Source organism: Pectinophora gossypiella, chromosome 5 (assembly GCF_024362695.1).
Source record: "Pectinophora gossypiella chromosome 5, ilPecGoss1.1, whole genome shotgun sequence".
Lineage (NCBI taxonomy): Eukaryota > Metazoa > Arthropoda > Insecta > Lepidoptera > Gelechiidae > Pectinophora > Pectinophora gossypiella.
The window spans coordinates 8,663,277-8,774,739 of record NC_065408.1 but is presented as its reverse complement, the minus strand read 5'-3'; the positions used below and the strand labels follow the sequence as shown (position 1 = coordinate 8,774,739).

The following is a 111,463-nucleotide window of genomic DNA, read 5'->3' as shown; positions in this document are numbered from 1 at the left end:
TGTAGAGGTGCACTAAGAAAGGAATTCCCGGAAATCCCACGGGAACGGGAATTAGCGGGAAAATCCTTTTGTATGAAAAATCTAAACCACTCAAGTTAGACGTTTGAAATTTGGCATGCAGGTACCTTAGGTACCGAAGAGGTGCACTAAGAAAGGAATTTTCGAAATTCCCACGGGAACGGGAATTAGCGGGAAAATCCTTTTGTATGAAAAATCTAAAACACTCAAATTAGACGTTTGAAATTTGGCATGCAGGTACCTTAGGTATCGTAGAGGTGCACTAAGAAAGGAATTTTCGAAATTCCCACGGGAACGGGAATTAGCGGGAAAATTCTTTTGTATGGAAAATCTAAACCACTCAAGTTAGACGTTTGAAATTTGGCACGCAGGTACCTTAGGTACCGTAAAGGTGCACTAAGAAAGGAATTCCCGAAATTAACACGGGAACGGGAATTAGCGGGAAAATCCTTTTGTATGAAAAATCTAAACCACTCAAGTTAGACGTTTGAAATTTGACATGCAGGTACCTTAGTAAACTTAAAGCTTAGTTGCAACAAGATATTGCAAAATTCCTACGGGAACGGGTGTTAGCGGGAAAAAACATTTGTATAAAAAAATCTAATCTAATCTAATCTTCTAAATATATAAAAGGAGAAACTGACTGACTGTTGATATGTCAGTCAGTCAGATTAGATTAGATTTTTTTATACAAATGTTTTTTCCCGCTAACACCCGCACAGCCTAAACGGCTAAACGTAGGCACTTGAAATTTGGAAGAGACGTAGCTTAGGTACCGTAAAGGTGCACTAAGAAAGGAATTCCCGGAAATCCCACGAGAACGGGAATTAGCGGGGAAATCCTTTTGTATGAAAAATCTACACCACTCAAGTTAGACGTTTGAAATTTGGCATGCAGGTACCTTAGTAAACTTAAAGCTTAGTTGCAACAAGGTATTGCAAAATTCCCACGGGAACGGGAGTTAGCGGGAAAAAACATTTGTATGAAAAAATCTAAACCGCGTAAGATACGAGTAGATGTTTTTAATCTAGCATGCATGCATACCTAAGTTTAGTTATGGCTGTATTTTGAAAAATGGGAGTTAGCGGGGAAAAAATGTCGTATGAAAAAATCTAAACTGCATAAGTTAGATGCTTGAAATTTGACATACACTCCCACACACACAAAGATCTCTCTTTTATAACACGCTACGCGGACGAAGTCGCGGGCAAAAGCTAGTTCTTCAATATATTTAATTATAAGAAGTGTTTATTAATTAGTCATTGGCTTTGAAAGTTTGAATGTCAGCATATTGCTTAACATCGCGTCAATATGCCTATCAAATTAATATAAATCCATATTGATGCTTTTCCGAATAGGGTAGTGTCCATCTAGTCAAATCAGGTACTTTTTACTAAAAGTCAAAACAAGAAATTGGCATGGAATTTGTATGAAAACGCAACCTGTGACGTCATAGAAAAACGTGACCAAATGTATCACTTATTATTACGTGTTTCTTTATTAAAATTCATAAATAAGATAAAAAGACAACAAAAAAAAACTTTTTGTCACCTTTAGGTCTGTCTTTATTTAGCAATCAGAATTTCATAATTTATCTTTGACCTAGGAAACTACCCAATTATAAATTCACATTTATAGGTATTAATATTAACTTCGCCTTTTAACCAACGTCCTCGGCAGACCGGTTAGTTAGTTATAAAACCATTGTAAACATTTACAGAAACAATTTATTGGATATTTGCATAAATTAATTTAGAATAATAATTATGCAAATACGTTTCGAGCTACAATGACACCCTTGAGTAAGGAAGTAAATAACAGCTGATAAAATATTTTTGGATAATCATCATCATCAATTTAAGAGCCACGCTCTTGTCGGTGTAGCATTTTCCATTCCAGTCTATCAAAGGCCAATTCCTTGACTTCCCTATAAGACACGACGTTAACCTATATATGTGTGTATGTATGTATGTATGTGTGTATATGTGTGTATTTTTGGATAATGATGAGGAAAAATGTTGAACCTGACCGTCGGAATAGGCTAGTTTCCAACTAGTCAAATTAATTATACTTTTGTACTAAATGTCCAAACACGAAATTACTATGATTGTGAAAAAGCACACTGAGACAACGTGTCATAGAACAACGTGATAAAATGTCGGACTTATTATTACGTAATACGTTTTTTTTATATTAAAATTCATAAATAAGTTAAATAGAAAATAAAATATTTTTCGACAGTTAAAGACCTGTCTTTTGTTTTTTAATTATAATTTCATAATTTGTATTTGACCTAGGTAATCCAAATAAAATATTCTGTGTGATCTCGGTTAGCCAGAGAATTATCCCACAGGGAATTTTAACCAGGCCAGAACAAGGGACAAACTAGTCTTTAGAGATTAGCTTCATCGAATTAATTTGTAGAGATTTTGGTTAGGTTGTTATTATTTATTACAATTCATTAAAATTTTAGTCTATCATACGAAGAAACAGTGTTACAGGAAGATGGCGTACTGTTGCGGGTTCAGTCAACTTGTTTTAAGTCATTATCTATTCTGAATATCAACCACTGCGTTAATTAAGAAACGTGGTCTTCGAAGATTGCGCTAAAAAGGCTAAACATGATAATTTTGTATTGATCAAACGATCAAACAATTATTTTAATATTAATAAGGAATGTTGCAAAAACCTTATTGGTATATAATTAAGGTGGTTTGATGTCGTAACGAGACCTAGGACTTGACGGTAATTGGTGTTCGGCTGTTAATGTTTTTACAATGAGTAAGAAATTGCGCGTAGGCACCCGCCTTGACTTTTACGATAACCTTCACATGATGATAGTTATGACGCAACTTTCTAATTTTTATTTAGGTAAACACTAATTGGTTCAATGTTCTATTAATCGTCTTTTTTCGAGTTTTCGTAGATATAGATCGGATATGTGTAACTGATACAATTGCAGGTAAGTAGTGGAAGCACGCCACGGCAAAACATTACAGACTACAGTCCCAATTGGGGTAGTCATCCATCGCAAAATGAACTGAGTACCCATGCTTTATAAAGCTTTCTGTTAGACTAACGCGATATGAGCCGCATCTCCGTCTATAACAGTCGAACCAACTATATTAGGGAAAATTGTACTGAAGGTAAATTAATAAATTATGGCTGCAAGTCCGGCACTGGAGATTGAACCAACAGCGCTAGCAGTTTCAGAACATACACTCCTGACACATGATACCTACCTGGGAAAATAATATAATTGATGTTTATTAAAGTAACGAGAAAACTTGTAAAAAATACAAATCGACGCAGTAGCTCTCCAATATACTATCAGCTGTTTATCAATGGAAATTACACAGCAGATTTACAGTAAGTATACTTCCATCCAAGTAAATACATTACAAACTATTGCATTGCAACAAGGTGGTCCTACTAACTGTCTATAGACTTAGCTAACCTGTCGAAAGTATAAATATTAAATAAATTAGCAAGGAAAGACACAGGGCAACACATCTTCCGTAACTTCAATAAACTTCAGCATTCCTTTCACCGAAATTTGTTTTCGGAAAAGACGTCCTCTGAAGAACATAAAAAAAGAAAAACATGTTATTGAATAAATTGGGATTCGTGCGCTAGAGACAATTTAGGGTTCTTATTAAAAATCCTGATCATAAAGTGTCTATATGAATACTGTGTCGCAATGCCTACCTAAAGCATTTTGATCGTGCATTAGATAAAATAGCCACTTAATACTGTGTATATGTAGGACTTCAGTAAAGTCAAAGTATGCCAATGTCGTTGCGGTTAATTGTTATATTGAACGGATGAAGATGTTCTTGTGAGAACAATCATCGGTAAACTTAACACGAAGCGATTAAAATGTTATGTATGTTGTCGATAGTACGCAAACGCATCATGGTTAGAGTAGGCTCGCTCATATTTTGTTGGATTTATTCAGACTTGGTGGTGCAATACCATTTAGTGGTGGTAGGCGCAGTGACCCACTCGTATATATACCGATATACCACTGTTAGATCAACATTGTCTAGTGCCTCACCGACATTCCAATACAAACATGAAGATCATTGTAAGTGCATGTGATTGTGTTTTGAAAAAAAGTTCGATATTGGAGAAAAGTGTGCTCATAGGAAAGTTGTACAGCAGTGGTGAATTGTTTAAAGCGGATCGTTTGTCAAATCAATTGACAATATATAATCACTCAAACCTTTAAAGTACTTTAAGGGTCATCATCGGCTTTGTTAAATGTAGTGGTACACTTGAGCAACATGTCGATTGCGGTATTTGAGTAGCGGCTCTTGTCTTGCGAGCTTCTAATTGACCTAATCGAATGAGCAAATATTGAGTCAATAATTTGCGGAGTTGCCTCAAAATTTAGTGCACTTATAAAGAAATGACCTAGACTGTAAAAGTTTATGATTCTAATGAAAAAACTATATTTCAGATCTTGTTCGCTCTGGTCGCGGCGGCGTTCGCTGCTCCTCAAAGCGCCAGTGAGCCCATTCCGATCCTGAAGCAGGAGAGCGAGATCAACCCGGATGGTTCGTACCAGTGGTCGTACGAGACTGGGAACGGTATCGCGGCTGAGGAGAAGGGAGCGTTGAAGAACGCTGGCGGCGAGGAGCCTTCGCTGGAGGTTCAGGGTCAGTTCCAGTACCCGAGCGAGGAGGGTGGCAACATCCAACTGACGTACATTGCCAACGAGAACGGATTCCAGCCTCAAGGAGCCCACCTCCCCACTCCTCCCCCCATCCCCGCTGCCATCCAGCGTGCGCTCGACTTCCTCGCTACCGCGCCTCCCCAGCCTGAAAACAGACGGCGCTAATTTCACTTTTATTTAAGACATAGGACATACTGTCTTCAATAGTACTCACGCTATAGTTTTCACTATGTGAAAGAGGCCAATTTAGGATAACATTACCTGTAAGAAGTAGAGCTAATCTCATCTGAAGTTAAAATGTGTGTTAATTTCAATAGATTTTCTTTTTTTCTCCGGTATTAGAAATAAGGAAAAGTATTTGTTAACATTTATTTTAAAATTAGAAGAGATTTGCACTCTGAGGCAATAATTACACCACTGTATGCTCTAGATTGACCAAACCATTATTTGTGATATTAGGACGCTGTTGAAGAAGGAAACATTTTTTTTATGTTTTGTAATGAATTTTGTACATAAAATAATTAAAATATTGTAAATAATTTAACTACATGGTTTTTCTTACCGTCTACTTTCCCTATTAAATATTCTACAAATCTATGTATCTACATGTCAAAGAAAAATTTGCTTTTTACCCATACCTACTGAGAACAGTTGTCACGTTGTCATAGAAAGTTAATTTAACTTTTAGAGGTAATGCTATATTTTATGCCATAATTGAATTGGAGCTTTGGATAGCTCTGGCTACTATTTATTTATGTAGGCGCGTCTTAGTATCCCTGACATCGGAACTGGGCTCACGACTATATCCCAATTGGGATAGTCAGAGGTACAATCATCACAAGATGAACTAAGTACCGACGCCGAACTGAAAGATTATGTCAACGGGTTTAATCACCCAATAGAAGAAAGTGATTAGAAGGGCCCAGTGAGCGCGAAACACGCGCCATACAAATATGAGCATATAAAGATATATAGTTAGTTACATTATTATATAGTTCATACTTCCACATTGAACTTCACTCGTCTGCAAACTACATTAGCTTCGCGATAGTAGATAGGGCAAAAAAATGCTATCGTTGAAGGATATCCCTTATCACAGCAACGTTAAAAGTCTTAGTATGATCAACTATTTATCGAAAAAATACTTCTGTATGCAGTATCTTATGAAAAGTAATGATAAAATTGCAGTGTGTCACATAAAATATGATATTGTCGGTAAAGTGGCTATGGAATTTGAGAAGCTGTATACCTATCGTAGTTATCTGTGCTGGAGTAGTAGTAAAAGAGAGTAGGGTTGAACTGGCGACAGTGGTTCTTATATAAAGTGTGCGTTACGGGCTTTCCATCCTCTTTCTTCTATTAATTTTAATCTACCTATGCCAAGAATGTTATAAATTAAGATTTTATGCTTATACCTAATACCTACTAAAATGGTACTTGCTTTGATAAAAGATAAAAACACACACGCTTAACGGAGCTTTACACCTGTATCTTCGAAGGTAAGTTTAAGTCCCACGTGATACGGGAGGAGACTTATTGAAAGAAAGAAACATTTATTACTTCCGGACACCACAGACACAGACAGACAGGTACATTACATTCAACACAGGACAGAAACCACACGGAAATCAATACACAGAAAAAAAAAGGAAAAAGAAAAACAAAATATCCCCATATCATATCCCCATTTAAACGCGGTAAGAACCCGTTATTATGTGTTTTAATTATGATAATAACCGCGTAAACTTAAAACAATGTATAAAAAAAAAAGAAAACCAAGATCAAAAAAAGATCAAGATCTTATTGCCATTAACCGGACACAAATCCTGAAAATCACGTATCAATTACCTAAATAAGAAATCAAACTCGCAAAGTCCAATTCAGTGGTTTAGAGCTTGAGCCGGGATTACAACCCGTGACATTAAGTCACCCGTTCTCCGAATACGGATTTTACTCATTTTTATTTCAGCTATATGACTTGTAATTATGATTCATTTAAGTCACTTTCTTGATACAAATTTTATTTAATTTACATAGGCAAGAAAAAAAACCACATAATATCGGTATATTCATCAGTTTAAAAATAAAAATATTTTCTTTATAATAGGGGGTTCCCCAGATCTAAAATAAGGTATTTTATTTTTTAAGAATGATCTGCCTATTGTGGGATATACAAATAAAACGGGATATTTTAAATATCTTTACTCCTTATACTTTAATTAGTTTTAACAAAAAAAAAATAAACTTCTTCTTCCCTTATCCTCTAACCCGACCGACATCGCCCCATAGACCCGCCTTTCTTACTTTTTTGTTAAGGCACCATCAGTCTCAGAAATGAAATTAATTTTGATATTGCCATCTAGCGCATTGTCTGTGAATCATTTACATCGTAGGTGTGTTGATCGATTTTGGTCTTTTAAACTCGACATCGAACTGTAATAAATTCGATGAAGTATTATGAGATGGCGCTCTTCTCTTACATGGAGTACGCATACAACGGCTTTCCCATCTGCCAAAATGTTTGCACATTTATGCAGCCCAAAACTAGTTTGTAGAATAGAGCTTATTTTGTAAATATTTTTAACGACAACAATGTCAAAGAAAAAGGGTCTACATGTAGTTATGGCCCTTTTGCATATACCTGCATAAACCTTTTGCTATCTCTTAATAATATTAATATGATATATTTTTGATATTTTTAGTAACAGCCACTTAACTTCTCTAAACGGCTTTTGGAATTTAGATAGAGAAGATAGATAGATAAAATCTTTATTTAGGTTTAAGACGTTACATTAACTTCTTAATATTAAAATTTGAACATATATGAAATGTAAGACTTAAAACTAAAAAGGGTTCTAGCTCGGCTAATGTCGTATGGACCCAATTTGTAGATAAATCCCGCAAAACCTGGCAGAAACAAATGAATCGAGAAATAAGACTGTTTCTACACAGTTGTTCTATGACTGCTATACCTATACCTATAATAACGATTGCAAGTTATCGCAAAATTTCACAGATATTCAAAATATTCTCTGTTTTCAGCACACGTGTTTCATTCAAAGGTTTTTTCTTTACTGTTAACGAAAATGTGTTATATCAATTACAATTTTATTTATACACTGGAATTGTGATGTTTAAAACGTCAAGCGTGCTTCTAACACAAAGATGACGATTGATTTCATTATTATTTTTTAAATTTCATAGATTAGTAACTATTTTAAATCGTATCTATTTTATAACTGATTATCCCAATCGCCCATTCAAATCACCAATAATGGAGTCGATCCAATCATCATAAAGGACATTCATAATTCTGCAGCTCTGATGTTACTCGAGCGGCGAGGTGGCATCTAGCAACGCATCCTAAGTGGCGACTATCTGTATCCACATCACTCATTGATTGCGTGATTTGTGAGTGCAGATGATGCCGTCTGACCCTGGTGACCTGTTGTGGAGGTGGTAATAATAGTCGTTGACATTTACACGAAGGAACTAGTTTTAGAGGCCTGCGGTCGCCTCTCCAATATTTACGATGTAGACATTTAATAGCTTGTTTTCCAGATTCGTGCCCGGTAGGTGCGCCGAAGGTCAACTAGGATGCTCCTAATTTAGAGATGTTACACACGAGTGAAAAACAAAGGTCTCTCTTACGTAGATAAAATTATATATAATTAATTTGTTATGAATTACTTTATGTTGCTACTGATAATTTATGGTTCTGCCATCTCGACGAGAAATGCTGACGTGGGTCTATGTATAATAATAAATATATGATAAATGAACGTAAAGAAAAATCATTTCCATCTGAGCGAGAGATTCCAATAGTTGACTGATATCACTGTGAATTTATAACATAAATAAATGGCTTCCGGTGATGGTAAAAATATTTAAACAAGATTTTAAATATAAAATCCTATATCCTGACAATTATGTCTCTGATGTAGATTATCTTTATGTAAGTAAGTATTATTAATGAGTTCAATAGATACTTTGTTATATTAAAATGTGTTCTTAATTATCTATAAAAACATGTTTAGACAATCTAGGTGTAATTTTAGAGCGCAATAAACACTAAGCGATCTTTTTTTATTGACGCGCTCTGTTACTTCATTGAGAGAAAATTATGGAAATTGATACTATACTAATTCATATTCTTAATTATTTATTTATAATCTTATTCGCGTGTTTTACATAATCAGCGTGTTTAGGAATGATTTCAGAAGAGGTCGTTGACACAAGGAGTAAATGTATCTAGTACAAAAGAAGCACGTGTATATTTTTCTACTTATATCTTCAGCAAAATTACAGGTTCCCTTAATTAACAACATCCTGTAACCGAAGTTGTTTTTTTATTATATATTAAAAATTAATATTATTATGTATGTAATATATTATATTTATGTAGTAATATTATATTTATATATAACTTTTTAATAACTTTTTAGGTTTTCGGAACTCACGCGAAGCCAAGATGAAGAGTTCTGAGAGCTGGTAGTCTAAAAAGGCCACATTTGACATTTGCTAAGTGCGCAATGTCAACAATTGTGAAATAGTAATATTGCTTTTAGATAAATTGCTTCCATGTGGTTGTTTTACAGTACCAGCTCTCAGAGCTCTTCAACTTGGTCTGACTACAAGCCAAGATATATTCATCGACCCATTCATAAAACCGAAATGCATGTTCTGTACTCCTTCGGGTTGATGAAGGCAGGCCTTTCCTCCCGAGATGGGAACGGTAGGTATGGTTTGTTGGAATTATCATATTGTATTGTAAATTATGCTAATGCCTATACGGGATATACCTATAGTAATAAATGACTAGCACTTTAGAGCCAACTCTCTTTGTCTTTTTAAATTCTTAAATCTGAGATCACACTATTAGCACACTATTTTTATTTATTAAGATCATTGTTAATGGCATCTGTCATCCGTGTATCATTTTATTTATCTTAGCTGTTCGATTGAAATAATTCCTTTGCATAAATAGAACATACGAAACTAAATGGACAAACTAATATATTTATTTATACGTATTCGTATTGAAACAGGTAGTAAAATAACTTGTAATCACCACTTGTAACACGTAGTGCTGTCTTTTAATGCGATAGGTAAATAGGTAAATAAAATAAAAAACTCAGAACTTAGAGCAGTTAAACTAAAATAAAAACAATTTTATATCTCACAAAGAGAAAATTAAAACGAAAAAATCTGTTTTGGACGGGACTTAAACCGGCAGCTCTTGAGCTCGCAGTCTTGTCTGAGACAGATGTTATTAAATGTAATTTTCTCTTTGTGAGTTTACCCAAGCACGGGTGAGTGCAATAAAAACAAAAAAATATATCTGCCACAATCGGCACCACTGACTTTTTACCAACCTATCCTTGTCAGCCCTTCATCTATATTTGGGTACTGTAGCGCAACTACTGTGCCAGGAATCTTAGTATGTAATAACTTTCCAGGTAATTGGAGTTGTAATCTTTAATCTTCACTTTCTTGTTGAACATGTAAGCAGTATTACAGTACCATATGCGGGGACTTAAAAAAAGTTTATATTTTTTCTATTGCTTCCCCTCAGAGGGGTATAAAAAGACCACATTTAAGCAATTCATCTAAGAAAGCAATATTGGTATTTGACATCTGTTAACATTGCACACTTACCTCAAAAATGAATAGCAATAGCAATATTGCTTTTTAGCTTTTTTAGCCCCTCCGAAGGCCTACAAAGAACACATCATCACAACTAATTAATAAGTAGGTATTAATAGTAAGTGATATTTCAATATAAGTAGATAATGTTAATGTTGCTTCAATTCGCGTTACGAGTTAGATCTGTCAAAGTACAGAAGCGATGTTGTGACGTTCTTTAGCATAGTGATATACCTATCAGTCGAGATTAGGCTTTTCGATCCTGTTTTATTTAACAACACCTACATAAAAAAAAAACTTACGTGCTTTCTAATTATAACTTCTCTACAAAATCTATCCACTTAATATTTACCTACTTAGTGAGATTTTTGTCTGCTTAATATCCAATAAAAAAGTTTTCTTTATTTAATAACGGCCTTGACAACGGCCAAGTTGCGATAAAAGTACATTATAAAATTAAATGTCACTTTTACAACCGTAAACGGCTAAACGCAGATCATTAGAATAAAATATGACCTCAGGGGTTACCTACAGACCCACCCAACGAGCTAGTGATTACGTATACTTCTGAAATAAGAATCTACAGATTAATAAGACAACCAGGCTACAAGGTCGCTGTCAAAAAGTCAACACCCTGATAATTGGAAGTGATATTTTTTCTAACTTCTATTTTAATATATAAGCTGAACTTTCCTAGTGTGGTTACTTGTTGTTTCTGACAGTCGAACAGACCAGACCTCAATATGAAATTCCTGGTGAGTTAATGATATTTTAGGTATCGCAACGGTTTCATAATTAAGTTTCTATAACTAGGACTCTTAAGGAGCCCTAAATTAGTTTTAACTTTATGTAAACTCATAATAATATGTACCTATTAGAAGAAAAAAAAAATAAAAAAAAATAAGAAGGGTTTTTTAAATTATGAGGAATTTACATAAATTTTTTAGAAGCATTTTTATTAATTTATAATTAAACTGACTGGTTTCAGTACAGAGTAGAAATATTTTTTAATACTGAATTTAAAATATACTCTCTATGATAAATACTCAATGTGGGATTTTCCAGGCTACGTTCCCCAGGAAATATATAGATAGCGTTGTACAGATTTAACGTAGCTTGAGTCTGAGAAGCTGAGTTTCACATTTTAACGAGACAAACATTTCCTTACCATAAACTTTCCACCCACTAGATCCTTGCTGCTTGCGTGTGCGTCGCCATGGCTGGCCCAGCCCAGCGCGCTTACCAGCCGTTCCAGGCTGCGGCCCAAGTGACTGCTAACGCCGCCGTCGCCGCCGCCCAGGTGGTGAGCGCCCCCGCCCGCGCCGCCGCTGGAGTTGTCGCCAAGGCCTACTCTGGCAACGAACAGGAAGCCCAAATTGTCCGCTCCTCCTCTGACGTCAACCCTCAAGGCTTCCAATACGAGTAAGTAATTGAAAACGCCTGATAATTGTATAATGAGAACACAAAATATTCCGTGGATAATTGACGGTTCTGTTCCGTTTAACTTTAAATATTGATTCTGTTTCTAAGTACAGAAACGATTCTTTAAAGTTGAATGAATTAACGAGCAGTGAATATACAAAATTACTGTATAAAACTTTGGTATTATCCAGTTGCAATTTTATAATAAAGTGGTTTACTTTCAGGGTTGAGACTGGCAATGGTATCGTGGCTCAAGCTAGCGGCGTCCTGAAGAAGGTCGGAGACGCTGAAGCTGTCGTAAGTATCTCATACTGTTTTGATCACAATAGGTAAACTATAAAAGTGATAGGTACTTAGGTTCAATACCTGTCGTTTAAAATAATACTAAACTTGCATTCAATCCGTAGAATAAAGACACTAATTTAGTTTCAATATCATCGGAATAACATGATTAAATTAAATAAAGAACTAAAGAAAGATAATTTGAATCTGAATGCCAAAATGCGTTTTCTCAGGTCCGGTCCCTATTAAGGAAGATTATTGGCCCCGTAATGAGTGTTATGTGTAGTCTAAATAAAACAATAATAATTAGAAGTTTATTTCCAAGAAAGTATTGATAAGTATATGTTTAAACCTAGAGTACAAGTTGACTTGGTACTATTAGATTTGATTTCCTAGCTTGCTTAGATTGAACGTTACCCGATACTTACGTTTTCTGACATTTACGGTAGTTTATCAATTAGCGTTTAATTATTTATTATTACTTTGTAAATTTGGCCGTAAGCTCCCCTAATAAAATTAAGTTAAATATTATAGAAGAGAAGTGTATAGCGAGATTGTTATCGACAGGTTGTACAAGGCGCGTACAAGTACACCGCCCCCGACGGCACCCCCGTGCAGTTCACCTACGTCGCCGACGAGAATGGATACCAGCCCCAGGTGAGATACATTTATTTAAATAAAATATAATGTACTATATAATTACCCGAATGTCTCGGTGACTTACTAAACCATCGTGACAAGACGTGCACGTTTAATTTCTGTAATGTAGTCGGTAATTAAGAAATAAATAGATCCACTACTAACCGAGTTTTCTCCGTAACGCACAGAAGAATTGTTGAATTGAAACATTTGAGGATCCTATTTAAGTATTCAAGCGTAGTCATATAAAAAATCTAATTATTTCAGATAAAAAACAAATCAATTATTCTTTAGCACTCAAACAAAGCATGCAAACATTTTTAAAACAGCAACAGATTCCCTAATTTTGTAGTGTGAAAAGTAGCTCAGCTGACTCTACGAATTCCTAGAGAAATCGTTAGCTTCAACTATTGATATTACTCTTACCATTTTTTTGTACTTATAGGAAATAATGATTTTAAAAACTGAATCTATAAACGTTAGCATTTTTCAACTGGCAAGTGATGGGTAGACGAATTGTAAAAATGAATACAGAATTATTTATTTAATTTGCCTGATGTATTTTTTTTTAATTTCAGAGCGACCTCATTCCCGTGGGTCCCCCCGTACCTGAGGCGATCGCCCGTTCCATCGAGTACCTCCGCACCCACGCTCCCAAGGACTCTACCGTCTACTAAATCCGACCCTGGCTTTACCCACCGCTGAACTTACCAGAAATATAATTACCAATAAGTTGTTGTTGTTTTTGTTTTACAACAATGTAGTGTAAATAAAATACAGAAGTTGTGCCATAATATCGTTTTTAATTGATTAGCTTCCTTTCGCTTATTATTATCGTTCTGCGTGTAACCTGATCCTGTACAGGTCAATAGAATCTATCTTTGGACAATAATGTAATAAAGTTATCTACTGGTGACTAGTGACTCAACGTAAGTTTATTAATCACTAATCTACTAGGATTAGGATTATATTGATGATGACGAAGATCATTTCCCTAGTATTTTACCTAATCTGAAGATTTGACAGGTCCGGTTTTTTACAGTAGCGACTCTCTGACCTTTCAACTCGCGAAGGGAAAACCAGTCCAATACAGGCTAAGTCACATACCACCGAAACTGCATTTCTCTGTAATGTGGGTTTCCTCACGATGTTTTCCTTCACCGTTGAGCACGTGATAATCATTTAAAATCCAAACATGAATTTGAAAACAAATTCGACAATCATCTGTTTAGGCCTGTGCTGGATGCAAACCTGCGGCCTCAAAGTGAGAGGCAAGCGTTCTACCAACTGAGCTGCCACGGCTCCGCGGTGATGATGGCGAAGATAAACAAGGAAAATTCTTATCTGATCTGGCCTACATGATTTCACTGCTGGGCCTTGGCCTTCCCCTCCTCTTTCCATTAAAGTGGGATTGGGTGGACATGCCACGGATTGTCACGCATTGAGTACCTCATGACGGTCACAGGCGTCGTCGTAGATCTCTAAAGGCATGGCGTGACGATTTGGGCTCTTGTCGGAGGGACTGGCCGGAGGACGCACAAGTCCGCGAAAAATAGAAAGAAGGGAATTAACAATGTAAAAATAGTCGAGATCCTCAGCTGAGAAGACGTTATGTGTCAGCTGTACCTACGCAGTAACCATGCGTAGACTTGCAGACTAATTTTGGTATGTACATATTAGGAGAAATCTAGGGGGAGGGGGCTTCAGCAATTATAACGTTATTGTAAAATACCAACAAAAAATCAATATTTTGCACTGCATTTTTTACAAATTGTGAAGAAATATAAACAAGTATGTTACCCAATTTGTTTCGGAAAATAATTCTCAGCCCTCAAAATCAAATCAAATTAAATCAAATATACTTTATTGCACAAAACTAAAATTTCAACAATCAGACAAAACACATGTATACAGTACAATTTGGGCGGCCTTATTGCTCTAGAGAAATTTCTCCCAATTTATCCGATCAAATCATGATCAAATACTTACTAATGTTTGCTATCCATATATATGCCAATCCAAAGTACACTAGAAATTAGAATAAATAAATATAAGATAAGCCTTTAAGCTGTTGGTCCCGGCTATTCGCCGTAAAAACACCTCCACCAAACCGCAGTGCAGCAGCTTGGTGGAGTATGCTCCATACCCCCTCTGGTTGATTGAGGGGAGGCCTGTGCCCAGCAGTGGGACGTACATAAGCTGTTTATATTTATGTTATGTAAATATAAGATATGAAAGAGGATTTTGCCCAGCAGTGGGTTAAAATTTACTAGCAATAATAATATCCATACCTTCCAAAGTTTCGAGCCTTTATAGTCCCGCGAAATGTTTCCGAAAACAAATAAAAAACCTACAATCAGCTAAAGTATTGGGTGTGATGACCACTAATAATCTGAAAGCAGGCAACTCACTGGACGAGTTTACAGTGTGTGAGTTACCACCTAAGCCGAAATGAAACATTGCAGTATACGATTAAAGATCTGTACTTACTTAATTTATTATTAGTCTTATTTAATTACCACAGACTAATTACTTAGCTGATTGTGCGATAGAAATGCTGAGGATTTTATACAGAATCTTTAATAGATCTGAATGAAATAAAAAATCCTTACTTTTCTTTACGGGGTGTCTTCACTTAGGTAAGTATGTTACAGTTTAAAACACACTTACGAGTGTATTGGTAAGCTCCTAATGAATCAATAATGTTTAAATGAATTTCTCATTATATTTTTAAATAAATTGGAAGCTTTTAAAGAATTTTTGTTGGGTGGTATGTATCAACTATTCTTCTATGACCTAAAATACACCATCATGTCCCTAGCGTTATCCTGTTTCTCACGAAACTGCCTGTTTGTTGGTTTCACAATGTTTTCTTTCACTGCTGAGCACGTGATAATCTTTATGATCCAAGAATGAATGTCGGGATTCGAACTTGCGACGTCACAGTGAGAGTCAAGCATTCTTCCAACTAGGCTATCATGTCTCTCTCGCTACTACTTAATTTTTCAACCATTCTATTTTTATGGGAATTTTCTATTATACTTATATGGTAATGTAATTGGCCTTTGATAGACTGGAATGGAAAATGCTACACCGACAAGAGCGTGGCTCTTAAATTGATGATGATGAGGGTAACATAAAATCACGATCCCAACTGGGGTAGTCAGAAGTATCTACATCAATCGCAAGATGATCTAAGCATACATACCTCACCGAGTTTTCTGTTAGACCAACGTGATATCGCCGTCTATAATGGTAATGTAGGTAGTGACTTGTTTCTTTAACGATTTTTAAGTAACGCCTGCAGAAATAATATGAGTTGACACACACGGGTGATATTTAGTTCATTATTAATTACTAGGCGTTCTCAAGGTGAAAATACTTTGCTACTTATATTTTTACCACATAAAAATAGTAATAATTTTTAAATATTATTTATGTTTTAGACTTCTAAACGAAGACGAAGAATACTTATACTTCGTGTGTTCATCAGATATTTTCCATAAAGTGATGGAGAAACCTATATGACTTACTTACTTGTTATTATCTATTAAAATGCCAATGGTGGCCTTTATAATAGTGGATCTCTCTATTACGTGCCACCTACGCGAATTATATACTTAATATTAAACTACAGATAGCAAATTCCAAATACTCAGGTTTAAATTAGTTTATTGGCACATTATGCGATCTAGACTAGACCATATCGAATAATCAAAAAGAATAAAAATGCGGGGTTATTCAGACAAGAGCACAATACCAAATGCTAATGAGATACTTTCCAGGTTACGTTCCCCAAAAACAATACAGATGGCGTTGTACAGTTTTAACATGTAAACTACCTATTTTCTCATTACTCGGGTTCATAATTATTCCAAAATACAATCTAAATAGCTGAAGCATATATAAAAGTGATTGTTGCTTGACATTTGGATCAGATTATGTATAGAATTATGATGTAATTGTTCCTGGATGTAATAAAAAGGGTCATCATTGAAACCCAAAAACAAAGATCATCATCACCAGCCCATTAACGTCCCCACTGCAGGGGCACGAGCCTTCCCTATGGATGGATAGGGAGATCGGGCCTTAAACCACCACGCGGGCCCAGTGCGGATTGGTGGTTAATAACGACTGCTAATGCAACCACGACCAACGGCTTAACATGCCTTCCGAAGCACGGAGGAGCTCGAGATGAAAACTTTTTTTTTGTGGTCACCCATCCTATGACCGGCCTAAAAACAAAGATGAAAGTTGCATATGTCTGTTATTCATAAAATTAGAAGATTAAACGAAGGAAAAACTGTACAGCGCCATCTATATTGTTTTTAAGGAACGTAGCCTGGTAAGTCCCTCAATGACTTTTGATGACGGGTGGCTCTGTCCACCCTAATGGCAAGAGGACAACATAGCCAAATAAGATACTTTTTACGTAACTTCAAAACGATACATTTCTCTATGGAATTTGTACAGAAACACATGTACGACAACAAATAAACGTAGTCAAAATTAAATGTCGTGTCGTGTTATATAATTTAATTAAAATTCCTAAATTAGTCAAAAATAACCTAACATAAGCTCACGACCATACCTACCCCAATGGGGTAATCAGAGGTATATCCATTGTAAAGTAGTAAATATCCACCAAGCTTTCTGTCGGTTTAGGTTGATTTTAATGGTCTTAGATTGGCTTGGTAACTTGGAATTGTATATAAATAAGATTTTTTTGTTGCTTTATTATTACTATTATAAATTTTATATAATTTACCTTAGACCCTGTCATTTAGCCCATTACGGCCAAGAGCTATAACTATTGCATTTCTTTCCAACTCGCAAATTCCGAATGACTGTAGCTATAACCGTAACTACCAATTTAATTAGATATGTCTAACGAACTATTGTTTGTTCGTTTTTGCGTGTCGTATTTATTATCTATTAAATTATTTCCTGTCTATTGAGTCAGGATCGAAGCAGATGGAATTCAATAGTCTCTGCTTACCCCGGTGGAAAGTATGCGTGAGTTTTGTTTGAGTTATGTATATATGTGTTATTGAGTGGACTACTTGGCTCTGCTCCCTCTCCTCAACACTTTACTCCGATGAATGAACACAATTTTTAATTGTATTGCTGACTATATCAACATCAGCAATTGAAATTACCAACATTCCTCGAGATGTCATCACGAGCAACATAAAACTGACGAGTTCATTTGTTTTGCACGTGTGAATTAGCATCATACAAATTAAACACATACAAATCATCATACAAACAACAGGTCAGCCATCGCGCCGATTAAACCGGTGGATTACATCTAATTCGTATGATAACTGCTGGGCAAGGTTGTCCATCATACGAATATGGCTCATAATGAGGCATACACCGATGCCAATTAGGCTTCGCTTCTATATATAGTGAGAAGACGCGATGAGGTAAGAAAAGTACCTACTTATGAGGCAATGTTATTAAAAAATTAACGTTGCGTAATTATTTATTTGGAAAAAAAGTGTGAGCTTTGGGGATAGGTAAACAGCGCGACCGATGTATTCTCTGTGATGTACAGGGACTACTAGGAGTAAACATAGTAGGTTTTATCGTTCAAGGCAACCAGGAACCGTAATAACTAGACTCATCTAGCGATTTCTTTAGCTAGAATTTATTAAGTCTATGATATTTTAAAGTTACAAAAGTGTTACGCTTATGGTACCTATCTGTAGGGACCGGTTAAAGCCAAAAATTCCATCTGTCTGTTTTACATACTCTTGCATTCTTTAAAAACAAGATTCACGAGATTCTCAAGTTGAACGAGCACAGATAAAATAAGTCAAATCAATTCAGTTAATATGATATTTTTTTTTAAATAAAAAGCTCTACCAAATCAACGAATGAAGTGAAAATTATAAAAAGTAAGTAATCTGTTGGCACATTTCGAATTCTAGTGATCCACCAATTATTACGTGTGAAATATCTTTTAGTGTTCCGAACTCTTTCTATCTCTCGAAAGAATTACTTATTGCTTTTACGACGAGTGCTCTTTTAAAGGCTCGACCAATATTTTACCTTGAGTATGTGTTACCTTGAGATTTTTAAAGATAATAATAAGATCTTAATGTTATTCTGACCCAATTAGTTATCACGGAAACAAAATAATACACTAACGCCTTCTAAACTTTAAACCCGCTTGATGACACGTCTGAGAACATTCGCCCAAAAAAGCCTTTAATTTTATATTTCTGTGGTAGTACATTATTATTTTTGACATTTTTAACCTATTTGGTCGGACCAATGCGGAGTGCTGTGGGTGTCATTGGGATTGGGATATTAGAAAATGTTTTTTATTATTATTATTTGTACACAAAAAAATATGCGGCTTTGCAGATGTGTGGAACACGAAGCCTTAACCATTAGGTTAAGCTTAACCATATTATATATTAATATGTAGTTTTATTTTACACATTTGAATTTACCGACAACTATCAGTAGGGACTCTCAAGGCATATCGTCATCTTCTAGATTCAGAGTAGTGAATCAGAAAGGATCACTCACAATTGTACTACTGTAATATAATATTTAGTGAGTGTGTATACTACTATATTTTAAGTGATCCTTTTTGATTCATTAAAAGCTCTGGGCACGTAAAACTACAGTACTTCAATAGTGAAGCTGCTTTACGAGAACGACTATCTGAAGCGACTGTACTCACTTAATTTTATAATATTTGTATGTATATAATTCAATTTGTGACATAATTCTATGCAAATTAATTAGATAATACCAGGGTTCACGTATAATGCCAAGTTAAAATATATATTAGCTGTAGTTTAGTACACCTGATTTCGTAAATGATTCATAAGACAATGGAAAAATAAAATATTTTTTATTAGTAAATTATTTTATCGTAGGTTTCTTTTTTATATAAACTTTCATTACTGGTTTAAAGTAAATGGATGTCTTCAAATATCGATATAATTTATTTTTTTATTCTTCTTCTTCTATCGTGTGGGTTGTGAGGTGAATTACCATCCCCATCAGCCCTCATTCTCCATTTATTTATTTAAAATCCAAATCCGAACTCTGAAACCCTTAAAATGTTTAAAGTGTGTCAAGTGTCTGGCAGTAAAGGTCCTAAATAACAACAATTGGCTACAAAAAAACTGATAGTGGGTAATCTAGCGCAGTTCTAATAACAATTCAACATTTAAACAAGAGAGGGTAGTAATTAATAATTGTTAAGCGGTGCGGATGCGGGCGCGGGTGTCGGTGCGGTGCGGGTGTGTTAGAAATGGAATATAAATGTCAATCGAAAGTATTTTATGAAAGTTTTGTATTGAGTAAATCCTTGAACTTAAAAAAAAACTTTATTATTCCCCATCGGTCATGACGTGAAAATAGAAATCAAAATTTTTCAAACAGATATGCTAATGGCCCGATTATTTTCATATCTATTGTGGTCCTAAAATTCAAATGCGGATATAACAACATGGGGATTTATTTTGATTCCATAAATCACGACACGATGATTCAATTTTTGTAGTTATTTTATTGTATTAGCATAAAAAGTAACAAATTGACATTTGTGGAAAACGTATCCTTGACGACATAATGTAAGCATACTGTGTTGTACCGGTCCGTCGGTTCTAAAGATGCGGTAAACTTGATAATTAATTAGTAGACTAGAACTGCTTCTCAAACTTTATGGACAGAAAACAATAACTGAGTAAACGCTTTTGTGGCGGGACCTAAATTTTAAACCTGGTGTTTATTATCTTTAGTTTTCGTTTTGTAATCACTTTGGGGACGCCTGTGCCTAGCAATATGACGAATATAGGCTTATGATTTTTTTTATAAGGCGGTAAAATACTCAAGTGCTGTTTTACTGAATTAAAACAATTTATTATATCTATACTTTTATTTTACTAAATTTATTTTACTAAATTAAAACAATTTATTATACCCCCTCCGGTTGATTGAGGGGAGGCCTGTGCCCAGCAGTGGGACGTATATAGGCAGTTTATGTTTTATGTTATTATATCTATAATATACATAAAATTAATGTCGCTCTATGCCTCCATGCAGAGCCATCATGTTCTACTGCTCAAAATCTGGTGGCAGACGTCCATGGGGATGGGGATATTGTCGAAATCACTTTGTAAGGCTGTCCTTTGTTTGGATAAAACATTGCAGGCTGATTACCTAATTGTCCGAAAAAGTACAATACAGTAAGACAACTTAAGTCCCTACAGTTTGCTTTGCTTTACGAGTCAGTCGATTACATAAGTTCACTAAATCTTTTAAGGGGCAATGTTTTTACAATAAGATTCCCATTGACATTCAGAATTTGCCTTTCAACTGATTTAACATACATACATAAACTCACGCCTATTTCCCACCGGGGTAAGCAGAGACTATAGAATTCCATTTGCTTCGATCCTGACACACTTCTCTTGCTTCCTCCGCATTCATCAATCGCTTCATACACGTACGCCGGTTCAGAGTAGATCGTATTGAACCTTTTCTAAGGACATCTCCAATTTGGTCATCGTAAGTCCTTCTCGGTCTTCCTCTGCCAGCCCTACCATCAACTGTTTCAAGACAGTAGTTAAACATGAACTTTGCAAAAAAGGTTATTATAAGGTTAGTGATTATTTAAAAGATATGAATGCATGGGATTAACTGTCTGACAACTGATATTAGGCAGCTAAATTAATCAATTGTATAACAATAATGTTGTTTTTTTTTAAAAAGAACGTCTAGGGCCCTGTGCCGAGGTTTTTCTTGCAGCTTCTTTTCCCCGGCTATACAGGTCGTGAGAAGCTGTAGTAGTTTTAGGCGGATGAGATGTTCGTAATGTAAAAATTCAAAGTGTAACTATGTTACCTATTGAATAAAGATATTTTTGAATTTGAATTTGAGTTGGCTGAGGGGAGGCCTGTGTCCTGCAGTCGTATAAAATATGCTATGTTATTTTAAAACTAGGTACATCTATAGTGCATACTAATGAAATATGTTATTTCGTGTACTTAATAAAAAAAAACGAAGGTCATTGTCTTTGACTAATAATTGAAATTATATATTAATCTTGATAGCTTATTTTTTATGATTAAGCAGTCTCGTACGGGTCACGGCGTGAGTAATGACCTATCAAGCTAAGCTGTACTTCTAATACTGCTCATGACATTTTTTCTCAAAGTAAGTATTGAGGAAATTAATCACTGAGGTCGATGCCGCGAAGATTGAGAAACGGCGTATCAATGAATATACGTCTGGTGAGATATTGTAAATGAGACGAACTGGACATGAAAATTAACTATATAAAACTATAAAAAAGGTATAAATAGGCACAGTGTTGTGAATTAGCACATTCAAGTAGGCTATCGCGGGTTGAAATGAGGGGTTTCGTGGTAAGTTAGGTGAAATAAAAATAAATAAAAGTGCTTATTAAGTTTATGGTTCAATTAGCATGTGTTTAAATAAAATTAAGTGATGATGTTTACTTTATGATTATAATAACCGATTATCATATTTATGAATAGATTACATATAGTATAATAAAGGTGTTACGTTGAACTAATAGTGCTTATGATTTGTTTTAGATCCTTTGTCTGTGCGTGTCCGCCAGTCTGGCGCAGGTTGGAAGGTAATTTTTTTCAGTTATAGAATTATGTTTTATCTCATCTAAAGAAATACTTTTATTTCGAATAAACTATAGAGGTAGTGTATATACCTAAGAAAAAAAACACGTCTATCCCTAATGTTTATCGAAGGTCAAAAAATATAATTAATGTTTTTTGGCCATTGACAGTGTATTTTGAAAGCTGGTCAACATTTATTAGGTAATCATTCATTTAATAACAACGTTCTTAAATTATTTTCAGGTACCAGCCCTTCCAATTTAGCGCCCCCAAGCGTGTGGTAGCCACCGCTTCGGCGGCTTCGTACGACCCGAGCCGGTACAACCCTGGCAGATATGACAACGCGGGTCGCTACGACCCTAGCCGCGACAACTCTGGCAGATACGTTCCCGACAACTCTGGAGCTTACAAGTAAGTTATTTAAGATGTTATAGCCCCACCCTTTATCACCTTACCCTAGCAGTTATGACAACGCGGACCGTCACAACCCTAACCGCTAGGACTGTGGCCGATACGTTCCTAACAACTCTATAGTCTACAAGGATCTAGTATCTAAGTTATTTTAAGATGTTACTAATAAAAAAGTGTTCTTATAAGGGTTCCATTTTTCCTTTTGAGGTTTGGAACCCTAAAAATAATAAGATATTTCGCAACCTGGTATCTAGTAACTATCTAGGCATAGACCTAAATAATCCCATTTTCTTAACAAAATTATGCGTGGTGATGTTATCCAAGCACTTAAATACAAATAGCTACAAGAATCCTATGGTCCTTTTTTTAACGAAAACCTATACAGGGTGTTAGTGACATCGTAACGAAAACTTTGAGGGGTGGTTCAGGCCATGATTCTGAGTTGATATCAAGTAGAAATTTCCGTCGCAAAAGTATGGATTGGAAAATAATTAAAAAGAAAAGAAAAATTTTCATGAATTTTTTGACACGAAATTCCACTCGATATCAACTCAGAATCATGGTCTGAACCATCCCCCTCAGTATTCGTTACGGTGTCACTAACACCCATACCTACTTATATGGCTACCGTATGTACTTGTACGGGGTGAAAGTGTCATCGTAACGAATACTGAGAGGGATGATTCATCTGATTATTCTGAGTTAATATCAAGTGGAATTTTCCATCGCAAAAGTATAGAATTGAAAATAATTTAAAAAAACTAAAAAAAACGGACGGAAAATTCCACTTGATTTTAACTCAGAATCATGGTCTGAATGAACCCCCTCGGTATTCGTTACGATGTCACTAACACCCAGTATATATCCTAACTTGCATATGGCTTTCGGCCAGCTTTGGTTCCGGCGAAGTAGTTAATGCCATCTGCGGCAAATCTACAATAAGTCAAGTCAAAAAAGGCCAGCTTTGGCTATTTTACTTCAACGTAATCCGCTAAGACAACGCCCAAAGACTATTGCCGTGTTATCCAAACTTACAAGTCTACACGTTCACAAGCTACAAGTTACTCACAAGTACATGTAAATTACGTTTATCAAAAGAAGTAGACTGTAAAATATACTTGTAAAATTAATATTGACACTTGCAACATGTAATTTACATGTGCAGTTTTGATAAACATATTCTTGTAATATTGAAAAAAATATGTAAGTATTGATAAACAGGGCATTGATTGCCACCCACCTGGGCACCCACAGACGTGCCGTACTTTTAACACCTGGGGCGTAGGTGGACACTTAATGCTCCCTGTTGACATAAAATCTGTTACTGATGAATACATTAACTTACGCTTTTTATGTCTACTTGTGCTCTTTAGCAATAAATAATCAAGTAACTTACATACTTAAGTGTAAGTTTATCCATCCTGGTAAGTACGACGCTGACGGAATAATAAGCATTACAGATCTGTGTTTACATTTTGTCAATATCTTTTCTGTTATTTTCAAACAATATCTTAAATTCCAAACGATTTAAATAACTACTAAAGTTTTAAAATATACCGAGAAACAGTCTCTCATTAGTTGGTATTTCCGATTTTACACCGATTAGAATTTATTTACATTTCAGCTACCTGCAGACCTACGCAAAGTTTAAAAAAAACAAAACGATTTATTAATGTTTATTTTATGAGGTCAAGATGTATCGAAATATTTATTTTTCATTCGTTACATTCCAGCTTGTTTGCTTTGTGATCTGGAAACTCCGGACACAATACGTTTTAGTCTAAATCCGGTATGACGAAATATCTCAAAATATTTTTAAACGCTTTTTACAATTTATCATTTATCTAAGGGCTGTAATATTGGAAAAATTATACTTAATTCTATATTTTAAATAGTCCTTTATATTACTCATAGTAATTCCTAGTTACTAGTACTATCTATTTTGAAACAAGGATATTTTTATTTTGTCTACATAGGCATTATACGGTATAGTTTACATTACTTACATGAAAGAATTTGGTCAGCCATAATTTTATGGTAATAGAGGTATAATACTTCTGCGATGGTTAATGTGCGACAACCACCATACTGTATCACAGAATATAGTATTAGGCGGGAAATGATTTCCTTCCTGGCCTTCTATGTTTTTGGGGCGAATCTACAATAAGTCATGTCTACATTTTTGTTTGCTCCCAGACCGGCATAGAAGCTATGTATGTGTGTAATTAAAATATGTATAATACGTATTCAATAAGTATTGTTTTATTACAGTGGTGACCGTGGAGACCGCGGCTCCGGTGGCGGCTACTACACCGGATCCAGTGACCGCGGCGGCCCTGGAGGTCAATACTCTGGCTCCAGTGATGCTGGCAAATACACCCCTGATAATGGACCTGGCGCAGGGTGAGTCAAACAACTGCTTTCCTTGTGTTCGAAGAGGATTGAGTATAGGAGGGAAAGGATATGACAGTGCAATTAGAGAGGACGATCAAGTGATAACTCACGATACAAAACATCTGCAAAATCTAGGGTTAATCTTAAAAACAAGCGAATATAATTGCCTTGTAAAATAAATATATCAAATGTGCTATTTTGTTTCTGCTTGTGATTTCAGTGGTGCTGGTGGCGCCGGTGGTGCTGGCGGCAGCGGCTTCGGAGGTGCGGGTGGCAGATTCGGCGGAGCCAGCAGCGGCGCGTTCGCAAGCGGGCTTGGAGCTGGCAGCAAGGCTTCCGCCGCTAGCGGCGTCGGTAGCGGGCTAGGCAGTGCCGTCGGCGCTGGCGCCGGCAGAGGCAGTGCTTTCGGTAGCGGCGCGTCAGCCTCCGCTTCCGTCGGTGGCAGCAAATACAGCGGCTCCGCCAACTCTGGCAACTACGACTACCTGCATGGCATCATCCGCCAGGAGACCGACGTCCAGCCCGACGGATATCACTACCTCTACGAAACTGAGAACAAGATTCTCGCTGAAGAAGCCGGCAAGATCGAAAAGATTGACAACGAAAACGAGGGTATGAAGGTCAAAGGATTCTTTGAATACGTTGGCCCTGATGGTGTCACCTACAGGGTAGACTACACTGCTGATGAAAACGGCTTCGTTCCCTCCGGCGCTCACATTCCCAAGTAAATCTAGTCCCGTCGTACCTATTTATACCTCTAGATGTTAGTTCATTATGTTTAATAATGTAAGAGATGCTGTTCGTGTTGAATCAACTTTATTAAAATAAAAATAAATAGATATTTTGAATCTCCACATCACTCTGTTTTCATCACCTGTCACTTCCTGCAATATATTTTTTGAAATAAAATATAATTAACAAGTAGCTATCATTCAACAAGTGTCAGCTAACAACAAGTTATGAACTTATTAAAGACAAGTGAATTAAAGAGCAAAAATTCCTAAAACTCATAATAATATTATGTCTTTTGGGGAAGATATATAATAATATATGATTAAGAAAACGAAGACCAACCAACCACAATCAAAGGCGGTGAAGTATGTTCCCATTCAGGGACCAAGTTAGAATTTTCTGTTGCTGAGTGTGTCCCGTTTTAGTAAAAGTTCTCTAACGATTGCAAATCCAGCCACTAGTTTGTAAAGTTATAATCTGTGTAAAGCGGTTGCTCAATCGTAACTGATAGACGATCATTATTTCATAATTCAATGAATGTTTGCAAGAACTTTATATGCTGATGACTTTTTAGGGACTACATATATGAACTAGAAACTCAACAGTTTTTATAACCTAGAAATTACTATCTTCTAAAAACCTTTATTATTGCGAGTTTTGATTATAGACCTCGCAAAGTGCTGTTTAATACTATTTTCATGGCAGGTTTGTAGTCTTTATTTTACCCGGAATAAAAATAATTGAATAAATCGTTTTTTTTGAAGAAGAAAAACATATGAATATAATTTTTCAAAAAGAGGCTTTAGTGGTTTGTTCTATAAGTGTGAGTACGTAATATGGATTCGGGACGAATGCATATTTGTCTAATGCGTAGTATTGTTTGACGATGATAAGAACAAAAAAGCTTTTGTCCTTCTATCCCCTCCACTACGTATATCATGGACTATTGACCTGTCCTGTCCATAACAACTTTGTTTTTACAAACAATTCTATACTTTAATGCAATTTACGATCACATTTGTAGAATTATCGATTTTTGTATCATTTTAAATAGGTCGATTGTCATAGAATAGGTGTGAAGTAGAAGGATAAATTATATTTATTGTGCTCTATACTACATTATGGGTTTTGCTTTTACACACGTACACACACATACAGTTTTAAAAGTGCAAAAGGCATTATTGTTGTGTCAGACTTTCTTATTCATCTGAATTTTATTCGTTTTTAGCTAACATACTTTTGTAAGGTGCTGTAAAATATTAACGACATCCCAGCTACCTATTTATTACTGTTATTAAAACATTCGGAATATAACATATTAATTAAGCATTATTTTCTGTTTTGAAAATCAGGTAAGATGGTAAATGGTATCCACTCAATAATTTATGGACTATCATCTACTTTAGTGAAACATGCCACTGAATTTTTGACCTATACTCATTATCTACAGAAGGCGTACAAATCACGTAGCTAGTATAGCTACCTAAATATAAGTGTCATACAATTGATTCCGCTGACTCTGTTAATCTGTTAGCATCTACTTCAAAGAAGTTTATTGTTAAACGCTACAATGTTAAACGTTGTAAATGTGTTCATAGAAAATATTATTTTGTTTGTCATGAAATAATATTTATAGCTAATTATTATTGATGTAGGCACATAATGAGCTAGAGTTGTAAAGATTTTTCTTTGCAACAACAACGATGGCGCCACCGATTTAGATGTAAATAAAATTAGGTTCCAAGAATGCGGAGTGTGATATGATGCGGTTTGTGTCACTGCATTTTTATTTTATGCAAATCGATGTGTGGAGGTCCGCGTGCACTCCATGTTATGAGAATTACGACTTTTCTGAAGTCGGTCGTGCCTTGCGCCGCGCTCCCGACTTTAAAAAATCCTCGACGTATCCAAACAGTGCAAAAGTGTTTGATAAATATCAAATTACAAAGTCAAAAAGGAACTATTTTAATACGATAAGCTATGCTAATGCATCTGCCTGACCTCGTCACACCTTGATTTAAGGATTCTGTTCCACTTTACGGTACGTCTTAAATAAAATTTATTGTAGATTTAAATGTTAATAGTGTGGCAATGGAAAAGACGTTTTTTGATAGATTTTTGTTTTGTATAATGTTCCTTTTGACCTATGCACCGTATCCGGTCTAGTTTCAGATCTGAGTATAACCTCAGCGGTCGCCGCATCCTACATCCGAGTTGAGCCACATCGAGCAACACGAGCATACGTACCACTCACCTGAGAACAATGTTGACATTCATGAAGCTTGTGAGTATGTTTCGTATAACTTACCTGTCACGTTTTACTCAATTCTAATAGATCATTATAATTGGACACGTTCTTATGAGTTTTTGTTGGTTTTAAAATTACGGATGACATTTAAGCTAAGACATTTACTGACTCGCCTTATGTAGCAGCCTCCGTGGTCTAGTGCTTAAACAATTGGGCTCACGTTGTGGAGGTTAGGGTTATAAATCACTTTTTGAGACTGTTTTTGTGTGGGTAGGACATTGCAGATTGAATAACCTGATTGTCCGAAAAAGTAAGATGAGTCCATGCTTCGGAAGACACGTTAAGTTGTTGGTCTGGACCTATTAGCAGCGTGGTGGAGTATGCTCTGTACCAGCTCCGGTTGATTGAGGGGACGTATATATACGTAGGCATTTTTTATTGTGTAAATCTAAATAAAATTAGAATTATTTATTTCAGATTGTGCTGTTAATCGGCACCCTCGTAGAATGCTCGCCTTTTGATGATGGGAAGTACAATCCAACCAAATATAATTATAACGATGATGGTAGATACTACAGACCCTTAAACGAAGGCAAATATATTCCCGGAGATGAAGGAAAATATACTTACGTTTACAGGCAAGGCCTTTATCCTACTGACGATGGAGACTATCGGTATATCCACCAAGTAGGGCCTGATGGTGGCTTTGGAGGAAATGGTGGGTTTGGAGGGAACGGAGGTTTCGGTGGAAATGGAGGACAAGGTGGATTTGGACCAGGTGGTCCAAAGGGTCCAGGTGGTCCTGGAGGTCCGGGGGGTAAAGGGCCGAATGCGATCGAATACATAGGCCGCAAGAGTTACGCTAACAGATATCCCTATATACACAAAGTGATCAAATCATTGGTGAATGAGTTCACATCGTCTGACTACCTGACCTCTGAGGGCAGCTCGAACCACTACAGCAAGGTGTACTCCGACAAGGAGGTGGCTCTCAAGTGCCGGTATTTATCACCGTCGCAAAACCAAACTGAATTTGTTACGCAGTGAGTATAATTTAATTTGAACGAACGAATTTCACGATCGGATTCCTACTGCACTAATCTTTTGGTATTAGATAAATATGAATATCTCTTTCTTTAATTAGAGTTAACGGCCTCCATGGTCCAGTGGTTGAGCGTTGGGCTCACCATCCGGGGGTCTCGGGTTCGATTCCCGGTGGGGACATATCACAAACAAATTACTTACTCTACTGGCTGATCACCAGATTGTCCGAAAGTAAGATGATCCGTGCTTGGGAAGGCATGTTAAGCCGTTGGTCCCGGTTATTACTTACTGAAGTAAATAAGTAGTCGTTACATGAGCCATGTCAGGGCCTTTGGCGGCTCAATAGTAACCCTGACACCAGAGTTTATGAGGTTGGTACTCCGCCTCACAACCTACACGATAGAAGAAGAAGAAGAAGATTAGAGCTTTTGATACTTAGTTAAAAGATAGGTGTTTAGTATTTAGGCCAGGTTGTTATGTTATGACACATTCGGTACTGGTTAGATTAATTTAATTCAATTCTTTAATTTAATCTAATAAAATCCAAACCAATAAAATTATATTGGATTGTCAACTTTAACTAAAAAGTAACATCAAGGATGTTACAAAAACCTAAAATGTAAATCAGGTCTTCCAATCTAAGCTCACATTCAAAATTAAAGTATGCCAAAAATGGCATTATTGAAGTCGTATACAGGCGGGATATGCAAAATATGCATATAGTGCGATTTAGGATTAACTTTTTAAAATAAAAATTATACTAGGTAGGTAGTAGATTATCGTGATTATGAGTTACTCAAAGAATATTGCGTTTGTGGCACAATGTAAAACTACGGCAAAGATGTGCATGGGTAGACATCATTTCTTTCGTCAAAGATCATGATGGTTTAGTGAACTGGGGGGTTAAAAAGGCCACATCGAGGCAATTCATCTAAAAAAAAGAAATATTGCAATTTGACATTTGCGCATGTAATAGTAAGTGCGCAATGCAAACAAATGTCAGATAGTGATATTGCTTTTTAGATGAATTGATTTGATGTGGCTTTTTTAACCCCCTGTTATGGCTTCCGAATACATCCTAAATACTTAGGGAAATCGTCGTCTCCCCAGCATAATCCCGATTTTCACAAGGTCCGCCTACCTAACCTGAAGATTTGACAGGTGCAGTTTTTTGTATAGAAGTCGCTTGTTTGACCTTTCCACCTGTGAAGGAAAACCGAGCTCACCAGTACTCTAAGAATTCAAACAATTCATTTTCTCGATATCGACTCTCCGGGTGTCGACAATTTTGACCGTTCAGCTTTAGCGAATATCACTATCTAGTTCGCACCACTTCTTTCAGACAATGCTCAGAGCAACTCAGATGTGTGTGGGCCTTTAGCCTTCAGCGCTCCATTTCTGTCCATATTGAGTAGCAAATGCCACCCGAGAAAAATTTACATAAAGTTCAGCAAAAACACCACTGATTATTTTTTATTAAACAGTAATTTCAATTTTCCAGGTACCCCCCGAGCTTGAAGGTGAAAGACGGAGAAAAGCAAGGATCGTACTATAGCTTCAAAGGCACGAGGGAGCTGAATACTGTCGCCAATGCTTTGACAAGCAAGTTGAAGTTGGAATATGAAGTATTTGTGAAGGTTGTTGAGGTGGTGTCCTAATATAATGAATATAAATATTAAGTTACACAAAAGTTTTATGAGTTACATAACAAGATTGCATTTCTAAAACTGTAATACTTATAAAATCCTGAAATGAGTACATTTTAATAATTTATAGAATTCTTGTTTCATTATTTAAGTAATTGATCCTTACTCTTCATTCAATGGCGGATGAGAATTATCTAATATAAGCTAAGAATTATTTTGGCTGAATTTTGGACACGTTAAATAAAATCTTATATATAACTTACATAAACATGAAAGCCTTAAAACACGATAGATAGATCAGATATTTTATCAAAAAATAGTGATTGAAAACTTAAACAAATAAGATAGTTGTGTATCTATGATTTTCCGATGTGCGGCGACTGTAACCTGGTGGAGTCCGAAGGGAAAGGATTAGGCAAACATATCGCGATCAAATCCAGGATGTTTTAAAGAAAAGCCAGATCAAGGAAGAGGTAGGTAATCTAAATCGGCGAGAATGCATTTTTTATGCATAAAAGATAAGAAAAGAAAGATTTAAAGGAAAATGTATGCATGAAAGATATGATTTTTAGAAGTTATTGATGAAAGTGGATGAAGCAAAAGTAGTCAGTTGAATTCCGTGGTCTCTGCTTATCATTCATCATCACTAATTTAAGAGCCACGCTCTTGTCGGTGTAGCATTCTCCATGCTACTTTTTAGGGACAAACAAGGCAGTGGTTTAGTGGGCTTCTTATAATTTACCCTAGCGTTATCCTGTTTTACACGGGGTCCGCTTACATAACCTGAAGATTTGACAGGTCTGGCTTTTTTACAGAAGCGACTGCCTATCTGACCTTCCAACTTGCGAAGAAACAACCAGCCCAATATACGTTAGGGTTTAGGTTTCCTCACGATGTTTTCTTTCACTGCTGAGCACGTAATAATCATAATAATATTATTATCGTCGTGATCTCTGCTTATCCCAGAGGAAAATAGAAGTCATTTAGAAAAGAAAAGGCTTTGTAAATAGATCATGTAAAATAGATAAAAATAAAATAAATACATTATATAGGTGTTTATTTAATTACTTTATCAGAAATAAGATAATTAAAACATTGTTAAGTACCTTATTAATAATTCAACAGTCAAGATTCTATCGATCGAAGTAGGTAAGTAACGCTTACAATTACACTAAAGCATTTTTTATTAACCAATAAAATGGTATTCTGATAGCTAACGACACCGGCTCTAATCTGTCGCCTGTACGAAGTGGATGATTATATTTTTGGCTTTTTGAATGTATAGTCATAAGAAATATAATGTACCCACTTTAGGACTCTGACGCACTAACATATTTGACATTTAGTGAGACTTACAGTTCAATTTGTCAAAAAAGTTAATGTGACATGGTACCAAAGTGTATACATATTAATGCTCGTGACTGTATAATGGATCAGGGACGAACCGCGCTAATGATGTTTTATTGATACTGCTCCATTTACATAAAATCATTATCGAGAGGCTTATAATGTTGACGGAAGGACAATGGGCTATTTAGTCAAATGATCCAATTTGAAACATGGGCGTATCAAGATTTCGAGTATATATCACCGATCGACCCAAATAAGTCTCCTTGAATGCCATCTTAACATATAAAATTTACATTTTCTGCAAGTTAGTTCACAGTATTCATGCAATAAATACTCTATATCCAAATTGGTCACTGTATAAAAAGAAACGATAGGCGTCCGAGTCTATCATTCGAATTTTTTTAGAGCTTTGGAAACAATGAAGTCGCTTTTGGTGAGTTAAAAAGTTGAATCAAAACAATTGACACGTTCTGGAGTGCAGTGATAATGAGTAAAGTGGGTGGTAATATTAAATGTTGTGATTTATTTTGTGCAGTTTGTTTGTCTGGCGTTTGCTGTTGTCAACTTCGGCAGTGCTGAAGATGACGGTCAGTATCGTCCAGGGAAGTACGGCGGTGACGACGGGAAGTACCGTCATACGAACGACGGGCGCTACTTCGGAAGGAATGGCAAATATGATTCTATCTACTCTGCCTACCAGCCACTCTTCAGCGCTTACACTCCTTACCAGCAGTTGATAGCCCCTGTGGTCACGTACGACAGGTAAAATAAACATCAGCACTTTCCTGGCGTTGTCCTGTTTTTACCGAATATTTATAGAAGCCACTGCCTGACTTTACAAACTGATGTAAAAACCAGCTCAATTACAGGTGAGGTCACATATGTGGGTTTCCTCGCGATGTATTTCTTCACCGTGTACACAGGCACACGATAATAATTTTAGATCGAAATCATGAATTCGACAACAAATTCGAAAATTATTGATTTATAATGTGAAGTGTTCCTACAGGTAAAATAATGTAGGTATTTTCTCACGTATTTTTTTTTTCGGAGGGCGTATAAGAATACAATGACTCATTAATAACTTATAGCCTCCGTTTTAAACCTTAACCGAATATGAGGAAAAAAATCTAAATTTATTTAGGGATCGCATCTAATCTCACATGTATTTCACAGTATCGAGCTTGCACCGTTGGCGTCTTCCTTGTCTGCGGTCAAATACCAACCGATAACTCCTAAACCTTTGCCGAGACCAGTTCAGCCATACAGACTGCCAGTGTACTCTAGGACTCAGTATACCACTGACCGGTATGCGGCTATTGTGAGGCAAGACCAAGATTTGGATCTCAACGGTTACCACTATGCGTATCAAACGCAGAATGGTATAGCTGCTGAGGAGAATGGCTCAGTGGCTGCTCCTGGCACCAGTGGAGGTACCCGAGCGAGCGGCTTCTACGAGTACGTCGGAGATGACGGTGTCAAGTACAGAGTCGACTACATTGCCGACGAGAACGGTTTCCAACCCAGAGGCGCGCACTTACCCCAATCTCAATAACTAACTACGATTGATTAACATTTTTCGAAGATGCTTTTAAATAATATAGTTAAACATATAAACTATTTATGACTGTCGTTTTATTCCTTAATTATTTGATAGATACTTGAAATACTTTGCATCTGATGTATTTAGACGGATGCGCTTATATTGAGTTTTTTTTCTTCTATTGTGTAGGTTGTGGAGTGGATTACCTTAACCTAAGCAACCCTGGTGTCAGATTTATTGTTGAGCTGCCAAAGGCCAACTACTTACTTGCCAGGTACAGACTACTTACTTACAGTAGTAAGTAGTAACCGGCACCAACGGCTTAACGTGATTTCCGAAGCACGGATCATCTTACTTCCGGACAATCGGGTGATCAGCCTACAATGTTCTAACTATACTAGGGATCACAAAGTGATTTTTGTGATATATCCCCACCGGGATTCGAACCCGGGACCCCAACGCTCAATTACTGGATGACGGACGCCGTTAGTATGGGGTGAATATCCCTCAGATGACCTTACTGGAGTTCAGCGGAATCGAGGCACTAAAAGTAAAAAGGTTTTTATTCGCCAGAACCCCACACGTTGTCTACCTGCAATAAAAGCTCGAACGGTATGCGCCATAAACATAAACTTATGAGAATTCACAAGTGTTGAAAATGCTTGTTTGAATTATAATACCGCTGAGTAAGTAACACGATTATCACCACAGAAAATAAACGCATGTTATTTATTTAGGAATTACTTTCCGTATATTTTAGTTGGGTGTGTTAGGGGCGTTGGGTTTGTAATCTCTCTCAAACATCAGCATTACGATGAATATCATAAGATACATTATACCAAAAACAGCTATAAATTAATGTTTTTTTTGTATTTGATAATGAGAAGCCTGTTTAAGAGAATAACATACCGTTCAAGTTGCATCATAAATCATTCGCTAGGAATCCTATAGTTCACTGACATTATGACTACTTATTCACTACAAATATAATTAACATTGATATTTTTTTTTTGTAATAGAATATTAAAATATAGCTATCAAATTGATTGATTTATTGTTCCTCTGCCGAAGGATTTAATACCTGATGAAAAATAAAAACCCATTTAATGTGAGTATACGAGTGCAGTAAATAGCACGGTGTCATGTAAAATTGTGCAAATTGTTTATGAGTATATTGTATTGTTCATTTTGTTTATTACTAATTATATACATAATCAATTGATAAATAAAAATTGTCAATAGTAATAATTTATTGTTGTTCTATGCAGAACTCATCATCTCAGGCCTTTACATCTTTATCAGATGATTCAAACAGCGTTTCTGTGGCAGCTTTTAAAATGGCTGTAAAGTCACATACATGGTGTGTGTATGCAGAACTAGAGACAAGAATATAACATAACCTAGCATCACGCCTGCATCCCCGAAGCGGTAGGCAGAGGTGTACAGCAACACCCACTCCTCGCCAGCTATGTTTAAGTTCCATGTAATATTTGCCCTATAGCCAATAACCGGACACTAATTCTGGAAACCACGAGATATCAATTTGGCGCTCAACTGGGCACCTGCAGTTCTTTTAAATTCTGCATCGGAGAGCCTGCAGCGCACCCCATTAGTCAGGCCAAGAAGCTAATGTTATCTCAGGTAAACCTACAATAAGTCAATAAGGCTTACTTATTGTAAAAGTCTACTAAAATAATACGTCCTAATTGGATGGACTTGTTATTTGGGGGAAGTCTGGAGGTATTGAGTTGGCAGCCCGTCACTTAAAAATCAATCGTATTTTTTTGTTCTGTGTGTTCATTTTTGGACTTCATAGCACTGAACACTCAACCCCTTGTCCCTCCCCCCACTTATTGTCTCCTAATAATCTGTGTGTCTACCTACTCCGATAAGGTTTATATTACTTCGTGCTCGGTCCCGATAGAAATCTTTCTATAAATGGACACGTGACGCTTCGTCTAAAAATGTGTTTCTGCAAACATATTGTTATTTATTAGCATCCTAGTTTGAGATTCTGTCATCTGAACTGTGACCTTTTTTCTGCACTTATAATGAATGAGCAAGAAACTTGAAGTAGGTGGGTAGTCTATAAATTAAAAAGAAGAATATGTCTTTAAGTGACGTGTTCTTTTGATTAAAATAGAGGTTCGTCATCCAGTAAGAATTCATATAAGTAGTGAAGATAAAAACTGCCTATTTCTCCCATACCTATTTGATTCGCTCGGGTTATTCATTCATACACTGATTCGCATTAAAATGAACAGCCGTCAATAATGCGACCCTTTCTTTTTCAGCGGATAAGAAAACAAAATTAGATGGTGTTTACAGGAATTAGATGTGTTATGTCTGATTATTGAAATTTAGTTCTGTGCAATAAAGTATATTTGGTTTGAATTAGCACCATTACTTAGTTTTATAGATAGAGGTAAGATCAGACCATGGTTTGTTTGTTGTCATTGCGCACTTGGTTTCATATGTGGAAATGTTAAATTGCAATGTTGCTTTTCAAATGAATTGCTTTAATATAACATAAGCTTGATAATATTTATTTTTACACTAGGGTTGCCACCATAAGTAGCAATCCAGTTTAACCCAGTTTAGTGCTTTATATCATTTATTACCTATATAATATATCTTTAACATGTATTTTTTGTGGCCAATAAAATGTTATGACGATCAACGTTATTTTTATGATAATTGAGTTGTACCCTATATGGAACTTTTATGTTATTTCCAACTATGTTACCCATTGTATATACAACTCGCCCTTTATAATATAACAACCATAAAGTTTATTTATGAATTTGACGAATAAATTAGGTTAATGAGGAAATAGACCGAATTAGTTTAGTTTTAATATGTTGTCGATGTTCCCACGAGCACGCATTGCTTTCGATCGACGGATCTAAATGTCGCATCAACATTAATTGATAAATTATATGCAAATATATGACAATATCAATGTCGGGTTGCGTAAATAGTTTGGAATATTAGTATAAGAGTTAATATCCATCATTGACCTACATCAGATACAGATCGGAACTACTATTGACAAAATGAAGTGCTTGGTGAGTGTAACTATTATTCTAAAGTGATATAAAAAGCCTATACTCAGCAGTGGGTGGATACTGGCTGAGTAGATAGATAGATATAAAAATGGGCTTTTAAATAAAGTTCAGTAAACAAAAACATTGCAAAACGTAAGACCTTGTATTCCAGTTGAAGCTGAAATCCAATGAATACTCTTCTTAAAAAACTTCCTACAAACTATACATTTTGACAGCGTGCACGATGCGGAAGAATATTAGCCTCCTTTCAGCTTTAAATAGAACATTATTTTAGTAAAAAAATATATTCAAATTGAATTTTAAAAATATCTTTATTCAGTAGGCAACATAGTTACACTTTGAATCGTCATTTTTTACATAACGAACGTCTCATCCGCCTAAAACTACTGCAGTTTCTTACAACAACCTGTTTGTTTAGCCATGGAAAAGAAGCTGCAAGAAAAACCTCATATACATTTCATCATTCCATTGTAGGTTCCTAATACCTTCACATTTTGACAATGTAAATTACATAGATAATGTGGCAATATTATTTTAGTAAAAATCGATAAGTAACCATGGGATAGAAACAATATAATATATTGGACTTAAACTGTGATAAGACCGCCATTTGCTATGTACTTAGTTAAGAGTCTTTTGTTAATATTTCCTTATTTGTTGCAATAAAGTACATTTGTATTGTATTGTATAGGCGTGTAACCTTAACCTCCTTAACCTCATAACGCCGAGATTTTCATACAATAGTTAATCGAGGTTTTAAAAGGACACTAGGTCTTTCGACTTTAAAGCACACTAATCTTGCAATTTACTTTTTATGCTTATTAAAATGTATTCCATAGATATTAGTACTAGAACAATCGACAAAGTCAACAAGGGGCTACATTGTGTTCTAATATTCTTATACCATAACACATTCTTCAATTTTCTTTCATTGTGAGTAGTCGTTACATGACTCATGTCAGGGGTTGATGAGATTGGTCATCCACCTCACAAGCCACACGAGAGGACAAGAAATTTCTTCTTAACATTTTCGATTTCTCCCCAGATTGTCTTAGTCGCCGCTCTGGCTGTCACGTTTGCGCAGTTCGGCGCACCAAGACGGCAGGTGCTGCGGCCGCTGCCGCCGCTACGCGCCGCGACCGTCGCACGCGCCGCTCCCCCCCGCGCCTCCTCCGCCGACGCCAATGCCAACATCGTCCGCTACGACAGCGATATCAGCCCTGATGGCGCTTACAGCTGGGCGTAAGGACTACTTTTTGTTAAAATTGGATTCACGAAGAGAAAATTAAGTTGAAATAATCTGACTGGGACCGGACTTGAATCCGCAGCTGTTTTCTCATCAAGTCCCGTTCGAATCAAGTTATTTTGCGGTTTAATTTTCACTTTGTGAGTTTTCGTAATCGTAACCACGGGTTAGTAGTATTTAAAAATCAAAAATCCTTTAAATTGGATTCGTTTTCATATCATCAGTAGAACGCGGACTGTATATCAATCAGGCGCAACGTGATAAAGTGAGCCAACTCTATTGGTTTCTCTAAGGTACTAACATAAGTTAAGTGAATTGTACTAACAAATAAATGGATCTGTGTTGTCTTTAATAAATTAGATTTGGAATTATTATCATTTATTACTAAAATTTTAATAAAAAAATTAAACATAACCGTTAGAAAGAGAGCATCATATCAATGTTGTTTCACTCACATTATACTTGCATCAAACACTTACGTAATATAAATTACTTTATCTTTTACCAGTTTTGAGACTGACAACGGCATCGCTGCGCAAGAGCAAGGCACGCCCCGCAACTTTGGCGGCAACCCCCCCGTGGTCCCTGTTGTAGCGCAAGGCTCCTTCGCGTACACATCGCCTGAGGGACAACCCATCTCCGTCTCTTATGTTGCTGATGAGAACGGATTCCAGCCCCAGGTAATGCCAAATCAGGTTTATAACGGAGTTATCGTCAGTTTTATTAGAACCGAGTGAAAGCCCGCAGTGGGTCAAACTCCTCAGGGACGGGTGAGAGCCCTCAGGGCCCCATCAGAGCCCCAAGCGCTCTAAATTGGGCCGGTCAAGTAGTGATGCCATATGCGGTAAATCTAACAATAAGTCACGTCAAATTAATTAAAAATATTTTACCATTATTGTAGGCATGGTATCAGAAAACCAGGTATGTGACAGCTCAAATTTCAAGATTAGCTTTTTTTTTTTTTTGACGTGACTTATTGTAGTTTTGCCGCAGATGGCATTAACTACTTGGCCGGACAAATGGGGAGCGCTGAAGGCTCTCACCCGGTACAACGTTTAAGACAACAGGCCTGAGGGTGCCCAGTTGGGCGCGAACCTCGGCTCAGGGCGTCGTCTGAGAGGAAAAATATTTGAAAGAATTAATCGACCCTAGTGGGTCGATAGCGATAAGCGCTGAATGAGGGAAATCGTCGACCACGCCGGCGGGGTCGGTATCGGGGACCTGAAGTGTTTGGTGTCGCGAGCTGATTGGCTGCCTCTAGGGCTAGAGTGATCGGGTCGTCGGGAACAAGATTAGCCCAGCTGACGTCATTCCACACTGCGTTGCCATTTCGTAAAAAAATAAATTATCCACGACCAATGTTTTTATATATGTGACAAGTAAAAGTAAGTACTTAATTAAATACATTAGTCTGTAATTCGTTTATTTTCAATAATAAAATTTACGTCTTTGGTATGTTGGAGATACCAATGTAATGGTAACACAGTGGTAACACTTACGTCATCAAAGGGCTAGCCATGGCGGCTTGACGTAGGATTGAGCATACCTGGTTTTTTATACCATGATTGTAGAATTAAACATCTGCTAAAAAGAGTTGTAATTATTGGTGTTCATTCTGGCGGACAGAAAAAAAATATAGCATCGACATGGCTCAAGAGCGCCATCCTTCAACGAACGCCAGTTTCAGAAAACGTATACTTATATCTAATATTTAATTATGAAACATTTCCCCTTTCTTTTTTATATTAAGTGCGTTATGATTTTAGCAGTTATTCTAATATCAGTAGCGTAGACAATTACTAGACATTTGTTTATTAATAAATTTGCACAAATTAAACTGTTTTTAAAACAATATACAAATAGATTGTCCCAGCCATTTAATATAAGACATTTTTTTGAGACTGTGGACTTAAAACGACATTTTATGGACAATTATTCTGCCAAATTTCATTGCAATTGCATTAGTGGCGTGGCTACAAAGTATGACACCCTAAAAGTATAATTTTACTTATAATTTCAAGTTTATACCGATACACATAAGTACTGGTAATTTTGCGTATTTGTATACCCAAAATGTAATGCACGAAATATACTAATACATACATACATACATAAACTCACGCCCATAATCCCAAATGGGGTGGGCAGAGCTACAAGTAATCAAAGACAACTTGCAGCCACTGTTGATACGTAGTCCTAAGATGGATATGATGAACCTTACGGTGATAAGGGATCAGCCTATCGCAAATAACATTAGTCCATCATGTTAGAGGACGCAATCCCTCTGTCGGTTTTTACGACATACCCGGGAAGACAAGCAGCTGAACGTGTTCTATGTTTTTTATTTGCTCCCAGAACAGCATAGAAGCAAAATATAAAATATACTAATAATATATGCATTTGTCCACAGGGTGACTCTCTCCCCACCCCTCCTCCGGTGCCTGCTCAGATCGCCCGCGCGCTTGAATGGCTCGCCAGAAACGCCCCTCCCCAGAGAAAGAAGTGAAAACCTTCAACATAACACAACTACCCACCTTAGTACCTTACAAAACATGTTTTAGTACAAATGTAATATAATATATTGTAATTGTTGTAAAATACCTTCAATTAAAGAACCTAATATAAAGAGATCGACACGGTATCCGTGAATAAATATCATTTAAATATTTTTTGTGTATTTTTATTATCTTCCCGGGCTGCTTGTCTTTCCGGGCATGTCGTAAAAACCGACAGAGGGGCTGTGTCCTATAACATGATGGACTAATGTTATGGGCGATAGGCTGATCCCTTATCACCATAAGGTTCATCATATCCAGCTTACGACATCGTATCAACAGTGGCTGCAAGTTGTCTTTGATTACTTGTGGCTCTGCCCACCCCATTAGGGATTACGGGCGTGAGTTTATGTATGTATGTATGTATGTATTTTTATTATATCTGCTAATTGCAACGTCCCCAAGGGCTACAGGCTAAGCTACCATACCGCAGCCATCATAAATCTATTGGAAATAAAGTATTTTTCTTCTTCTTATCTTGTGGGTTATGAGGTGAAAAACCAGCTTCATCAACGCTGGTGTCAGGGTTATGATTGAGCCGCCAAAGGCCCCTAACATGGCTCATGTAACGATAAACTATAAAATAATAAAGTATTAATTTGAGACTAATTAAAACGTAGATATTGGGAAATAGTGTATAAAAGACAACATTAAATAAACAAAGAAATTATTTAGTGATCTTACAAGAAATATTTACCTCATCATATTTAAAATAAATAAAAAAACTAGGTACCCACTATTGGCTTCGTCAAAAATGTAATTTTTAACAAAAAGTACATTATTTTAGTTATTAAAAGAAGATACTAGAACACTTGTCTCCGGTCATTGACATGCCATGAACAGCTATTTACGTATTGAATAAATGCATTATAATGAAAAGAAACTAAATAAACATACACAATTAGATAGCATTCATTAAGCACATTCAGAATCGGTCACTGACCATCTAGAAAAAAGCTCGACTCAGATTGACTTTGTAAAAAACTACTAATAGAAATATAGAAAATAATAATCAAGCTAATACACGTGTTGTGAAAAATATCTTGTGTTTTTTGATTACTATTGGCGTGTATATACGATGGTAATATGAATTACTTAATTATAAAATCAGACAAAAGTAACATTGGTACAAAAACGTGTCTCTGTTTCTCTGAGAATTGCTTAGCAGCTTTTTATTTACAGTCACATTCTGTCAAACACTAACTGAAGCTCATCCAAAACTTTCCTTCGGCAGTTTTCATAATTGTGGAGAGTTCAGTGTTTTAGAAAGAGAGAAAGTAAGACAGAGTCCTTTAGCTGTTTACACCTTAAGTACGTCAGCTTATCGCACAAGTACAAAGCGTAGCCGTGGATGTGGAACAGAGGGAGATCGCTGCCCTCCCAAATTAAATACAAAGCGAAGATCCATAGTTCACTCGCTTTGCGTTGCGTTGTAATACACTGCAATCTCCAATCTCTGGGGCTTCAGGTCAATAGTAACCCTAACCAGGGTTACTGACGTCCGTCATTGATCTTACACCTAACATGATCGAAGGTATAGAGTCCAATCTCCAATATCAAGTGTAGTAATAGTAACTATGTCGTCAAGGTTGTTAGATCAATAAACGACCTAATCAACCACAGAGCACACAAGGGATGAATGAAGAGCAGGTTGTCTGTTCTCCTGAATAGGGGTGATTAATATTCGTGATTGATATTTTTCTGTCTGTTTGTGTCGGTTTTATAGTAGAGCCAATGACATTACTTATACCTATAACGGCTTCCGTGGTCCAGTGGTTGAGCGTTGGGCTCACGATCCGGAGGTCCAGGGTTCGAATCCCGGTGGGGACCAATCACAAAAATCACTTTGTGATCCCTAGTTTAGTTATGACATTACAGGCTGATCACCTGATTGTCCGAAAGTAAGACGATCCGTGATTCGGAAGGCACGTTAAGCCGTTGGTCCCGGTTACTATTTACTGATGTAAGTAAGTAGTCGTCACATGAGCCATGTCAGGGGCCTTTGGCGGCTCAATAGTAAACCTGACACCAGGGTTGATGAGGTTGGTAATCCACCTCACAACCCACATGATAGAAGAAGAAGACTTATACCTATAATGGTAAACACAACGATTTCTTGGTTGCTATAAGTATGAGGAAATTTTAAAATACAGATATAATATGTCTGCATTACAGTATACATATAAAAAAGTGATAATTTCTATTTGATAACATTTAACAAATGTCAGTGCCAATCAATGGTATATTTGGTGTCAATCAGTATTAATGTGCCTGTATTGTACTCGTCGGATTTCTGTTCATATCTCAATTACTCAGTGCATATTTTTTTGCCGTTTTAATATATTTTACGATTAAGTATATTTATTGTTTTATTGGCAAGCAGATAGGTATTCCAGTGGTGGTGGCGGATTGAATCCCATTAACAAGGTTAAGTTTCTCAAATCAAAAATCAAATCTAATAATAATATTTCAACGAACAGCCCAGAATACGAGTATATTAAATTCACTCTTAATGCTACTCAGGTGCGGTCAGAAATTAGATGGAAGGCCGTCAAATTTTTTTCGTTTCCGGTTCTCCCGTGCTTGAAGAGTATTGAACACCTACTAACATTAACACTAACCCTATACTAACACTAACCTAACCTAACCCAACAGTTTTCGCTACGTTAAGTCAAGCTGCTGGTCTTCTGGTGCGGCATGAAATCTTGATAAACTGTCAACTAGTTCGACACCTCTGCCAACCCGCAGTGGTGCCGCATGGCGGAGAATGCTGCCAGTCTATATGACGAACCGATATTTAGGTATCACAATATATTTGTGTCTACATTACACTATACATATGTATAAAAAGTGATAATTTCGATTTGATAACATTTAACAAATGTAAAATTTGGTGTCAATTAGTATTAATGTATATTGTTTTTTTTCACCGGCGATAGAATTTGACTAAAACTTAAATAGGTCTCGTGAAATCAATAAAGTTCTAGGTGCTATAGTTTTGCCAGGCCGTGGGGTGTCTCCCTGATGCTGACCACTATCCTCGACCCAAGAGAGAGAGAGAGAGAGTATTAATGTACTTTGAATTCTTGATAAATTGTCAACTCGTTCGACACCTCTGCCAACCCGCAGTAACATAACATCACACTTGTATCGCAGTCAGCAGCCGCCGCAGCACGGCGCGGTACGCAGAGGATTATTTTTACGCAACATGACATACAAAATTAGATTACATAATTATTAATTTTAAATGAACAAAAGAAACTACTCAATTCGGTCCCTATAATAGTTATGGAAAAGAGATGAGTATGAACGGGTGATCTGTAATAATTGTAATTCATTTGGATCATATTTCAATTACTATCACTATCAGCGTTATCATGTCTGTGAGGGACATATGGCACATATTGCACGACGCGAAGAGAATGGAATAATACATATAAGTAAATCATTAGAAATTGAGCGTTATTTTTGTACTGTACACAAAGTAATATTGTATTCTAATAATTCATAATAAAAAAAATAGTGACACGATAATTTACGTCGGAACTCGCAAGACTTTTCAGCTTTTATAAAATCTTCTTTAAAAAATGATAGCAAGTCTCTTTTCAGTACAATGGGTAAGTGATTGTTGTGTGAAAATATTACAATAAGGTCATAGGTGTGTGTGTGTACATAGTGTGGTAAAATAATTTCACTTGTAGGATTATTAGATAGTACAAATAATAATAGTACAAGGTATATTAACCTAACCTCCCTTTAAGCTTCAAGATTTTTGCATTAGAAAGACTTAAATCCAGTATTAACCTTTTCAAGACCTAATAGATTTATTGATAATAAATATTAATATGAACTTGCAATATTCAAATCAAAGGAGTAATTATAAAGTTTAATACATTCTTTCTCTGAAGCTTCGACTTACAAGGCTTTGTTTGCAACACACTATATTTGACAAGGATGAATAGCCTACACGGCCAAGTTATTAAAATATAGACATCAATTAAAACTTAAAAGAAACACCAGAAACCAGGCAGGTAGAATTATAGGTATTGGCCAAGTCGTCTGTTTCGACTTAGTCAGTTTTCATATTCCGCTGACAAAATTGTTCAGGTTTGATTTTATTACTATAGTAACATTATTATACATCAATGGGTTTCATGCTACTGATGGTTTTAATCTCTTAAGTCTCCGTGGTCTAGTGGGTAGAGTGTCGGGCTCATGGTATGGAGGTTAGGGTTCGATTCCGAAATTGTAGAAATCACTTTGTACGACTGTTCTTTGTTTGGCTAGGACATTGCAGACTTGAATCACCTGATTGACCAGAAAAGTAAGATGTTTCTGTGCTTCGGATAGAACGTTAAGCCGTTGGTCGCAGGTAATTAGTCCAAACATCTCCACCAACACGCAGTGGAGCAGCGTGGTGGAGTGTGAGATTATGGAACACAACTCTTTCGGTAGATTGAGGGGAGGCCTGTGCCCAGCAGTGAGACGTATAAAGGCTATTTGTGTAATTAAGTTTATGAATTTACATCAGAAAGTTAACCCATCCAAAAAAAAAAGCTGGTTCAAAGCATGAAATACTTACTCACAAAAATATCAATTTTGCACATCGTCAATATAATCATCGGCATTATTAGTCCACTACTGAACATAGGAATTGTAAAATTACAATATTAATAAGTATCCTGCTGATTTCAGATTGATTTAAATACGATATTAATGCATTCGCGAGCTTCCTCACGGCGCTATGAAATTCGCACGAAATTGAAACAAGTGACGAGTTGAGTATAGTCTATGAAATTTAGGGCGTTGTCAAAAATGGTCAAACGTCGAACTTTTTGTCCCATCTGGTCTAATACTGGCAACCTCACCTTGAACCTTAAAACCGCACATCGATGATCCTAATAATATTATTTTATTTTTATTTATTTATCCAATCGTGCTGTGAAGAAGGTCCCTAAGATTACATTTTATAGAAGCCAGTTCAAACTTTTAAAGACATAATTGGTAATTTATTTTGATGGCAATATAATTATACAAGTTTATTTTTCTGGATATAACCAGATTGTCGAATAAAAAATATACGGGTTCATTGCTATTTGGATTATAAATTCTATCTACTTATAGACAAAATTAAGTTTAAATTATTATACGATGATACTTACTTTATATAAAGGGCCTGTAGGTATTGCCTCTTTAAAGTCCATTTTTGTTTTAGATTCTAAATTTTTCTAATCGATAAAAATATATTAATTTAAAAAGTTGGGCGTATATATAAACTTGTTAAATTGACATTATTAAATCACTTAATAAGCGCTAAAATAATAATAAAAAGTACAAATTCTTAGTGAGTTTTCACTCAGAAATATAATATTTATATATCTATTACTAATTATATTCATTAATGCATCTGCTTTAGATATGTGATATTGTTAATATCATCCATACTTATTATGACTAATAGGTATCGGATGGCTCTAGTGTTATTTGAAGAATAATTTCTTGGCCAGTGCCAAATTATTTAAATGTTATTGCAGTTCGCGGCAAAGTGGGTGGAACCAGTGATTTGTATAAATAAGCTTGCGCGGACTTTTTATCCGCATTCTAACTAGATCATCCAAGCTAGCCTAGTCTTAACCATGAAATTCGCCGTAAGTAAAATTGTTAGCGGATATTAACACTGATAAAACAAAATACAGCAAGAACAAAATTTTCAAAAATATAAAATGTATTCAAAATCTTTTTAAATATATTCTGGCGTTTACCTAGCTTAAAATTATGAACTAAACTGTTGATAATCAAAGTCATAAATCATCTCACGATAAGTGTAAATACTTACATTTTACTCTTCCGTGTTCAGGTTGTAGTCTTAGCTTGCGTTGTGGCTGCGGCCAGCGCCCAATTCAACCGCGCCAGCGCCTTCTCTAGCTTCGGCAGCTTCCCCAAACCGCAGCAGCCGTTCAGATCGCAGCCGGTCAGGCCTGCCGTGTACAAGCCCGCCCCGGCCGTGGTCGTGAGCCAGCCCGCCCCAGTACCCGTCACCAGGTACAACGGTGATGCCCGCTCCACCAACATCGTCAAGTACGGAAACGAAGTCAACCCTGATGGCAGCTACTCCTACTTGTAAGTTCATAATTTTACTTGATATTTCTGTCTGCTGTAGAAATGCAATATAAACTAAAAATTTCTTCATCGATTTTTCAAGACGTTATTAACATCTTTTTTACCCAAATAATGACGCTGGAGTTCGTTGGAAAGCACCTCTTTCATAGTGTGACCAAAACTATTACTAAGATGTCTTATGAACAAAACAAGTAACATCAGATCGAACGCACGAAGTTACAAATATTTACGATGTTAAGTAATGTAATTACATTTTATTAAACAGCTACGAGACTGACAACGGTATCGCTGCGCAAGAGCAAGGCACACCCCGCAACTTCGGCGGCAACCCCCCCGTGATCCCTGATGTAGCGCAGGGCTCCTTCTCCTGGACCTCGCCCGAGGGTGTCCCCGTCGCCATCACCTACGTCGCTGACGAGAACGGTTACCAACCCCAGGTATGGAAAAAAAATCTTTATATCTTTCGCATATATAATGGACCCGGCTTGACAACAATGACGGGTTCCATTTCCAAATTAAGTATCGTTTGCAATTTTCCTGTAAACTTGTTTGTGGTCAGTTAGATACGTTATTTCTAGGCTTACGGCAGAATTCCTTAGAACTTAGTATTAAAATAATTTACTTTAAAAACTTGACCCCTAAGCTATGCGGTAAGATCTAAACAACATACCTATGACGGGTAAACTAAATCTTCCTTGCTCTATAAAAAGTTGACCTCGAGAATGGAAATAAATCTTGCTTGCTACATAGCAATAGAATAGTTTTTGATTCAAACGTCTATTGGCCATTCCCGGAAATGTCTTCGATGCATACATTTGTCCCCAAGTTCAAAGGTTTACAATCTCACTCACATATTTTAGCAATGAAAAGCGATAATTATGTTAATTTCCTGTCAGAAAAGCGTAAAGATCACCATAAAAAGCGAATCTGATTTGGGATAATGTATTTAACGAATGATGTCACGTAACGGAATCAGAACTGTATACATATAATTTTATTATATATTATGTAAAAGCTATAAATTTGCAACTTGAAACGCGAAACCAAAATGTCATCACACTGTGCTATTATTAGTAATTGCCAAACAGTGTATTATTACAATGATTGCTCGCATTTTGATATAAATTTCAATAAAATGTAGCAACTTTTGGCTGAAATATGTCATTCATGTAAAATAATGTGTAAAACGCGGTAGGTAACTCTTGTCATAGGTGATTCATGGAAAATCAGTACATTCAAGGAATTAAAATAAAAGTAAAACAGGCGTGTAGATTTTGTTATTATCTTTTTGTCTTTGTCGACTTAAATCTTAAAATCTAGCTGCTCAAAATGCTACAGAAATAAGAATAAGTGCCCAAAAGATATTTAAAATTAGAATACCGACGTGTATGACATAATGTATTAACATAATGTGCTTTTGTTTCAGGGCGCCGCCATCCCCACCCCTCCCCCCGTGCCCGCACAGATCGCCCGCGCACTCGATTACATCGCTCGCAACGCCCCCAGACAATAAACTAAGAAACTCCCTTACAAAAAATCTCACTTAGTATTATATAAGTACTTCAAATTCCATGAAAATACCGAACGAAAATACTCCAAAATTGTGATCTTTTAGGACTACGTAAATATGTGAAAATATGTAAATAAAGCTGAATTTTGAAATATATTTTTTTCTATTCTTTCCTTCGTTGGCTGATCGATAAGACATTCATTCTAAATTTAAATTTATCTCTTAGAGTCAGAACATTGACCCATGACATAAAATTATATGGTAGTAGACCTTTACCCGACCAAGCCGCTCCATTGTAGGTTGTGAAGAATTATTTGACAACACTAAAAATATGCTGAGTGTATGTATGAATAGTGGAAATCTATGTATATACTTACATAAAAATTAGACCAACGATTTAATTAATTGAAAGCATTCGAAAACCACGTAATAAATTCAAATATGTAAATTATTTGTAATAGATCTGACAAAATGTGATATGTTTAGATGAGCAAAAAATATGTAAAATATTATTATATTTATATTCACACAATCGTTTGACATGTATGGAAATCTCCAACTCGAAAAAGTTTTTCGGTATTCAAGGTAATCAAGGCCTTTAAATAATTCAAAGAAACATAAACGCGTTTCTTCCCGGCCATGACATTAAACCTGAGAGAGATTGAGTCATTTCTAAGATGATCCATCATTACAGGTGATCTGCCCAAGCCCCTATGGTTGGCCACTACTATCAGGTACATCGTATGACATTATGCGCTTCATATGTATTCATTAGGGAACAGAGGCAGTATTTGAGTTTGCGTGCTCCATTTTAAACCACATCGCTGCTTAAGACCAGGCTGGATCGAGGTCAAACGCACTTTAATAAAAGAAAGATTGTCTCCTGACAATGTATAACTATGTCTATCCCATTAGGTTAAAGTATGCGTGTAGAAAAAGTTATATATACATGTAGAGAAAGAAGACACGCCTAATATGAGCCTGTTCTTCCTAGATTTCCCTAGCCTAGTGCCAGAGTTCCTATTATAGTTATACCATACTAATTATTGTTTAAAGATCTTCCGTCAGAAGGAAATGTATAGAACTTCATGTATGTTTTCTTTTTCACCAAACGCCTGTAAATTTACTCTGAGAATCAATTCACACAATCCCAACTCTTGCTTTGCGATAAACAAACTACAGGCAACGCGTAGTGGAAAACACTCATGGAAAATGTATATAATTAAAAACGTAATAGTAGCACAGATTCAATAAAACATTAATTACCTCGATGAAGATTGGATGAAGGATTAACAACTCTATTTATTGAAAGTCGTTTGAATTGCATTCAATTTCAAACTCATTCGCATGCCCCGGAACAATATGTCGACTAATCAATGGCATTACTTATATAAGTAAAATAGAACAAAATTTAAGGTGATGAGCTGATTCACACCAAGTATATTATTAGAAAAATGAAATAAAAACGTCATTACAAAACGTCGGGCAAGTGCAAATCCGACTAGCGCCGACTAACCGAGGGTTCCGAAACTTTAACTTTGCCGTTGTGAAACTACTGTCTCCATACATCGACATTGGTCGCGAGTAGTTTATCAACTGGAAATTAGTTTTGTAATCGTAAAAACGTATATTTTTTGTGATAGAACAAAAAAATTACGATTTTTGGATTTTTTCTTTACCTGTCCTGTAAGACCTTTTTTCTTGCCATTTTTTTATGATTCTTGGTGTATCTTCTCCACAGGCTTTGATTGCAATTTGAAATATATGAAACATGTACTCAATTATTATGAAAAAAGGTTAAAAATGCTAAACCCTATAAAAAGCAAAAAATAACCTGTCCCACATATGCTTGCAAGCAAACTGAGCGTGTAACATTCCTATCACACTTAACAAACGACCTGATGACCTTGAAGACCTGAACCGATTTCCACCAAACATAGCTAAGGACACTCTCGACTGATATACCTTTCAAACAAAAAAAACCGCACTAAAATCAGATCATCTCTTTCGGAGCTACGATGCCACAGACACATTTACACAGACACGTCACACTTATAACACGTCGTTTTTGCGTCGGGGGTTAAAAATCTTGAAGCATATTTTTTTACGTCATTGATATTATTTAGATTCAGATTTTAATTCGTTAAGTTATTTACTAACTATGGATGTAAAAAAAACGAATTAAAAGTTTTTTTTAATTTAATTTTAACTTGATATCTCCATGTATTCACGAGAAAAAGACGGAAAACAAAGTGATTCTGTCAGGTTTCGGTTTTACCATTTGAAGTTTGGAACCCTAAAAACAAGAATGTTGACAGGAATTTGTGAAATTATAATTTTGAGCATAATTATAATTATTGTTATTACGATTGCAAAATTTAAATTCGTTTCCATCAAATGCCACTTTAAGTAACAATTAAATTTTATAACGTCATAAATTCATAATTTGATAAATGTTATCTTGAGATTCTAGTTATATAATTTATGGCGCTATAAATTAAATACAAAGCATTCTTTTTTAATATAATATATACCTACATGATATTCAAAATTGCTATTAGTTAGCTTCATTTTATGCAAACGTAATTATAATATTTTCGCAATAAAGTCTAGTTATAAGAGCGTTTAGTAAGAAAATTATTAAATGTCAAAAAATATTTATATTGGTTATTTATGTTTCGTTCTGTCAGACAGGCAGTCGTTTCTGTAAAAAACTGGGCCTGTCAAATCTTCAGGCTGGTTAAGAGAACCCTGTGAAAAACGGGATAATGCTAGGGGATGATGATTTATATTCCGTTCGAATAATGGAATCTGTACACAATTTATTAGTTTTTGGAAATATAACGAGGCTACGAGTTCTATAAGGACAATGACCCTGCTTAAGTAAGTAACGTAAGTGCGATTAAATGAAACGATTGTTTTTGAAGCGTACTTACATTCTACCTACGATCATGATTGGAAATACCCGTAAAAGGTTTATAAAATTTAAATTTCATTTGAACGATCATTTGGGTGCTAATGGAACAATAAATCGATGAGAGACGGATCGTGTGTTGTGTCCTTGGATTTTATAGGTGTCGCTTGGGTTCACGGAGCTGTACCCACGCGTGGTCCATCTGATTACGCAACCTTATAGTAATTTGAAGACTGGTTTGGGAAGATTGATATCCACAACGACCTTTTCTATCCTCAGCTAAAACTATTTTGGTGTTCATGCTATTTGTTATCTAATGCCTACTTGATTGTCTTTTGATTGTGGAGATAGTTGATTGTTTTGATTACTATTATATCTTTTAGTTTAGTATTTTTAGTGTGATAACCCCTTACTATGCAAGTCATCAAATCCATTTAAGGATGAAAAACAGAAGTGATTGAGCTCTGCTTTCTCGTTAGGGTTGCTTGTGCATTTTGTTATTTTAGCGAAAGTGTAACACAGGCCGTTTCATTACAAAACAAAGACAATACCTAATTTTAATATATAAGTTAGTGGTGCTCATTCCTGTAAACACCATCTAATTTTATTTTAAGTTACTTATATCTGTTATTTTCTTATCCGCCGAAAAGGAATGGGACTGGTAATCGACAAGCATAAAATTTATGGAACACACGTCAATTTTAAGCACAAATCTAAAACAACCGTTTACATTAGCCAATAACCCGTCAGTATTATGTTGACAGCACACTTCAAGCGGTTTACAGTCCAGCGAGATACCTTTTTGGTTCCCGGGCGAACCTTTTCATTCATTTATTTACTCATTCTTCCTAAAATTAAGAGCTGTCAATCATCCGTCCCTTTTCTTTTCGGCGGATAAGAAAATGACAGGTATAACTTAAAGCAAAATTAGGAGGTGTCTGCAGGAATCGGGGCCAATATGAGTTTAGAATACGTGTCAATTTTTAATAACGTACATATAACAGTAACAGTAAAGCTATTACTCGTAGATTAGTACCTCAGGCGATTATGTTACTACAGTTTTTCAGGACTGATTATTTCATAAATGATTAGAGAAACTGAACTGAACCGGTCTGAAACTCCGGATCGGCGTCCGCGCCGCACCTATAGCACCCCACTTAGATCACACCTTCATAACATAATAATACGAGGAGTGTCGGGAAGTGTGGAAAATACCATGTTCATTGGCGGAAAATTAACCTTTATTTGTTATAAATGAACATCTTTTTTGACATTTGATAGTATTTAAAACAATTATTAGACATATTTGATCACGTAGAGTTCTTTTTCGCATAAAACATGCTATACAAATTAAATTATTATATTTATTATGTTTTATTGAAAAAACATAAAAATGGAAAATACAAAGAAAAATAAAAAAAAAAACAAAAAAAAAACCAGAAAATACCTTAACTAAACATTGTAGCAGGGATTCCTGCTTTGTAGCAGTTAAGTAATTATTTAAATATAAAAATAATTGAGTAAAGTTTAATATAAGTTTAGAGCAGGTTTACTTTTTGTCTTCAAAATCTTCAAGATTAGAAGAGAGACCGATATATAAAGTACGCTTATTCTTTTTTCACACACGTGACATTGGAACATTTCCGCAAAGATACTTAAGTAGTTTGTGAGATAAAAAATAAAATAAATAAACTTCTTTATATTTTAAACTAAAACGCGTTTCATTTCCGTTAAAATTAACTAAAATTAAATGCGTTAAGCTACCTACATCTACGGTCCCTGATATAAAACTTTTTTGCAAAAGACATCTAAATAATTTATAGGACCGGTAGATGTTATCCTTATTCAAGATTCTAAGCTCCTTTGTGCTCAACTTATATGGGCATTATTTTCATGGTGGCACAAGACAAGAGACGAATTCGAAATCATTTATATCATTCCTAGATATTTGAGTAATGATTCGGCCTTTCATTTATATGTACTTATAATTGTTTTCTCTCTGGGTTCGGTCCTTCATATCTGAGGATTGTTGGCAACCTCAGGGTTGCATCTGGAGTGGATGATTTACCTTCTACGGTTCCTGTCTATCTGTGCGTCTCTTACGACTGGTAGAATTTAATTGGATGATATAATTGAACATTAATGTAAAATTTCTTCGCGTTGCCGTGAGATTTATGAAGCAATAAGTCAAATAATAAATGAAGATGTGAAATTCCAAATATTGTTCCATTATTAGGGTGGTATTAATAAACGAATCTCAGCTGAGACTGCCCTCAAGATCATGCTCAAGCCTCTGTTTTTATATGAGAACTGTCACATTGACATGATCTTGAGGACAGTATCGAAGCTGAAATTAGTTTATTATTACCACCCTTAGACTTTCATGAATAATAAAACTATATAAGTAATTGTCTCGAAGACGTATAATATGTCCAATAATAAATAACGGAGTGATGTGACAGAGCTGCTCTTCACCTCTTGTCGTGAAGTTATGCGGTCCTGCGGGGCGTGACCTTAGCATTTGCGACGAACCACAACGATCCAAGCTCATACTTTACTAGTGCAGTTACTGTTGCCCCACCATGATGACTGCTCAGAGGTCAAACGGGACCTTACGGCTGACGCTTGACATTTATACCTTAATTCGATGACACAGGATTTGGCCTAAGTATTTGGCACAGATCAACATTGTTACTCTGTTTCATATCACAACACTCTTCAAGTTCGACAGGCTATAATTATAAATAAAGTGCCAATTAATTGATATTCATGACTTTAAATGCACAATCATTCATTTAATTCCACAAGAAGATGTATTATGTAAAGTTTATGTTGACTTTTATTATATTAATATGTAGGTATGCTATGTGACCCGAGGTTAAAATTACTTTTCTAACTTCAATTAGCATAAACATCAAAACCGGATATGAATCCAGTGATCTTTAGATTTTGCAAGAGCCTAACCCGTGGCTTTTGGCACGTGTCAATGTTTAGGTACTTTACAGCTTTCGGTTGGATGGATTTTTAAGTAGTTTGTGTCCAGTTAATACCTACAATAAGAATCTCCTGAGGCCGGACCTTGGCCATCGATAGTTACATTTGTATTCAATTTAATCTGCCGACGGCGACGGGATGCCGCTCAGATGCATCGAGACGACGCCACCGACTAACATTAAGCAAGTAGATACGTGTCAAAGGTCGAAAAGCATTTTGCCTATTAAATTACATGTTACAAATATATCATTTATTTCACGAACTCTTCATCTTGGGAGTGCTAGCGATATTATTGCGAGGATTGTGCCTCTGTCCTCTGTTCGAATGTAGGTAATGTTAATGTTAATGCCACACGATCACATAGCTGTGAGTAATCCCCCGATAGCAGTCACACCAAAATGTCAGGCTTCAGCTAAATATCATGCGTGGAGTGGTTCTAACAAACGGGCAACACATGGAGAGCATTATAATCATTACAACTAGGGAAGATTTTGAGGAGCAAAGATTATATTTGATTGAAAAAATGAGTTCTTCATGTAAAGATGGATTTATCGAGGTTAATAAGCAAGTTATGCGCGAAGGATTTGTTTTGTCTTTTATTACTTAATCAAAATTATGCACACCTAATGAGTAACGTCATATTGTTTTATATTTATCGCTAGATGCAGAATGACGAGTATAGAAGTGTATAAACTCACAGTACCCAGCGTGAACAGATCTCAATATTGACTTAATGTAAACCTTAATTTGTATCTTTGAACAAAAAAGGCTAATGGTACAATGAATCGTATTAATTGAAGATCTTCTTGTGCTTAATGATGAATTTATGGTACGAACTTGCGATCTGGTAGGTAGGTTGTAACTTTATATGGCTTTGTTTGTCTCTCGGTCGCGTCGGATTATGTTACATGGCCGTTTTGTGCTTATAAATTCGTTATGTTGGAAATTTATTACAAACGAGTAAATTATAATGGCATTAATACAGATAAAACCCAAATTATATAAAGATAGATTTTCAAAATTAAATATTTCTCAAAATTCTGTATAATTATTATTTAATTTACAACACGTGCCAAAAATCTAATAACAAGGACAGTCCTTGTTACAGAAACACCAGCACCTTATTATGTAGAACAATGTGATGTCTATGTTCAACAGTAGCTATGAGGCTGTATTAAAACTATTTACAATCGCCTTAGGAAATTAAAATGACTAAGAAATTAAACCATATACCTAGACGATAAGGCGTGCGAAAGTAGTGGCCTACGCCATAGAAGTGCAGACTTGATGAATGAGTCTGAGCCATCATAAGAGCGCTCGCACACTTTACAGCTGAGATTATTTCAGTTACAAAACTGTTTCTTTACAAACAGTGAGATGGTAACATTGTGGCGAGTTGGTGAGCTACAAGCTTCGCGCATGCGACTCGCGTCACGACACTGTGTGAAACCGCATACAAAGGTCCTTCTCTTCTAATCACCCATCTACTAATGAGATTAACCTCCTGCCTGGAATTCACATAGACGCCTAAAATAATTGCCTTTTGTGCACGAAACAATACCGCAATAGTTTTATTGTTTAAAATATGGACTAACCATTAACGTTAAACGAGGGTTTTAAGTTTAGTTGCATTTAATTTTATGATCAGGTGTTAAAATGATATGAGAACAATAAGCAATATTTTTAGTACATATAAGGACTGTGCTGTTGGCCTGTGCCTAATGATGGGCATAATACCGTTGTTATTATGGTCAAATGAAAAGGTATAGAACTACGTTCTACTTGGTAAATAGAGCGGACTGTAATTGAACACCGGGTCAGTAGAGCACCTTGAAATGAATGTCCAGCAGTAGACTTATGTTTGCCGATGATAACGATTAACATCATCATCATCATTATCATCCTGCTTATTACAGTTTAATTGATCTGATAAATTAATATTTTCCACGTACCATTATTCTTTGCCAACAAATTCGAACGACCTTTGTGGTCCAGTAGTTGAGCGTTGAACTCACAATCTGGAGGTCCTGGGTTCGATTCCCGGTGGGGGCATATCACAAAAATTACTTTGTGTTCCCTAGTTTGGTTAGGAAATTACAGGTTGATCATCTGATTCCGATGATGATGGTCCGAAAGTAAGATGATCCGTGTTTCGGAAGGCACGTTAAGCCGTGGGTCCCGGTTACTACTTACTGATGTAAGTAAGTAGTCGTTACATGAGCCATGTCAGGGACCTTTGGCGGCTCAATTGTAACCCTGATATGAAGGTTGATGAGGTTGGTACTCCACCTCACATCCCACACGATAGAAGAGAAGAATAAATTCGAACATAAGAATCTCCTATCGCAAATACCTATACTAAAATATTTATTGAAACATGTAGATAAACATGAATGTTATTAGCTTAGCTTGAGCAATTGGAATAAACGGTATGAATTCATTATAAAAGGCTTGATATAAAACCTTTACAAATTCTGACTCTAGATGTATAGTTTGAACTTTGGTGGGTGTTAAATTAAATTGTGTAGCGTATCGTCTTCGAAGTGTAATTTGCAATGCATTTGACATAAAGCGTACGTACCATTTAAGTGTTGGGTAGGTTTAGCGTTTTACGAGACGTTAGATGGTTATTCTATTGTACCTGAACAAGATAATGTTGCAAGCCAGGGCTGGACTCCGCTTGTGACTAAGTAAAGAGCACTGAAGTTATCCGTACAGGCGCTATAATGCTTGAGATATGCGATGTGGCCGCAATACAGCTGGGCGGGTCATGTTCGTCGGATGGCTCATCCACGCAGTGGCTTAGTGTTGTTACCCACCGGGTAGATATATCTCATCATCATCATCAATTTAAGAGCCACGCTCTTGTCGGTGCAGCATATTCCATGCTACTTTTTAAGGGAAAAATAGGGCACTGGTTTCCCTCTTGCTTGCCTTCCGCCCCGCAGTACTCTGTCTGACGCAAGTGGGATGACGCCCAGAGTAGTAGATATATGGATATAGATATATTTTTTTTTATATTTTTATTATTACAGATGGTTTTATCAGGGAATGATAATGCCACCCCCGATGAAAGACTCATACAAATAAGTGTGTGTACTTATACAAATCCTGAAGTTAAGCTATAGTATTTTTCTTAAAGCACTGTTAACTATTTTATACAAAGCTTTTGCTTTTTCAGAAGTAGGATAAGCCAAAACGCTGTTAGCTTATCCAACCTCCTTAATTACTATACAAAATTTGCTTATATAATTGTATGTCTCGGACTCGTTCCGCACACATTCCTACATCACATGCTCAACATCTTCTATGACGCCACACTCTGAGCACAGTGGTGAAGCCACTTTACCCATTAAATGTCCAAACTTATTCAAAGGAATGTGTCCCGAGCGAAGCCTGTGAGATGTTACAATGTCTCTCCTACACATATTGGTCCCCCCAAACCACGGATATTGATATCGAAAACGAGATACTTAGTAGTTCCCGGAAAAGGGGGCGTGACCATCTCAATACCACAAAGACTGGTGAGGTGACAGTTTGCTAAAAACTACGACAAATGGGGACACCTTTGCCCAGCATAGGGACAATGTGTAAGCTTCAATGGAAATAGAGCCCTCTTTACACGTCTAAACCTAGTTATTTTAGCATTGGAACTTATTAAGATTTGAATTTGAAATACTTTATAACGTGACTTGGACGGCGATTGCTACTTGTCAAGGTGGCACTAAATGTTCGTTAGGCCTGAAAATTAACCAGTGCCTGCAGCCGCCCCTGTGCTATGCACTCGTTGCAGGCTCCCCCTGCATGCAACACTAGACAAACCCGCGTCTCTATAAAAGGGACAGGTGATTAGCCGAGCAAGTAGACACCGGCGCACACGCCGCCGCAGCCACCACATGGGATATCACCACTCTTGCGCATCCTGAACTACTGCACTCCAACCTACGCTATGACGATGGTAAGTTTAATACAGTTCGTTAATTCCAGTATTGTTAGGAATAAAATAGAGGAAAAATAGACAACATTTTTATTTTTTTAGCAATTACGGTTCATCGAAATCAAAAGTGTTTGCTAAACAACATCATAATTTTCAATTTAAAATAAGTTAAATACTACTTCCTTACTTATATTTTTTATGCTAATCTAATTCATTGAGTTGACATCTATATTACTACTCTGATGCATCTCGCTGCCTCAAAGTTCACCAGTTTAACATTTTAATTTCAACTGATATCGAACTGATAAAGCTACAAGTTAGCATAAGTCTAATTCACAATATTTTGTTATATTTTTTTTATTATTTTATTATTTGGAACAAAACAAATAGTTAATAATGTCTATCTTATCATCAGTGTTAGAGTAATATACAACCACCTTTTTGCTCACAGGTTAAAACTATATACATATATTAATAATAGAAAAGAATTTTTATGATACTACATTATTATGGTACATGAAGAAAGACCTACTTTTAAAATATTTCGCTAATTGTGATACATTGATGACTTCAACGATTAGTTTCATAATGACCGAGGGGTACTTAGCAAAATTGGCAGGTTATCAAACGAGTGGGATCAATATCGAGGCAACCTTTAGCTCGTTTCGAGGATGTGCCCATAGTTGGCGCATAGGGCGGCCGGGCCGTCGCAGCCTTATGCAATCCTCTTGCATTTATTGCCTCCACAATGCCTAACCTTTGCGAACACCGTGCCGTTTACCCCAATGACAAGTGTTCCATCGTTTCACGTTTGATTTATGGGCTTCGTTATTGTTAACAACGGTGTTGTTTCTCTGGCGGGAGAAACTATGAAATTTACGAATGGCCGCATGTGTAAAATAAAACTTTGTTTCGCTTAAACTACTTATACGAGTAACTTTTAGAAATATTCAAAAGGTTATTTATCAAAACTCACTATTTATTTTTAAGTACGCGGCTTAACTACATATTTTTTTGCAAAAGAACGAAGCAAAAAGCTAGCCAAAAGATATTCTTATCAACTCAGTGATTCGCTATGATACCTTCAAAAAACGAAGTATGCAGATGTGGGTAATTTGGCAAACAATTCGAAATGTTACGCAAGAATATAGTTGTGAGAACGGGCGGAGAATTTGCGGGTCTCGAGAAGACAATGTCTGCTATGAAGACAAAAGGTGACACCTTATTAAACTCGCACGCCTGCTCAGACTCCAGGCGCGGATTCCGTGACAATTGCTACTTGGTATTTGCCTGACAGAACAGATAAGCCACATGTAGGTTCCCAGAGGTTCTGAGAATTCCAGTAAATAGATCAGAAATGGTGACCATTGATGTCTTTACAAAGTTTGGTATTCGGTTCAGCGTTCTAGTATCAATGTCTTAACATTATCAATGTTGCATTTACATTATTAATATCTCAACTCCCTGTGATAAAACGTAGAACCATCACGACCTTTATACCAGAATTTATCTTTGATCAGTTTTAAGACTGTAATTAAACAGAAACTTTGTAAAAAAGGTTACCATAAGGTTAGTGATTATTTCGAAGACATGAATTCATAGGATTAACTGTCTGGGAAGAAATATTAGCCAGCCAAAATTGTATAATTCTTTTTTTAAACAACGTCAACGCCATGTGCTGAGGTTTTTTTGCAGCTTCTTTTCCCCGGCTGTATAGGTTGTGAGAAGGTGCAGTAGTTTTAGGAGGATGAGACGTCCGTTATGTAAAAAAATGACGATTCAAAGTGCTATGTGGCAGCATAAAGATATTTTTGAATTTGAATTTGAATGTAGGGTCCATTTTATCGTCAAAAATTTTAAGTATGGTGCTTATGACATTTAAGTCGTTTTATGCTAATTTGAATTGCTGTGTGTTTAAACTAACTTAATGTAAAACCCGTCTGAAATTATAAAACGTTATTGAATGTTATCTATTAAGCAATAAGTTGGAAAATTATACATGATTACAGTTCTAAGTACAGGTTTGTAGTTGACATTTCCAAGTGCCCAGTTACGTTCTTACAGGCAATATGTAAACAGATATAGATGTAGAGGTTAACCTTGTTAACCTATAACCTAACTTCAGTATTCTAGAAATTAGATCAACTAGATCATAATATTTGCTTACTATAAGGTTGTAGGATGGAGCAGCACGCTCTAGCCTAGAGGTGGCCAATCATCTCGCGGCAATAAACACTTCAAAACCCCTGAAACCACTGATACCGTCACTGACCCCGCTAACGTGGCCCCGTTTTCCCTTTTTCAGTTGTCGCTATCTTGATTTAACCCTCTCAGACGATGCCCTGAGCCGAGGTTCGCACTCAACAGGGCACCATCAGGCCTGTTGCCTTAAATTTTGTACCGGGTGAGGTTTGCGCCTTCAGTGCCCCTCAGTTGCCCGGCCAAGTAGTTAATTTCATCATGTCAAGAGAAAAAGAGACAACAGGGTTGGTCTGTATATAATATTACAAATCAGGTGTTAACCAGCTCGCTCAAGCACATCAGCCTTCATAATGTTATAACGTGTATTAATGATACGAGTACGTGTGCGTTACGTCGCAATCGGTGCCGGGCGTCAGTTTTTCATTCGTAATGATTCAATTTTACAGGAAAAAATCTCACTTTTTGTTCAGCCCCTAATAGACATTGTGTAAGCTACAATACTCATGTGGTAGTCTATTCGACTTACTATTCGTAATATGAACCATTTTTAAATAATCTAATAATGTTAGGTATAAACGACAATACAATACAATACAATACAATACAAAAACTCTTTATTGCACTTGAATCACATTAAAAATACATTAGTATTATAATTAAATTGGCAGTACAACAGGCGGCCTTATTGCTAAGGTAGCAATCTCTTCCAGGCAACCTTTAGGTATAGGATATTATGAATTTAATGAAAAATGTAGCGGGATAGACAGTGCAAAAAAATAAAATAAAATAATAATAAAAAATGTTGAAAAATATAAGTACTTATAACTAGATAAACTATAATATATTAAAAACAATACATAGAAGACAATAAATAATGATTATAATAATATATAAATACGTAAATATATACATACATTACTATGGAAGAAAGGAAACCATGACAGTACTACAATACCTAGTTTATAAAGAAGAAGATGTAAGAAGAATGGAATAGAAAAGAAAAACGTTATAAAGAAGAGGAGAGAGAGATGAGAAAGTGCTGCTTGACTTGCCCTTTGAAAGCATCCAACGACGGTGCCCTTCGAATGGATTCAGGCAAAGAATTCCATAACCGAACAGCTTGCACCGTAAACGACTTTGCATAGAAATTAGTGGAATGGGAGGGAATATTAAGGGAGAGGTTGAAAGAGGAACGAAGGTTACGGTTGAGGGTACAGGAGTGAAAGACAAATCGGTCTTTGAGGTAGGGGGGAGTATTGGGATTAAATAGGATTGAGTAAAGGAGGGACAGGATATGACAGTCCCTACGACGGTGAATAGGTAGCCATTTGAGCTGGGAGCGATAAACAGAAACATGGTCAAATTTACGCAGACCATAAATAAACCGTATGCAAAGATTCTGCAGACGATCGAGCTTGTTTAGAAGTTCGACCGACAAGTCAGGATACGAAACGTCTGCATAATCTAGGATAGGCAGTATCAACGACTGTGCCAGAGTAATTTTGGTTTTGGTCGGCAAAAGATTTTTTAGGCGCTTGAGATATCCATACGCGGCAAACACCCTCCTGCTGACCTCAGTTATGTGCGGCCTCCAGGAAAAGCACTTATCAAAAGTTATGCCCAGGTTCCTAACCGTATCGCGGTATGGAACATGAACACCATCAAAAACAATAGGAGGAATAGAACCGAAGTCGATCCTGGAGATATACCACGAGCTACCGATGATAATAGCTTGCGTCTTAGTGGGATTAATTTTTAAGCCGTAGTTATGACTCCATTCTGATATGCATTTTAAGTCCTCATTCGTTCTGTCAATTGCATCCGGAAGACTGTTCAGAGGTGCTTGTGTAAAGATTTGGAGATCGTCTGCATACAAATGATAGGAAGAAGACAGTGGAAGAGTAATTGAGTTAATGAAGATAGCAAACAGGAGGGGAGACAACACGCCACCCTGCGGTACACCAGCAGATGTGTCGCACCACGTAGAGAAGTTATCTTCAATACGTATGCGCTGCCGGCGCCCATACAGGTAACTACGAAACCAGTCAACCACTATTGGAGATATGTTAAGGGAACACAACATCGCTAGCAGGATATCGTAATCCACCGTATTAAAGGCGTTGCTGAAGTCCAACAGCGTCAACACAGTCAGTTCTTGCTTTTCCATGCCCAACCGAATGTCGTCGGATATATGGACCAAAGCAGTAGCCGTACTATGACCGGTGCGGAAGCCGGATTGGAAAGGATTTAAAAGGTTGTTCACGGAAAGGAAACGAGTGAGTTGTTGGTGAACAAGCCTTTCAAGGACTTTGGAGAGGAAAGGTAAAATAGAAATAGGACGGTAATCAGAGTAGGAATTGGAATTGGTTTTCTTCGGGAGAGGTATGACTTGTGCTTCTTTCCAAGCAGTAGGAAACACACCCGAGGAGATGGATTTGTTGAGGATTTTTGTGATGACAGGAGAGAGGATGTCAATGAGAGGAATGATCATACTACGGCTAATGCAGTCACTTCCAGTAGCATTTGAGGTGATAGCGAGTATGTTCTTCTTAACATCACAAGTAGAAAATTGACTAATGATAAAAGGTGGGTAATTTGGAGTTGGCAGCGAGGAGAGATTATGGAGAGTACTAAGTTTTGTGCCACTGTCAATAGTGGCAGAAGATGAGAAATGTATGTTAAGAGAATTTATATCAATATTGTTAGGAGTGTGGTTATTACGCGGCTTGCCAACTCCGAGCTTATTAAGAAATGACCAAACTTTAGTTGGATCTCCATTCTCAACTGATTTGTGAATATGGCGTCGTTGTAAATCCCGTATCTTTGTATTGCAGCGATTCCTAACCTCCCTGTATGATTCGCGATTTTTATCAGATGGGTCACGCTTATACTTGGACTTAGCGTGAGTCTTTTTTTTCATGTAACGGCGCATGTCATCATTAAGCCAAGGCGCAGGCAGATGCTTGACGCGAACAGGTCGAAGTGGTGCATGTAGGTCGTATAGTTCAGTGAGCAGTTTACCAAACAACGCAACCTGATCGTCGACGGAGTCAAGGTCATCAATTGCCGACCAATCCCTACCACCGGCGTCCTCACATAGCTGTTCAGAATTTATCCCTGAAAAATTTCGCAGCAAAAGAGTTTTTGTGTTATGTTTCGGGGGACGAATTCTGTAGGATAAGTAGATTAAGTCGTGATACGAAAATGCGTCAGCGGCTAGTTGACCATGTTTGACGACGTGATTAAGGGAGGAGACCATTATGAGATCTAAAAGAGATGGGGCGCAATTGGGGAAGTGATGAGTCGCTGCAAGTGGGAGAATATGCATGTCACAGGAGTTAACCACAGACAAGAGGTTATCCGACCGAGACTTGGACAGCGCATCAGATTTCATAAGACAAGTGTTAAAGTCACCTAAAATTATAGAATGACTGTAACAAGGGGTTAAATCTTCAAGAAGTCCCTCGAAAGACTGAAAGTAATCAGTTCTAAGAGAGGGGCTATAATAGACACCTAAAAGTATTTTACAGTGTGAGAGAGAGATTTCCAGCAAAAGATGTTCAGCGGTATTGGGGGGAGGTGGTTGTGGTGATTTGCTAAGGATCGTGAAAGAGATGTATGAACGGAGATAAATGGCTACTCCACCATGCGAGGAACTGACACGGTCATTGCGTACTAATTGGAAACCAGGAAGTGAGTAGGATGTTGATGGGAGTGTAGGATTAAACCATGTCTCGGAGACTAAGATGGCATGTATATTTCTATTGTCGAACGATGCAAGCATATCCGGGTAGTGTGCCGGAATGCTCTGAGCATTAATATGCACAACATTGAAATTTTTGGACACGTCATCAAAAGCAGTTCGCAAGCAGTCACTTAGAGAGGAGGAGCTATGAAAGCTACTTTCATTTGTGGAAGAAGAGCAGGATAGGAAAAGTTCTGATTGATCGCAGAGTGAAATATCCATAATAATAGTATATAAATACTACAATAATATACAAAATATAACACTAGATAAATAAAAACGTATATAAAATATAAACAAATAAATATTATTCTACCAAATACCTGCTGGCAGCCTGGTAGCCAAAAGAATAAAAATAAATTTAAAACAAAATACAAATAACAGCGTAAAAAGGAACGTACGCACAACAAACAGAGACACACGAGGCACATTAAAAATAACAATAAAGAAAGAGATAAAAAATACTAAGAAGTCTTGTACGCCAAGTACTTATTTGCGTAAAGGCACTGTAGAATAAACGCAGTCCTGCAGTTTGACAACCTAATAATAAAAAAATAAAAAAAGAGTACCTAATCACTAATCACTACAAATCAATCAACTACAAATACATACAATCACTTCTATAATACAAGCATTCATTACAAAAGCTAAGATGGAAAAACAAAACAGAAACCGACACTTCGTAGGATGAATAGTGCCCTGCACAAGACTTCAATCAGGTAATAAACAAGATTTAACGTGACAAAAACATGCAAACTACACTTCTCATCAAAAAAATCGAAACACTTCCGTTTTCATTGTTTCTGTCCGAATTTAACACAAAAAAGAATTCATACGATGAAAAAAAATACATAAATGTATAGCTGGCAGTTTGGCCATTACAGTAATAAGCGAAAATTCTAAATTCAAAATTAGAATTTCATTTGTTTATCTTATAAACGAAATGAATCACTGTTTTGAGACAAATGTGTGTTTAGGGTTGGAGTACATTTAGCGTTTAAAAACTAAAAATTGGCGCCTATCCTTAAACTTTTTGTTTTTTATTTCAATACTGTGACTTTGGGACGTCTGAAAAAAGGTTTTTTTTCTAAAACGTATGGATACTTCGCCCACAGAAGCCGCCCAAGTTGTGGCATTGCTGGATTCTGGCCTTAGTCAGCGTGTTGTGGCTGCAAGACTGCATCTAAGCCTGTCATCTGTTCATAGAGTCTATAAACGTTATCGGGAGACTGGTTTGTTCACGCGCCGTTCAGGATCTGGCAGGAATCGGGTCACTTCTGAGCGAGATGATCGATTTATTGTAACAACTTCTTTAAGAAATCGACGCCTTAACGCTTTTCAACTGCAGCAGCGGCTTCGTGTTGTACGAAGGGTGGCTGTAAGTGACTCTACAATTAGAAGAAGGTTGAAGGATCGTGGACTGGTACCGCATAAGCCAGCAAATGGGCCGAAATTAACTGCAGACCATCGAAGAGCGCGCCTTAACTTTGCACGTGAGCACCTAAATTGGTCATACCTACAGTGGAGCAAAGTTCTCTTTTCTGATGAGTGTAAAATTATGCTGTATGGTAACGACGGAAGGAACAAGGTCTACAGAAGAGACGGAGAACGCTATGCACAATGCTGCATTGAAGAAAAGGTCAGCTATGGTGGCGGTTCGTGGACGGTTTGGGGAGGAATCAGCGCCGACGGTAAGACAGAGCTTGCTTTCGTGTCTGGGCCACGTCTGCCTGCACTAAACTGTCATCGGTACGTCGAAGAGTGTCTCGAGCCTCATGTGATGCCCTATGCACATTTTATTGGCAACGGCTTCATATTCATGCACGACAATGCTAGGGCTCACACCGCGGGCGTCGTACGAGATTATCTTAACGAAGTCGATATCTCTATTATGGAATGGCCAGCAAGAAGCCCGGACATGAATCCCATTGAACATCTGTGGGATGAATTAAAGAGACGAATTCGAGCAAGAGATCCTGCCCCAGAAACACTTAGCCAGCTGCAAGATGCAATCCAAGAGGAATGGGACAATATACCACAGCATGTGATCGTGACTCTCATCCGATCGATGAAGAACCGTATGGAAGCAGTAATTAGAGCTCGGGGAGGGAATACAAGTTATTAAATAAACGTTTTTTAGCTTTTTTTTTCATTTACGTGTGTTGTTTTATCCATTTCCTTTATACTCCATACGGAATAAAAATGACTCATTTAACAAAATACGAAACCTATGAAAAATTCATTTAAATTTAGAACATTAACATTAAGATTTGATAAGCTCATATTACTCACTATTAAACGACATTTAACATTTATTCCTAAATGTACACATTTTTCTGATAATCCTGACAAAACGTAAACTTGCAAGGTGTTTCGATTTTTTTGATGAGAAGTGTATAATATTCACATAAACACTATGTTAGACAAGTCACTTTTTTGCAGAAGCAGCGACGACAGTCCTCGTTCGCCTGGTGCCTGGTCCCTTAGTGCCACTTGATGGCTTATTGGTCGCGCCCTGAGGCTCCACAGCATCAGATTGGGCAATGGCAGACCTCGAACTAGCCAGTGCAGCGCCGCCGGAGACATCACGGGTCGATACATCCGGGGCCTTATTGACAGATTGCGCACCCACTAACCTGTCGAGGTCCGCGAAGGACGATATACCCCGCCGTTTGCCATCACATCCGAGAGCGACGATGCGGCCTTCCCGGGTCCAGCACTTTCTCACGCCGAGCTTCTCTCGAGCTGCTTTAAAAAGCTTATGACGCTTCTTGGTGAGGAACTCTGAAAGGGTTACACCTGTACCCTTGAGGCCAACCTTACCCATCCACACCTCATCACGCACGCTGCCCCTGACAAACTTAACGAGGATTGGTCGTGGCTTGTCACTACCACGAGACCCCATTCGATGTGCCCTGTCGATGTCTTCAACTTTCAGTTGCTCGAGAGAGAGGTGACGATGAGCGAGCTCCATCACCACAGGGATGACATCTCCTTCCTCCTGCCTCTCAGGAACACCGTGGAACAGCAGCATGTTGCGTCTACTCCGCATCTCCAGCTCATCACACTCAGCCCCTAGCAGCTCCAGCTGTCTCTGTAGAGCAGCAAGCGCAGCTATAACCGATGACTGGAACTGGCGAAAGTCAGCAGAAATACTTTCAGTGGACAGGATTCCTGAAGGTGGAGTTTTCTTGAGCTGCTCCTCGAATGCAGTCATCCTCGCTTGGAACGAACATGTCAGTGCCTCCACAGTCTCTTTTATGTGCTCCATGGTGAAGATAGTTTTGTTTAGGTATAGTTCAAATAAGATGTGAAGTGATGAAAGTGTTGTTCTAATGAGATTTTTAAAGAGATAACAGCTGCCGCAGGTACTTATACTCTAATTTGTCATTGGAGGCGCACGTTACCTTAGAATTTTTGAATTTTTAGGTCGCTGGTTGTTTCTCCTTGGTAACTTGTCCAACAAGAGCGAATTGTTACATTTGCACTGCACTCACTTTACACAGCACTTTTTCAGTTTATATTTGCGTTTGCGTTATGTATTTTTATAGTTTAATGAGTTTATATTTGAGAAGTCAAAACAAATGCGCGCGCGTTGACCCTCTTGTACACAGATGACGACACACACTGATTTGACAGGTGACAGTTCGTATATTCTTTTTTTTTTTTTTTTAAACGTGCGCCGGAAAAGGAAGGGTTTGTGAGTGATTGAGTTGTGTGTTCGAATACATATATAAATAATAGTTTAAAAACTAAATATAAACATCGGCGCAGCCAACTTCGGGGGGCCTAGAGGTTTCCTCTACATTGCAAGAAAGAGTTGAATATTTAATGAATTTAAGTTAAGAATTTAATGAACTAATTTTAAGAGTAAGAGCGTTTGAGAATATTTATTGTAAATAATTATTGCAACGGTAGTGGACAAAGTCGAGTTACAGGCCGTACATAACTACTAGTAGCAGTTTTAACTTTAACTGCGCGAATGATTTTGTCTTTTCCGGGATAAGTCTCTGAGACAATAGCCAAAGGCCAATACATTGGATGTGAATTGTCACTTTTGACAACAACAACTGTCCCTTCAGTAACAGGCTTTGATGGTTTATTCCATTTATGTCGCTGTTGAAGAGACGTAAGATACTCCATGCTCCAACGATTCCAATAACTTTGGACTATTCTATTTAACAGCTGATAGCGAGTCAGTCTGTTTTCGGGGATATTTGAGTCAATACTTTCTGCGGGTAAGAATTTTAAAGGCGTTATATTTAAGAAATGATTAGGCGTTAATGCGGATAGATCCGAAGGATCGCTAGAAAGTACGCAAATTGGGCGACTGTTAAGCAAATGCTCAATTTGAATTAAAATTGTATTAAATTCCTCATAAGTAAGGACTTGCTTGCCGATAGCTTTGTAGAGATGTGTTTTAACACTTTTGACATTTGTCTCACTTAGGCCATTAAAATGAGGTCCATAAGGAGGGCTATGTTTAAACTGAATCTTATGTTGAGACAGAGCTTGACACAAATCATTGTGTAAATTAGTGGACTGTATAAGTGAATAAATTTCGTCTAACTTACGTTTGGCACCCATGAAATTAGTACCACCATCACTGTAAATAATGGAGACTGGGCCTCTGCGTGAGATAAAGCGTTTAAAAGCGGCGAGAAATAAATCGGAACTTAGGTCTGTGACCAATTCTAAATGTAGAGCTTTTGTGGTTAGACACACGAATAAACACACATAGGCCTTATGGCTTTTTATTCCGCGGCGTCTAATATGCGTTATGAAAAAAGGTCCAGCGTAATCTACAGCTGTGTGAACAAATGATTTAACTTCAGATACTCTAATAGCGGGGAGATCACCCATTTGGGGATTAGTTATGCGGGGTTTGAGTTTAAAACAAAAGTTACAATTATGTACTGTTTGTCTAACTAGATTTCTAGCAGCAAGTATCCAATATTTTTGTCTCAGGAGAGCCAATAATAATGCGGGTCCAGTATGCAAGTTAACTTTATGATAATGTTCAACCAGTAAAGAAACAATGCGGTCTTTAGCCGGTAGTAATATAGGGTGCTTCTGGTCAAATTCCAGTTGAGAATGAAAAAGTCTACCACCGACTCTAAGTATATTTTTATCGTCAATAAACGGGTTGAGTTTTACAATGGCTTTATTAGAGCAAATTTTATTATTTTTAAGCGAATGAATTTCTTGAGAAAAATATTTATTTTGAATATAGCGTACAATGTATAGTTCAGATTGTTCTAAGTCATTAACTGTGATAGATCCTTTTGATTTTAATATTTTTGTAAAGCGTAATATATAAACTAATGAATTTAATAACTTTGACCAAGAGGAGACGTGTCGAGAGAGTTCTAGAATAGGATCAGAGTTTTCTAAGTCATTTGTGGTGTAAATAGGTGCGGCGATAGTTTTAGATTCCTGTTCATCGTTGTGATTTATTTTAAATTCTTTTACAGGCCAATTAGAGATAGGACCGGATAACCACTGCGGGCCGTGAAACCAGAGAGAATTATCTAGTAATCCTAAAGGCGTTACAGGTCGCGAAATTATGTCGGCGGGATTTTCTACACCACGAACATGAAACCAATGCGGAGCGGGTAAGTATTCATTAATTTGAGAGATTCTGTTTGCTACGAACGTGTGATATTTATAAGCGGGAGAGTGAATCCAGGTAAGCGTTACTGTAGAGTCAGAGAAAGCGTATATATTATTTATTTTGCAACGTTTGCTTAATACGTCACAAACAGCGGCGAGTAACTTTGCGAGTAATAGAGCTGCGCAGAGCTCTAGGCGCGCGAGTGTCTTATTTGGGGAAGATACCTTGGATTTAGAGGTAAGTAATTTAACAGAGTTAGCGTGCGAGTCATCACCAGTATCAATGCGTACGTAAATGACAGCACCATAACACTTTTCGCTAGCATCAGCGAAACCGATAAGTGTGACTCTCATAGAGGAAGTTATACCTACATGGCGTGGTATTTTCAATTTATGTAAGTGAGACAGTTCTTTATGAAATTGTTTCCACTTTGTGAAAATGAAATCAGGGACTTCATCATCCCAATCGAGTTGCAGCTTCCAACATTCCTGTACTAAAAGCTTCATAAAAGCGACAACTGGGCTGATGAGACCTAGCGGGTCGAATAAGCGAGCGGTTATTGAGAGAATTGAGCGTTTCGTACACTTTTCTTGTGATTCAATATGCGTTGAGAAATGAAAATGATCGTCAGTAGGTTGCCACTGCATACCTACGACTTTTGTAGCTGCGTTAGGATCAGAATCTAAATTTATTGTTTGCGGACTTTTGTGAGAAGAAGAAATGCGTTGCATGAGAGCGTGGTTGTTTGAGATCCATTTAACTAAATTGAAACCACCAGATTTGAACATATCTACCATTTGTTTATATGTTTTTTCAGCGTTATCTATACCATCAATGGAACAGATGTAGTCGTCCATATACATGTGGTTTTCAGCTTCATAGGCTGCGAGAGGGTGAGTATCGCGGCTGTCTGCGGCGAGTTGGCGAACTACACGCATAGCGAGATAAGGTGAGCTTGATACACCGAAACAAACTCGATTGAACTGATATACATCAATAGGAGAATCAGAATCGAATCTGAAAAGAATGCGTTGATAAGGTTGATGTTTGAGTGCAAGATGAACTTGGAAATACATCTTTTCGATGTCAGCTATTAGTGCAATAGAAAACATGCGTAAGTTTAAAAGAAGGTCATAAAGATTACTTTGTAAATTGGGACCTATGTAGAGTAAATCGTTAAGTGACTTGCCTGAAGTAGTTTTACATCCTGCATTCAATACAATGCGTGTTTTTGAAGTTTCTTTTTCTGGGCGATAGACAGCTCTATGCGGAATGTAATAAGAGTGCGAATCTTGCGTTAAGTGGTCAACTTTAGTTAAATAGCCTTGGTCAATGTAAGTTTGAATTGTAGCGTTATAATCTTTGCGTAAATTAGAAGAGTCGAGTTTCTTTTCTAAAGAAAATAGTTGGCGTTTAGCGATTCCATAAGAGTTCCCTAATTGAAATGGATTCTCTTTGAATGGAAGTTCTACGGTATATCTACCAGTATCGTCGCGTGTATACGTTGACTGGAAGATATTTTCACAAGTCTCATCATCTGGACTTAAATGTTTCCTAATTGGGACATTCTCTATTTCCCAAAAGCGTTGCGTTAAGCGTTCGAGTGAAAGAGATTCTGTATTACAGAAGAAAGTTTTGTCTGAGTTGTGCATGTTTAGAATGTGAGACGAGTGTGGAGTGTTGTGACTGCCATTCGAGTTTGTGGGAGATGCGTCTAAAGATTCGTTTTGAGTGAGAGTACAAGATGAACGTGGCGCGAGCGGTGCGTTGTGCGCGAGCGGTGCGTTGTGCGTGAGCGGTGCGTTGTGCGTGAGCGGTGCGTTGTGCGTGAGCGGTGCGTTGTGCGTGAGCGGTGCGTTGTGCGTGAGCGGTGCGTTATGCGTGAGTGGTGCGTTATGCGTGAGCGGTGCGTTGTGCGTGAGCGGTGCGTTATGCGTGAGGGGTGCGTTATGAGTGAGCGGTGCGTTGTGCGTCAGCGGTGCGTTATGAGTGAGCGGTGCGTTGTGCGTCAGCGGTGCGTTATGAGTGAGCGGTGCGTTGTGCGTGAGCGGTGCGTTATGAGTGAGGGGTGCGTTGTGCGTGAGCGGTGCGTTATGCGTGAGAGGTGCGTTATGCGTGAGCGGTGCGTTGTGCGTGAGCGGTGCGTTGTGCGTGAGCGGTGCGTTGTGCGTGAGCGGTGCGTTGTGCGTGAGCGGTGCGTTATGCGTGAGTGGTGCGTTATGCGTGAGCGGTGCGTTGTGCGTGAGTGGTGCGTTATGAGTGAGCGGTGCGTTGTGCGTCAGCGGTGCGTTATGAGTGAGCGGTGCGTTGTGCGTCAGCGGTGCGTTATGAGTGAGCGGTGCGTTGTGCGTGAGCGGTGCGTTATGCGTGAGAGGTGCGTTATGCGTGAGCGGTGCGTTGTGCGTGAGCGGTGCGTTATGCGTGAGTGGTGCGTTATGCGTGAGCGGTGCGTTGTGCGTGAGCGGTGCGTTATGAGTGAGCGGTGCGTTGTGCGTCAGCGGTGCGTTATGAGTGAGCTTTGCGTTGTGAGTCAACGGTGCGTTGTGAGTCAGCGGTGCGTTGTGCGTGAGCGGTGCGTTATGAGTGAGCGGTGCGTTATGCGTAGTAGAAGCGTGAGTGCGTGAATTTTGAGTGTGCGATGCATGTGAAGTACATTGGGCTTTACCCATAGCGACATATCCGAGAGTAGTTTGTATACCTACTACCGATGAGTTGGGAGCGGTTACTTTTCCAGAACCAAGTAAAAGCGGGAACAATTCGTTGCCTATCAGGCAATCGATTGCAGCGGGCGCGTAGAACTGCTCATCTGCCATGGGCAGATCACATAAGTGAGACAATTCCGTAACATCAATTTGAGTGTTAGGTAAGTAGTCGGTTATGGTGTCAATTACACGTGCATTTACCGTGTAAAAGCAGCGAGAATCAAAGCGCGAATACATTTTAAATTGCGTTAATCCGAGAGACTTGCTTTCGGTTTGACCGATACCTTTGACGGTCGAAGAAGCGGGTGTAATTTTTAAATTTAAGCGATCACAACAGTCTTTCGTAATAAAATTACTCATAGAACCTGTGTCGAGAAATAAGCGGATATTATTTGGTTTATTATCTTTATAAACATGAACAGATGCGGTAGGTAACAAAACTGTTGTATTTGAATTGCGTGCGGAAGCAGCGTGAAGAGAGCAATCGTTGTCATCAACGCAAGTCATAGCGTTCGGCGGCGCTAGCGACGTACACGGCAAGGCGTGCGAGGGGCTTGCGTAGGGAGCGAGCGGCGGCTGAACCGGCGCGGGGTGCGGCTGCGGCGCGTGCGCGGGAGGGGGAACGCGGTAGCTAGCGGTTGCGGCGTCGGAATAGCGCGGGAATGCGTTATTGACAACGTTGTTATGCGATGGGGCTGTTTTGTTATTAAAGTTTATATGCAGTAATGAGTGATGTTTGCGGTTGCAAGTTAGGCATCTGTTTTGTGACTTACATATATTTATATTGTGAAAACCAAGACAGTTTTGGCAGAAAGCATTTTGACGAACAATATTATTGCGTGTTTGCGGGTCTGCGTTTAAGAAAGATTCACACTTGAATAGGGGATGAGAGTAGGTAGACTTGCATACCTTGCATGAATTTAATTGTTGAAAATTATTATGAGTTTGAGGTTGAGTGACAGTGTATGTACACTCGGGTGTTGCAACAAAAGCATGAGAAGATTTATTTTTGGGTGTGAATTTATTATTATTATTATTTTGTTTGTTGGAGTTTTGAGGCTGAGAGTGAGCGGATGAGCGAAGCGCTAGAATTTTACTTTGTTCATTTAAGAACTTTTTTAATTCTATAAAGGTAGGAATTTCTGACTGTTTGTGAGTTTGTTCAAACAAGGTGAGAGTGTCTTTATTAAGTTTATTTAATGCAATATGAGTTATCATGAAATCTGACAAGTCATCAATGCTTAAAAGACGGAGAGCGGCTTCAGCGGAGCAAAAGTTATTTAGAAAATTATCAATTGACTGATTGGGTTTATGCTGCAGCATTTGTTCTAAATAGAGAGAGGCTTGTACCCTGGTATCCTGGTATTTATCTATGAGAGCTTGCCATATTATATCATAATTTTCAGAGGTAGCGGAGATGCCTGCACATACATTAAGAGCTTTGCCTGAGAGACAACCAATTAAGTATTGTATTTTTTCAGCATTTGATAGCCTGCGATTGGAATGTATGAGACTGCGGAAATTTTCATAAAACACTGGCCAACTACTGGGAGTACCATCAAAACTTGCTAACTGAAGCGGGGGCAACTTTGGGTTGAGGCGATCAAAATCTTTATTTTTAGCGTTTAACTTTTCTCTCAGAGTGTTCTCTGTCTGTTTTATAAAACAGTATAATTCGTCAAATGAGTTTAAGACATTGTAATTCGGCTTTGTCTCCGGAGATGCGCGCATGTATTCAATTACAAGGTTATCTATTGTTTCAATAAAATCGGAGCGAATTTTATCAATAGAAAGCGTTCTAGCAAGAAATTGCGTTTGAATAGTGGGATCGGAAACCTTTAGGCTCAGATTATACAAATTTTGCATTATAGAAAACAAACTTTGTTTTTTCTCTTCAAGTATTTTTATTTTAAAATTATCTTGAATATCGTCAATATCCATTTTTTCTTTGGATTTTGCCATGATAGAAACCGTTGAGTAAAACTATTATTATTAGAAAACGCGGGTTGAATATCGAGAAACGAGTTAATATTATAAGCGAATTTAGTGCGTAATACAATAGCGTTAAGGTTGAGAATAGCGTGAGCGTAAACAAATTAATGGCGTAGAAATGGCGGTAGATACCTACCGATTGAGCGAGAATCGAAAGTATTTATTATTGAAATACAATAATAATTACGTAAATATTGCGTTACATGTATAATGTTATGTAAATAAATGCGATATAACAATGTTTTAATGCGTGATGTGCGGAAATAAATAAGATTCAAACAGGTTTATACCGGCACGCGGCGTCTATCAGAAAATTGTTATTTACGAGTTTTTAAAGAAAATATGATAAATAGATATAGTAATCGTGTAAATTGTAAGGAAATAGGATCCGGCTCGAAGGACCAGACACTTGGAGGCGCACGTTACCTTAGAATTTTTGAATTTTTAGGTCGCTGGTTGTTTCTCCTTGGTAACTTGTCCAACAAGAGCGAATTGTTACATTTGCACTGCACTCACTTTACACAGCACTTTTTCAGTTTATATTTGCGTTTGCGTTATGTATTTTTATAGTTTAATGAGTTTATATTTGAGAAGTCAAAACAAATGCGCGCGCGTTGACCCTCTTGTACACAGATGACGACACACACTGATTTGACAGGTGACAGTTCGTATATTCTTTTTTTTTTTTTTTTAAACGTGCGCCGGAAAAGGAAGGGTTTGTGAGTGATTGAGTTGTGTGTTCGAATACATATATAAATAATAGTTTAAAAACTAAATATAAACATCGGCGCAGCCAGTCATAATATATAAAAATATTGAATAAATTATTTGTTTATTTATTTTTGTCAATTAAACAAAAAAACCGTTATAAAAAACACGTCAATAATTTCGGACGCCTACCCACCAAAAAAAAAAAAAAGACTTTTCAATAAATCTGAATTAAATAGTCTTTTTGACCTTTTAGATCGGAATAATAATTTACGCCTACAAAGAATTTACATTTTCGTCAAAAACAACAAATTATAAAAATATTTTAAGTAAGCTTTATCATTATTACTTCCTAAATTGGGTTTATAAAATCAGTAAGTAGGTAAATCCCAAGAAGTGATGTGAGAATATAATTGTGTAAAATTAAATTGTATCGCATATAATATAAGCACAATAATTAAAGTAGGTACGTACGTACGGAATTTATGCTCGTGATATTTATTGTGTCCATCACTTGATATTGATTACTTAAGACGGACACAATATCTCTACCAAATAATGCGACTTTAGTCGTTTCGGACCGCAAGCGGTTCGAGATGCGGTGCGAATCGAGCTATTTTTTAATGGGTCGTTTCGCATCGCGACGTGAATCGCCATAAAGCTTTTTTTTGTATAACCTAAATACACCGTGACGATAGTATTTATTCAAATTTATTTTATCCTGTGGTCCGAATCGACCCACTCCAACCACAGCGCAGCGTTGCGAAGCGTCCCCGCGGTCCGAACCGCTTGTGGTCCGAATCGACTAAATAATTAAAATAATCTCGTAGTCAGCTTTTACAACATGTTCGGGATTGCCAACGTGACATGCGATGAATCTGCAAAAATGAGGGGATCGCAATGTAATTTAGTATTGACAAAAACATAACTAATACTTAATGTACTTACCTAGTATTTCATGGATTGCCTGCAAGATTATTTAACTGGTACACAATAGGAACGATTATAGATGTATAATCACATAGTATTGGATCATTCTAGTCGATTAAGTCGTCAAGTTATACAATATTCACTTATGCGGGTTTTTGTTCTCTTTATTTTGCGTAACAGTTATCATCCTCTATATGTTTTTACTCGAAGAAAATGAAAACCTTTAAACACTTAGCTACTCGATAGAGAGTGGAAATGTTATGTATATAATATTTGATGTTCCCGTCTCTATCACTATGCGAAAGGTAAAATATAAAGCAAAAATAATATTTTATTTCTTCGAGGTCAACCATATTTCGTGCTGTGTTCTAAGTATAAGTACTAGTAAAGTAACTATTACCTAATCTGTGCTAATACTTTTACTAATAATCTTACCAGAAATTCGACCCATGAGTTTTTTCAACCCAATTGGTAATCAATAAGTAATCATTACCAAAATTACGCATAGTTTAAAATGCAACAGTGCATGAAACCCTGTAACCGCCACACCCAGAGAAACAGCCGTAGTATGGAAGGTAGGATGCGACAATTATCTCTGGATTCGATCAATAGATGCACATATGTCTACGTATTTATGAAACGTAGGTAAATGATAGAGTCGTTAGATACCAAGTGTAATTACAGATGTTTGAAAGAAGTTCTTACTCTTATTCGTCAGTAAGCAAATTTTATTAAAGATATTTATGAGAGAGAATGGTGCAAAAGTGGTGGTGTCATATTCGTAGTAAAACGGATTCCGTTGTTTTTGCCTGCTCCTATATGTGTGAATAGGCGCGACCTTATGTATGTATGTATATATATACAATATAAATGTCTATTGGTCAATTATGCATTATTTGTGGCGTCGCGCGTGCCTTACTACTGCAGGAATTATGTCTCCAAGAAGATGCGCGCGCGCAAGCTCGCGTGATCGTACGAAGGCCGTGTGCTAGTAACCGCTCCGCCGCTGCGACTTTGTCTCGTGGACACAATTAGCAAGTGGACATTAGGTGTTTGTTTATATGCAGCCTGACCCCAAAACAAACATCTTGTTTTAAGTACTTACTTAAATAATTTCCCGTCGTGTTGCAAGAAGGTGTGTTCGATTACTTTGTAGTGGAATTTTGAAAAGATGTTCTTTAAGTTTCGTTTAAATTTTTTAATACGTTATAATATGTAAATAACGAAAATTTCTAGATTATTTAGAATACCTACATCTCTCCACTTTGGTAGAATCTTGATCTAATCGTAATAATACATATTTGTTTAATAAAATAACCACGGTTACCTTTAACGTTATACGTTATACAGTGCTAGGTTTCTAGCTAAGTACATATAATATTTAAACGCTATTAAGCTTTATATTTCAACATTTGCGTAGTTTGCATTAAACATCAGATTAGTGCCTGCGTTTTGTTTACGGTTGAAGCAATACCTTCAACAGATTTGCATATTTGCTTTACAAATACAACAGGCGTTATTTTAACATTCCGCATAGCTAAGAAAAGTATACGTAACACAATCGTACGCAAATATTGCTATTATTGGTGATTGTCCAACCAAATCGATAATGTCAACTGTAATTTTAATTTATTCATACTTGGAGGCGTGACGAAACACTTCTTTCAGCAAGTGTCATCTTTAAGGTTATTTCATAGTAGTAAATAAATGGCAAATTATTTTGATAGGTAAGTAGTAGTCTAGTCTAGCCTAGAAGATCCCACTGCTGGGCAAAGGCCTCCCCTTCCTTTTTCCATTTTTGATAGGTACTACTTATATATGTGGGATATAGAAATAACACGGGATATACAGGGTGTTAGTGACATCGTAACGAAAACTTTGAGGGATGATTGAGACCATGATTCTGAGATGATATCAAGTGGAATTCTCCGTCGCAAAAGTATGGAACTGAAAATAATTTAAATAAACTCTAAAATTTTCACGACTTCTCCGGCAGGAAATTCCACTTGATATCGACTCAGAATCATTGTCTGAATCATCCCCTTCAGTATTCGTTACAGAGTCACTAACACCCATACCTACTTGTATGGCTACTGTATGTACTTGTATGGGGTGTAAGTGACATCGTAACGAATACTGAGAGGGATGATTCAGCTGATTATTCTGAGTTAATATCAAGTGGAATTTTCCATCGCAAAAGTATAGAATTGAAAATAATAAAAAAAAAACTAAAAAAAATAACATGAATTTTGCGACGGAAAATTCCACTTGATATTAACTCAGAATCTTGGTCTGAGTCATCCCTCTGAGTATTCGTTACGATGTCACTAACACCCTGTATTTTAAATGTTTTTACTCCTTTTATTTTACACACTCCTTATATTTTACCCCAAATCATTGCACCATCGACTCGCCTCTCTTCGTTTTTAAAAAAACTGCCTTACGTGCCATTCATTAACCATCCTCCTTTCATACCATAAACAATCAAAGTCCCATTCATTATCCTTCCATAGTATTCTCACTTTCCTACATCATCACATCATCACCAGCCCATTAACGTCCCCACTGCTGGGGCACGGGCCTTCCCTATGGATGGATAGGGAGATCGGGCCTTAAACCATCACGCGGGTCCAGTGCGGATTGATGGTTATTAACGACTACTAATGCAGCCGGGACCAACGGCCCATATATATATTAAAATTAGGCTTTGTAAATTGGTGAAGGGACGGCGATAGGGTGGGATCAGATGGTGGATGGACATCTGTCACCAAATCACCATAGTAACGTCCATATCTATATTACAATGGTACCTGTCAGGTGTTATAGTTTATAATAATGTCTTACGATATACCTAATTTTATACATACATACATTAAGATCACGCCTATTTCCCGTTGGAGTAGGTTACCATGCAATTCCACTTAGGTACGACAAACCTGGCACACCACCTTCGCTTCCTCAAAATTTTATGCATGCTTGCCGGTTTAGAGTATCTTGACCTGGACCTGTCTTTAAAATATCCTGGCTCTGATCTCGGTACGCCCAGGCCTTCCTCTTCCAACTCTACCATTACCTATTCTTTTAATAATGTGAAATGTTTTAATTTTCAGAGGGCGTTGTTTTTCTTCGGGGTGGTGGCGCTGGCTGCGTCCGCGCCACAGAAGCCCGCGGATCAGGTGATTGCGATCCTCAAACAAGACTTCGATCAACAGGTCGACGGCTCTTACAGATACAGGTGACAAATTTTAATAAAGATTAAACATTTCCCACATCAGGGGGGGTTTAAAAAAGCCAAATTCAAGCAACTCATTCAAAAGCTATATTGCTATTAGACTTTTGTGCATATAAAAATAATTGTGCAATGTCAACAAACGTTAAATCGCTCGCTTATCGCTTTAAGCGATAACTCCGCCATTTGCCATTTACTTAGTTAAGAGTCTTTTTGTAATTATTTCTTTTTATTTTGATGCAATAAAGTGTATTTGTATTGTATTGTATTCAAATTCAAATAACGATTGTTTTTTTAGAGGAATTGCTCCAATGTGGCTTTTTAGCTCCCCTGTTCTTTTATTAATTTCATCTTTTATTGCTTTATAAACGGGTGGACTGTTTACTATAAGTATATTTGTTTACGATTTTCACTTCTACATTCAAAGAAGATTAAATCTATCAAAATATGGGAAAAAGAATAATATTTTGAAACAGGGTTTTTATTTTTTGATCTAAATAGGTATCGTCACTTCATTTATAACTTTTCAATAATTTTATGAATGAAACTAACAAGTGTTACAATAATTATTGTCATATTAAGATTACTAATTGATTGTAAAACTAAAGAATTATTGTATTTTAGATAAAAACATATCTGCTGTACAATTGTAGTAAGTAGATAAATAAACTATATCATATTTACTTTCTTCCTTTATGCGAGGAAAATCTACATTTAGAAATACTATGTGAGTATGTGAAGGATTTTACACACAAAACCCGAGGTCGACTTCCTACATAGCTTTCTATGTTATATAACATCTGAGGAATTGTATCAGAATTAGCAACTCTTTTGTCATATTACATAGTTACATGACATTGTATGAAACAAACAATTGAAACAATTGTTCCTGGTAAATGAATAGGAACGCGAAGGGACACGGACGTCTGAAGAAACGAATTTAAGTATTAGTTGTATTCTTATGGTACTTAATAGTAACTTTGTTTTATACTTTATTTAAAATCATCCTTTTAGATAATTCAGAATCTCTTCATATTGTAGCCCATGCTATCAGACAAAAATAATTTGAATGATTAATAAATAATTCTTTACGAATAAATATAATTAGAATGTAAAGTTATTCCAAAAAAAAATATTATCCTAATAATAAGATTATTTTATAAATATAAACATATTATACATGCGTACATATACTCACGCCCGTAATCCCTAATGGGGAGGGTAGAAACACAAGAAATCAAAGACAACTTGCAGCCACTATTGGATACGAGTTGATCTCACTTTATGGTTACAAAAGATCAGCCTATCGCATATCACGTTAGAAAAAACAAAATCTGTACGTTGCATTTTGGTAGTAGGCTCTATTTTCCGCATTTAGACACGTGAATGGCCATGCACGTACTGCTGCTTTTCGGAGGTATGTGACCTAACCTGTATTGGGCTGGTTTTCCCTTCGCGGTCTGGAAGGTCAGACAGGCAGAAAAAACCTGACCTGTTAAATCTTCAGGTTAATTAAGCGGACCCTGTGAAAAACGGGATAATGCTAGGGAGATGATGACGTCCTACTGATCATGACACCAAATGTCTAACCACTAGACACATAATGTGTGTATGTCGCATTTTACGACATACCCTATTGTTGAAATAATGTTCTATGTTTTTTATTCGCTTGCAGTGGACTGCATAGAAACTGGACTGGGATATAGGTATATATACTTAGTACTCTATATACTTGCTAATATGCTACTGCGCGTATTTAAACCGATCTCTATTTAAGAACGCTCACGCAGTTTACGCGTCAATGATAATTGGGCCCTAATAGTGACACAATGTCACAGTATGTCTTTTCAATGTTAAACAGCGCATGTCCAATATTAACTAAACTTTATTGCTGTTCCACAGTCAAATAGCTGTTATGTTGAGGTAAACGACCTCGACACTCATTTGTTTTAACAGTTTGGTTTTAAATTGTTTGCGAAAAATTATAAAAAGAACACAAAGTAAACGATTCAAGATTCTAACAGCCTATCGGAAATGCGTTTTGGTTTCTTTAGCTATTGTATAAAATGAAAATGTATGCGATTGCCATGACAAGCAAATCACGTGACCGTTCGTTAGCTTATGGTATTCCCATTTTGGCTAGGTTCTCTAGTCTGTTGAAGCTGATAATATAACATGACAACATGGCATAATCTCACAATTATATTCAGAGGTACACCCAATGCAAGATGAACTGATTAACCACGTTTCTCCTGATACATAACGTAACATAACACATATAACATAAGACACACATAACAATTGAGGTAATCAGAGTTATAACCATCGCAAGATGAACTAAGTACCCACATCCCATCTAGCTTTCTGTTACACCAAAATGATAGGTGGTGAGCCATAACATACATACATAGCTTATATACGACCTATTGCTGATCATGATACCAAATCTCTAACCCCTAGACTAGGCTATTAAAAATATACCTCCTTTTTTCACGACTAAACATCAATTGTTATATAATAGCGAGCGAAGTATATTATTCACTGTTATTGGCTATAACCAAACTCAGTATCTATTGTCTGACTGTCAGCGGCTTTTGTAAGTGAAGAACAACAGAATTATTGCGCGGCTTTCGTGGTTATGCTGTAAGGAATGTAATATGTAAGCTCATGGGCTTTAGTTATCTTTTCTTCTATAACACATTCCGAAACTCCTTAACAAAGAGCATTGTAGAACAGAACTAAAGAAAAATAAACTTCAATTAATAAAACTTTTAGCAATTCATCTCAAAAAATAATATTGCATTTCGACATTTGCGCATATTTACGTATATATAAAAATAAGTGCGGAATGCACACAAATGTCAAATAGCAATATTCCTTTTTTAACCCCCCTGTTATTATTAATTATATTTTATTAATTTATATGATTTGTGGTACAATTTCCAGCTATGAGACGGAGAACGGCATTAAGGCAGAAGAGACTGGGACCCTTAAGAAGACGAGCGGTCCGGACGCCTCCGACGTCATCGTGGCGCAAGGAGGCTTCAGCTACACCGCACCCGACGGCACGCAGATCAACCTTAACTATATCGCTGACGACGAAAATGGCTTCAAACCTGAGGTAAGCATGACGATGTACGAACATCGTCAACCATTCTACAGGCCACAACACTCACCAACATAATCTTTCAACGCCATGAACCAAGTCTCGCGCAACTGTGCCCGCCTGGACTCCATCAGACATCTTATTATAACCTCTTGCGGATAGATTCCTAGGTACAATAGTTAAACAACGGGATTTGGACTTTAAGGGGGCATTCGGTCTTACGACTTTAAATATTTTACTAGATTAGAGCCTACTGCACTCCCCATTCGCTTGGCTGAGTAGGTAGTGAATTTCATAGCAAGGCAATAAGTTACATTAAAAAAGTTATGATTATATCCTTTAAAATGCACCTTCATTAACCTCTTAACGCCGAGATTTCCAGACAAAATAGTTAAACAATGGGTTTTGGATTTTAAAAGAACATTCGGTCTTACGACTTTGAAGTAATTCAAAAGAAAATTTCGGTCGCGGAACATATACCTAGCTAACAGTCTGTGGCATTAGGGTAAATAAACACTGTCTGTATACAATCCAAGTTTTATTTTTTTTATTTCTCTTACTGGTTTCTCCTATTCTCAATGTCTATGGCTAAAATACTTAGCATTAAAACGCCACAGACTTCAGCTAGATATGTCCCTGTTTCCAGGATTTTAATTAGGACTTCTCGAAATAGCATAGTCTGCTATAGGTATGACTCTCCTCCATCAATATAAGGGGGTTACAGAGATAACTGTGTTACGATATTCCCCTGCAGGTTGATGACAAAAAAACTATCTTTGAATCTGCTCTGGCAAACAGGTTTCCTCACTTGTTTTCTCAGATATCATTAGATCAAATTTAATCATTTATAAGAAAATTTATAAAGTATGTAAGTTATCTACACCTGAGTATTTTTTCTATTCAAGATGACTTTTGAACTTGGGTGTATTTTATAGATATTACTGGCAAATGTTTGAAGCGTCATGGTCAAACCAACGGATACGTTTATCACGAACTAGACTTGTAGGGTGGGATTGGAATAACGAGTCGCAAGGACGTATATTTTTTGCAGCATGTTACCTCAAAATACCCAGACGTTAACACGTTATGTAAGATGTTTTATCATCGGTGATTCATTGGCCGCTTATTTCCAGAATATCTTGTGACATTCGTGGCTTTGTAATTATACACCATCAAGGTTGGGGCTTGTCCTATGCAGATACTCATATACCTAGCAGGATGTAATATATATCTACGAATCAACCTAGTCTTCTAACGCATAATATTATATTTACTTTATATTTTTTCCTTAATCTTTATTTTTTTGTAATTCAACAGTTTGTCTTCTCGGAATACAATTACGCAACGTTCTATCCTGCAGATGAGACTGTAATATAATGAAACACGTATTTTATTATTTGAATAAATAAATGCTAAAAGTATTTACCCAGCATATAAGGATAAAATTTGCATTGCATATTTAGTAGGTCGAGTCGTCTACAATTCTTGGCCTTGAGGTTTGAAATGTGTCTAAACTTTTTTTTACTTATTTTACAGGGAGCTCACTTGCCGACTCCGCCGCCGATTCCACCAGCGATCCAGAAGGCTCTCGACTTCCTCGCTACTCTACCACCAGCAAGAAACTGATCTTAGACAACTACAATGTGGGACTACTCCTTGACGATACTTAGCGCCATATGTACCTGCTGACTGACTGCCATTGCCGCTTTGGAAACAGAATAAATAAAACATTAATCGGACACTTTGCCAAAAAAAATAATAGAATACTCATAATTATTTAGGATAAAAACTGTTTCAAAAGCGGTATTTTATACTTAGAAAAGCAATAAAAAAATACATAAAAATGAATGTGAAATTACGTGAGGTATCTGTGATAATAAGATGAATGGAAGGAAGGAATGTGTTTGTATTATTTATTAATTTACGCAATAAAAGCATACTCAGTGCCAAAGATGCATTGCAAATTGGTCTTTTATTTATTTTTGATTGACATTTTTTGTCTCATGTTATTCATAAATTCATTATTTCGAAGACTCTGTCGCGGTAGTTGATTTACTAAAACTGTGCTATTATTAACAAATACGTATTGTCGAGTAAGTGCTAAATGGCTGATGTCACTTCCTACAAAACGGTATTGTTTTATAAGTACTTTAAAATATTAGTTGAAGCCATCACTCACGTAAATAATTATGACGAGAGTCCAAAAAAGGTGATAAAATATACTGTCATCGTGGTCATACAGCTAATAATATCCGATATTAGATCATATTTGTTTAGCCTAAACTGAGATGAGCTCATTTGAACTTTACACCTCGAACTAGTCGGAAATTGGACTAATCAAAACAAGGTACTTGTAATTAATTACCTATTATGTAATATGTAGAAAAACGCAATGTTTTAATTATCCAAATATTATGTATATAACATAAATATTGACTTATTGACTTTGAGCTAGGCTATAATAATATTATCATATACAATACAGCCCACTGAGTTTCTTTCAGGTAGTCCAAGGTTAGCTGTATCCCAACTAGGGATACGCTCGCCTATGTTTTATGTGGAAGAAGGGAAAAGAGGCCTTTGGCCTGCAATGGGACATTGCGGGCTAATAATAATAATAAAAATGCTTTATGTAAGGATAAATTATGTGTAAATTTCCTTTGTACTTTGAAGCAATAAAGAGGTAACAAATAAACAAATATATTATAACGTAATAAAGTAAACTATCTTAAACGATAAGGTGTATAGATATATCCTCATGTCATGTATTTGTTTCCAGCAAATCAGACTTGCGACCTAAATACGGACATGATATTCTCACACACGTTTCTATGAAAATGAAGATTTAAGCAACAGAAAGCAAAAGTGGTTCCACGTATAGGTACTTAGCTGAACCGACATTCCTCGAACAACCTGTTTACCAAGTGAGCGTCGCCACAAGGTCACTGATGAGAATACCACTAATGATGTACTGCACCCACCCGACTGGATACAGAAGAAGACAGACGCACAGACAATGCACACAACAATAGAATAGACAAGGACAGACAACCTCATCATGTATCTGAGGAAACAACTTTGCCGACCGTTTAGCATGACTTAGAAATAAAGCTTAACAGCCTAGTACTCAAGTTAATAAGTACAACTGAACGTGTAAAACAATTAAAGTTGCATTCATTTTCATCCGTAAATACGTATATTTCTTTATAATTTCGTTTAAGCTGTAATAATATGATTTTGTACCTACTTAAAATGAATAATGCCAAATTAATGGCACTTCATGTTCAGTTCATTGTATCTACTTGATGTAAAGAAGTGGTTGCAAAAATGTTTTCAGATAACTCTACGTACCCCAAGAGACTCGCTAGAGTGAGTTACATGTACTTATGTAAAATTAATCGTTCGAGTCTTTCCTTAGTTGGAGTCTGTGGCTTTTGTGACAGGTTCAAGGGTAGGTTTAGTGGCGAGGTATTTGAGTGCTCGAGCGATGGCTGCTGGGATGGGCGGTGGAGTTGGCAGATGTGATCCCACTGGACGATACCCATTCTCATCTGCTGTGTACGACAAACTGATATCCGTTCCGTCTTTATCCTGGAATTTTGATAAACGCATGTTAATAAACACTTTATCTATTTTATTGTTCTTTAAGCCGTGGTAGCCTAGTTTGTAGAACGCTTGCCTCTCACTTTGAGTTCGCAGGTTTGAATCTGGCACAGGCCTAAACCAATGATTGTCGAATTTGTTTTCGAATTCATGTTGGGATCATAAATGATTATCACGTGGTCAGCGTTGAAGGAAAATATCGTGAGGAAACCCACATACCAGAGAAATGCATTTTCGGAGGTATGTGACCTGACCTTTATTGGGCTGGTTTTCCCTTCATGGGTGGGAAGGTCAGACAAGATAGACAAATCTTCAGTTTAGGAGGATAATGCTAGGGAGATGATGATAATCTATTTTATTGTTCTTTGAGTTTAAAGTCTAGGTTATAGAATTAGAAAAATAAATAGCAAATATAACAAATTGACGACGTTTTCATTAATTCCTTTAAAGTAGGTAAGTATTTGTATTGTATTATTACTGTATGAAAACGCTTTTGGCAGCCATCTTTGTGTTGGTATATTGTCCCAGATAACTGATGAAATTAACAATGAAGGGTTACTAAGTAGTTAGTAGATAAATTAGTCCACCACGATAATCAGGAGAGTTAACAAGTCCACATCGAAGCAATTCATCTAAAAAAAGCAATATTGGAATTTGACATTTGCGCATATAAAAGTAAGTGCGCAATGCACACAAATGTCAAATAGCAAAATTGATGATTTAGATTAATTGCTTCGATGTGGCCTTTTTTACCCTCCCTGGACGCGTTAATTCGTACATTGACCAAATTGGAGATGTCTTTACTCTGACTGAACCGGCATGCGTGTATGACATGATTGATGAATGTGACGGAAGTCAGAGAAGTGTGTCAGGATCGAAACAAATGGAATTTCATAGTCTCTGCTTACCTCGGTGGGAAAAAGGCGAGAGTCTATGTATGTGTGTACTCCTATGTATGTTAATACTCAATGGAATTATGCCCAGAATGGAATATTCTCAGTGTTTCTTTTCGTCCTTGACTGTGAATGGAATTGATTATTCCTATTATGAAAATTATGATAAATAATTTAGGTGACTTACTTTATACGAAAAGCCCCCTGCGACAGCTTCACCTGCCATATCTTTATCAACGGTTTTCAGTTCACCAGTACTATAAGCTTTGGTGCCGTCGCCGCTTTCGTAGCTGTAAAAATATTTATAGACATAATTAGAAATATCATCATTACCAATAATAGGCTCGTATTTAAAGCAAATCGTATTACCTGTAAACAAATTGCCCAGTATGAGAATAAACTCGATTTTCTGATTCAACTATAGGAACAACAGGATCCCGTTCGCGAATTCTTTTTATTTTTTGCGTAGATTCCGTAACTGTTTTTGAGGTTTCATCTTGTGTCTTTTTAGTTGTTGCTTGCCTTGGCTTAGACGTTGTAGACACTTTGGCAGTTTCCTTTACTGGTGCAATTTCAGGCTTTGGTAAAATTTTGGCTTTGACATCTTTATTTTCAACGGGCTCAATTGCCTTCACTGGATCAATAGTTGGTTTTGACAGTCTTCTGCGTTGCTTGCGCGCTCTACTGCGTTCTCCGGATTTTGCTCTGTTACTATTTAACACTGGTTGCTCCTCATCATAAACTACCGCAACAGGTATTTGTTGTTCTTGTTCAATATTTTTAGGATCTACTTGTTTGATTTTACTTACAGTTTTCACAGCAATATCTTCTGTATCCTCTGTTTTTGTTGTTGGTTCTTCTTTAGGAGGTTCCGTTTGTGTCTCTTTTGTAGTAGCTACTGGTCTTTTAAGTTCCGGTGTAGTAGTCGTTGTCTCTTTAGGTAATTTGTATTGACGAGATGATCTGTCTACTACCTTATCGTACACTATGGATACAGGAATAGGTTCAGCATTTTCTGCTGCTGGAGGATGGTTGTACTTATATCTGAATTTATTTCTTCTCTGAGATTCTTCTTCATCACAATTTATTAAATTGAACACTAATAATACTAATATTGAAATTGACAGTAACGCCTTAAATGAAAACATTATTTAAATCTAGGAATATTTTAATTCTGTAAACAACAAATCACGCCTACGATTCGTATCGTAATGGTGATGACTAAAATACCGCCGAATTGGATTCATATTATTAATATGCCACTCGCCTAACAAGAAAAGATGAATTTATTTAATGCCTCGCTATAATTGGGGAGTGATGTCTCTATGACATCAACATTTGCATAGGTCAAAGACGAGGAAGTCAATATGTAATCCTTACACACAGGCTTATTTAACTAGCCGTAATTGTTTTTCAATTTCAATTAAGAACTTAGTTCCCTAAATATCAGCCATAATTGTTAACTAACAAACTTTTTTAACTTTTATTTGTAAATCACAATTGTCGAAAAAACTCGCAATTTATCATCAAACATAACTGTTTAATAGAGTATATTGGCAAATAATTATATCAAACATTTGCGTACTCACGCACCGGTCGAGAAGAGGCCTATGTAAATATTCTTTGTAGGTTTATACAAGATAAAACACACATAATTTTTTAAGTTATTTTATAATCAATATATTATCTCTGATGACTGTTATAATAATTTCTGATTAAAAAAATATATGTATTTTATTTAATTTGATAACATATTGAAAGGAAAGTATCTCCACGGCTTTTTGAGCGATGATTGAATCAATGCGTCACTGCAAATATGTTGATGGTTAGATTTGGCTGGCAATTTAATCGCGTCAGATCGTCACCTTATCATGTCTCATTGTTGACACCTGTTCGATTGTGCAATTTTCGAAGAACATCTCACTCAAGCGTTAAGGTTGAAGTATTTAGCATCCGCTAAGGCTCGCTCCACCGGAAGGCGGGGGGAGGGTAGTGTAAATAGATGATTCTTACATATAGGTGGTAAAGGGGTCTGGAGTATCATTCACCGGCGAATTTCGGGAGTGTATAGAATTAGTAAGATGTTGTACATAGTTGTTTGCTTGTGCTGGGCGGGATGCGCGCTCGCCGCGCCTGCGTCAACAGACGTCGTGCCTTTGGAGAAACAGCAACCCACAGTCATACCAATCGTATCGCAGTCTGATGAGTTAGAACCTAATGGAACGTACAAATTCAGGTGAGTAAGAAATCGTTTTCGGCCAATTTGAAGTGTCGCAAAAAACGATTGCCAATAATTTTATTCTGTCATTGAATACGTAACTTCAAAATAATCAAAAGTGTACCGTTATCTCATTTCTGTATAAGTTATATGTATATTGAAATAAACTTGTTTTCTTTCCGGTCTACATTACACTATAATTGGTTACCAGTAATATTAGCAACATTGTGATCTCGAGAAATTAGTTTGGTACAAATAATTATAATTAATACAAAAGTTTATATATTTCTTTTCTTTCATTTGCTTAAAAACTTAACAATAAATTTATTACTTAATAACATAGAAAAACACAGAATATAAATGTTTTTGGATGCCGCAATCCAAAAAAAGGCCAGGGTTCAGGAAATCCCCCAACAAGGAACAGGTTAGAGAATGATACATACTTTACCAGTTATGGCATAGTTTATAGTCACTACCCCGTACGAGTAGTTTTAAATATTTATCATTATACAATTACTTATGAACATGAAATGTTACAACATAAATTATAAAATATACATTCGCTTAAGAATATACTCTTAAGCGAATGTATGTTTTATTGGGCAATTCAGAGGTACACCCATCGCAAGATGAACTAAGTACCCGCACCTCATCCGATCTTTCGTTAGACCAACGTGATAGAAAACTTATATGAAAACACACGTTTTATTTCAATTTTAAATATTATATTTTTTCAACAAAATTGAAATATAATGTATACTGGGTGTTAGTGACATCGTAACGAATACTCAGGGGGATGATTCAGACCATGATTCTGAGTTAATATCAGGTGGAATTTTTTGTCGCAAAATTCATGTTTTTTTTTAGTTTTTTTAAATTATTTTCAATTCTATACTTTTGCGATGGAAAATTCCACTTGATATTAACTCAGAATAATCAGCTGAATCATCCCCCTCAGTACTCGTTAAGATGTCACTTACACCCCGCACAAGTACATACAGTAGCCATACAAGTAGGTATGGGTGTTAGTGACAACGTAACGAATACTGAGGGGGATGGTTCAGACCATGATTCTGAGTTGATATCAAGTGGAATTTTCAGTCTGAATATTCATATTTTTTTTGTGTTTTTTTTAATTATTTTCAGTTCCATACTTTTGCGACGGAAAATCCCACTTGATATCATATCAGAATCATAGCCTCAATCACCCCTCAAAGTTTTCGTTACGATGTCACTAACACCCTGTATTATGCACAAAAATAATATAACATATGTTTCAACAGTTATGAAACCGGCAACGGCATTAAACGCGAGGAGACGTCATATGATAAGGTGGTGCCGAAAGCTCGCAGCGCTGGCGGTGGCAGCAGTGACAGCAACGAAGGCAGTGAGAACGACTCCGACAGTGACGAGATCCACGTGCAGATGGGCTCCTACTCCTACACCGCTCCTGATGGCACTCTCATAAGCGTCAGGTAAATAATATTATTATGGCAATTAAATACCTAATATAAATGACAATGGGCACTTTTGTATGAAACTTGGTCCAAGAACCTCCACTGATGAGACTTATATGTAATGAAAGCTTATGCTTTCCCTATGATTCTGGCAAAGTTCTATCAGATTCTGTCCCGGGGTTCTTTTTTTACGGCCATGTTTGTCCTGGCTAAAAATGTGATAAAATACAGTGGGAGCTAAAATCGACTCAAGATTTGTTGCTGGATAACTAAGTCTACATAAATAATTATGTATCATATTGTATATCATTTTAAAGAGGATCTTTTCCAGAATCCGAAACATAAAAAAAAACAAAAGAAAATCTTTTTGTAAGCGAATTATAGTCAATTTATATCTGCAGCGCCATTGTTTCTCGGTAGCTAAGTTCAAGTTTCATGCCTTTTACCCCTTCCAAAAGTATCTTACCGATTTTTTTTTATATTGCTTCCGGAATTTGATCTGAGTGATAATAATAAGAAAAATAAATAAACACCTCTCCGATAGAGACCGCCTAAGCTATTGCCTATTGCAAGAAATCGTCATCATTAGCAAGTCATTACGGTATTGCATATAAGCAACTTGCATATCAGCAACTTGGAACTTGGTCCAAGAACCTCCACTGGTGAGACTTGCATGTAATGATAGCTTATACTTGTCCTATGATTCTGGCAAAGTTCTATCAAACTCTGTCCTAGGGTTTTTTTACGGCCATGTTTGTCCTGAGTGTACAGTAGTGGACTGCAAAATCACCTCAGGATTTGTTGTCGAAAAACTATTTAACTAAGTCTATATACATAATCATATATCATAATGTATATCAATTTTAAAGGGGAAGGTTATCAGAATCAGAAACACAAATAAAAAAAATGCATTATGTAAACGACTTTTAGCCAACTCACGTCCGTAGCACCATTTTTCTCAGCAGCTACGTACGAGTTTCGCGCCTTCCAACCTTTCCAAAGGAGCCCAACGATTTTTTCCTTCTTCTGATATTGCATTCTTAACCTGACAAGTGACAACAAAGAAAAAAAAAATAAAAAAAATAAGAAAAAATAAAATAGATACCATTCCGATAGAGGCCGCGTAAGCTATGGACCTATTGCAAGATAACGTACTCAAAGGCTAGTCATTATAATCCAACAGACGTAACATGATTAGAATGCGGCGGGATGGAAATGTAGTACATCGCCTTATGCGAAAGAGACGAAATATGTGTCTCTTTAACACTAACAGTATACAGCTTAGTACGAGAGAAACAAGAAATAAGTCATTCTAATCAAGATGCAATACAATGACTCTATTGTATACAAAAGAAACACATTTATTAAACAAGTTCATGCAATAACTGGTGCAAAAGGCGGCTTTATTGCCAAGGTAGCAATTACTACCAGGCAACCTTACGTTTACGATACGTTTCTTGTACCATTCGGCATTGTTTATAAGACAAGATATAAGCCTGGATTAATAAAACAATATTGTGGTGAAAGAAAACATACTACATTTGCGTCCTCCCGCATTGTAATCATGTTACGTCTGTTGGATTATAATGACTAGCCTTTGAGTACGTTATCTTGCAATAGGTCCATAGCTTACGCGGCCTCTATCGGAATGGTATCTATTTTATTTCTTGTTGTTGTCACTTGTCAGGTTAAGAATGCAATATCAGAAGAAGGAAAAAATGATTGGGCTTCTTTGGAAAGGTTGGAAGGCGCGAAACTCGTACGTAGCTGCTGAGAAAAATGGTGCTACGGACGTGAGTTGGCTAAAAGTCGTTTACATAATGCATTTTATTATTTGTGTTTCTGATTCTGATAACCTTCCCCTTTAAAATTGATATACATTATGATATATGTATAATTATGTATATAGACTTAGTTAAATAATTTTTCGACAACAAATCCTGAGGTGATTTTGCAGTCCACTACTGTACACTCAGGACAAACATGGCCGTAAAAAAACCCTAGGACAGAGTTTGATAGAACTTTGCCAGAATCATAGGACAAGTATAAGCTATCATTACATGCAAGTCTCACCAGTGGAGGTTCTTGGACCAAGTTCCAAGTTGCTGATAAGCTTATAATATGCAATACCGTAATGACTTGCTAATGATGACGATTTCTTGCAATAGGCAATAGCTTAGGCGGTCTCTATCGGAGAGGTGTCTATTTATTTTTCTTGTTATTATCACTCAGATCAAATTCCGGAAGCAATATAAAAAAAATTGGTAAGATACTTTTGGAAGGGGTAAAAGGCATGAAACTTGAACTTAGCTACCGAGAAACAATGGCGCTGCAGATGCAAATTGACTATAATTCGCTTATATAAAGACTTTTTTGTTTTTTTTTATGTTTCGGATTCTGGAAAAGATCCTCTTTAAAATGATATACAATATGATACATAATTATTTATGTAGACTTAGTTATCCAGCAACAAATCTTGAGCCGATTTTAGCTTCCACTGTATTTATCACATTTTTAGCCAGGACAAACATGGCCGTAAAAAAAGAACCCCGGGACAGAATCTGATAGAACTTTGCCAGATTCATAGAGAAAGCATAAGCTTTCATTACATATAAGTCTCATCAGTGGAGGTTCTTGGACCAGATTCGCCCATTCTCCTTTCGATAATTTTGATACTTTTTATTTATTTATTATTTGTACACAATAAAACAGACACAAGGAACATACAAAGAAAACAGATAGTACTGGAGGTCTTTTTCATGTGTACAATAAAGTGGAAGAAGTGAAAATATAGTGTGTCAGGATTGTAGTAATTGGAATGCCGTGGTTTCTACGTCTATATCGTCTGCGCCAATGGGAAAAGGGCGTGATTTTACGCACAGTATTTCTTAATAATAACAAATGACAATCTCCATGTTCATCAATTACATTAATCACTTTATTTGTAAACAATTATCAATATTTTAATTGGCAAATCATCGAATGGTTTTCAAGTTTTAAATGCTACCCAATCGGTATAAGATATAACAATTGAGGTAGAGGTGACTATAGAGTACTTATGCTAGTGTCATAATATACGTTCGTTTGGATAAATAAATATAAGTAGGTACCTACAAGTACATACATACATAAACAGCCTATATACGTCCCACTGCTGGGCACAGGCCTCCCCTTAATCAACCGGAGGGGGTACGGAGCATACTCCACCACGCTGCTCCAATGCGGGTTGAATTTTGTAATCGCAAAAACCCTAAATAGTGACAATAATTACAAAATGCTATATTCACAGGTACATTGCTGATGAAAACGGTTTCCAACCAATCGGAGACCACATCCCCCGAGTACCGTCCCCGTCTAGCGGCAGTTCAGCTGAGAAATCTGGACGAGCTTTGAAGGCGGCTGACAACGCGGAGGCTGCATCGGCGCCTACTGCCGCTGCAAAATCAGCACCTGCCCCTGAACCTGCTGCTAAAAAAGCAACTGCTTCGGAAGACACCGCAGCAAAAGACAATTCTCAAGCATCTACCACGGTTGCTCCAGCTGATGGTGAAGCTTCAACTAAACCAAATGAAGAGGAAGCCTCAACTAAAGCGGCTGAAGCCGATGCATCAACCACAGAAGCGGCTAAAGAATCAGACGCATCCACAACTGAAGCAGCGAAAACAGAAGCATCGACGACAGAGGCAGCCAAAGAGTCGACTACAGAAGCAGTGAAAGGATCAGAAGCTAACGAAGGTTCATCCGCAGAAGCATCAACAACTGAAGCTGCCAAAGCCTCTGCGCCAGGAGCGTCATCAACAACAGCTAGTGAACAATCCACTTCAAGCGCCGAGGCGTCTACGACGGAGGCAGCGAGCACTACTTCAGCATAATCATAACTATTCCAAGCACGTCCTATTATACTGCCTTACTCCTTGATATTGACACCGCTAACTAGCGTGTCGACATCGCGCCATAAAAGCTTTAGATGTTATCCTAAGAATGTTTTATATTCTTAATTGGTACGGGTTACAATAAGCGTTATTGTTGCAAAATGAAATAAATAAAAATGTGATATATTATTGTTATGTCGAATAATAATAGAATGTTGACAATTTGTAAATATATTATTTACTTGTACGGACTTGTTCTTTTATTTCTGAATTACTACTATTAATTTAAAAATGTAAGTATTTTTTCAAGATAAAACCAGATTGGTGTCATCTATAATCTGGCGGAGCAGATTTCGTTCATTTACTGAAACACCAAACATGGTGCTTTTTAATAAGCTGAAAATAGTGAGAAAGCTAAAATACTTCACATGCCACAATGTAGTAAAATGCAAATTAAAATATCACGATCAAATGTCAAGATCAGTTCAAGTCTCCAACGCAGTACCGTGAAGACGGTACGTTCCTCCTCTCACTTTTATTGTGAAACCAATGACGTGGATCTGAACGCCATTACTAAGTAACATAATTACTACAAAAGTGTTAATAACCCTTTTTGTTATTCAATAAGAATTCCAATTATACGTAATGTTTGAGTTTTTTCACAGTTTTTGTTTACCCTTCGTACGGTTATTGTGTAATTGTTTGTGGCGTGATCTTGACATTCTCAATGTAATCTGACTAACAAAATGCTAATGAAAGAATCGGTTTTCAAGCTTCAATTATATGCAGATGTACACCTACTTAACCAATTTGTCATTATTGTGTTCGCTTCAACATTATAATTTTCAAAGCTTTGCTAAATCCGTAAGTAGTTGATTACTGTGATCTTATATAATATCCATGGTACTTTAGTAAACTAAGTGCTTAAATATAAATTATAAATAATATTGAAGTAAGTAATACGTAATATGCTCAAAGCACTTTTAATGAACGTAAATAAAACACAAGCAAGATATTGATAACTGTAATTTTGAACTTTGAACAAAAAAGCAAACTGATCATAAGGTCAAGAGACGAATAAATACTCGTATTTACATTCAAATACAACATAATTCACATCATAACTTTCTTACAAAAGGAAATGGAAGTACATGCCAACGCAAGTGGTAATAATTTTTGTGCCAATAATAACCTAAGGGCTAATATGAATACATCATTTAATAAAGGAAAATAATGTGCAAACAATACTAAACACAGTGAGATAATAGGTGTAATCTACGTACTAAAAACGATCTGTGTGTGTTGTTCTCAAACGAAATGGAAACTGAAGCTCAACAAGTAGGCTATCGGGTGGGTGGGCGTCTATAGCCCACTAGGTCGGCAGAGCGCACGCGCGGGTCGCTGACCCATTACGCAATGGACGCTGCACGCAACGGACGAGATGATACGGGTACGCATGCGTTTGCGCAGCTGTTGATGCACGGCGAAGAAAAGTATATAACAGTATTATTTTCAATTAAAAATAATGTCCTAAAGTTCAATTAAAAATTCAAATTCAAAATATTTTTTCGGAAACTAGTCCATATTATATTAGTAACAGAAAGCTTAACCTAGTATTAGTAACAGATAAAAGTGGATTGATAATTTTAATTATTAAAGTTTTCACTATAACAATCGTAACTAATCTGTATTTATTTTCTTACGATATGATGTAGTAGTTAGTGGTTGCTGATAAGAAGGCATTTTTTAAATATAAGTAGGTAAGTATATAAATAAAAATATAACTATCGTCATGAAGTTTGATCCACTTTTAAAAATAATATAATGTGACAGTTGACTATGTGTTACGTAGTAATTAGTGTTTGTGATTCTGTCTGTCGCAAATATTTGAAATTGCGATATTTTTAAGAAATATTGATTTCCATAGCATCTAATACGGAGCAAGGACACAGTTGAGAGATTTTACTATGTTAATCTGTTTGTTAATGCTATTTGTTATAAAAGCCGTATTGTGCGTGCTAAAAGAATTTTCAGTTTTGTATGGAATTAATTAAAACTACTACAGAGACAGATAAGGTCGAATTTTGATTTTTTTACTTTGGAACAATTCGGCGCGTAAAATCTAACACCGCACACTGGGGTTTATCTACAAAAAAATGCGTTTTATCGAGTTTCTCAAAATAAACAAAACAAAATATTATCTAAGTATCTAAATATATAAAAGGAGAAACTGACTGACTGACATATCAACGCACAGCCTAAACGGCTAAACGTAGGCACTTGAAATTTGGAAAGGACATAGCTTAGGTACCGTAGAGGTGCACTAAGAAAGTGATTCCCGGAATTCCCACGGGAACGGGAATTAGCGGGAAAATCCTTTTGTATGAAAAATCTAAACCGCTTAAGTTAGACGCTTGAAATTTGGCATGCAGGTACCTTAGTTATCTTAAAGCTTAGTTGCAACAGGATATTGCAAAATTCCCACGGAAATGGGAGTTAGCGGGAAGAAACATTTGTATGAAAAAATCGAAACCGCGTAAGATAAATGTTTTCATCACACACACAAATATCTCTCTTTTATAACACGCCACGCGGACGAAGTCGTGGGCAAAATCTAGTCTGATATATGATAGAGATTATAATTTCATATCAATTTTCTTAGCGCGTATGTGTCGGAAGTATCCTGATATGATTCCAGCAATAATTTAGACTAAAGTAGAACTGACTGATGATGAAGTATAATCGAGTATATTGCAACAATCTATCAACAGACAAAAATATCTGCGCTATCACCTGCGCCCGCGCTCGCACCCTTTACCTCGTTGCTCAAGTCGTCTTGATAAGTGATACTAACACGTTGCTACATTGAACAACGCCTACCATTTATGTAACAGTTCCATAGCGATCGCTGTCCGGTACAATGACGATGTGGAATGATGGATCTGCTTAGTTTGTACTGCACCTTCTTTTAGCGAAAAACATATTACATACTTACCTACTTATTAGGCATTTACTGAACCACAGTGGTAAATTGCATACTAGGTAAAGAAAGTATCATCATCCCCCAAGCGTTATTCCGTTTTCACGGGGTTCGCTTACCCAACCTCAGTGGCGGCCCTAAGGTGGTGCAAAAATAGAGGGGGCCAAAATCAACCAAGACTGGTTCATAGATTGCAGCCACATAAAACTCATACCGGGTGGTTGTAAACAACATTTTTAAAAGATATAAATAGGTCAATTTCGGTGGCCGTAAATTATTTAAAAAAAATGTATTTTAAGGGGCTGAGGAGTGCCACTTTGTAGTCTTGCACCACCTGAATATTTTGCTAGGGTCGCTACTGAAGCGACTGTCCATCTTACCTTCCAATCCAAAAGAAAAATCCAGCCTATTTACAGGTTAGATCACAAAGCTCTAATACATTTCTCGGATATGTGGGTTGCCTCACGATGTTTTCCGTTAGGGCTTAGATAAATATAAGTATAGTTACAGGATACACCAGGCTGATCACCTGATTGTCCGAAAGTAAGATGATCCGTGCTTCGGAAGACACGTTAAGCCGTTGGTCCCGGTTACTACTTACTGATGTAAGTAAGTAGTCGTTAAATGAGCCATGTCAGGGGCCTATGGCGGCTCAATAGTAACCCTGGGTTGATGAGGTTGGTACTACACCTCACAAACCATACAATAGAAGAAGAAGATAGGATAATAAAATTACTTGCTACTTAAGTAGCATACTAACTGTGGTTTCATTATAACGTTTACTCTGATAAGGGTTATTTTCAGTTTTGGCTGTTTCATTTAACAGACCTACTATAGGTATTTGACTCTGAGAATTCGCTTTTCATGAAAGCTTTTTGTTAATTACGAGTAGGAATTAGAGAGAAAGTTGCTATACAATTTGGGGTAAGAAAAGCATCACAGGCGGCTAAAACCTATGTTAGAATATTACTAGATAAGTATTTATTGCTAATAACTAAACTTGTTTACTCAATGAGTAGTCCACCTTATGTTACAACTGTCTACTGAAACTGATTGTCAACTGTCTGTCTGAATAGAGGATATAACGCAACTTCTGAAAAGTCCAAATTTCATTTTTCATCATTTTGGTGTACTAGGTACATGTCTTTATAAATAAGCACGTCACTATAATGTATTAAATGAATGCAATAAAATGATAATGTATTAAATGAAATATCTATTTCTTAAAATACACTTCTTTTTAATTTTTAATTGCATTTAAACAACCTAAATGGAGATAGAAATGCGCAGATTTAGTGCCATAAAACTCTCCCTTAATGAGCTAATAGCTCTATAATTAAATGTAGTTCTATGACGGCATATTACCCCTTTAGTGGCGAAATATTTCACAAACTGCTGGCTGTTTACGTGTCTTAATAATATGCAAAAAGTAAAGCCCTTCTAATTACCTTTAATCCTTCGCAAGTTGATTCCGGATTCAGTTTGATTGTAGAACTTGTTTATAATACCTACCTATCTGCCTTCCAGTAAGTTCTTAACTTAATATTTCCCTATAAGATATTCTACTTTATATATCAAGATGAGACTTCATTCAATACAGAATCTTATTGCCTATAGTAGACGAATAACGCTGACGCAAAGATGTACTAAGAATAAGAACAGTATGCAACTGAAATTATATGGTACATAAGTGTTCCACTTTGAGATCTCAGAGTTTATTATCCCAGCTTTACTATTGTATAGTTTCCATCGCATGGTACTGTACTGAGGTTTACCAAGGAAGTTTCGAGTTTACTTCGAGGAAGGCGGAAAAATACGATAGTATGACCAATGGTTCGCCAAATGAACAGTATTGTGCCACAACTATGCAAAACAGATCATATTTCCTTCATATACTAAAATGAATCGTGATACATCTTTGTAATCTTCTTACTTGCAATAAGAGAGTCTACCATACAGTCACGATTTTTTGATATCGATATTGAAATCAAAAAATTGAGGCGTTGGCTGCTGCAGCGTATTGCAGAGGCAGATCGAGTATGAAAGTGTGATGGGTCGAAGCCGCGCGAGTGGCAGGGGTGTAGTATAAAAGTGAGCGCACAACTACCACTCTGACATAGTTCACGAACCTCCACGTGCTTCAGTGCCGCACGTCACGCCAACAAACAACACAACAATGAAGCTCCTGGTAAGTGTTGACATACCAGTTCAAAAGCCCTCATCAGCTATAAGAGAGTTTGAGCTTCAATAACGACCTCACAACCTTATTTTTAAAGGGTTATCAATACTTTATCTACCGATTGATTGGCAAAACGAGATTGCGTTAATATTAGTGGTAAAGGATTTCCCGTGATCAGCTGTTGCGAGACGGCCCAAATATGGCGACCGGGCGCGTCCGCCGCTGAACTTTGACATATATCTTTAAATACCTGCATTTAATTATTGCTTCATCGTGTTCTCTCTTATCGTGGAATCTTTTAAAGTTGTAAAGTTATGTGTACAGTTTAGCTTAACTTCTGTTAAATGGTATATTATGTGACGGTGATAAAATCTACATTGTAAGGTACTATTTAGATTTAATAGTACAGTAATTAGTGCAAGCATTAACAGTCAATCAATATACCTGTAATCAGATCAGACATGAAACTTTCAAATGTCAATATTTATACAAGCAAAAAGTTTGAATGGCTTGAACAGTTGAATTAGGGAAGTTGTGTAATTTACCTGTCTGTCTAAAATGTTACTTATATTGCATGTACCATTACATACATGTTATGATACATAACTTTTTGTAACACTAAAAGTTATAAGTTTTTTTTTAAAGCATATGGTTCAATTATTCCTACATTACTGTTTATTCCCACATAAATTAAGTAGGTAAGTATAAAAGTACTCACATCTTATTTAACCATACATTTTATGGGCCGTAAATTTTAATGACCTTTAAGATGTTATGTTTTCAAAGCTATTAGTACTCGTAATTTTTACAGAGGTAGACAGAGTTGCAAATAGATCGGTTATGAATTAATATACTTTTCTTATGGTATCTTCCCTTTACCATTCAACTGGTAATCATGGGTATTAACTTTAGTCAATTTTCTGTTCTGAAAAAAGAAAACTTGTATTCTTATTAGGCTATTGGTACAAGTTTATATATCATGACCTTGGTCCTCTTTCTGGTCTCCTGTTTCCTTGGACTTTTCGTTGTGTATTTTATAAAAGAGATATTATTTTCCGCATTTGAATAGAACAATACAAGGTGAAAGAAAGTTAAGTAACGTAAAGTAGGCAATTGTTTTTAAAGGGGCATCTTTACCATAGAGCAACATGGACCTCTTTCCATCAGACTTTTACAGATTGTAATTGTAGATGTTTCTTTACTACCTATGAATGTATATTATATGTGTAATGATTCATTGCCGTAATGAGTTATATTCTTGTATATTCTAACTCACAACCTCATTTCGTTGACAAACGGCCTGCTCTTGTTGTACATGACATACAATTATATAACATTCTTTCTAGGTCACAACATTCGGACAAGCACAGGTTTTAGGGTTACGTCTCTTGACTGGTTCTAATTCATAATAACGACCTCCGCGGTCCAGTGGTTGAGCGGTGGGCTCACGATCCGGAGGTCCCAGGTTCGATTCCCGGTGGAGACATATCACAAAAAATACTTTGTGGTCCCTAGTTTGGTTAGGACACTACTGGCTGATCACCAGATTGTCCGAAAATAAGATGATCCGTACTTCGGAAGGCATGTTAAGCCGTTGGATGTTAAGTAGTCGTTACATGAGCCGGCTCAATAGTAACCCTGACACCAGGGTTGATGAGGTTGGTACTCCACCTCACTACCCACACGACAGAAGAATTCATAATATTTTCAATTAGAAATTATGCATCACACATGTTGTATCTGGTACAATAAATCTGTCAAATATACATTTTGAAGTAACATAATTAAAGTCTATTAAAAAGATTCATTTATATGCAAAAGTGTATGTTACATAAATTAATTCACAATGTTACTTCATGCCTAGTTATTTACAACTGATTGTACAACATGGCAATGCTTTTTGACTACGATCGAAACTATCAGCATTTTCCTATTCCCCATTTGCTAAAAATGCGTTTTAAAATCATATAATTTATCCTATTCACATGTCACAATCCAAACATATAGAGTTTAGGTAATAATTCCGCATAGTCCGCAATGTCTTGCAATATTGAACCACACCCAAAAACAAGCTTATGCATGCGTTTGTTACCGTCTCGAATCAATGAAGCAAACAACTACTTGTTAATAAATTAATAATCAATCACAAAAAGCGCAAATGCACACGAAACGTATGATTGGTTACATATCGCACGCTCCAGTGTAGCAATCGGTTAAATGCTGCGAATGTACGATTACTGAAGACGCCTCAAGGTAGTTACCGATTGCAAGATAATTGTTTCATTATGCCATTTTATTCAACACTGTATTTGGCCAGACCGGTAAACTGCTCCTTATATAACTGCCCACAAGTAGTACATAAATCTTCCATAAAGTATAATTGCCAATAATAATTGTCGGTTGCACATTTAAATATAACTAATCGGTTGCTGCCAGTTATCTGGTCAAGTAGTTAATGCCATCTGCGGCGAATCTACAATAAGACACGTCAAAAAAAAAAACAAAAAAGTTGCTGCCAGTGTTGACCGTAGATTGTGTAATGTACTTGACTGACAAGGGAGTTCAGGATGTTAAAGCATATCCAAAAGTCGAGAGGAGCTCAATGAAACAATGGTGTGGTTATGGATATGTAGTGCCGAGACATGTGTCGGAGCCCACTTTCGCCCAACCTGCGTGTCGAATGAGGCTGTTTCACAATGATTGTACCTATTGTATCCGCTCCATCTTATCTTGCGACATTACGAATATGATTAAGCTCCTCTGTCTGACATCATCTCGTTTCATTATATTAACGTACACAATGCAATCGCACAAGCGCTAGGCGCGAGCCGTGAAATTAGAACTCATTAGCTTTCTACTAATTTCGTCAGTTTCTTACTGAGAAGCTTTACATAACTCAATCAGATAAGATATAGGGATTGATTTATGTGATGATATAATTCGTGTTATTGTTATATATACAAATGTGACCTACAATCCTCATTGAAGCTTGTTTGCAAAAACATTTCGTTTAGTATCATAAATTGCAACCGGCACGTTATTCTAGATTATTGGAACAAGATTTGGTATTCTAATTATGTTGTTATTGTAATATCGTTTCTGTGGCATAAATGTTTCTTTACTCAAAAATTTTGTTCTCAATTTTCCAGGTCGTTGTATCCGCCGTGCTGTCCCTGACGACGGCTCTGCCTCAGAGGAGAGTGTCGCTCAAGCCTGAGTCGCAGCAAGCGGACGACCAACAAACTGCCGAGCAGAACTACAACAACTTCCAGCAACAGGAATACAACAGACAACAACAGCAAGAATACAGACAACAGCAACAACAACCCGCCAGACCCATTGAGGACTTCAGGCCCAAGGTGTCGCTCGAGACTACCACGTTCATTCCTATCATCCGCTTCGATAAGGAGCAGGGTACTGACGGAAGCTACAAGACTGCGTAAGTACTGTTTTCTCTTCTCCAATCAATTGCTCTGCGCCGGCACTTGTTTCCGCACAACGCCGGAACCGATTATGTTCGACATCGCATATAATGATAGCCAATACATAATCTCGGCGCGTGCAATTTCAAGCTGCATTTGACCATGACTTGATACGGAGTGACAGTCAGTCCAATTGTTTTTATCTTCCTCTGCATCCCATTATAGTAGTTAATTTACGTATTACTTACTAATTTCACTTATGTTTAATATTTTTTTGAGACCAAGTTTGGCAAATATTAATGAATAACCTCCTTCTTTTTGAAGTCCTACTAGCCAAAGTAGCACAAAAAAGTAGTAAAAAAAGAAAAAATAGCAATGTCATAGTAGTACCTAGTACTTAATTAAGTATTGTTACTTACCACTTCCTTCCTTCCGTATTACATGCTTACTAAACATTCAACCATTTCCACTTCAGATACGAGACTGGCAACAACATCCAGGCTGAAGAGCAAGGCTTCCTGAAGAACGTTGGAGAGAACCACGACGCCCTGGTACAGAGTGGCTCGTACTCGTACACCGCCCCCGACGGCCAGGTCATCAACGTCGAGTACACTGCTGACGAGTTCGGTTTCAGAGTCAAGGGCGACCACATCCCCACCCCTCCCCCCGTCTCCGCTGAAATCCAGAAGGGGCTCGACCTCATCTACGCTGGAATCAAGGCCAACCAGGTAAACTAGCACGAGTATACATTAACATAGTTAGCATACACACGTCCGACTGCTGGGGCCACGCATGTCATCAATCAACCGAAGGGGGTATGAAGCATACTCCACCAGAGTATCAACCAATCAATCAACCGAAGGGGGTATGAAGCATACTCCACCAGAGTATGCTTGGTTGACTGATGGCAGCAAAATGAAGCATATTCCACCAGAGTATGCTTCATTTTGCTGTTCTGCTATAAGTTGATGGAGATGTTTGGACTAGTGGCTGTGATCAACGGCATAAACTATATAAACAGAAAATTTACCCTATATAAAGTACGAGCATTTATGACATTTATTACGGAACAGAAGACTCTAATGGACATCACTCCTCTCTACACAGTACTAAACCGGCATCATTCGAAAAATCATCTGTCTAAAAGACACACACGTGTACATAAAACGCTTGCATTTAAGTATCTAAAATTATCGTCAATTACGGTAATAACAATTCTCAGTGGCGATCTATGTCAAGGTCACGTGATATCGTGCTCCAATGGATGCTCTTTCACTAATTTATTTGCTCCATCTACATGCATATTAGTTACTCAACTCCCTGCCACACTTAGTTATGTTTGTGGTCGATGCAATGGGAGTTTCTAGATAGTTAACGAGATCTCTATTTTATACAAGACAGTAATATGGTTTTATGGACTCATGATTTTTTTTCTTGATTGTAATAAAGATTGATTTGCTAATCCAAAGCAAAACAAGCTTCATATATATTCTTGGAAATAAGCACAAATAAATGTATAATTTGAATTCGTTGCCAAAGTGTTCGCATCAATAAGCCTAATTCAGCATAATACTCGGAAACTTAAGAAATACAAATCGTAAACTTATGTTTGAAACAATTTAAAATTCACTGGACTTCTTTCCTTCGAGTAGTAAAACCCATAATAAATCACTCACATATTTTATCATCACTAATTTAAGAGCTGCGCTCTTGTCGGTGTAGCTTTCTCCATGCTACTTTTTACTCACATAATATTTAAGGATTAAAAAAATATTTACTATAGAAATAACCTCTACATTCCAGGAGCGAGCTGCAATTGAAGCCAAGAACAACCCAGAGGCCGCGCGGCAGCAGGAAGAGAAGGCCGCCCTCGACTACAAGGGCCTCTACTACCAGAACTAACTGGCCCCTAGTTTAGTGTGTGAACAAGGACTGAGCAGAACTAACGTGATCACTAACCATGTGGAACTAGAAGGTTCTTGGTAGGGTAAAGGTTTTCCATTGTTAGAATGAGAGACAACACAATGTTAATACTGAAGATGGAACATTTATTATCTTTATTTTAATTATATTGCGTTGTCCTGCCCATTTTGAGGAATGGAAAATTTTATTGGAACCAAGATATTCTCTTTACAGACGTCACTGTTGTATGGTGTTAAACATCAATGTGACGTCATAAGTGGCTATCTTGTTGTACTCTACCATTTTTGTATGATCGTAGACTATCTCAAAAACAGTTTAAATTTAATTCTTTGTTAAGTTTAATATGCCATGAAGACTAGAATAGAATTAAACTTAATATAGAGTCAAATTATAAGGTTAATAGACTCATTTAGGCAGAGATAAAATGAAAAAAAGCAAAGATAATACAGTTTTAGGGACACCTACGACTTTATTTGAAATTGTTCCTTGTTAAATTATTGTCAAGATGAGGCTATAAATTCAGGTGTTACTTGTTTTAATACTCAATACAATATAAGATAGATATTATGCTGCTAAATTTAAGAATCCCATAGTAAGTACGATCATACAACAAAGATCAGATACGAGATTGTTTCTCTTTATACTTTTGTACATAATACCTATTAAGTTATCTTATTCTTGATACGTAAATAAAATGTTAAATATTTAATATTACGTCTTTCTTTATTTGTTTCTGACTTGCTTTACACACACATAACTAAACTCAAGCCCGAATTTCGGTGAGTAAATAAATAAGTTAGAAAGTTAATACTTGGAAAGGTAATTTGCAGCCACTATTGAAACAATCACTTCAGTTCTAAGATTTATTATAAACCTATAATGTTGGGTGATAAGGCTAAGTGATAAACCTAAGGTGACATAAAGTAAAATGACAATCCCATATAATATATTGGGATTTATATCACTGTCACTGTCGATAATCAGTAATTATTTGCAACTAGTTCAACCCCCCAGTTCATAATAATATTTATTTATTTATTTAATAAACACACGTAACAGGTTACAGACACAAATCGTATGAAATAATACACTTTTTGAGGTTCAGACTGTAGCCCAACTAAACGTATGCAAGTTATACAATACTATGGTGAGAAAACACGACACAAATTAAAAGATATTACAATAAAATATACTTAGCTCCGCAACAACACGGTAACAACTACGATTCATGGATCTACGTCCAAATCTTCAGGTGAGCATTATGTTTCTAACAAGAAAACGAATGAAGGCAGGAAAATTATTATTAAAAATATCAATATCCTTGTCATTAACGACAAGGTCGTTGTACTGACGACACATACGGGTGATAGGGTTGTAAAAGGAGGTGTTATTACGATACACGCACAGATTGAATGGTCTAGGATTCCGGGAACGACAGTATGTATTAAAATTAATAAGGGAAAGAAGTTTAGGAGAGTCAACCTTCGAGTGAATAATTTTGTAAAGAGTGGTTAAGCTGTTAATCTGGCGACGGTTCTCCAATGAGGCTAGATGGAATTTGTTGAGCAATGAATTGTAGGAATTGAGACTGCGATTTAAGTGAAGACGGAAAGATACCAATTTTAAGAATCTCTTCTGTATACGCTCAATACGATCAGTGTGTACTGCATAATATGGCACTGCATAGTATGCTGCGAATTAAGCAGTTGAAGAGATGTATAAAACTAGCGGGTTTCTTAAAATGTTTAGATATTCTAAAAATAAAACCAAGCAGACGCGAACTACGACTAATTATGGCTTCATAATTAATGATCCCTGAAGGTTAGCTTGTCATCAAAGTATACTCCCAAGTCCCTTGCTATTGTCTTCCGACCCAAGATGTGACTATTTATAGAATAGTTAAAAGAAATTTTATTTATTTTACTGGTGAAAGTGATAACAAAGCACTTGTTAACGTTTAAAAACATCTGGTTCGATGCACACCACTCAACAATAATGTTCAAATCATTTTGTAGTTTTAGTGCATCATTCGTTGATGTAATAATAGTCCATTTTGGTAGAAAAGACCTAATATCTGTGTCTATTTTTTAAAAAGAAACAATTGAATAGGTTTTGTTTTTTGTTCTTTAATCAAATATCAAACATACATAACATAAACAGCCTATACACGTCCAACTGCACAGGCCTGTCAATCAACCGGTCGGGGTATAGAACATTTTCATCACGCTGCTCCACTGCAAGTTGGTGGAGGTGTTCAAATCAAATACCATAAGTGGCAAAGGGCAACGGCAAATAAATTACATATTTAAAATAGTTTCAAGGTTAACAATGATTAGAATATTAAAATGTGATAGTCCGTGGGAAATGGACCAGTTTTTGGAGATATTTGATCTGTTTTTTTTTTGTATATTAATTTATGTGTTTATTTTTAAACAAAATTCTAATTCTGGTAGTTACAATAACATACATATTCATAATGCACACACCATATGTCTCATATAAATATTTTATTTATAATGCAGTAAGTTTTTGTACAAGTAATAAAATTACGAAATTAACTCTAATTTTTTAGAAACTTTCCAAGTTGTTAGTGTTAAAGGATAAGTGTTCTTTTATGCCGTGCTTAATTAAATACAAATTATAGATTTCTTTACATATTGTCGATTACGATTGGACGTTTAATCTTTAAGCCAACGAAGTAAATAGTTTTCAATTTCTACCCATATATTTTTGCACGAAAATAAAAATTAAGTGATAATTATAAAAAGTAAGTACATAAAAATTATCAAACATCAAAGAAAAAAGTAATAAAAAAATATATTTTTATAAGCAGCTCATGCGCGTTGATGTCTTTTGTATCAGATATGAGAAGTAGTTAAAAAAATGTGTTATCTTACGAAACGAAATAAAAGGTAGGTAATAAAAATATTCTTTATTATTTATTTATTTCACAATTTCACACCCACATCCGGTTAAAAGAGTATTTATCTATTTGCGGCTGTACAGGCGACTTTTTATCTCAAGTCATATGTAGATGAAACAGCAATGATGATTGTATCTAATAGTCTAACAGAAAGCTCGGTGAGGTGTGAGTACTTAGTTCATCTTGCGATGGATGTAGCTCTGACTACCTCAATTGGGATATAGTGAGCTTTTATATGATGTGCCTAATAGAAAACCACGAGGACAAGATCGAGTGTAGAAATAAACGCAGTCTACATTATTAGGTTCTTCGAAGTTCGAAATGTACTCGTACTTAAGCCATCATTACTATCTTAGCAAATACAAGTAGCATGTCGCAAGTCACAGCATAATCTAAGTTCACTTGTATTTCTATAGAATACAGCATTTGCCCAGCAGTTTAAAATAGGGCTTTAGCGTGAACTTTAGTATTATAAATTATAGAGTGCGGATAATTTTACATGATTATTTGTGATATTTCTTACATTTTAGCAAATGCCACACGCAGAACTGGATAGACAGGGGTCAACTTGAGATGGGTCTCGTAAATTTCAAAATCACTACTGAAGATTTAAAGGCTTACATTGGACTGACCCTTGGTTTATACATATGTCTGCCTTCATAAAGGTGAATCATGTTTTAGTCTACCCCTTCATCAGGTATAATTTCATCTGTGCAATTTTTAGAAGTTTTTTTCCTTTTTTTGACGTCTTCATGTTGTGTGGGTTGTGAGGTGGAATACCAGCCTCATCGACCCTGATTCAGGGTTATTATTGAGCCGCCACAGGCCCCTGACATGGCTTATGTAACGACTACACACTTACATCAGTAAGTAGTAATCGGGACCAACAGCCTAACGTGCCTTCCGAAGCACGGATCATCTTACTTTCGGACAATCAGGTGATCAGCCTGTAATGTCTTAACCAAACTAGGGACCACAAAGTGATTTTTCTGATATGTCCCCACCGGGATTCGAACTTGGGACCTCCGGATTGTGAGCCCAACGGTCAACCACTGGACCACGGGGCCGTTTTGTGGTACCCTCGGAGTGCCAGTCCTTTTTTATCTTTGTCTCTTACATATCTTATTTCTATTCTTTATACTAAGCCTAGGCTACACACTCATTCCGTTCTCTATTACCATTTAAACAATTATTGGCGTTGCGTAGTCAGATATTGAAGGTTTCTAAAGATAATTCTAGACAGAGAAGACAAAATAGAAGCAGTCCAAAAGAAGTTCTTAAAATTTCTTAACTATAAAAGTAAAATATATCTTGACAGCTATGGTGCCAGTTGTGCTCATCATAAGTTACTTACCCTCTCGAATCGTCGCACCTTATTAGATCAAATGCTGCTCCAAGACATCCTTCACGCCCGAATCGACAGTCCTAGTCTCCTCTCTTTGATACAAATAAGCACCCCCAAACGTCGGACTAGGCACACCAGGGAGAGTCTCTTTGCATGTAGGAGGTACGGTAGTAACTATGCTAAAAACAACCCTGTTCGCCGCATATACCTTGACATTTTTTCTCTCTCTAAGCTCGTTTACAAAAAGCACATATCCTTAAAACTTTCAACTAGCTGCTGCCCGTGACTTCGTACGCGTTTTTCTTTTGCTTTATTAATTGTTATATTAACGGCTAAGATGCTGCTACTGCTAGGGGGAATCACATTAATTATGCTATAGTGTAATACAATAAATATATAAACACCACATTCACACATACACTTCTTCACACATACATGCAAATGCACACACACACACACACACACACACACACACACACGCACACACATACACACACACACACACACACACACACACACACACACACACACACACACACACACACACACACACACACACACTCAAACTCGGACACACACTACTCCCAATCTTATTATTATCATTTTTGGGTACTAGCCTTAAACCATGTTAAGATGTTTCATATTTTTATTTTTACTGATACTTTCTTTTCAAAAAATAATTTTCTGGCCTCTTTCGTTTAGCTTCGCTTTTAAAAATATATAACGATGTTCCAGAACTCTAGGGAAACCTATAAATAGCTTAAGTTTAGATAATAAGTGTTGTTAAATATGTTTTTATAATGCTGTTGGTTTTCTCAATAAAAATAAAATAAAATATAAAATACTTAAAATTTTCCTTATGTTGAGTATTTTTGTTTGGAAGAAAAGCTTTGAGTCTTTACACACTTGTTTTAAGTCGGTTGCGACTCCAACAGTGATTCATAAATTTGTATCCCGATATCTATCTTATACTCATTTACCTATTAATTACAAAATATAGGCTCAGGATCATATTCCCTTTAGGGTAGTCAGAGGTTCATTCATCGCATGATGAAGTAAGTATCCACGCCTCATCGAGACTTCTGTTAGACCAACGTGATAGTCGGTGAGCCGTATCGCCGTCCATAATGGTCAAGCCAACAGTGTTAGTAAGAATTGTACAAAGGTTAAATGAATAACTAGAAGTAATTAGTGTATGTCCAACCTTATAACTAGGCAATTAGGCCTAGTTACACTAGTTCTCTGGAGTGAATACGCGTAAATTAAGATAGAATAAGTCAACCAACAAGTTTGTTGTTGTGGCAAGCACGTTCATCGATACAGACATAAATAATTATCATGACTGCAACTGTGAACATTATTTATCAGTGGAGGTAAAGACCTCCGTGGTCTAATGTTGGAGTCCACTATCCGGACTCCAACATTAGTACATTAAGTCTTTGGTCCTGATTAAGTAGCAACCAGGACCAAAGACTTGATGAAAGTCAGTAGCCATTACATGATCCATGTCAGGAGTTTATAGTGGGTCAATAACACAACAACAGGGTTGCTGAGGTTGGCCATCCACCTTACAACCCATACGAGAGAAGAAGAAGTAGTATTATAACTTGCCTCATGTATGCTAGTCATAGGTTTGAAGCCCAATGTAGACATAATGGTAAATTTGTTTTTAAAGATCTTCACTGGAATATGCTGTTTCTACACTAAACTGACATATATTTAATGACATAGATCAACGATTTTACACCACCTGTCAAAGATTAAAATCTTAATTTTTTGATGTAATAATCAAAGACAAAATGAATTTTGAAAAGTCAAATACTTAGTGAAAATTGCGCTCAAGATAAATTCTCCAAAAATAATACAACCGCAATTTTCGATACTAGCGTGTATTAAATGTTTCTCACAGATGTTAAAAAAAATATTACAATAGAAACGGAAGGTCTTAACACAGCGATGCAGAAAATGTAGCAAAGGGTACAACGATATCTAGCGGATTTTAAAATATAAAAATACAATACATTGCACGGTTAAATTAAACTTTCTTGAATTTTATTGTGATTTTAGACAAACTTTAGTCTCACCTATCTCTTTGAATGCGCTGATCTGGTTTTGGTAGACTTGTCTCTAGAAGTATGTTTTGTGGACGCTATTACAAGTATGTTTATGTACAAACTGTTGACATTATCTTTTTAATGTATGTGTAAGTATGTGCTTAACCAATAAAGTTAACTATTTCCAGATAAAGATCAGACTAAAAGGGCAAACATACCATGCAATAACATTGTCAAAATATGTAGTTTATTATTATAAAACATTCATGATATATTTAGACACATATTTTTTATATCAATTTAGCGTAGAACTAAGTTTTTTTTTAATATGAAGATTATA

At 36.7% G+C, this 111,463-nt stretch overlaps 11 protein-coding genes across 13 annotated transcripts; 10 read left to right on the top strand and 1 right to left on the bottom strand.

The window, feature by feature from the left end:
* The first annotated feature begins 3,934 nt into the window (after positions 1 to 3,934).
* Positions 3,935 to 5,240, top strand: LOC126366789 (endocuticle structural glycoprotein SgAbd-8-like). The gene is made up of 2 exons (XM_050010039.1): positions 3,935 to 4,105; positions 4,481 to 5,240. Exons 1-2 carry the CDS (start codon positions 4,094 to 4,096, stop codon positions 4,859 to 4,861), a joined length of 393 nt encoding a protein of 130 aa, XP_049865996.1. The 5' UTR covers positions 3,935 to 4,093; the 3' UTR covers positions 4,862 to 5,240.
* A 5,824-nt stretch (positions 5,241 to 11,064) lies between these two features.
* LOC126366778 (larval cuticle protein LCP-17-like) lies at positions 11,065 to 13,479 on the top strand. The gene is made up of 5 exons (XM_050010025.1): positions 11,065 to 11,097; positions 11,532 to 11,764; positions 11,989 to 12,061; positions 12,614 to 12,703; positions 13,264 to 13,479. The coding sequence occupies exons 1-5, from the start codon at positions 11,086 to 11,088 to the stop codon at positions 13,360 to 13,362; spliced, it is 507 nt and encodes a 168-aa protein (XP_049865982.1). The 5' UTR covers positions 11,065 to 11,085; the 3' UTR covers positions 13,363 to 13,479.
* An 8,517-nt stretch (positions 13,480 to 21,996) lies between these two features.
* Positions 21,997 to 25,973, top strand: LOC126366763 (larval cuticle protein LCP-30-like). The gene is made up of 5 exons (XM_050010004.1): positions 21,997 to 22,083; positions 22,276 to 22,319; positions 22,558 to 22,725; positions 24,997 to 25,128; positions 25,340 to 25,973. The coding sequence occupies exons 1-5, from the start codon at positions 22,069 to 22,071 to the stop codon at positions 25,845 to 25,847; spliced, it is 867 nt and encodes a 288-aa protein (XP_049865961.1). The 5' UTR covers positions 21,997 to 22,068; the 3' UTR covers positions 25,848 to 25,973.
* Positions 25,974 to 27,700: 1,727 nt separating this feature from the next.
* On the top strand, positions 27,701 to 30,921 carry LOC126366768 (translation initiation factor IF-2-like). Of its 2 annotated transcripts, none has more exons than XM_050010009.1 (4): positions 27,701 to 27,892; positions 28,024 to 28,135; positions 28,577 to 29,142; positions 30,645 to 30,921. In XM_050010009.1, the coding sequence occupies exons 2-4, from the start codon at positions 28,115 to 28,117 to the stop codon at positions 30,799 to 30,801; spliced, it is 744 nt and encodes a 247-aa protein (XP_049865966.1). In that variant the 5' UTR covers positions 27,701 to 27,892; positions 28,024 to 28,114; the 3' UTR covers positions 30,802 to 30,921. The 2 variants fall into 2 exon arrangements, with proteins under 2 accessions (XP_049865966.1, XP_049865965.1); XM_050010008.1 differs by having other exon boundaries at positions 28,018 to 28,135.
* Positions 30,922 to 32,557: 1,636 nt separating this feature from the next.
* LOC126366947 (larval cuticle protein LCP-30-like) lies at positions 32,558 to 33,694 on the top strand. Its single transcript, XM_050010291.1, has 3 exons — positions 32,558 to 32,572; positions 32,675 to 32,901; positions 33,316 to 33,694. Exons 1-3 carry the CDS (start codon positions 32,558 to 32,560, stop codon positions 33,692 to 33,694), a joined length of 621 nt encoding a protein of 206 aa, XP_049866248.1.
* Positions 33,695 to 36,725: 3,031 nt separating this feature from the next.
* Positions 36,726 to 40,607, top strand: LOC126366779 (larval cuticle protein LCP-22-like). The gene is made up of 4 exons (XM_050010026.1): positions 36,726 to 36,750; positions 37,796 to 37,992; positions 38,505 to 38,676; positions 40,407 to 40,607. The coding sequence occupies exons 1-4, from the start codon at positions 36,739 to 36,741 to the stop codon at positions 40,500 to 40,502; spliced, it is 477 nt and encodes a 158-aa protein (XP_049865983.1). The 5' UTR covers positions 36,726 to 36,738; the 3' UTR covers positions 40,503 to 40,607.
* Positions 40,608 to 43,948: 3,341 nt separating this feature from the next.
* Positions 43,949 to 48,314, top strand: LOC126366777 (larval cuticle protein LCP-22-like). 2 transcript variants are annotated; one of them, XM_050010023.1, is made up of 4 exons: positions 43,949 to 44,168; positions 46,409 to 46,671; positions 46,937 to 47,108; positions 48,098 to 48,314. In XM_050010023.1, exons 1-4 carry the CDS (start codon positions 44,139 to 44,141, stop codon positions 48,182 to 48,184), a joined length of 552 nt encoding a protein of 183 aa, XP_049865980.1. In that variant the 5' UTR covers positions 43,949 to 44,138; the 3' UTR covers positions 48,185 to 48,314. The 2 variants fall into 2 exon arrangements, with proteins under 2 accessions (XP_049865980.1, XP_049865981.1); XM_050010024.1 differs by lacking the exon at positions 43,949 to 44,168 and adding an exon at positions 46,079 to 46,199.
* Positions 48,315 to 57,894: 9,580 nt separating this feature from the next.
* LOC126366788 (endocuticle structural glycoprotein ABD-4-like) lies at positions 57,895 to 84,218 on the top strand. The gene is made up of 4 exons (XM_050010038.1): positions 57,895 to 58,047; positions 79,030 to 79,154; positions 82,095 to 82,269; positions 83,791 to 84,218. Exons 1-4 carry the CDS (start codon positions 58,039 to 58,041, stop codon positions 83,878 to 83,880), a joined length of 399 nt encoding a protein of 132 aa, XP_049865995.1. The 5' UTR covers positions 57,895 to 58,038; the 3' UTR covers positions 83,881 to 84,218.
* Positions 84,219 to 84,915: 697 nt separating this feature from the next.
* LOC126366754 (uncharacterized) lies at positions 84,916 to 87,997 on the bottom strand. Its single transcript, XM_050009995.1, has 3 exons — positions 87,120 to 87,997; positions 86,938 to 87,040; positions 84,916 to 85,845 (listed from the first exon to the last, which is right to left on the bottom strand). Exons 1-3 carry the CDS (start codon positions 87,896 to 87,898, stop codon positions 85,669 to 85,671), a joined length of 1,059 nt encoding a protein of 352 aa, XP_049865952.1. The 5' UTR covers positions 87,899 to 87,997; the 3' UTR covers positions 84,916 to 85,668.
* A 682-nt stretch (positions 87,998 to 88,679) lies between these two features.
* LOC126366761 (uncharacterized) lies at positions 88,680 to 94,548 on the top strand. The gene is made up of 3 exons (XM_050010002.1): positions 88,680 to 88,986; positions 90,252 to 90,443; positions 93,715 to 94,548. The coding sequence occupies exons 1-3, from the start codon at positions 88,832 to 88,834 to the stop codon at positions 94,295 to 94,297; spliced, it is 930 nt and encodes a 309-aa protein (XP_049865959.1). The 5' UTR covers positions 88,680 to 88,831; the 3' UTR covers positions 94,298 to 94,548.
* A 4,834-nt stretch (positions 94,549 to 99,382) lies between these two features.
* LOC126366772 (endocuticle structural glycoprotein SgAbd-1-like) lies at positions 99,383 to 105,510 on the top strand. Its single transcript, XM_050010015.1, has 4 exons — positions 99,383 to 99,465; positions 102,606 to 102,895; positions 103,354 to 103,606; positions 104,682 to 105,510. Exons 1-4 carry the CDS (start codon positions 99,454 to 99,456, stop codon positions 104,778 to 104,780), a joined length of 654 nt encoding a protein of 217 aa, XP_049865972.1. The 5' UTR covers positions 99,383 to 99,453; the 3' UTR covers positions 104,781 to 105,510.
* The last annotated feature ends 5,953 nt before the right edge of the window (positions 105,511 to 111,463 follow it).

What these genes read in the sequence shown, in the direction of transcription:
- LOC126366778 (XM_050010025.1), top strand. An exon ending in TCGGAGACGCTGAAGCTGTC is followed by an intron (nt 12,062 to 12,613) that starts GTAAGTATCTCA and finishes TGTTATCGACAG; the next exon opens with GTTGTACAAGGCGCGTACAA. An exon ending in AGAATGGATACCAGCCCCAG is followed by an intron (nt 12,704 to 13,263) that starts GTGAGATACATT and finishes TTTTAATTTCAG; the next exon opens with AGCGACCTCATTCCCGTGGG.
- LOC126366763 (XM_050010004.1), top strand. An exon ending in GACAACTCTGGAGCTTACAA is followed by an intron (nt 22,726 to 24,996) that starts GTAAGTTATTTA and finishes GTTTTATTACAG; the next exon opens with TGGTGACCGTGGAGACCGCG. An exon ending in GATAATGGACCTGGCGCAGG is followed by an intron (nt 25,129 to 25,339) that starts GTGAGTCAAACA and finishes TTGTGATTTCAG; the next exon opens with TGGTGCTGGTGGCGCCGGTG.
- LOC126366768 (XM_050010009.1), top strand. Translation starts at nt 28,115, where the DNA reads ATGTTGACATTCATGAAGCTT. An exon ending in TGTTGACATTCATGAAGCTT is followed by an intron (nt 28,136 to 28,576) that starts GTGAGTATGTTT and finishes TATTTATTTCAG; the next exon opens with ATTGTGCTGTTAATCGGCAC. An exon ending in CAAACTGAATTTGTTACGCA is followed by an intron (nt 29,143 to 30,644) that starts GTGAGTATAATT and finishes TCAATTTTCCAG; the next exon opens with GTACCCCCCGAGCTTGAAGG.
- LOC126366947 (XM_050010291.1), top strand. An exon ending in CCTGTGGTCACGTACGACAG is followed by an intron (nt 32,902 to 33,315) that starts GTAAAATAAACA and finishes TGTATTTCACAG; the next exon opens with TATCGAGCTTGCACCGTTGG.
- LOC126366779 (XM_050010026.1), top strand. An exon ending in GATGGCGCTTACAGCTGGGC is followed by an intron (nt 37,993 to 38,504) that starts GTAAGGACTACT and finishes ATCTTTTACCAG; the next exon opens with TTTTGAGACTGACAACGGCA. An exon ending in AGAACGGATTCCAGCCCCAG is followed by an intron (nt 38,677 to 40,406) that starts GTAATGCCAAAT and finishes ATTTGTCCACAG; the next exon opens with GGTGACTCTCTCCCCACCCC.
- LOC126366777 (XM_050010023.1), top strand. Translation starts at nt 44,139, where the DNA reads ATGATAGCAAGTCTCTTTTCAGTACAATGG. An exon ending in GTCTCTTTTCAGTACAATGG is followed by an intron (nt 44,169 to 46,408) that starts GTAAGTGATTGT and finishes TTCCGTGTTCAG; the next exon opens with GTTGTAGTCTTAGCTTGCGT. An exon ending in AGAACGGTTACCAACCCCAG is followed by an intron (nt 47,109 to 48,097) that starts GTATGGAAAAAA and finishes CTTTTGTTTCAG; the next exon opens with GGCGCCGCCATCCCCACCCC.
- LOC126366788 (XM_050010038.1), top strand. An exon ending in GACGGCTCTTACAGATACAG is followed by an intron (nt 79,155 to 82,094) that starts GTGACAAATTTT and finishes TACAATTTCCAG; the next exon opens with CTATGAGACGGAGAACGGCA. An exon ending in AAAATGGCTTCAAACCTGAG is followed by an intron (nt 82,270 to 83,790) that starts GTAAGCATGACG and finishes CTTATTTTACAG; the next exon opens with GGAGCTCACTTGCCGACTCC.
- LOC126366754 (XM_050009995.1), bottom strand. Translation starts at nt 87,898, where the DNA reads ATGTTTTCATTTAAGGCGTTACTGTCAATTTCAATATTAGTATTATTA. An exon ending in ACTGGGCAATTTGTTTACAG is followed by an intron (nt 87,041 to 87,119) that starts GTAATACGATTT and finishes ATATTTTTACAG; the next exon opens with CTACGAAAGCGGCGACGGCA. An exon ending in CAGGGGGCTTTTCGTATAAA is followed by an intron (nt 85,846 to 86,937) that starts GTAAGTCACCTA and finishes TCAAAATTCCAG; the next exon opens with GATAAAGACGGAACGGATAT.
- LOC126366761 (XM_050010002.1), top strand. Translation starts at nt 88,832, where the DNA reads ATGTTGTACATAGTTGTTTGCTTGTGCTGGGCGGGATGCGCGCTCGCC. An exon ending in AATGGAACGTACAAATTCAG is followed by an intron (nt 88,987 to 90,251) that starts GTGAGTAAGAAA and finishes ATGTTTCAACAG; the next exon opens with TTATGAAACCGGCAACGGCA. An exon ending in GGCACTCTCATAAGCGTCAG is followed by an intron (nt 90,444 to 93,714) that starts GTAAATAATATT and finishes CTATATTCACAG; the next exon opens with GTACATTGCTGATGAAAACG.
- LOC126366772 (XM_050010015.1), top strand. An exon ending in GACGGAAGCTACAAGACTGC is followed by an intron (nt 102,896 to 103,353) that starts GTAAGTACTGTT and finishes TTTCCACTTCAG; the next exon opens with ATACGAGACTGGCAACAACA. An exon ending in CTGGAATCAAGGCCAACCAG is followed by an intron (nt 103,607 to 104,681) that starts GTAAACTAGCAC and finishes TCTACATTCCAG; the next exon opens with GAGCGAGCTGCAATTGAAGC.